Consider the following 144,179-nt stretch of genomic DNA (forward strand, 5'->3'; position numbering starts at 1 on the left):
CTTCTATGTGACAGGCAAATGATCAACTCCTTATTCTGTAAAGGTCAATGTTTATAAAAATGTGCTAACTGAGATATTGTTCATCAGAACATGAATTAAATAAACCATTAAATACCATGATTTTCAGAGAGGAGGCGGGGCAACAAGCTGAAGTAGTCACACTTTTTCCAAGCTCCCAATCTGTTAACCTTCAACTGTTATTACAGCTCAGCCTAAGTTTTAAAACTACCATCAATATTTAACACCATCGACAGCACTCCTCCACATCGCAAAGATGGCGGGCAGAAGAAAGAAAGAGAAGCAAAATATTGAAGACTCGACGACCAGCACCATCACGGCTACGCTAGCAGCCTTGTTAACAGAGCACAAGGCATCGCTACTGGCAGAATTCAACGCAACGTTCAACAAACTGGAAACAAAGCTGGACAATATCCAGACCACTATTCTAGATCAACAACAGCGTCTTTCATCATTAGAGACATTTGCCGATACCATCAGCCAAGACATGCGAGCTATGGAGACAATGCTAACTACGGTGATCGAAGAGAAAGCCAAGCTAAAGTCTAAGCTTATCGACCTGGAAGGCAGGAGTCGCCGAAATAACGTAAGGATAGCCGGCCTCCCCGAGAACATCGAAGGCCCCCAAACAACAGCTTTTTTCTCTCAACTCCTGCTCGAGACACTTGGCGAATCAGCCCCGGAGCTAGACCGAGCCCACCGCACGCTAGCAGCCAAGCCACGCCCTGGTGGGAAACCCAGAGCAGTTGTGATTTGCTTCCATAGATTCCAGACCCGCGAGTTGGTGGTGCGTGAGGCTCGCAGGCAGAGGGGTAAGCTGAAGTACAAGGATATCCCGATCCACATTTTTGAAGACTACTGTCCCGAGATAGTTGAACAACGCTCTGCATATCGAGACGTTATGAAGGAGCTGTACAACCTGGGTCTCAAACCCTCCCTTCATTATCCGGCCAAGCTGTTCATCATGGCCGGGGAAGGAAAGAGGCGATGGTTAACATCTCCCGAGGACGCTCAGGATTTCATTTCATCTTACCGTCGATGCAGACCGGGACCCATAGGTGACTGACTCTGCTCGGTACGTTTACATCCGAATGGCACAGGGATCCAGTTAATCTATGGTTACATTATGGGCTAACTTTAGCTTGACTGCCCTTATCAACTAGCCACTGCTAGCACTCGGCCTTGCTGTTATACTAGACCCCTGTCTTGAAACGTATGAGGCCGGTAAGAAATCACCACGTTCATGACTATGTCTTACCAACTTTTCCTTTTAATGTTTATGTGTAATCATACTTGAAAGGCTCTTCCCCTGCACATGCTATAAAATAGGGCTCAAGGGACCCACATTGTGGTTTGTGATTTGATCTCTGCCTTCTTGCTTTTAGCAGCTGGCCAGCATTTGAATGGTTTGTTTACACTTGTCTTCATGGCGGACTGTCTGGGGCTGATAAGAACTCATTATAGTCAAGGCTGTGTTACACCAATTAGCTCTTACAGCGTTTTTGTTTAACAATACTTAATTGATGTTCTTCTGCCCTGAGCCTTAATCCAAGAACCCAGTTTGCAATTTGCTAATCTCTCTAATGCTAACTCTTTCTTTATACCTTACCAACTTTAAGTTATACTATGTTATACCAAAGGAAGCTATTCCTGTTTCACTTATACCCCTTTCTCACGGGGCGACTTGACGCAAGAGTTAACCAGAGTTGAACATCGTGGGAACCTCTTGCGATAACCGTACGGCATTCGTGGACAACCGTGGACCACCGTGGCGCTAACGGCAGGTACTCGTGTAACTTGGTGACTCGGGAGAAAATTCAAACAAGCTTGAATTTCTCCAAGAGTGACTTGTACACTTGTGGTTGAACATTGCAACATTATATGCACGTAGTGGCCAGTGCGATATCCGTACTGACTCTTGCGTGTACCGTGGGAACTCCTGCGAACGGTGAACCCGGAAGCTGGACAGAGGGGACAGAAGGTGAGTAAAAATTGTCTTCTGTGGGATTGAATTAAAAAAATAAAGATTTGCATCCGCATATGGACATCAACTTATTCATGAGTTATGTTAATGAGATTCAAGAAAATAACTATAATCTTTAAAAGGGACTTTACTGAAAGGTCCCACATTTTTATGGTCCGTGACAAATTTTTCACATGTACTTCTTTGAGAGATACAGCTCGGAGTCCTCGCCGGCCAGCAATCGATGCCTTTCCAAAGCAGGGTCCGAAACGCTACCAATCAATGTTCTCCAGAGACCCGTGTAAAGGAGTGAACTGCACATGCTGGTTTAAAACGAAGACAGACACAAAAAGCTGGAGTAACTCAGCGAGTCAAGCAGCAACTCTGGAGAAAAATAGGTGATGTTTCGGGACGAGACACATCTTCAGACACAATTCTGATTAGGATGTCTGAAGAAGGGTTCTGATTCGAATCGCCATCTATTCTTTTTCTCCAGAGATGCTGCCTGACACGCTGACTTACTCCAGCTTTTTATGTTTTTCTTCCCAGATCTGACTTACCTGCTGAGTTACACCAACATTTTGTGTCCTTTTATGCGTATTAACCAGCATCTGCAGTTCCTTTAGACATTACCTAACTTCAGGTTTTAGAGATATAGCGCGGAAACAGGCCCTTTGGCCCACCGAGTCCGCGCCGACCACCTATTCCTATACACTCCAGGGACAATTTTACAATGTTACCGAAGCCGATTAACTTACAAACCTGTAATCTCTGGAGTGTGAGAGGAAACCGGTGCACCCATGGTCAGGATCGAACCCCGGTCTCTGGGGCTGTGAGGCAGCATCTCTACCACTGTGCCGCATGTAGTCAGATTTAATAAATTGCTGGTGTTGCTTCCAAAGACAGAGGCACTTATAATATTAGATCAGAATTGCATCTTTCCGCTAATAGAGTCAATTATCAGTCAATTAATAATAGAATCAATTATTGTTGGTGACATTTCACCTACGAATATCAGACTATTTTCGCAGAGGTAAGGGCCAATTAGGCATAGCAAAAGGTATGAACACTTTTAAACATTTTTTTCCGACTATTTTGTCAAATGCAAATACAGGGAGAACGGTCAAAGTGCTCACATGGCTCACTCTGTTAGAAGCGTTCTGAGTTTAAATGTTCCGTGTATTCCTTCTTAAAGTATAAATGTTTGTGTGGCCAGGGGTGCGATTGAGAACAGCTGGGAAAGGGCGGAGGTGGCGTCACTAATAACAGCGTTTCCCTGGCCATATTATGGCCCATTCCCCAACCGTAACATTAATCAAGCTCTGTCTAACTCCGCCTTCACACCATCCCCCTGTGACATGGGTTAGTCATCGCTGGGCGGGCTGTGGGCCGAATGGCCTGCCAACGGGAGTCAGAGACTTGACACTGAGATCCATTGTGCAGGAAGGAACTGCGGATGCTGGTTTTTACATATCAGGGAACCAAATATAGACATAAAATGCTGGAGTGACCCAGTGGGTCAGGCAGCATCTCTGGAGGAAAGGGTTAGGCGACATTTCGGGTCAGGACCCCTCTTCAAAATACCCTGCTGAGGTCATCTGTTGTTGGCCCTGATTTGTCCTGGTCTTTTCTTGCTTCCAGTTCCCCCCTACAATCAGCCCGAAGAAGGGTCCCGACCAAAAATGGAATCTATTCCTTTTCTCCAGAGATGCTTCTTGGCCCGCTGAGTTACTCCAGCATTTTGTGTCTAACTTGCTGATTCAGACAGTTTTTGATTATCAAGGATTCTGCGCTGACTTTAAACTTGGGCGCAACTAACATCGTCTTACTACCGTGGGAACTCTTTAACTCAGCGGGCAGGCAGCAGTTGATTGTTGCTCCCTTCAGTTTCCCAGGGGGTCGGGTCGGGACTGGAGTTGGGAGGGAAAGGTGGGGGAGTCGAGGGAGAGGAGGGGGAGACAGATGGGGGTGTCTTCATTTACTGGCGGCGGGTGTCTGTCACTGAAACAGGCAGGTGAAATTTCACATCCACCTTGTATGTGCCTCTCTCTCTCCCCCTCCCTCTCTCTCACACAGGCTGAGAGACTCTGCCTCTGTGAGTGTACGTCTCTTTCTCCCCCTCTCCCACACACAGTAAGACCGAGGTACTGTGCTCAGTCCATCTGTGTCTCCCACATACACAGTAAAACTCTGCTTTGTGTGTGTATATACGTCTCCCCTCATTTCTCTCTCTCCCCCCACCCCTCTCTTTCTCCCCTCCCCCCACCTCTGTCTTTCTCCCCCTCCCCCACCTCTCTCTTTCTCCCCCACACACAATAAGACCGATGATTTCTGCTTATTCTCTCTTTGCTCCCACACACACAGATAGACCAAGGTCATGTGCGCTCTTTCTCTTCCGCCAGTCACCCCGAAGTACATCACACTGCCTCTGTACCTCTCTCTCTGTCTCTCTCCCCCTCTCTCCTAAGTAATGTGGCATCTTCCTGCAGTAAAGTCACGGCATTAGTACAGGCATGTCTCCAAATGAGCCAATTCAACCAAGGGAGGGTATTTATAGTGTGTGAAAAAAAAAAGTGACATCATTTGTGCCACGTGACGATTTAATTACACTTGACAGTTTACAATGTTCATTCAAGATTTAACGGGAAAGCTCAGGAGACGGACAAGTCACTCGCACAAATAACAGAAATGCCGAGTACCGTGGGAACTCTTTGTCTACCCCCCGTTATATCATGTGATATCGTGCTAGACCACGACCACTTCACTCTGGCTACATCTTGCGTCAAGTCGCCCCGTGAGAAAGGCCTATTAGTGATATGTGTCACGACTGTTTGTTGTGTGTATACGTATGTATGTATCTTTTTTTTTAATTTTTTTTAATTTTATTTATTTATTTATTTATTGTTTAATTTTCCTTTTACCACCCACACCCCCACTCTCGGCAGCTGGCTTCGATGCGCTCTTCCATCTCAATTTGCAGTACTACAGCACTCTGCCCACTCGTTTGGATATAGCTAAATATGGCCAACACAAACGACACTCTTAGATTTGTCTCGTGGATCATGAGGGGAGTGGGTGGGTCCTACTAAGACTGATAGGACCTTGGCACACTTGCAACACCTTAAGGGCGATATATTTTTTATTCAAGAGACACACCTTCGCAACAGAGAGGTAACACGGCTTAAGAGAGGCTGGATTAGCCACTTATTTCATTCAAAATTTAATGATAGGGCTAGGGGTACTGCTATCCTGTTTCGTAAAAACGGATATTTTCGAACCACGGAAAACTGTGGAAGACCCTGCTGGCCGCTTTGTCATGGTGTCTGGCAAACTGCAAGACACACCTGTCATATTGGCCAGTATTTACTGTCCCAACTGGGATGACAGCTCATTTGTAACCAAATTTTTTACATCTCTCCCAAACATTGAAAATCACCACGTCATTGTGGGTGGAGATTTTAATCTGGTCCAAGACCACATACTGGACAGATCTTCGAACAAAGCCTCCACTTTAACTAAATCAGGTAGGACTTTGCATGCTTTCGCCAAACAACTTGGTCTCACTGACCCATGGAGACATACATTTCCCACGACTAAATTATTTTCATTTTTTTCCCACATGCACCGTACCTATACCCGTATAGACTTCTTCCTCTTAGATAACAGACTGCTCTCCAAAATCAAATCCAGCGAGTATCATAGTATCGTGATATCAGATCACGCTGCGACTTCCCTCGATCTTCACTTTCGTAAACGAACTAACCCCTTTAAACAGTGGAGGTTCAACTCCTCATTACTAGCAGAGGCTCACTACAAGCAATTCCTGCACTCTCAAATCATTTTATATTTTGAGCTGAATGACTCGCCGGACATAGCAAGAGGTATACTCTGGGAAGCTTCAAAAGCCTATATTAGGGGCCAACTTATCTCTTTTGTCTCCAACCTGAAAAGAACTGAGACGTCCCAAACGGCAGACCTGTTACGAAAAATAAAGGACATTGATGACAAATATGTATCTGACCCAGACCCTAACCTTTATAGAGAACGCCTTAGGTTACAAACAGACTTTGACCTCACGTCTACTAATAAAGCCAAGCTACGACTGCTTAAATCTAGGCAACACTTTTTTGAATCTGGGGATAAAGCTGGGAAGCTTTTGGCCCATCAGGCCAGAACCGAGGCGACTTCACGGCTAATTCCAGCCATTAGATCCAGCTTAGGGGAGATTCATACTGATCCTCTTAGAATTAATGAAGCATTTGCTAAATTCTACGCTGAACTATACGCTTCCGATTGTCCTCCCACTGCAGGTGACATGCTCCGTAGTATGACGTTTCCCCGAATTGACGATGAAGCCACGAGAGTCTTGGGTGGTCCCATAACTGTCACTGCCATCACATCGCTGCAAAGTCCCTGACGGCTTCACTGTAGAATATTACAAAGCTTTCTCTGCTCTCCTCGCACCAGTCCTGAGAGATATGTACAATGAGGCGTTTCTACATCGTCGCCTACCGCCCACCTTGTCGTGGGCTACTATCTCCCTAATTCTTAAAAAGGAGAAATATCCCCTGCTTTGTAGTAGCTATAGACCAATTTCACTCCTGAATGTGGACCTCAAAATCCTCTCTAAAGTTCTTGCGCTCCGTCTTCAACAAGTGATGCCCTTTATTATCTCGTTAGATCAAACAGGGTTTATGCCAGGCCGACAGTCCACCCACAATACTAGGCGTCTCCTTAACATCATCCATTCACCAAGTAGTGAGACCCCGGAGATAGTGGTCTCCCTCGACGCCGATAAAGCTTTCGACAGGGTCGAGTGGAAGTACCTATACGAGGCGATGGACAGGTTTGGCCTCGGTAACAGTTTTATTCTTTGGGTCAGTCTATTATACTCGTCCCTGGTGGCCTCAGTACAAACAAATGGCACACTGTTGCCCCACTTCCCCCTTCGGAGAGGTACCAGACAGGGTTGCCCGTTATCACCACTCCTGTTTGCTGTCGCGATAGAGCCCTTGGTGGTCTGGTTACGCTCAGAGAAGGGCTTTAAAGGTATCACACGGTTTGACACAACTCATAAAGTCTCATTGTATGTGGATGACCTGCTCCTGTACATCTCAAATCCAGTCAGTTCTCTCCCTGTGATTACGAATATTTTAGAACGGTTTGGTGCGTACTCTGGTTATAAACTTAACTACCAAAAAAGTGAACTATTCCCGATTAACTCATTGGCTAAGCAGCTCCCTCGCTCTTTAACCTCATTTAAATGGGCGGAGGACGTGTTTCGCTACCTCGGCGTCTTTATCACAACAATCTGATATGTTTCGCACAAACTTCCTGCCTCTGGTTGAGAAAGCTGAAAGAGACTTTGACCGCTGGTCAGTTTTACCGTTATCCCTCGCGGCCCGGATAAATCTGGTCAAGATGGTCGTCCTACCCAAATTCCTGTACCTTTTCCAGCATGTTCCTATATTTATCACTAAATCTTTTTTTAATAAATTAGAAAGGAGAATATCTAAATTTTTATGGGGTAGCAAACCGGCCAGAATTCGAAAGGCGGTACTACAGTCTCCTAAGAGTGACGGCGGTTTGGCACTTCCTGACTTTAGGCGATACTACTGGGCAGCTAACTTGCAAAAAATCCTGTACTGGATGAATGATGATTGCGACCACCTACCGACCTGGGTACACATGGAAAAGGCGAGTTCACATCTCCCGTTGCGGTCTGTCCTATGCTCTCAACTCCCCCTTTCTATAACATCTGTGGGTGCAGGCCCAATTGCGTCCCTCTCGCTCAAGATATGGAGTCAACTTAGGAAAAACTTTGGTTTACAAGGCCCTTCCATCTTGACCCCACTGCTTAAAAATCACATCTTTAAACCTTCAAGTACAGACTCCGCATTCAAAACCTGGCATAGTAATGGCATCAGTGGTATCAAAAACCTATACAAGGATGGCATTTTTTCGTCTTTTGCGGAGCTTTCGTCCAACTATAGCCTCCCAAACTCCCACCTTTTTCGTTTTTTCCAGATTAGGGATTTTGTGAAGAAGATATTCCCCCATTTCCCAAATCGTCCCCCTGAAACCCTGACCGATTCCATCCTAGCTCTAGATCCCAACCGGAAGAAATGCATCTCTTTTTTGTACAACTTGTTAGGGTCGGTTATATTGAAACCTCAAACCTCATTAAAAGCTGCATGGGAGGGCGAGCTGAATACGAAACTAACAGACCAGCAATGGGACTCTGCCTTGGATTTGATTCATTCTTCCTCCATATGTGCCCGTCATGGCCTAATCTAATGCCAAGTCCTTCACAAAGTCCACTACACAAACGCAAGATTATCTAGAATATACCCCGCTGTTAAAGACACCTGCAACAGATGCAATCAATCCCCTGCCAACCATAGTCATATGTTTTGGTCTTGCCCTAAGCTAGCAACCTTTTGGAGGAGTGCTTTCGACTTGCTAAGCAGAGCCTGTGGCCAGACTATTCCTCCAAACCCACTGTCAGCTATTTTTGGTATTCCTCCCAACACCAACCTCTCTGTTGCGTTGAAGCGGGTCCTGGCTTTTACAACCGTGTTAGCCCGGAGACTGATCTTGCTTAACTGGAGGCTCACCTGTCCCCCGACACACACCCGCTGGATCAAGGAGGTGCTCTACAACTTAAAGCTTGAAAAACTTAGGTTCTCTCTCAAAGGCTCTACCAAGACATTCCTAGAAACATGGAACTCTTTCCTGGAACTTGTTAACTCTCTCAACATGTTTCCGGACTCGGAAGAGGACTGAGTGCCTTCTATCACTGCTCTGTCTTATTGCAGCTGCTATCCCCTCAACCCCCCCCCCCCCCATACTCAGCGGGGCAGGCAGCATCTCTGGAGAAGAGTGTCGACCCAACACGTCACTCAATGCTTCTTGCCAGAGATGATGCCTGTCCCGCTAAGTTACTCCAACATTATGTGTCTATCTTCTGTTTAAGCCAGCATCTGCAGTTCCTTCCCACACATATAGTAAATGACAACTGACATTGATATTTGTTGCTGAACTGTAATGGTATCGTACCTAAACTGAACCAAAGAATTAAAATAAATTAGTCAACTGGTGAAATTAGTTGCTGAATTTCATTAAACAGAACAGGATCCAATGTGTATCAGTTTTGCGAGCTTAAACGGGAAGGTCAATCTCAGTTGCTTAGAAATTGGATGACTCCAAAATAGAAGCTTAACCCTACATTGTGCTTTTAACCCATGCACCTCTGTCCCCACCTTCCTCTCCCAGCTGGCTCCATCCAGCAACCCACCCCTTCTCACAGGGATCCACCTGATATGCCAGCTCTTATCCCATCCCACACCCTCACCGCCTTATATTATATTTGCCCCTCCACTTTTTCATCTCGAGGAAGGGTCTACATCTGAAATGTCGATTAACTGTTTGCCTCCAGAGATGCTCCTGACCCACTTGAGTTACTCCAGCAGATTGTCTTAAGCTCAAGCTTTCAGCATTCGTAGTCTCTAGTGCCTCCTTTCTACATTCCCGGTGTAGAATTAACCCATCTATATAAATAAAAGTCTCATCTTGACCACTTCCTGTCTGTGCTGTATATTGAATTTAGAAAAAACGCTGCCCTGTATCGCTGTGGTTTTGGGCCATCTTACTCACAGTCTTCCTCCGCTGAGCCAGCCCCGAGGATTTTTCCCATCGATGAAAAATAAAAAAGTTATGAGTGTTTAAAAAACCTTGAGATCAGCTGATTGGTCCTCCTGCCTGTCAATTACCGCGATGAAGGTAACGCCCCTTCCGGATGCCTGGATGTGAGTCAGTCACTCTGCAAGATCGCGAGGGAGAGGCCATGACTGTCATTCTAAGCTGTGAATCAACTGAACTGTGAGTCTGCAATGTACTTGCAAAAAAATGATTTGTTAGCCCTTAATGACAATGCCACGAGTTGATTAGCCTGCTGCTCTGACTGTGCTTGAAAGTGCAATGCTTAATTGGAAATGAAATGAAATGACAATGCCATGAGTTGCTTGGCCTGTGCTTGAAATTGCAATGCTTTATTAGGTCCGACTGTGTTTGAAAGGAATAAATGCTTTATTAAAGGTACACAAAAATGCTGGAGAAACTCAGCGGATGCAGCAGCATCTATGGAGTGAAGGAAATAGGTGACGTTTCGGGCAGAAACCCTACTTCAGACTGATGGGGGGTGGGGGGAAGAAGGAAGGAAAAAGGGAGGAGGAGGAGCCCGACGGCGGGGGGATGGGAGGAAACAGCTTAAGGGTTAAGGAAGGGGAGGAGACAGCAAGGGCTAGCAAAATTGGGAGAATTCAATGTTCATGCCAACTGGACGCAAGCAACCCAGGCGGAATATGAGGTGCTGTTCCTCCAATTTCCGGTGTTGCTCACTCTGGCAATGGAGGAGACCCAGGACAGAGAGGTCGAATTGGGAATGGGAGGGGGAGCTTTATTAAGTCTGACTGTGTTTGGAAGGAATACATGCGTTATTAGGTCCGACTGTGTTTAGTCCAAAAGTCCCGCTCATTTCGTGACTTCCGCTTAGTAGACAGGTCACGCTGATTGCGTAACTTCCGGTGAGTGCAGAGGTCATGCTGATTGCATAATCTCCGGTACATGCAGCGGTCACGCTAATTGCTGAAGTTCCGCTGACTGTGGAAGCCCCACAGTGGAGAGGCCGCACTCAGCCATTTGATTAGATTCAAGAAAGTTTACTGTCATATATATGGTGGGAGGCTCGATTAGGCCTCAGCGCAGACGGAGGCAGAGAAGGGGGATACGACAAAAAAGTTGCATTCCCCCGAAGGGAGAGACAGCAAACTGGTAGATTGTCATAAACTGGAGCCAAGAAATTCAAGGCGAACCTGACATTTGCTATGAGAGCTGGGTGTGGGTGAGAGGCGATAGGTCCCAAATCACTGATACCGCTGACCTTCAGAACCTTGGGCTGTGGATGTTCCTCAGGTTGCTCCCCACAGAGCAAAAGGTGGTAGTGGGTCTCATTGAAGTGCCTTGGACATGGAGTTTAACCTGAGCTCTTTTTGCCACCTCCATCCTGGGACCCCCAGGCAGGTCTGTTCTGCAAACACCACACCTCAGAAAGTTTAATGGTAAAGTGGTCACAACTCAAGAAGTAACATTTTATCTGAAGCTGCAAAGATGATTTTTTTTTTTTGCCTTATTTTGCACTGGGCAGCTCAGTGTAGCAAATTCCAGATATCAATCAATTGAGTACTCCTTGACAAGGATAGGTGCAACAAAGGAGAAGGCTGTAGAAGCAAAGGTTCTCACTTTAAGTGGCTAATGATGACTAGAAAGGAGCATTGAATAATGGATGACTTTGTTCCGTGCATATCCTACCTGTCAACATATGTGTGACGTCTGTCTGAAGTGTGGCTTCAAATTTATGAACTGTATGATTTGCAGAGAAGGGTTGCAATCTACATCATTTTGTTTCTTTAACCTTAGAAACTAGTATTAATCACTTATTTAAGCGTGATAATGTGTATGGCAGTCAGGCCTTTGTTTCTCTACGCTGTACGGATTGTAAAGATCGCAGCTATGGGTTCTTCCATTGACAAACCTTCAGTTTGATCATTTGCAGAAAATCATGTGGGGCAAAGAATTATCATTTCATGTAATGGGATGAGCAGGAATTTAAGTAACTGAATGACAAATAATCTTTTGTGGCCATGTGCCAATTGTCTTTCATGCTCTGTATTACATTTCAAAGCCTTTATGAAACTACAATTAAGACAACATGGTATTTATTTTTAGTGTATAAGATGCTTCTTGTACTAATACTTTCTTCCTTCTAAAGACATGAGCAATGATTTGCAGACACAGATTATTCTGGCTCACTGCTCCGTGCAGAAGTTTCTGACCAGTTACTGTTGCAGCTACTGATAAGTGACACTTTCAGTTTAACTTTGTACGTCTTATCATTAAATGTAGGTCAGCTGTTAGATATGGTTATGTTCAATGTGTTATAAGAATTTCACTGAGCATTTAAACTATGTAACAGTGGTTTAATTGCCTGATAGTGCTATCTGTAAAATTGTGTGGAAACATTTTCCAAGGGATCTTATCACTTTTCGTGCATGCCGCATCTTCAGAGCAAAATGTAACTGTCAAATCACAGGAAGCCATGAATGAAAAATGTAACTGTCCTTATTGAACTTTCCACATTTTAACATGAATCAAACCCATGTCACTGACAACAATTCTACCCACAGCCCCATCTTGTGTGGTCCTATAGTTGTTCTTTGTTTGGATATGAAACAATACATCAAAGTTCAAAGTTCAAAGTAAACTTTATTGTCAATTCAAATAAATTGGAATGAAATTGCGTTTCCCCATACTCCAAATGTGCAAGTAATATTTATAACACAGACAGACAATATACCAATAAGATAGACAATATACATTATTTAAAATATTCACAGTGTGCCAGACTGTAGTAAAATTTTGAGGTATGTTATTACAGTGCAATAATAAAGGTGCAATATAGAAAAGTGCAAATAGCATACTGCAGACATTGAGTTAAAGTTAAATGTTCATGGAATTTTCTTGAGTGTGTTGAGTAATCTGATGGCCTGAGAGAAAAAGCTGTTTTTGAATCTGGTGGTTTTGCTCCGCATGCTGCGGTAGCGCTTGCCAGATGGTAGGAGAGTGAACAGTTTGTGTGCTGGGTGGGTGGTGTCTTTGATGATATTGGTTCCTCTCTTGCGACAGCGAAATGGGTATAAGTCCTGGATTGCAGGTTGGGGTGTTCTGGTGATCTTCTCCGCTGTCCTCTCTGTAGTGCCTTCTGGTCAGCAGCAGAGCAACTGCCATACCAGACTGAGAGGCTGCTGGTAAGAATGCTCTCAATGGCACCCCTGTAAAAAGTGGTGAGGGCAGAACTTTTTTATGCACACTTGCGCAACCACACAAAATCACAAAATGTTTAATGGCTTCTGCATAACACACAGTTTATTTATGCAGCACAGAATGACAAGTAGAAGTTCCTGATTTCTTAATTTCTACTGAAGTGCTACAATTCAAGAACTTTGCACGAGAGGAAATAAGAAGCAGCCTTCTGGCCCATTCAAATATATTGTCACACCTTTGCAAAGAGGTTGGTTAATCTTGGTAAGTTCCCAGGTGGACAAAAATGCTGGAGAAACTCAGCAGGTGAGGCAGCATCTATGGAGCGAAAGAATAGGTGACGTTTCAGGTCGAGACCCTTCTGTCTCAACCCGAAACGTCACGTATTCTTTTGCTCCATAGATGGTGCCTCACCCAGCAGAGTTTCGCCAGCATTTTTGTCTACCTTTGATTTTTCCAGCATCTCCAGTTCTTTCTTAAACATTTTGTCTACTCCACTTGGTAAGTTCCCATATGATGTAAGGGGACAAGGTGTATACTGTTATCAATTTAGTTGCAGCATACAGCCTAACTAATGCTGACATAAGCATAGAAACAGAAAATAGGAAACTCACCTGGCGCAAACAATTTGGCTAATGACTGGATCAAATTTTGGGCTAACTCGCAATAGATTAGACCTTTGTGTAAATGGTTGAATATGCAGAGTGTCAGAAAGAGAAGGGAACAATTGGTAAAAGTTGATGAAGACACTGCTCTTGCTGACTTCATCGGAATGTTGAAAAAGCTAACTTTCTGAAAAAGGAAAATCGCTCGTATGGAGTAATTTACATGTCAGAAGGCTACTATTGGATTTAGGGATCATCGTGTTGAAATTATTATGATTTTGGCCCCAAGTTGTTCAACACTTTAAGCTTTAAGCGCTATTAAACTTAACAGACAGCATTTATTTACAATCCAGTTAATATCTTTATATTGGCAACAATCTAATGTCAGTGTATTTTTTTCCTGCTGTAAGAGAGCTAACTGGAAATGTGGACATAGGACTATTTTGTAGTTTCAATCGCGTTCTCTTCATTTACTCGAGGGAGGGGGCAGTTCGACTTTTACTGTCAGGAGGTCTTTGTTTCTGGCAATGCTGGGCAATCATTTTAAGTCAATACTTAATCTAGTGAAATCATTCAAAAATTCAATGCAATAATTATTTTATTATGGCGGTCCCAGCATCCAGAACTGTGTAGTGTGATGTGTTTTCTTGGTTAACTTACAAGAAGTCCAAACTATTTATAATTTCCAGAACACATCCGTTGCCACGGTTTATGTTACAGTTTCTGTTAACTTACTCTAATAGAGTGCTAGTTATTTCTGCAGTGTTACTTAAACTAATCCAATGGATTCTCTGTGATGCAAAATACCTATTTTACTTCGGAGTCACGTGAGTGATTCCGTGAAGAAGCCCGCCAGTCCTCATGCGCATCATTACGTGACGCATTACGCAGCGACTGACTGGCAGGCGCGTCGCTCATTCCAGCGGTAAGTTTAAACCTGCAGGTAAGTTTTGTACTTATTACCAGGTTCTGTTTTTTCTTGCAGGAATCTCTTTTTACAGAGGTTTCCTGCTGTATATTTTCGGGGCGAAGTCTGGACGGGCCGCGGGGAAACCGATTATGGACCGTGGAGAGATCCCGGTCCGGACCGCGGAAGCACGGGTAGCCGGCAGCCGTTGGGTTCGCTATCCAAGTCGCTGACAATGTGGTCAGCGGCTCCCAGACCGCGGTGGTGCCCATGAAAGGGGGTAAATCCAACAATAAGTCGGTCAGGTCTATGGACTCGGGCGAGTCAGGCCAGGAGGGTCCCCTCCTTCAATGGGTAGCGTCTTCGGACATCTAACCCACATGGAGCACCTGATGGAGAGGTTGCTCCACAATTATATGCTCCAAAGGAGGGAGTTATATCACCCGGGTCTCCTCGGGAGCCCACGGTAGCGGCACCTGTTTCAGGGCCGCACAATGTCTCCCTCTCTGAGGAGGGGGGCATTCGGGGTCAGTTTCTGACTCGTGAGTTCGAAGGTATAGCCGGAGAGCATACCACGAGGCACGAAGGGCGTGAATCGGAAGTGCCCGCAATGGAAAAATTGGAGCATGAATTGCGCCCTCGGGCATTTATCCCACAAATGTGATGCTCCATCCTGATATAGGTCCATAGAAGGGGCCATATCAGCGCAGGTATCCTCAGGGGCCTGCGGCAGCACCTGTTTCAGGGCTGCCTACGAATCTCCCTCTCTGTGGAGGGGAGCGTGAGTGGTCAGTGTGTAACTGACTTCAAATCCGAAAGTATGTCCGTGGAACATACTGGAGCACATGTGTGTGGCTTCAAGGGAATCCTCGCAAACGAAGGTGTTGCTGCCAGAAGAGTTGGTTACCAGCCATTGGCAGAAAACCAGGAAGGGGTCAGAGTTCCCCTCACGCTACAAGTGCCGGCAGTGAACAGAGCTATCAGGGCTGACATTGGGGGATGAAATCCAGGAAATGAAACCAGCCGCCGAATCTTCTCTTCAGGTAAGACTTATCCAACAGGTAATAGCTGCATGAGGAAACAAAAGTTGTCGGACTAATCAAGGTACCGACGACGAGCAAAGCTTCATCATTTCGGTGACGACACACCCTACGCCTTCATCGGCAGTAAGCAGTTCACTGAAGCTGGTGGCAGCTTGAAAGCTGGGCAGAGGTCTTTCAGGCCAAGGCCCAAGCCGCTCAGGAAAAATATGGAACCCACGCAGCCTACCAGTCCTACTCTCCAATCAAGGATGGAAATAGAACCCACATCAGGGGTCTTTGGGCTTACCATAAGACCACCGGTAACCATGGAGGTAGGTGGGTCTGGTTCTTTCGAAACACGGGGTATGTGGACCATTTACAAGTTGGTAATATTTACACTTGTTTTTGTACAAATGACAATGATAACGTGAGATTCAGATCCGTTTATAACTAAAATGATAACGTGATTAATTTATACTGTACATAAGGGTTCCAAACATGGCTTGGAATTGGGGCCAGAGGATTGCCTTTCAAGACAGGCTTGGAAATAAGGCCAGAGTTGTCTTTCGAGGCAGGCTCAGCATTATGGCCAGGATTGCCTTTCAAGACAGGCTCGGGAATCTGGTCAGAGTTGTCGTTCGAGGCAGGCATGGAATTATGGCAGGCATGGCCTGTTCATTGTGAAAGATGAAGGATGTCGGTTCATCCTTGATTAACTCACATGTGCAATATAGTCATTTCAGAATAGAGAACTTTGTTACTGTCTAACAACTGATTTCCATAGAATGTTTATGGCATGCATCGATCTCAGAGATGCATACTATTTAAGTCCCATTCACAGGGATCACCGGAGACATTTGAAATGTATCTAAATGGGGCAATGATAACAGTTAAAGTGTTGCAAAATGGGCTAACTTCAGCTCCCAGGTTATTTACCAAATTACTAAACCGGTGCTTGGACTGCTCTGAACTCAAAAACACTTGTTATGGCTTATCTGGATGATATTCTAAATGCTGTATTTTGCTAAAATCAACTGTTTCAGCCGCAAACTATATTTGAGAAATTGAGGTTCCTCATCCATCCAGTTAAATTTAAGTTGATACCAACTAGAGTTATTGATTATTGGGATCTACCTTCAGCTATTAATTTGTCTGTGACTCCACCCTAGGGCAAGAGATTGGAATTAATAGAAGCCGTTGTTATGGAGCAGCCTTCTATTCGTCAAGTGTAATTGGCAATATAGTAGCTGTGTTTCAGCTGTGCAAGTTGGGCCTTTGCATTATCAGAACTTACAACGTGCAAAGTAGTAACCTCTCAAGTGCCAAGTGGGTCATTGTTAACAGACCTATGCTATTGCCAGCTGAAGCTACCAAAGTCACAATGGTGGACGAACAGTACTCGGCATTGCTCCTGTAGTTTTTGGTCAGTAAATCTTCATGAGTTACCAATTCCTCAGTTATTGGTATCAAATACCTATAGACATTAGGTGCATTCTATGGGTTAAAGGGTTATTGTGCGAATATGCACAATCTGCATGCTCAATTCCAAGTTAGTCACATGGGTGCAATCAAGTCAAAGTATCCAGTGATATTTTACCTAACCTCATTTGGCACTGGTGTATCACCACGTAAAATCAATGACAACACAGAATGGATGTTGGATCACAAAGTATTTTATGACATTATGGCTCGATGGAACACCGAATATCGAAATGTTTGCATCCAGGCTCATTCACCGGTTGTAAAAATATGTGGCATAACAGTGGCGAGAGATACATTCTCCCTACACGGGGGAGGGATGTTCTTTTATGTCTTTCCTCCATTTTGCCTCATCAGTCAGGTCTTGCAATAAATTCAGCAAGATCCCGCTTCAGGTTTTTTCATACAGTCTGACTGGCCTATGCAACCATGGTTCCCGCTTATGCTGGGAATAATAATAGAACCTTATATGGTTATTCTAAACACAACCTTCGCTGGTTCAGCCTGTGACTCGGGGAACCAGCCTCTACATGATAAAATCAATTCATTGACTTGCAGACTCTGAGACGATTGTTCCTGCAGCTCGGGTTGTCAGACCGATCCATGTAGGTGCTCTCTGCAGCGTGCAGGGATAGCACCAAAAAAATAGTACATTTCCTCTTCAGGAGATGGGAAGCGTTTTGTTTAAATGCTAATGTTACATATAATACAGCAGGGACAACTAACGTCTTGGATTTCATTTTCAAATGGGTCTTTTACAATAAATTAAGTTATAGTGCCATTAACTATGCCAAAAGTGCCTTCTCATCATATTTGCTGCAGCCAGCGGGACCCACTCTGTCGGGTCTAACCCTCTGATATCCAGTTTATAAAGGATATCTTTAACACAAGTTCTCCCAGGCCCAGGTACATGGAAGTATGGTATACTGACATTGTGTTAACACTACTTCACCCGGGTGGCTCCAGTTACATCCTTATCTTTGGCCCGGCTCTCAAAAGGTAGCTATCCTAATGGCGCTGGTCTTTGCGCAACAGGTCCAACTAAATAAATTACGCCTGGACAGGATGGTTTCATCTGCACATAATATAATATTTTATGTTTACAATTTAGTTAAGCAGAGCAGCCCAGGGGCGTCTGGTCTCAAACTAGTTTTCATGGCATACCCCATGGACCTTCGGTTATGTGTGGTCACACATTTACAACAATACGTCAAGGTCACCTAGAGCATTAGAGGCTCTGATACCAGCAATGTTTGTTAGTTACAAAAAAACTTATAAGAAGGTATCAGTTCAGACCATCTCCAGGTGGTTGAAATGGGGGTTTGGCTTATGCAGGAGTAGATTCAAATATTTTCTAATCTCACTCCACCAGGGCTGCTACTACATCAGCAGCAAGGGTTATGTACGTTCCGCTGGACCACATCCTAGCGACTGCAGGATGGTCTAACAAACGAGGTTTCCAAAAATTTTATAGTAACCCATTGCCAGACCAGGGGTATTTGCCAACTCTATTTTAGGTTCTATTTTATAGTTTCCTCCCGGATGAGAGGGGTTACTATTATTATTATTTGTTCATTAAAAAGCATCAGCATGTTTTAAATCTATGTCATGTCTGTATGCATTATGAATGTTTCCCTTATCTGTGGTCAACTGATGCAGTTGTGCTTGTGTGGACTCATTTCCACGGCATGAAATCACAGAGCTTTGAAATCTACACGGAATCACTCACGTGACTCCGAAGTAAAATAGTAAGATTAAACGAGACTTACCGTTTGAAGTTTGATCTTTATTTTATGAGGAGTTACAATGAGCGATTACGTGCCCTCCACTCCCAACCCTCGTATCATAAAGGTAATCTGGTAGTCTTCTCTAATCTTACTATGTCACTTCAACTACTGTTATCTGTGATTTCACACCGCTGATTTGAAGATTGACGTGCATGCGGACTGGTGGGCTTCGTCACGTAATCGCTCATCGTAACTCCTCATAAAATAAAGATCAAACTTCAAACTGGTAAGTTCTTGTTTAATCTTACTATTTTTGTTTCTGTTGTAATTTAGTGGTTACCTTCTCAGATTCAGTCTTTGTGTTCTGAAGAGTCAATAACTAACTCAAACAGAATCTTATACCAGGTTATCGCAACAGAATATTTAAAGGTTTTTCTTCATATTTTCCCAAGCGATAGGTTGGAAATGCAGTTCATCAGGTCAGTTTTTTTCATGAATCCAGGTTTCATCTATGTGACCAATGTATCCTTTTGCATCATGGAGCCACAGGAATAGCTTTCTTCTTTGCAGCCTAATGAGTATTTTTTTTAAATCCCCCAGCTTCCTGATGTTCATGCCATTGAGATCAATGGATGAAGTTTGTAGGAGAATGGGGTTATGAGGGAGAGATAGATCCGCCATGATTGAATGGCGTAGACACGATGGGCTGAATGGCCTAATTCTGCCCCTATCATGTGACCTTTGACCTTGTCCAGTTCTTCCCCAAGCCAGGTCTTGCTCAATCAAAGTCCTCATCTTCACTTTCTCTACAAAGCCATTGACACACGGCTTTACCATCGCCTTGAAATAGGTAAAGCTCTAAAATTCCCACCAACATATATCCCCTCACATCCAATTAGTCCTCTTATCCCGGCCAGTTTCACCAAACCACTAGAGAATGGACTTGGAATCTTCTGACCTCTGCCTTTTGCCTTCCCATTTCCACCTTCATGCTGCTGTCTTTGAAAATCGTACCCGAATGGTTCTTAAGGGCCTGTCCCATTTGCGCGTCATTTACGTGACTGTCGCGGGTCATCAGTGACTGTCGCGCGAAAATCGTCTAGCAGTACGACAGTCGCGAGTCAAGTGCTCTTTTGGAAGCCATTTGGGATGTCATTCGTACAGTCCGATCTTTGTGGCAAGGATTTTCCCAGTGAAAATCAAATAGAGAAGCGACGCCCATGTCGGGGCGGCCCAGCCGAGGCTGAATACGGCGCAGTACTCACGTGAGGGTGGCTGGGACGATGTTCTGGCAGTGGTGGCCTGAGTCCGGGGTTCGGCCGCGGGCCAGCGGCTGCGTCTGCAGAACTGGAGGGCGGCAGCTTCAACCACCCCGGGCCGCAGTGTTTGAGCCGCGGGACTGCGGGGGGGGGGTATCACCCCAGCGCAGAGGAGGGAAGAGAGACTGCAGACCTAAGCCTTTTGCCTCCATACGGGCGGCGCATGATTACGGACGTTGACGCACGGTGACGTGTTTTATTGGTGTTTTATTGTATGGTATTATATGTATGACGGCTGCAATTCCGTTCAGACTTCAGTCTGAATAACAATAAAAGGCTATCTATCTATCTATCTATCTAATATACTATCATGAAAAATTGTCAAAACATGCGCGTCACCCGGGTGGTCACGCGACACTCAAATGACGCAAATGGCGCATGAAGGGTACGGGCGACGCATGATTAGCGCACGGTGACCAGTTAGCAGAGCAACGTGCTTCATGCATAACCGCGCGCGACACTCACGTCGGTACGTCAGCGTCACGCCATCAGTACGTCGGCGCGCGGAAGGGATACGTCACGCAGTTGCCGCGCGAAGATTTTTGCAAAATCCCGGGGCGCCGCGCGTTGCAGACACAAAATCATAGAACTCAAAACATTTAGCGGATAATTGCTTTACTCGATGTTTATAACATAGCGGGGATGATGCGATTTCACAAATGTTCACGGAGCCGATTAATATCGGAGCGAAAGTCCCTTTTTAAAGTCACGGTTTGCTCTTCAGCTACTTTTAACGTTACCCCACGATTGTGTGTGTGAGGGGAGGATTGGACAAAGGACTAATTGGATGGGAGGGGATATAATGTTCAAGTGGTGTTTTATTGCCGGTGATCAATGCCCCGCTGAGAAGGGAAGCGCTTTGTATCTGTATCAAGCTCGCCGTGTCCCGCCCGGTGTAACTAGAGGCGAGTGAACTGAGCGGAGACTGGCTGCTGCTGTTTGCTGGTCACTGTGATGCTCTGCTCTGTTCTGCTCATTCCTGCCTTCACTCGCCTCCCAGAGCAACGGGTCCTTGCTCAGCCTGGGGGAGGGAGAGACTGGTGCCACTTTCGTCCCACTCTCTCTCTCTCTGTCTCTCTCTCTCTCTCATTCTCATCGCTCCGTTTAGAGAAGCTGCAAAGAGCGACGGACCTCACTTGGATCAGACGCCCGCTGTAGCACCGAGCCCTGTCCGGATAAGGAACCGGGAACTGACTGGATCTCTCCCTCTCTAGCCCAGGACAAGGGGCGCTGGGGAAGTGAAGGCGGGGGAGATCTACCACCAGCTTTTCTGCACCGCTCTTTAAGGCAGCATTGAGCTGCCGGCTTGGGGCGATATTAACGCGTGAAATTGGTGCGCTCCGTCCCCTCTCTCCTCTCCACTTCTCCCCGCGAGTTTGCCTCGGATTTCCCTGGGAATGGAGACGACTTTGTGTTGGATTTCGCTTCTCGCTGGGTTGGCGCTGTCGCCCGTGGTCAGCGGGGAATCCCCCAGGTCGGCAAACGAGACCACGGGGAGACTCAATTCTCATTCCCAGCAAATGGAGCCGGTTCTCTCGACCGCAGCCTGGTCCCAGCAGAACGGGCTCTCTAACTGGGACAGCCGGACCACCGAGATCCCGGGCGGGCTACGGGACATCAACACGTCGGCTGCCAATGCCAGCAATTTCCCCTCCTGTCACAAGGCGCTCGACAGTGGCCGCACCTTCAAGTACATCAACGCGGCCATCTCCTGTGTCATCTTCGTGGTCGGGGTGATCGGAAACGCCACTTTGTTAAGGATAATTTACAAGAACAAATGCATGAGGAATGGACCCAATTTGTTGATCGGGAGCCTGGCCCTGGGAGACTTGTTCTACATCACGATCGGCATCCCCATTAACGTCTATAAGGTCCATGTGCTTCACCGTGTAAACCTGCACCCTTTTCACACCTCTTAGTTAGATGTGGCCCTTGTGGCTAAAGGGATCAGGGGGTATGGAGAGAAGGCAGGTACAGGATACAGAGTTGGAAGATCAGCCATGATCATATTGAATGGCGGTGCAGGCTCGAAGGGCCGAATGGCCTGCTCCTACGACTAATTTCTATGTGTCTTAGTTTATTCCCTTGTAGCTTCTACTTCCTTTTCATTGGCTGTTAACACGTTTCATTATTCTATTTTTCCTTTGGGGTGAAACGGGATAATTGTTTCATAATTTATTTCTTTTTATCTAATTTGTAGTTATTTGTTCTCTCTGCATAGCCACGTTAACTGACATTTGCTAAACATCTTTTCCAGCTTCTGGCTCCAAATTGGCCTTTTGGGATTGTTATTTGCAAGCTCATGCCTTTCTTACAGAAAGCATCGGCGGGGATCACAGTGCTGAGCCTCTGCGCTCTGAGTGTGGACAGGTGTGCCTTATTCTTGTTTCTATGTAAAATCTAGCAATTTGTTGTTGTAATGATCCCATGTTCTGACTAGAAATAAGGAACTGCAGATGCTGGTTTACCAAGGAAAGACACAAAATACTGGAGTATCTCGTAGGGTCAGGCAGCATTCCTAAAGAATATGCATGGATGACATTTTATATTGCGACCCTTCTCTAGACTGATGTTTGAATTAGTCTGAAGAAGAGTCCGAACTCAAAACATCACCTATCCATGTTCTCCAGGGATACTGCCTGATCCACTGAGTTATTCCAGCACTTTTCAGTTCTACGAGACCTGACTATGCCAGCCATGCATGTTAGGCAACCTTGAGATGAGAGAAGGTACACAAAATTGCTGGAGAAACTCAGCGGGTGCAGCAGCATCTATGGAGCGAAGAAAATAGGCGACGTTTCGGGCCGAAACCCTTCTTCAGACTGATGGGGGAGGTGGGAGGGGAGAAGGAAGGAACAAGGGGAGGAGGAGGAGACCGAGGGCGGGGGGATGGGAGGAGACCGCTCGAGGGTTAAGGAAGGGGAGGAGACAGCAAGGGCTAGCAAAATTTGTGGAGAATTCCACATTCGTGCCATCAGGGTGCAAGCTGCCCAGGCGGAATATGAGGTGCTGTTCCTCCAATTTCCGGTGTTGCTCACTCTGGCAATGGAGGAGACCCAGGACAGAGAGGTCGGATTGGGAATGGGAGGGGGAGTTGAAGTGCTGAGCCACCGGGAGTTCAGGTTGGTTATTGCGGACTGAGCGGAGGTGTTCGGCGAAACGATCGCCCAACCTCCGCTTAGTCTCCCCGATGTAAATCAGCTGACATCTAGAACAGCGGATGCAGTAGATGAGGTTGGAGGAGATACAGGTGAACCTTTGTCGCACCTGGAACGACTGCTTGGGACCTTGAATGGAGTCGAGGGGGGAGGTGAAGGGACAGGTGTTGCATTTCTTGCGGTTGCAACGGAAAATGCCCGGGGAGGGGGTGGTACGGGAGGGAAGGGAAGAATTGACAAGGGAGTTGCGGAGGGAGTGGTCTTTGCGGAAGGCAGACATGGGGGGAGATGGGAAGATATGGTGAGTGGTAGGGCCACGTTGGAGGTGGCGGAAATGGCGGAGGATTATGTGTTGTATTTGCCGGCTGGTGGGGTGAAAGATGAGGACCAGGGGACTCTGCCCTTGTTGCGAGTGCTGGGATGGGGAGAGAGAGCAGTATTGCGGGGTATGGATGAGACCCTGGTGCGAGCCTCATCTATGGTGGCGGAGGGGAATCCCCGTTCCCTGAAGAACGAGGACATTTCCGATGCCCTGGTATAGAATGTCTCATCCTGGGAACAGATGCGGCGTAAGCGGGAGATATTCTTTTGAAATTCTAAATACAGGGTACAGAAATTTGAAAACCTAGAAACAATCGGGTTATGTGGGATTTGAAAATCAGGAACTTGAAGTTCAAAGCTGTGATGGCTTTTCAGTTTAAAGTTTAAAATAAGTTATTTATATTTCTTTAATAAAATCAATTGTTACATTTGTTCAAATGTTTGTTACAGAGCAAGGTTAAGTATGAATATGTTTGTTTTCAATTTTCCATGGTTTCACAATTTTATTTTATTTAGCGAATGCAAAGTCCTTTAGCCAAGCTGTTGCCTTTTGATTTGCTGTTTGAAGGGTGACAAGTTCTCCTTTGAGTCTTTGTTGAGGGCATGCTTCAATGATGTGTTGCATTGTTTGCTGCTCTCCACAAGCACACCGTGGGGTTGGACTGCTGCCCCATTTGTGAAGGTTGGCCAAGCAGGGGCCATGTCCAGTCCTGAATCTATTCAGCGTCGTCCACTGCTTCCTTGGGAGATTGGTGCCAGGGACCGGTAGGGTGGGGTCTGACACCAGATGTTTATTTGGGATGTCCTTGGACTCCCATTCCTTTTTCCAAGCTGATTGGATGGTGAAATCAGCTGGTGGTGGGTTCTTCCAAATTGGTCGTCTAGATGGAAGTCGAGCAGTGGGTGGGTTGAATATGTCCATATGAATTGGCAGGTGAGGGGAGTTTTTGGTCTTTTGAAGCATCCTTTGAGTGAGGAGTACTCGCCGGATGTGTGGAGGGGCTGTGTTGGATAGGACAGGGAGCCAGGGGAGTGGTGTTGAACGGATTGTTCCTGTGATGATCCTCATTGTTAAGTTCAATTGGGTGTCCACATGGTGTGTGTGGGATGACCTGGAACAAACAGGGGCACAATATTCGGGATGAAGAAAATGCAATGCTGGCAAGGTATGGGGGGTAGTTCAGCAAACTTTTCTCTGGGATTTTTGATCATTTCTTAACATTTCCATAAATTATGTTCACCAATCTTTTACAACATTGAATCACAATGGGGTTACTAAAGCCTAGCACATTGCTGGTAAGATAATTGACAATATAGAGTTCGGTGATGAATAGTGCTACAGGAATATTTTTCTTGTAAACATTTTTCTGATAATACAATCTCATGTTCCCAGACATATGTCTATGGTTTTAAATTTATTAATTGCTTTAATCTGTCCGATAAATGAACCACAATGTTAGAAAACTGAGAAAAGAATAGCACTTTTGGGTCTTTACAGTTTCCATGAATCATTCTGTATTTATTATTAATATATCAATTTTATTGTGTGGACATAAAGAAATAGCTAGGGAGAAACACAGAATGTAAAATAAGGATGACAAGAAAATAGTCAGTCATGGAGACATACTGCATAAAAATTAGGACCTTTGGCCCACTACAACCATGCTGACCCTTGTGACCATCTAATCCCATGTGTCAGTATTAGGACCACGTTTCTTCATTTTCAAGCTCAAGAAGCAACTTCATGTATGGAATCTTCTCTGATTGTTTTTTTACTCTTGTCTTTTTACAGTAACATTTTTTTAAACTGATTTTTACTCAAAAGATGACAACCACTCAAATGGCACACTAAAGGTGCACACAGTGTTAAACAAACTTCTGATAGGAACTGAAGCATTGATAACATATGTTTACCTTTTAGTCATCAAAGTTGGGGAAATTATTTATTATCCATTTATCATAATTAGTTGTTCTTGAGGTAGGAAGGAACTGAAGATGCCAGTTTAAACCAAAGATATTGGGGGAATCCAGAAACAGGGACCAAAGTTTAAGAAATAGGGGTAGGCCATTTAGAACGGAGATGAGGAAAAACTTTGTCACCCAGAGAGTTGTGAATCAGTGGAATTCTCTACCTCAAAAGGCAGTGAAAGCCAATTCTCTGGATGTTTTCAAGAGAGATAGATACAGCTCTTAAAGATAGCACGGGGTCATGGGTTATGGCGAGAAGGCAGGAACAGGGTACTGATTGTGGGTGATCAGCCATGATCAATAGACAATAGGTGCAGGAGTAGGCCATTTGGCCCTTTGAACCAGCACCGACTGCCATTCAATGTGATCATTGCTGATCATCCCCAATCAGTACCCCGTTCCTGCCTTCTCCCCATATCCCCTGACTGCGCTATTTTTAAGAGCCCTATCTAGCTCTCTCTTGAAAGCATCCAGAGAACCTGCCTCCACCACCCTCTGAGGCAGAGAATTCCACAGACTCGCCAATCACTGTGAGAAAAAGTGTTTCCTCGTCTCCGTTCTAAATGTAAGCTGCCCAAGCTTACAGGGGTATGAATATTCATTTCTGTAACTTCAAGTTCACTTCACCACATCTCCCTGGACCTTTCCCCCAACATGTCATTAACTCACCATTTCCCTGGTGTTTGTTTGTTTGTTGTCCTTGGTTGTTTGTTTGTTTGTCTTTTTGCACAATGTCCGCTAGCATTGCCACTTTCCATTTCACTGCACATCTCGTATGTGTATGTGACGAATAAACTTGACTTGACTTGACTTGAAATAGTCCTTTGGTTATTAAAAGCACCCTAATCAATTAAAAAATTGTTACTGTAAAAAGACAAGTGCTGGAGTAACTCCACGGGTCAGGCAGCATCTCTGGAGAACATTTCAGGTCGGAACCCTTCTTCAGACTGATTATGTAGTCCAGATATGCTGCCTGACCTAAAGAGTTACTCCAGCATTTAGTGTGTTTTTTTTTTGTAAACCAGCATCTATAGATCCTTATTTTTCCATTCTTTATTCTAATCTTGGGCTGAGCATTTTCAAACAATTTCTCTGCTCCCCTGGTATCTACACATTTTACGAAAGATCCAGGAGGAGGTGAAACGGTTATTTATTTCCCTTCCCCAACCATAAATACTGTGGAATACCGTACAACACTCACTTTGCCAATTAACTCAGGTGCTGTATTTTCAGCTCTGTATCCAAAAGTTTTGTTTCCAAACTCCACTTAAAGTTTTCAAGTTGACAAAATAGGGAGGTCGGATAATAAACCAAACCTTGTCTACCACTTGCGATAGATACACACTATCTCTTCACAGCTTTGGAAGTATTTTTGGTAGACTGTTGCAAACAAATATTTTTCATCCCTAATTATCCTTGAGAAGGTACTGATGAACTGTGTTGAACTGCTGAAGTCTGTGTAGTGAATGCTGTTTGGGCAGAAGTGCCATGAATTTAACAAAACAGAAATATAATGATATTGGTACATATTTACATCAGATAGCTCTGAAGAGAACTTGGAGCTAAAGTTGCTCACATTTGTCTGAGCTCTTGTCCTTGTTGATGCCTTGAATAACTCTTGAGATATTGTTAGTGCATTTTGTAGATGTGAACACTAACTGGGATGCATCAATAGTGGGTACACAAAAATGCTGGAGAAACTCAGCGGGTGCAGCAGCATCTATGGAGAAAAGGATATAGGCAACGTTTCAGGCCGAAACCCAACTTTGCCTATTTCCTTTGCTCCATAGATGCTGCTGCACCCACTGAGTTTCTCCAGCATTTTTGTCTACCTTTGATTTTCCAGCATCTGCAGTTCCTTCTTAAACACAATGCATCAATGGCGGACAGGTGCTGATGTTTAGTGTAGAGAATTGAGTGCTGATCACGAAGGCTATTTTGTCCAGAATGGTGCTGAGTTTTTTTTTTTAACTGTTATGAGAGTTGTGGTCTTCCAGGAAAGTGACAGGTCTTCCATCCCACTGTCAATTTGTGTTTATTTGAAGGTGGAAAGTTTTCATGAATCCCAAACCGAGGCTGTTGCCACAGAATATCCAGCTTACAAACCGCTCGTAACTATAAACCTGGCAGCTGTATAGTTTATTTTAGATTTTGATGTGGGCAATTTAAAGGGTGGTTCGATTGAATATCAAGTGGAGGTAATTAGACTGTCTCTTGTTGAAGATAGCCATTGTCTGGGTACTTAAGTGCTGCAAATGTCACTTGCTACCTATCAACCTTATCAGCCCATGCCTGAATAGTGTCCAGATAGCAAAAGGGACAGGAATGGATAAAGAAATTATATAAATTATCCCATAACAACTTATTATATATGTTGCTTTTGAGACTTGTGTGAAGAGTGATTATGATACAGACTTTAGAAGTTAACTATAGAAATTCTGAAGTTAATTTTACAAATTGGCAGTAGTTATACACACGTTGGACTTGTATATGCATTATCTAATCGTCACTTCAGCTCGTTTCTTGCTTAGACATAAAATTTGGACCAAGGTGATTACTGGCAGCTTTAGCAACAGTGGAAGTAACACAGTTGCCCATAATCCTACAGCCCTATGGGACGGGCAACATTTTATTGTCCATAGCCCAGCAGTATTATAGGAGCATCAGTACCAGATATCCATAGCCCTGTGGTTCAACAGGAGCAGTAGTGCCAGCTATCCATAGCCCTGGAATTCGACAGGAACAGATGTACCAGCTACCCATAGTCCTGCAATAATAGGAGCACTAGTACCAGATCCCCATAGGCCTGGAGTTCAACAGGACCAGTAGTACTGACTACCCATAGCCCTGCAGTTCAACAGGACCAGCGGTGCCAGCTATCCGTAGCCCTGCACTTCTACACTAGCAGCAAAACCTGTTGCCCATAACCTTGCAGTACTACAGGAGGAGCTGAGATCAGAAGAACGCTGTAATTGGCAAAGGTCATTCCCAATGTAGTTATTTGAAATGGTGAGGATGTCTGGAGATTCAGGCGGGAGCAGCCACTCACAATCTTCTGGAACAAGGGAGCATTTGCCAGCTGTACCAATAGTGTTTAGAAACATAGAAATTAGGTGCAGGAGTAGGCCATTCGGCCCTTCGAGCCTGCACCGCCATTCAATATGATCATGGCTGGTCATCCAACTCAGTATCCCGTACCTGCCTTCTCTCCATACCCTCTGATCCCCTTAGCCACAAGGGCCACATCCCTCTTAAATATAGCCAATGAACTGGCCTCGACTACCCTCTGTGGCAGAGAGTTCCAGAGATTCACCACTTTCTGTGTGAAAAAAGTTCTTCTCATCTCAGTTTTAAAGGATTTCCCCCTTATCCTTAAGCTGTGACCCCTTGTCCTGGACTTCCCCAACATCGGGAACAATCTTCCTGCATCTAGCCTGTCCAACCCCTTAAGAATTTTGTAAGTTTCTATAAGATCCCCTCTCAATCGCCTAAATTCTAGAGAGTATAAACCAAGTCTATCCAGTCTTTCTTCATAAGACAGTCCTGACATCCCAGGAATCAGTCTGGTGAACCTTCTCTGCACTCCTTCTATGGCAATAATGTCCTTCCTCAGATTTGGAGACCAAAACTGTACGCAATACTCCATGTGTGGTCTCACCAAGACCCTGTACAACTGCAGTAGAACCTCCCTGCTCCTATACTCAAATAGGATTTATTGCTCTGGTACATGATCATTTAATCATTGAGTCTAATTTCATGTGGCTTGTACTGGTTCAAGCTGGCTAGTGGTGTTTAAAGCAATTTAGGCTTTGGGCTACATCTAGTTATGAAAGTCATTCTGGAGGGCTTGAAGGCTTGTAGAAAGAAATAGCAGACTACTGATGAGAGTTGCCATCCTTATTTCCCTGCTCTAGTAGATAAGGTGATGTGGAGAGAGATTCTCTAGCCCCAGAGGCTCAGCTCGCATTCTTGCTGAAAGCCCTTCTTCTCTCCTCATTCTCCCTTTCCTGCCACATACCAAAGCATTGGTCACCAAAATGCCCAAATCAGGCAGCAACAGGATTAGTCTGGAGTCTTGGAAAACTACAGCTGCAGTACTCCATCAGTACTTCTTAAACTCCAACATCATCTAAAAATCAAATGGAAAATCAGCGCGACCTACTCTTCTTCCGGTCAGAAACCTACAGGAACTTGATCGTTTTAAATAATTTAAATGGGTGAAATTCTTCCTGTTGCTAAACAGTTTGTGCTTCATTCAGTTTGAATAAAATGTGCTTGCTGGATCATTCAAATCCATTTTGGCAGCGTGGCATCATTTCAGCTTCATGGAGGCCTGGGACGACCAAGTGGCAACTCCGCTTGCTTCTGGTTTGTGTGTATGGTGCCTGCACCCTTCAAAATAGAAAAGTCAAGCTAAGAAGTGTACGCAAGGGCTGTGTATAAAATTTCAGCTAGATTAGCAAGTATAGTGTGCAAACGAGAGCTATTGAGTCCCATTTCATTGTCAAATATTTCTAAGCTTTACCACTGCAGTTTAAGCAGCGAATGCCACTTTTTCTTGCTTGATTTTATTTTAAATGAGATTTTCTCACCACTTTAAATTGACGCTCTATTCCGTAGTTCAGCTCAGCTTAGTTTGCATGATCATTATTAATGACTGCTCCTGACTCTGGAGTGTATTGTACATTCATGGCATCACTTTCTTTTCCTAATAGTTTTGAAGTTAAAGAATTCTAAAAGTAAGAAAAGAACTCGGGTCAAGTTCACAAAATGTAATTAAATTACATGTTATCAACAGTTCCGGCACAGATTCACTCGAGATGTAAACCATCGGAGTCTATTGAATACAAGTTGTGTAGCCAATAATAATAAGACTATTGACTCTTGAAAGCTGCAGTGTATTATTCAGGGCTTGCTTATTAACCTCTGGTGCTGGATCTATAGGGGTTGGAATAGTGTTTCTGTTTTCTAATGAAACCTCCATTATTGAGTGCAGGTCACTCCTGCTTGTTTTTTTTTTTAAATAGAGACCTGAAGGCAGCCTCAGCAAAATCAAAGGAAGTGGTTTAAAGTGTTCAAAAGGAAATCCTAGGCTTTAATCAAAAATACCAGAATCTTGAGAAAGTTTCAAACCACGTATCTTTTTCAAAAACATTCTGAATCCTCAGGAAAATGACTTTGCAAAAAATATAATTTGCCTAATTTCTTCATTGATTTGTCTGAGGCAAATGCATAATTTTACTGAAAATTTCTCCACTGAATAAAGTTGCAATATGAATCTTTATGCCTCTAAAGGGATCTTTTTTTTTTAAACGTTGCATTTTTCCAAGGAAGGGGCTATTGATGCAAATTACGCACTTATGTAGTATCTGAAGATCTGTAATTATCTGGAAATATTTGTTTGCAATTCCAGGTTCAGATAATGGGAAAATGGATCAGTGGCTGATGTTAAATAAGCCCTGCTGTTTTGACCTGATCACCCTTCACCCTGCAATGAGGGTCTCATAAATTGCAGAGGCGGGTACCCAGTCCTGTAGAGACACTACATAATTGTATGCCCTGAAGCGATTTATGATCTTTAAGCTCTGAGATTGGAACAAGCCGGAAAGATCAACCTAAATGTAAAAATAGGGTTGTTTTATTGGTTATCCCCAGGACAATAGATACAGGCAGAGGTCAATTGCCATTCCTGTCTTCAGTTTCACAACCCAAAGGAGATCCTGTCCAAGCCAGAGCCTATTGTCAATACATCAGTGATGTTACAGTGTTACAGTAGTAATGTAGGAGAATCCCCCAAGCAAGCTCATCTTATATCCACCACCTGGTCTGTCAAGGCCTGTCCCACTTGGGAGTCATTTGAGCGTCATGCAGATGGCACTCGAAGACTTTGTACATCCCAAAAGCCTGGGGCGGCCACGCGTCACTGCCTACGTCACCACGAACCATGCGCGCATCACTGCGTGGCATGACGCGTGCTTCGTGACGCGTAAATGACGTTGTTTAAATTACGTGTAAATGATGCGCAAGTGGGACAGGCCCTTCAGAGCAGTTTTAATTCACAATACACTGGATATGGTCCTACTGTTGTTGCTGTGTAAATGGAAATAGACATAGAAAGTAATGGGACCTCCTTCTATGGAATGCTCGGTGACATTAGCAATGCAGTGGAAAGCAAAAAACATCTGGTTTCTGTCACTCAGTAGTTCATGTAACCTGCCTGCTCCATAAATTCATTCCAGGGCTGAGGAATTTCAATTTTGACCTCTTTCCTTGGAATTAAGCAAAGCAAATTGTGATAGGACACCATAGAGAGTGCGTGCTCTTCAACCGCTGCGACGTTTGTTCTCACAGCGATAGCGTTGCTTTTTATTGCTTATCAGCACATGCTGAGGTGATTTTGAACCTCTGCACCTTGTGTTAGTAATGACTCGGTGAAGGATTCTGTGTCTACCACCTTAATTATTTAATTTATTATCAGATTAAAAATGTATTCCAATGGATATTCTTTCACGAGTTTGCTCGTTTTCCCAGGCTCTACATGTATTTCCTCCAAGTGCTTCGATTTACTCCCATATCATAAAATCATGTTGGTTGGTGGGTTAAATGGACACTGTAAATTGATCCGAATAGCGTCTATGTAGAGATTTCTTCCATCGAACGTGTCCGAAGACAGGCAGCTCGATTTGTTACTAACACCTATGAGAGAGAAGCGAGTGTCACCAAACTTCTGAATTCTCTGGGGTGGAACCCTCTCCAAGACAGACGTGAAGCTCACCGTTTGACCTGTTTTTACAAAATGTTAAATGGTCAGCTTGACATAGACTACAAGACCTACACCAAACCCAAACCAAGTAGGAGCATCGACATCTGTCATGTAGCTGGGATCACAAATTGGATCGAGGGCATTCGATCCAATTTGTGATTCCAGCTACAAAGGCAGATGTATACAGCAATTCGTTCTTCCCCCGCACAATTAAAGAATAATTTCCACCCAACTATAGTTACCCAACCAGATGCAACTAAATTTAAAGTAGCTCTTTCTTCCCAATAACCCTTTCTGGCTTAAGCCCTCCCTTCACCACCTCCAGTTTAAATTCCATTTGGAATATTTTGGAGGACCAAGGAACCAAGAACCAAGAGATGATCCGATTACGGGGAGAAAATTAATGGAGAATATAATTACTCTGAGATCCAAAAAGGAATATGTATTCAAAGTCAGTGTAGCATTTCAAACGAAAGAGAAGCTTATTTTCAAAGATGTAATGACATCTGATGACATGACACCCATTGTATATCTGTTCACTACTATTGACACCCATACAGAACCATATGAAAAGGCAGATGTAAGTTAGTAGAGCTATTGCTTCCCAGCACCAAGGATTGAAGTTCAATCATGGCCTCTGGTGCTGTCTGCACAGAGTTTGCTTGTTCTCCCTGGCTATCCAAGTGCTCCAATTTCTTCCAATGTTATACAATCATGTCGGTTGGTAGGATAATTGGACACTGTAAATTGATCCGAGTAGCATCTGGGGGAGTTGATGAGAATGTGGGGAGAAAACTAATGGAGAATATGATTAGTCTGAGGTCCAGCAAATACCTTTTATTCATTCAAGGCAATTGGGCTCTGCAGAAGGTGGAAGTGAACTGCCTTCCTGAACCACTGCAATCCTCGTGGTGTAGTTATACCCCCAAGGCTGTAGAGAGAGAGTTGCAGGATTTTGACTCGGTTGTAGTGAAGGAATGACATTATATTTCTAAGTCAGGATGGTGTGTGGATTGAAGGTGGTTTTGCTGCTCTGGTCCTCGGTGGTGGAGCTCATGGGTATTTAAGGTGCTGTCTAAGGAATTGTGGTGCGTTGTTGCAGTGCATCTTGTAGTTGGCACATCTGCTGCCACTGCTGATGGTGGAGTGAGTGAATGGTTATGGATGGGTGTCTGTCAAGTGGGCTGCTCTGTCCTGCACAATGTCAAGTTTTTTGAGTGCTGTTGCCTCTGCACTCATCCAGACAGGTGAAGAGTTTTCCACCACATTCCTGACTCAGTTCTTTCCACATCATATGGGAATATGGAAACATATGATGCATTTTGGAAGAACTAATGAAGTTACACAATCAATGAAAGGATCTTGGGAAGTGCTATATACTGTATGCCCAGAGATCTCTGAAGGCGGCAGCACAAGCAAATGGGATAGTTCAGATGAAATGAAATACCATCTTTATTTGCCTGGGCATAGAAAGTGGAAATAGGTTATAGTACAACTATATAAAACAGCTGGAAAACTGTTCACATTATGGGAAGAATGTGATTGCACTGAGGTTGCCGAGGAGACTTACCAGAATGTTGCCTTTGTTGCAGTGTCTCAGCTATGAGGAGAGACAGGAGCAGCTGGGTTAGTCTTGTTTCAAGAACATTGAGATGTTATTAAAGTTTACAAAATGATGGGGAATATTAGGTGGTAGGACACTTCTCCCCATGACGGGGATATCTAAAACTGGGGGACAAAAGCTTTTGGTCACGGGGCAGGAGGTTTAGTGTGAGCATGAGGAAGAATGTTTTCACCCAGAGAGTGATTGCAATCTGGTACACACTAACTGAGAGGATTATGATGGCAGAGATGCTCCCAATATTTAAGAATCATTTACCTGGCCACCTTAGTTGACATGGCATTGTAGACAAGGGCCAAGTGCTGGAAAATGTGATTGGTGCAGATAGGTACCTGATGGTAGGTATGGACAGAGTGGGATTAAGGGCCTGTTTCCGAGCTCTATGACTCTGTGTGGCAGATTGATTCCAGAGACTGCAGATGCTGGAATCCTGAACACAAAAGTAAAGTGCTGGTGGAACTCAGTGGGTCAGTCAGCATCTGTGGAGGGAAATGAACAGACAACGTATCGGGTCGGGAATGAACGGTCTCAGTTGTTGGGCAAGTACCATGGGTGAGTGGTCTTTGTCCAGCTGGAATTGTAGATGACAGGTCTTGAAGTTCCATGATGGTTCCCAAAGCTCTTGGCTAAGGTCAACTGGAGATCCATGTAATTTTCCTAAACATTATTTGATAAACCTACTCTTTTTGATGTAGGCTTAGCCAATTTTCCACTGAATGTATAGTGTGGGATCTGAAGAATTTTCATTGAATTTCCAGTCTGTTCTGCTGAAAGAACCACCGGGAAAATGTCCTGCAAGCATCTGTTGAAACAAACAAATGGCTGACGAATTATGTTCAGTTGAACTGAGAGATAAATAACTTTGAGGTGGCATTGTCATGATGGAAATTTTTTTTGGCAAAGAATGAGTTGAACCAGAAAAGTATAGATAATTTCCTCATGATGGTATCTCACGCATGTGACATGATGGCACATATTGAAGCGATTTACTTAATTGCGTAGGCAATTAATTCCAAATGCGTTAGCACTTCCTAATAAGCAGAGTAAATGTTTGATACAAACATATTGAGCATATGTTCAAGCAAATAAATAATGTTTTGGTGAATGCTTGCAATGATAATTTAAATTGCCGCAATTTAAGGAAGACACTTGGAAAACAACAGTGAATATTTTAAGTAGGACACTTGGAAAACAACAACTCAACGGGTCAGACACGTTTCGGGTTGTGTCCCCATTTCAGACTGAAACGTCACCTAGCCATTCCCTCCACAGATGCTGTCTGACCCACTGTTCTTCCAGCACTTTGTGTTTTGCTCAGGATTCCAATATCTGCAGTTCCTTTTGTCTCCATCTAAATCAATAGTTTGACTGAGAGGACAAGCATTTCCAAGTTTGCTCATGACAAGAAAGTAAGTGAAAATATATTACAGTGAGGATGGCAAATGAATATAGATGAGTTGAATGACTAGATTACAACACGACAGATGGGTTGAAAAATTATATAATTCATATAATGAAGTGAAGATTCACTAGACTGGTTCCTGGGAGAATGGGACTGTCATTCAAGTAGAGATTGGGTATGCTAGTCCCCTTCTCTGTAATGTTGAGAAGAATGAGAGATGAAATCAATGAAGCATACACAATTATGCTCTGGCGCTGTAAATGGGCTGGCCCACATGGGCGACCTAATTGTCGAATTTAGAAGAGATTAGGAGAGTGAAAAAATGTCATGTTGAAAACCTCCATCGACTATGTAGAAGACCTCCTCCGATCTCCTGCGACCATATTGAAGACTAGCTTCGACTAGCTCCGACTAACTTCGGGAAAATTGGACACCGAATAGTGGAGAGTGAAGACTATCTCTTTCGACCTCCCTTCAACTATGATGAAGACTATTTACGACCACCTTCGACTACCTTCGACCGCCCTCGATTACCTAGGACCTACTACGACTAAACCTACGAGTAAAAAAAAGTATCGCTTTTTTCCCATGGCGACCTTTTTTTACTCGCGGGCATTTTTCAACATGTTGAAAAATACGCCGCGACCTAGCTGAGGCCTCGAGTGCACAGGGATTACTCTCGAGCATGAAGGAGAGTTACAATGACCTCCTAGGACCTCGTGTCGACCACGCTGCGAGTATGAGTCAAGGACGAAATCGCGGATTAGGTCGCCCAAGTGGGAAAGCCCCTTTAGGCAGCAACGCTACGACTATGCCATTGTGACACCTTCAGTGCCTAATATTTCTGAGCCCTCTTTCTTTATCACAACCCTCCTGAGTTTACCCGGATGGTCTTTGTGTTGCAAAATAGCTGTAGCATATTCAGTATTCTGTTGCTGCGAATGCATGAAGAAAATGACAGGTAGTGTAAAGATTGTTAACATTTTCATCTAGTGTTTGGTGCTCCATTCAGCTCATTTAATTTGGGTCTCGCAGCACAGAAGCAGAAGTCAGGGTGCCATGTCTATTAACTGACTGAGAAACAGATCAAAATTTTATGGGGAACTGGGAAACTAGAAAAGTGGAGGAGTTTTCCTTTCAAAGCCACGCATATTCAATTTGCATTAATACTTAACAAGGACCCCGACAGTCTTCTGAGGTGAGGCAGAGGTTCACTTGCACCTCCTCCAACCTCATCTACTGTATCCGCTGTTCCAGGTGCGGACTCCTATATATCAGCAAGACCAAGCGCAGGGTCACCGATCATTTCACTGAATATCTCCGCTCAGTCTGCCTAAACCTATCTGATCTCCCGGTTGCTAAACACTTTAACTCCCCCTCCCATTCCCACACTGACCATTCCATCCTGGGCCTCCTACATTGTCAGAGTGAGGCCCAGCACAGATTTTAGGAACAGCACCTCGTATTTCGCCTGGGCAGCTTACACCCCAGTGGTATGAACATTGACTTCTCTAACTTCAAGAAGCCCTTGCTTTTCCTCTCCTTCCATCCCTCTCACTTCCCAGTTCTCTGACCACTCTTACTGTCTCTGACTACATTTTATCTCTGTTTGCTTTGTTGCTGATGCCTTCTCCCAGTTTACACTTCCTTATCTATGTATCTCCCTCTCTCCTGACATCAGTCTGAAGAAGGGTTTCAACCCGAAACTTCACCCATTCCTTCTCTCCAAAGATGCTGCCTGTCCCACTGAGTTACTCCAGCATTTTCTGTCAATGTTCGGTTTAAACCAACATCTGCAGTTCTTTCCTACACATTAATACTGGGAATATACTTCAAATATAACACATAGAGCGCAAAGTGTTGAAGTAACTCTGTTTCAGGCAGCATCTCTGGATGACATGAATAAACAATGTTTTGGGTCAGGATCCTTCCTCTAACTCTCCTTCTTCAGACTCCAGTGTTTTGCGTTCTACACAAGATTCCAGCATCTGCAGTTTTTGCCTCTGGATTATAATTCATGTATAAAATACCAGAGGGATAATGGATGTATATATTTTAGGAAGTACAACTGCGTCCATTTATTAAATGTTTTGCATTTACTCCCTGCCAAGTGCAAAACCTACTTCTGCAAGTCCACACACCAACCCTTTATTGCCTTTCATTCACCCCAACTTTACCCTCCAGGCCAATGTGTTAACGACCTGTCGCACTTGCATGCGATTGCGTGCGTTTGGCGCGACCAACTGGAAGTCGCGCAAAGTTCACGCGTGACGTCATTTACGCATTAAAAGAGGGGGGGGGGGGGGTGCTGGCTGCTATTCCATGATCATCATGGAAGAGATGCAGATTGCATTGCTGCAACAGCAACAGAGACTTCTGTTAGTAGCAGCCCTCATGCTCACAAATCAGCTGTGCCTTCTCTCGACATTTGTTTGTGGAAAGTAGGCACTTCGGAGATTGATACAATGGATTAATTACATGATCCCATGTTCTCAGTGAGATAGTCCCCAATGCTATCCCATTCCTAGGCTCCATTCCCCACTGATCAACACTGAAAAGATTTGCTGAGAAACCTTGGCAGCAAGAAAAGGCTGAGAACAGAGTTCATGGAGTTTAAGTGAAAAGCAGTGATTTGCGCAAGAGGAAGTAGGACATCAAAGAGAATGAAGTTGGAGCAAATGTTGTTAGTACAGTTAAGTAAATAGAGTGGGTGGAGGACAGAGAACGCAGCACAGAGCTGTCGGGCTGTGCAGTCTGCTGATCCTGTGCTTCACATCCTGGGTAATCTGTTGCCAAATCTGGCCTGCTTCAATTACAAGCAAATACCCAAGGCAGAGAACAGTGGAGGTTGAGAGGCAGTTGGTGGATTCCATTTTCATCCTGTTACAAAATGTGCACACTGTCTGGGACATCAGACTCCAACTCTGCCCGTCATTTACCATTGCCAGATTTGTCAAATCCCATCAGCTTTCAGAATGATTTCTTCAATCCCACTTGCAGTGCTCTCAGTGATTAGTCAATCAAGTTGAGCTTATTGTCATATGCACAAGTGCGATGATGTACAGCTGCAGCAGCATCACATCACAGGTCATACACTTGGATATAGACATAGACACAGATATTAGTGCAAAACATAATTTAAAATAAAAACAAGGTTATGATACTACAAGAGGTGGACCATAGTGTTTTGTTGTCTAGATAGGATTAGGGTTGTGCAGGAACAATATCGTTTCAAGAACAATATAGTTGTAGGAGTGGTGCTGCTCCTGAACCTGGTGGTGTAGGACTTCAGGCTTGTGTACCTCCTGTCCGATGGTAGGAGTGAAAAGAGGGCATCACCTGGATGGTGGGAATGCTTGATTGTAGATGCCATCTTGAGGCATCATCTCGTGTAAATGTTTGGGAAGGAGGGGAGGTCTGTGTCCGTGAAAGACTGGGCTGACCCCCTACTCTCTGCAGCCTCTTGTGTTCCTGTGTGTTGTAATTCCTACACCAGGAATTGGTTACCAGTGTAACCAGTCAGTATACTTTCTACAGTACATCTCTGGAAAGTTTGTTATTTGGAAACGTACTGAACCGCTTTAACCTTCTAAGGACATAGAGGCATGTCATGCCTTCTTCATGACTACATCTGGGTGCTGGGCCTAGCACAGGTCATCGGAGATGTTAATGCCCAGAATTTGAAGCTTCTAACTCTCTCCACCACTGATCCGCCAAAGAACACTGGCATGTAGTCTCTCGACTACCCCTTTCTGAATAAACGTTTAGTTCTTCAGTCTTGTCGACACTGAGCAAGAGGTTGTTTTTATTGCACCACTCAACCTGGTGTTCTACTCCTCTCTGTCTTTCTTCCTATCTGTGACTCTGAGCTACACAAACTCATTAGAGGCAAAGATTAAGATGAATGAATGGTCACCGTTTTTCTCAGCATTGAGTCCAGAACTTGGCACTATAGGTTTAAGTTGAGAGGGGAAAGATTTACAAGAGAGCTGAGGAGCTATTTATTCACGTTGGATAGTGCGTTATTAAAACGAATTTCCAGAGGAAGCATTAGGGATGGGTAAAGTAATAACATTAAAAATACATTTTGACAAGTAGATGGATAGGAATTTATGTAATGGATATGGTCCAAATGTAGGCAAATGGAACAAGCTCAGTTTTAAAACCTGGTCAGGCTGGGCCAAAGAGTCTGTTGTTGTGATGCGTGTCTCCGTGACTCTATAACAGTGTTGGGCTGTGTTGGTGAACTGATCAAAGATCTTTGTTCCTATTTGTAACCTATCAATGCAATTGATGCTTAATGAATCACTTTTATACATATCTCATCTTTGGCCTTATTCTCTGTGTACAGGTTAGAGAGAATACAGTTTTAAATAATGCTTATGTAAATTTAACAGAGATTTCTGTGCTTATGAAACAGATACAGAGCTGTTGTCTCTTGGAGCCGTGTTCAGGGGATCGGAGTACCTCTATTGACTGCATTAGAGATCATCGGTATTTGGGTTCTCTCCATAATTTTGGCTGTTCCTGAGGCCATTGCCTTTGACTTACAACCGCTGACATATGGAAAAATGACGTTCAATGTATGTCTAGTTCTTCCAACAACAGACTTAAAGAAGGTAAGGAACAGCAACAAATATAGAAAAATCGTTATATATGACGAAAATAAGAAAAATGTCAAAATGTATTGATTTTTATCTGTTACTAGACTAAGTGGGATCCGTTGGGTCCCAGCATCACACGGGAGGGCTGGTCACCAACGCAATATTCCACCTCTCCACCAATTCCAATATTGCCTGCCAGTTTGGGGGGGGGGGGGGGGGGGGGGGGGGCTTTCTGTTGCGCTAGTATGGGTGTTGCGGGCCGAAGGTACTGGTTTCCAGAGGGCTAGTTTAGACATTGTGGGCCGAATGGATTCTTGGGCTGGCAGCCAACTGTTGCAACGATTTTAAAAGCCAAGGCAAACAATTGGGCTGCAGCAATCCGACAACCAAAATTCATTTTGTGAACACAAACTTGTTAAAAAGACAAGGCAAAGAATTGGGCAGCAGCCAGCCTACAACCAAAATTTATTTTGTGAACACAAACTTTTTAAAAAGGCGAGGCACTAACATTCTGAATAGCATTTTATTTTACACAATTATAGAATGGGAAAAAGGCTGAATTGAAATGTACAGGTGATTTGAAGAGAAATTATCACTGTAATAAAATTCAAGCCAGAAGACGTTGTGCATTCATATTAATTACCCTTGCATACTTCGTGGGGTAGTTTTGGTTTTACTTCTTGGTTGGAAAACCACGGATTCGTACTGCCTTCAGCAAGTAGTAAAATGGTCTGGAGACAAAACCAATTTTGCAGGTAAATCCTAGGTTTCTCAACATGTCATTGACATTGAATTGAGCCCTATTAATATGAAGATTTAATGACAATATTTAAATTTGCTTTTCATTTATAAGTACCAGCACACCTGAGTGCTTATTATTTTACGGTTGGTATGATAGTGAAATATGACCACTCTAAACTGTCGATGGGACAAAGATAATGTTTTATCTACATTCCATTTAGTTTTGCTTGACGTTTGTTTTGTATAAAGACATGTTGGAAAGTATTCATTTGGAAAAACAGCAAAACCCAATGGAATAAAAAACAAGGTCCCAGAAGTTCATCAGTATAGGGTGGATGGGAGCAGATCTGGAAGGTGCCATACTTATTGTAAGCCAAAGAAATTACTATAATATGTACCTGTAGTGATCGTGCAACAGAGGAAAATGCCCTAAGGCTATTCACACGAGGATTGTCAAACCACATTGGACACCAAGTCATATAAGAGAAACATTGGGGCAGGTGACCAAAAGGTGGGTTCAAGGAGGGTGTTCAATGGGGGGAGAGCAGTATGGAAATGGAAAGGTTTAGATTGGTAATTCTAGAGCCTAGAACCCGAAGCACAGTCTCCAAAGGACAACATTTCGAATCGGAGGACCACAGGTATCTTGGGATGGAAGGAGAGTAGAGATTTGAGGATGGAGAATGCATGAATTTACAACAACATGCATGTTAATTTCTAAATTGAGACAGTGTTTAACCATGGCCCATTGCAGGTTAGCAATGCTCATGAAACTTGTGCATCTGAGAGGCCAAGCTTAATGACATTCATTACTCATTCACTGGAACCATCTACAAAGAACAGCCTTACTACACCCAACACTCAAGATTTTCGACTCACTTACTGCAAATGTACCACACTGTCCTCTAGCAATAATAATTCATGCCAAAACCACGCAAAATATGAAACGCTGCTCGAAGCCATTGCTTAGCCGATGGTGAAATTTACCATTGACTCAGAAGAAGAAGACGATGATTAAAGCTAGGAATAATTAGGACAAAAGCAGTAGAGTTTTAGATGATCTCACTTAGATGATCTGATGGCATTTGGTATGTTTGCCATCATTGGTCAGAGCATTGAGCACGAGTCAGGAAGCCTTGATGCAGCTTTATAGGAATTTGGTGAGGCCGCAATTGGAGTATCGCATGCAATTTTGGTCACCCCATTACAGAGCGGTAGTAGAAGCTCTGGAAAGATTGGAGAGGAGCTTTGCCAGAATGATGCCTGGATTGGGGGTATTAGCTGCAAGGAGAGGTTGGACAGACTTGGCAGATAAGCGTTGGTCGTGGCATCACGTTCTGCACAGATATAGTGGGCCGAAGGGCCTGTTCCTGTGCTGTACTGTTCTATCTTCTATGTTTGGCTGCTCAGGCCGTGAACCACTCCCTGAAGTATTTCATCCATGTGGTGAAGTTGCATCTGATCCTTACCTGGTCGCCTTCAGTCTAAAGTTCTAAAGGGATCGGCATGAATACCAAACTGCTTGAGAATTTTACTTCCTTTTAAAGTAATCTTTTTTTAAATAGCTAAACTATTTCCCAGAATGTTATCTCTCAAATGACAAGGATCTCTGCAGTCTTTTTGATGTCAGCTGCACAACTTAAAATGTTTAACATAATGATTTGTTCGTTCACTGTACGAAATGTAGATTTTTTTACTTTCTTAAATTTGAACTGCTACGTGAAATAAATGTGCTTTTCCAGTGACTGCTGGCCTAACAACCCCTTAGCATATTTGATGGGACCATATCAAATGCTATTGAGCCTCAGTCTCCTCAGTTTAACCTTTCCAGTGCTTTAGGATCATCCTGCAGAGCAAAAATAACTCCAGGTTTTTTTTTCTTGCACAGCCAACCTCCTCCTCCTAACCCTTCTTCCAACTTCTGTGGCATGCTCCTGAACTTTGGTGTCACTCAACTTGATAACGTCCGTTCAGGTCTCTTTCCTCCTTGTATCTTGACGTTGCGTCGCCCCAAAACCCCATACCCACACCTTTGACTTTTCCGCTCCACAAAGTCTAAACTTGCAACACAACAGCAAGGAAATATTCATTTTGAAACAATAATGCTCAAATGTCTGTGAAATCATGAAAGAAGGGATCACATATGTCCATCGTAGAGTCATGCAGCTATATAGAAACAGATTTTCCGCCCTATTCACCCATGCAAACCAAGTTGCAAAACCAAAATAGTCCAACTTGCCTGTTTTTGACCCATATCCCTCCAAGCATTTCCTATCCATATACATTGGGTGAGGCCACATTTGGAGTACAGTGTTCAGTTTTAGCCACCCTGCTATAGCAAGGATGTCATTAAACTGGAAAGAGTGCAGAGATTTACAAGGATGTTGCCAGGACCTGAGGGGCTGAAAAATAAGGAGAGGTTGGGCGGACTAGAACTTTATTCCTTGGAGTGCAGAAGGCTGGGGATGATCTTGTAGAGATATATAAAATCATGAGGGGAATAGATATGATAAATGCATAGTCTTTGCCTTAGGTTGGGGAATGAAAATCCAGAAGACATGGGTTTAAGATGAGAGGAGCAAGATTTAATGTGAATCTGAGGGGCATATTTTTTCACTTAGAGGGTGGTAGATATGTGGAACAAGCTGCTAGAGGAGGTAGTTAAAGGAGGTACCATAACAATATTTAAAAGACTTGCACATGTACATGGAAAGGAAGGTTTTAGAGGCATATGGGGCAAACATGCACTAATTAAACTAGCCTGGATGGGGCATCTTGGTTTGCGTGGCAGTGTGAACTGTAAGGAGGATGCTATGAGAATGCAAGGAGACTTGGACAGGTTGGGGGAGTGGGCAGATGCATTGCAGATTAAGTTTATTGCAGATAAATGTGAGGTTATCCACTTTGGTAGCAAAAACGGTGCCCGAGTGAGACCACACCTGGATATTGTGTGCAGTTTTGGTCCCCTAATTTGAGGAAGGACATTCTTGCTATTGAGAAAGTGCAGCGTAGGTTTACAAAGTTAATTCCTGGAAGGGCTTGTACACTCTGGAGTTTAGAAGGATGAGAGGGCATCTCATTGAAACATATAAGATTGTTAAGGGTTTGGACATGCTGGAGGCAGGAAGCATGTTCCTGATGTTGGGGGAGTCCAGAACCAGGGGCCACAGTTTAAGAATAAGGAGTAAGCCATTTAGAATGGAGACGAGGAAACACTTTTTCTCACAGTCAGTGGCGAGTCTGTGGAATTCTCTGCCTCGCAGGGCGGTGGAGGCAGGTTCTCTGGATGCTTTCAAGAGAGAGCTAGATGGGGCTCTTAAAAATAGCGGAGTCGGGGGATATGGGGAGAAGGCAGGAACAGGGTACTGATTGGGGATGATCAGCCATGATCACATTGAATGTTGGTGCTGGCTCAAAGGGCTGAATTACCTACTCCTGCACCTATTGTCTATTGTCAAGTTGGGCCGAAGGCCCTGTTTTCATACTCTATGACATTATGACTGCAGCCTGTTGCAGTCCCACCTCCAAGCCATGCCCAGGTTTAATTCATTAGCTCTCTACCTAGTTCCTACTCATCTGTCCTCATGCCCTCTCTGAATTCACTTTCCACCTGAGACTCCAGTGTACTCTGTTGGTTCCATTCCAGATAAACAGCCAACCATCGATTTCTTATTTGGCCTTCCAAGAGTCAAGAGTCAATTTAATTGTCATTTTGACCCCTGGAGGTCCAAACGAAATGCCGTTTCTGCAGCCATACATTACACACAAATAGACCCCAGACACAACATAATTACATTTTACATAAACATCCATCACATAGCTGTGATGGAAGGCCAAAAAAACTTTTCTCTCCCCTGCACTCCCCCCCCCCCCCCGATGTCAGAGTCAAAGTCAAAGCCCCCGGCTGGCGATGGCGATTGTCCCGCGGCTATTGAAGCCACGCCGGGTGGTGCGAGGTCGCACACCGGGTCTTGGTGTTGGAGCCCCCGGTGTGCGCTCGCAAAGTCCCCCGCGGCCATTCCAGCCGCGCGGGGCAGTGGTGTCAGGCCCCGCTCCAGGAGCTCTTCAACCCCGCAACTCGGGCGGGAGAATTCGCCGTTGCAGGAGCCCCGAAAAGCGGTCTCCCTCCAGGGATCCGCGGGCTCCCGGTGCCGCCGTCCGCAGACCCGCAGTAGCAGCCTCCGACTCAGCAGCAGCGGCAGCAGCAGCAGCAGCACTCCTCCACCGCTCCACCCGCTCCGGTCTCAGCCAGCTCCGCGACGGCAACGGTGAGTCGGCACCAGAGTCCCCGGCTTCTTCCCGTTGGAGGCCGCTCCTCGTTGCGGCCTCAACGACAACTGAGACCCGACGAGAAAAGGTCGGGTCTCCAGTGCAGGGAGAGATTCAAAAGGTTCCCCCCCCCTCCCACCCCACCCCCATCCCCCCACACACACACCCCAACATAAAATAACAAAAACCACATAAAAACAGACAGAAAATAATAAAAACGCGGACAGGCTGCAGAGGCCGCTGCTGGCTAGAGCCGCGCCGCCTACCGTTCCACAAGCAGACCCTATTATTGGCTCCTTGTCCTTTTGAAGAATACCATTGCCACGCCTCTATCCTGATACATCTATGTGATCTATCTTTTTCAGAATAACCTCCCTCTTTCCTTAATACTCTTGTGACTGTGATGATCCATTATTCCTCGATCACACTATAGGTTTTAACATGGGCATCAGTGTGTGAGAAGGTCACCAAACTGGTATTCATCATGGAGAAGATGTTGATCGATATTTTCCTCTATTGTTTGAAGAGATTTCCCCTCTTGCAGTCAAAGGCTCACCGTTTCTGGTGCTTGGATGTGTTGCTTTATATCATTGGGTCCAGGTAGAAAAGTGCCCGGGTCATGTTCTAATGTGAAGGAGTAATTTTATTCTATCAAAAATATATCTCTGCAGTGTGTCATAATTCCTCAAGCAGGAAAAAAGTGTGCATGAAGCTTTCTGAAGCCATGAAAACCATTGATTTTATGAGCTGCGGTCAGCATCAGAGCATGCACTCACAACAAAATAACTTGAACTGGAACAGTTTGATGGGAAAGATTAACAGTGTGTATTTCTGCTTGTCCTCTCTTGTAATATATCTGAGTTGTCTTCCTTAAGGTGTACCTTGGTCTTCCATTTATTTTGCGCCTAGATTTGACTATTCCAGCATACATCGTTCATTTTCCGTCCTTCATGCTCATAAGTCTTTCAATTACTACTCACACACCAAATCCCATTTGCTTATTGTCTGTATTTTCATTGATCTACTTTGGCTCCTGGTTTACCAATACTTTAATTTTAATGTTTTTACCTTTGTTTCCCAAACCTGTTAATGACTTGGACCTTGTCACTGTAACCACCTCAAGCTCCTCTGCCCTCTGATATTTATTTCATCCCTGACAGTCAAGTCAAGTTTATTTGTCACATACACATACGAGATGTGCAGTGAAATGAAAGTGGCAATGCTCACGGACTTTTGTGCAAAAGACAAACAACAAAACAACCAAACAAATTATAAACACAATCATAACACACATATTCTTTTACATAATAAATAATGGAAGGAAAAACGTTCAGTAGAGTTAGTCCCTGGTGAGATGGGCGTTTACAGTCCGAATTGCCTCTGGGAAGAAACTCCTTCTCAACCTCTCCGTTCTCACCGCATGGCAACGGAGGCGTTTGCCTGACCGTAGCAGCTGGAACAGTCCGTTGCAGGGGTGGAAGGGGTCTCCCATGATTTTATTTGCTCTGGAGTTGCACCTCCTGTTGTATAGTTCCTGCAGGGGGGCGAGTGAAGTTCCCATAGTGCGTTCGGCCAAACGCACTATTCTCTGCAGAGCCTTGCTCCCGGACAAGATGCTTTCCACCGCCGCTGCGTAGAAGCACTGGAGGATCCTCGGAGACACTCTGAATTTCCTCAATTGCCTGAGGTGGTAAAGGCGCTGCCTTGCCTTACTCACGAGTGCTGAGGCGTGTGATGCCCATGTCATATCCTCGGAGATGTGGACTCCCAGATATTTAAAACAGTTCACCCTATCCACAGGATCCCCATTTATTGTATTGTATATCTTTATTGTCATTTCCTGAGTATTCGCATACCCAGAGGAAACAAAAAAAACGTTGCTCAACCAGTGTCCATTCAGTGTGCATGAAAAAATAAATAGAAATAAAAAATACATGTATCATGAACAAATTTAACACTCTACTAAACATTCAACAGCCGTTCCGATTTATCTTCAATGGAGTGTACGTCCTCGGATGATGTGCCCTCCTAAAGTCCATGATCAGCTCCTTTGTTTTTTTGATGTTCAAGAGGAGGCTGTTATCCTGGCACCAGAGTGCTAGATCAGCCACCTCCTCCCGGTAGGCCTTCTCATTGTTGTCTGAGATCAGGCCCACCACCACAGTGTCCACCACCAATATAAATTCCCCACCTCTAGTGTCTTTACCTCAAGGTGTCACGGCCTTAAATTCTGCAAAATTTAGTCCTTCAATTTTATTTTGACATTGCACCTCTCCTACCTTCTTTAAGATATCCTTTAAAACCTACCTTTCTGATCAAACCTTTGATTGCTTTTTTTATCCTTGGGTGGCATGTTATCAAATGTGGTTTGATAATGCTGCTGTTTGCTGATACGTTAAAATAAAAAGTTAACTTGTTCTTGGGAATGTCAGTTATTCCTATAGAATATTTCAACAACTAGTTGAAATAGTGTAATCATTTCATTTCTGGACTGAATCATAAAATTGTTAAATTGTTTTCCTTTGATATTTATCAAGTTAATGGGCCTGTCCCACTTAGGCGACTTTTTAAGCAACTGCAGGAGACTATGCAGTTGCCACATGGTCGCCACATGTTCGCGGGTGGTTGCCGGGGAGTCGCCTTCATGGTCGTGAGGAGTTCCCACATTCTGGGAACTAGTCAGGGCCTCATTATTGTCGCCGCAAATTTTTCAACATGTTGAAAAATTAGCGGTGACTAGAATGAAGCCGCCATGGAGAGTAGCGAGAATTCTCGTGCCGTAGGTGGGTCGCCAGGAGGTCCTAGTGGGTTGCCAGGAGGTCGAAGGTTCTCGTAGATTCACGAGGGTTGTAGCCGGTATTGACTGGTAAATTGGCTCATTAGGGGGAAAAAAACGTTAGCAGTAGTTTTCAGAATCAAGGATAACCGACCGGTAATGTTAATGTCCGCCGAGCTTTACAGCCGTGTATCTCTGGCTTCTGAAAAGTTGACTCCGCACCTTCTCCCTCCTCCACCCTCCCCCCCCCCCCCTCTTTTAAAGGATTTACCGTACACTGTGATTTAGCCGTCTTAATTACAGCGTAAATATGGCGATGAACTTCCTGTTCATCGCTATTTTTATGTCAGCAAATATATCGACGTTGTCACCGAAGAGGTTCAGGTCAGTGCTCCGCTCGTTTTTCTTCTTGGTTATGGTGTGTGTCTGTATAACCTTGGCTTTGCACCATGTGAATTTCACTCAGACAGCGCTCCTGGTGCAGAGAGAGTCAAGAAAGAGCATTAAGTTTCAAAATTAAGACATAAATTAAATTTATTAAATAGGGGCGTCTGCTCAATTTTTTTTTATCCTTTCATCTATTTGTTTCACCATAGTTGTCCCTTATAAAAATCATGTCCGAATAAGTTTTATCATGGTTAAGTCTTCATGTAGGACATTGACAAATGTTACGCACTTGGCAGAGAATAAAAAGCAAAAATGATTTTTTTTTTTAAAAGATAAATATGTAAAGAATGTTCTGCTAATATGCAATGACCAAACAACAGATTTGAGTGTAGAAATTGAAGAAAAAAACCCACTTCATTCTGGATACACACGCTGTTGGAGAAAACTACATCACTTTTAAAACTTGTTAATTCATTGAAGTAAATTATACATTTCAATTGTTTGAATAATTGGTATCAAGGAAATAAAATGACAATTATTTTAAGTAGCATAAAGGGAGACATTAGACCATTTCCCACATAAAAGTCAATAAAAATACACAACCATAGCTTAAATTGCATAGATTTGTTTGATTTTCAGCTTTAGATAATAGAAAGTCAATTTTCACATTACTAATTTGCAAAAATGAAAATGTCATTGTAATTTAAAAAAATTCAACTGCCATTTCCCATGTCAATCTTGTGCCCTAACATGAATTTTACAGACCAGCTGTACCTTCTGAGCATTGCAAGCAAACTTGGATAACATTGTCTTGGAGTCCCTGTTGATGGTAAGCTGAACACACTGGTCTCACTCCAGCAGCAACGGCCCAGGAGACCACACATCTCCAAACATTTATGCAGCCTTCACACCCGTGTCCTTCCCACTCTTCCATTCCCCCCCCCCCACCCCCTCATGAAACGTCGGCAGTATTCCTAATTTCTCTTCCAGAAAGAGTGCTATTGTCTTCGAACTTCAAGGTTTCAAGGTCAGTTTATTGTCACATGTCCCAGTTAAGGTACATTGAAATTTGAGTTACCTTCCAGAAGGGGCTGATATTCTAAACGTCCTTCCAGAAAGGGTGCTATTGTTTCAGTCTCTTCCAGAAAAGGTGCCCGTGTTCATAATCTCACATCCAGTAAGAGAGCCTCTGTGATTGATCACTGCAGTCAATGCCAGCAAATTCCCAATTCCCAGTTTCTCCACCTTCAAATCCCCACTCCCTACACCCCACTGAGCACCCCACCCCTTCGGTGTCTCCCTCTCTTCTAGCCTCGGGGAAGTAAAATCACTGCAAAACAGAAATTGCTGAAGAAACTCAGCGGGCCAGGCAACATGTGGAGGAAATTGTGGAGACATTTTGGGTGGGGACCTTCTTCAGACTAATATGCAAATGTACAATTCCCAGCCAGTTTGCATTTTGATGTAGTGAGGCATTGACCAAAACAGTCATTGACTCATCCCATCTATGCCCTCACAGCAGAAATAAATAGCAACAATGGCTATAATGAAGGCAAGTGTATCACAGAGCCGAGAGGGAATCGGATAAATATTTGGGAAACCAGAGTGAAACAGATTATGGAATTGATATAGTTTGGCCTGTTGCAATCTGGAAATAATACTAAACTATTTTCCTCTAGCAAAATGTTTGATGATGCTATGAACATAAACTCATGAATGATGCATGACTTTGTGATTTATGCAGCAGTACACATGTGTTTATGATTGTTACACTTACTGTCTCTTCCCAGATACTAATTGTTATTTAAAAGACTGGGGTCTTTCATGGGTCTGTTTGGCATTGAAATATCTTCTTTCTGTTCCACATCATTTGGTTGGCTTCTTCTGATTTTAATAATTAAAATATGTTTTTACCTCACAAATAAATAATTACTCATGTATTGAGTCCAGAAGGCATATGTAATGGAATATAATTTCTTTGACATAAGCACAAAAAACAGAATTGTGCTTGCTGGGAATATTAATTTGTCCTCTGTGTTTTTGATGGGGATCTATCAGAAAGGATTAAATTGGTTACATGAGAAATATAGTACAGAAAATAACTTTCATCACACATTATTATGGAAAAGTTTGCAACGAATCATTTGTAATGGTGGTTACAACCTGCACTTTTAAACAATAATAAAATAGTGGCATTTTTATTGATCCAAAGCAAAATGGTTTGCCTCTGTAGCCTAAACTGATCAAATTATAATTTCTCCAATTCAAGCGCCTTTGAGGTCCTACTTCTGTTATCACCTGCAGTTTATCAGGTCCAGATTCTTTCTCAACTCACTAAAATTGTCAGAATAGTCCAAAACAAAGATTCTCCACCCCACCCACCCCACATCTACTTTCAGTCTGAAGAAGGGTTTCGAGTCAAAAAGCCACCAATAGCTTATCTCCAGAAATGCTGCCTCTTTTTATGTTACTTCAGCTTTTTGTGTCTATGTTCATTATAAACTAACAATTGCAGTTCCTTCCTATACAAAATTGTCCGTATTTCATTTAAATATTTAAACTTTGGATTGCTCCTTGTCCTTTTCCATAATTAATCATTGATTGGTAAAATTCCCACATTGACATTTGCTTCCCTTCCACACTGTGGTTCATCAGCCCACTAATCAAATAAATTCAGAACTTACTTAATTTCTTCCTCTTCCTCTTCTTCTCTGTATGTTGCTGTCTGGGTCCTCAAATCCATCTAATGTTTTAAATCTCTCCATAATGTATCTGAAAATGTGTTCCTCTATATCCTTCCCATTAGCCTGTGCCCTGTAGTCTATTCCAAGTTGTATAATTGCAGCTTTTTGTTTGTAAGTCTAACTAGATATATTTTGTTCCTGAAACTTTCCTAAATTCCTCCTTTTGCAGCACTGCAATGTTCTCCTTAATCAATTCTGCCAAACACATTCCATTTATTTTCTTTCTCTCCAAGTCTTTCTCATTCAGTCCCAGATAGTGCAAGGGGAGGGATGGAATTGGTGACTTGGCAAAGAGGCCTCATGGCATTGGCTTTGTTCAGCACCCAAGGAAGGAATTTCTGCAATTAAAAATCAAATGAGGATCCAGACAAACAAATTTATTCAAACATTCCTGATCTAAATAATTTGACTGATATTAAGACAGGAAACACAGGGAGGCATATTCTGCTTTGCCAGAGGTATACTGCCATTGTGATCAACTGGAAAGTTGGCTCATTACTAATTCCAACCTTTGATGTGTCCTGGACTGTTTTTCAACTGAGATTTTCAATATTACAACAAGTTTGTACATTTAAAAATGTGCTTTTACGTGAATATCTAAAACAAGAGTGTATTTTGTTGGCTCTGTCTGCTGCTTGCATCTAACCGAATATGATGTATTCTCTTGCAGTTCTACATCAGTGTGAAGGACTGGTGGATGTTCGTGTTTTATTTCTGCATGCCTCTGGCCTGCACTGCTTTCTTCTACACTCTGATGACCTGTGAGATGCTGAATAAGAGGAACAAGAGTTTACGGATCGCTCTGAGCGAGCACTTGAAACGGGTAAAATCTTTCAACTATCCATTGGTATCATAAAAGAATTGTACCATCTATACTGACCCATCTTCTCAGTTTCAACGCGTTTCAATCTCCTAGGCTATCCTTCTTAAATCCCATTCATTATTTATTCTGTTTTCTACCCCCTTCCAGTTATATACAGTTAAAGCTATTGTAAATGAATGTATGATCAAAGCTTCCAAAAATTTCAATTACATTGTTAATAATTCCAAAAATAAAATCAAAAGTCAGTTTGCCAATCCTGTTCTTTCAGTGGAGAACCAGACTAAAAGTGAGTGAGCCAGATATGACTCTATTTGAAGTTGCCCTCAATGTATTATCAAATCTCCGGTTCAACTGTAGATCCCGTTTGTCCACTATTCCGACATAATTTCTTTCATGTGTTTTTGTTAGTCAGAAAGATGTAACACAAGCGATATTGGGGTTGATGAAGAAGTGGCGAACTCTTCCCAGGGATGAAAAGTGGCATTTCAAAAATGACAGGTGTTTCTAGGAATAATACAGAAAATGCAGGATCAGTTCATTCCTAGGAGGAAAAAAGATTCCAAGGGGAGAAAGGGACGACCATGGCTGACAAGGGACGTCGGGGACAGTATAAAAATTAAAGCGAAGACGGAGCAAAGATGAGCGGGAAGCAAGAGGATTGGGTAATGTTTAAAGAACAACAGGAGATAACCAAAAAGACAATACGAGGAGAAAAGATGAGGTACAAAGGTAAGCTAGCCAAGAATGTAAAGCAGGATAGTAAAAGCTTCTTTAGGTATGTGAAGACGAAAACATTAGTTAACATCAAAGTTGGACCCTTGCAGACCGAAAAAGGTGAATTTATTATGGGAAACAAGGAAATGGCATACGAGTTGAACAGGAACTTTGGATCTGTCTTCACTAAGGAGGACACAAACAATCTTCCTGATATAGTAGTGGCCATAGGATCTGGGGTGACAGAGGAACTGAAGGAAATCCACATTAGGTAGGAAATGGTGTTGGATAGACTGATGGGACTGAAGGCTGATAAATCCCCAGGGCCTGATGGTCTGCATCCCAGGGTACTTAAGGAAGTGGCTCTAGAAATCGTGGATGCATTGGTGATAATTTTCCAATGTTCTATAGAATCAGGATCAGTTCCTGTGGATTGGAGGGTAGCTATGGTTATCCCACTTTTTAAGAAAGGCGGGAGAGGGAAAACGGGGAATTATAGACCAGTTAGCCTGACATCAGTGGTGGGGAAAATGCTGGAGTCAATTATAAAAGATGAGATAGCCACACATTTGGATAGCAGTAACAGGATGGGGCGAGTCCAACACGTGACAGGTACATTATTGGGAAAGATTCTGAGTGACAGGATTAGACTGCAGTTGGAGAGATTGAGACCGATCAGCGATCGTCAGCAAGACCGTTTTTAAGGGGAGATCCTGCTAACTAATTTAATTGAAGTGACTAAGTGTGTTGTTGAGTGAAGACAAAACCACAAGGAAGTAGGAGCAGAGGAGGTCAACATGTTTTTCAACCCTGCCCTACCATTTGACATGATCATGGTTGAAACATAGAAACATAGAAATTATGATAGGTTGATACAAAATGAATGCTGTAAATTGGGTAGAAAGTGAGAAACATTTGTCTTTAGCAGAGATACGTATAACCAGAGGATATAGTTTCAGTTAAGTATATTTATAGGGGATTACATGAAGAACCTTTTCATCCAGAGAGTGGTTGAAATTTGGAGACAGGTCTTCACATAACATTTAAGCAGTATTGAGATGAGTATATCAAAATCCCTTGGTATAGAACGCAGCATGGAGCTAAAGAGTCCATTTCTGTGCCATATGACTTCATGAGATATCTCACTCATTTTACAAGTAATGGGACAATTTACAATGTTACACAGAGCTGGAATACCTCTCTATGACTTTATACCAGAATGAGTAGTATGCGGTTAGGTCCAACTGTTTGGTAAATACAAGACCCTCAGTTAACAGATATTTGGGTTGAGAATGTTTTTTTGACTTGTGGCCACGTAGAAGTGGTTAATATTCATTGAATTAAAGCTTTCTTGTGTGTTTATTTTTCAGCGTCGAGAAGTGGCCAAAACAGTTTTATTTTTAGTTGTGATTTTTGGTCTGTGCTGGTTCCCTCTCCATCTTGGCAGAATTTTAAAGATGACTATTTACCATGAAGATGACCCAAACAGATGTGAATTGCTTAAGTAAGTTAGAGCAACAAGTTACATTTTCATTACATCAATCTTGAATTTCCTTTCAGGGATACTGACGTGAATTGTTAATGAGTTTGTTGAAATTTATTTTCCACTGAATTATCAAAATTATGAACCTGTTTAAGGTTGTCTGTTTAAAATTACATGTTTACCATCAGAGAACAGAAAAAAACACATCATAGATTTGAATTGTGTTAATATACAGGAAGGAACCTACAGTTGCATAGCATTTTTTATTCCTTCAGAATTTACTCAGAGCATTTAATTTTGAAGCACACTCACCACTAAAGTATCCTATAAATATGCTCTCAGAAGGTCATGAATGCAAGACCATCGCTGAGACATGAGGGCACAGCGACAGATCGTCTAATGACAAGTGAGCTGAACTCGCTAGCCCAACATTATTTGTTCCAGCCTGCTCATCAATTCCGTCTCTTGAGAAGTGACCTTCCCCTTACATTTCCAGCCACTGATGACATTGACAGTTAATGAAGCCACATGCTCTGTCTCACTGGCTATCAAAGCTGTCAAATAGCCACTGTGGCCAGAATAGGACCATACTGTTACAGGGAATGGAGTTCATGGGAACATTTTCAAAAAGGGAATTCTTACACCGCTCATTTGTTAAGGAATGTAATTTCAGTCCATAATCTCTGTCCCATTCTCAGAAGTTACCTTAAAGAAAATGTCCCCTTTCTTCCTTTAAGTAATTAGGGACAATTTATTTTTGTTTCGTGTGTACTTATCAGATAAACACATCCATTTTTTGGGTACATAATAGATGATTTCATAATACATGTTTCCCCAAAGCACCCCAGTTTAAGTTCACTGGCCGTTGATTCTTCTGGCAATGGGAAGTTTCCCTCTATTTACTCTGTGTTACTTATGATTCAAACTGCCTCTATCAGATCCATGCGTGATCTCTTCTGTTCCTGGCAAACCAATGGCTTGATATAAGGTCCAGCAACTGACAATGTCTACTTCACATTAAATACGCTCTTCTGAGTCCATCTTTTAATATTCATGTAGGTATTTAAGAAAAAAAAAAAACTTTATATTCCAGAGGGACAAAGATGATCTATTTGCCTCAGCTGATACTCAAGGCCTAACGCAATTTCCTTCCAAACCATGCCTGTGAAAATTTGTAAAATATTTGCTTCATATTAAAGAGAAAACCAGACAGTAGTCTAACGAATCACAGCTGGACTGAAAATACACTGCTCATTCTAATCAGCAGTTATTTAAGGCTGCTTTTTCTGAATAGTAATAAGGAAAAGTGCTTGGCAGATAATATTATGTGGTGAACTTACTCCTTCAAGCCCACATTTCAGGGCGTGTCTGTTTTAAAAAATGGAGTGGCGAGTGAGCAAATTATTCAGTAGCAGCAGCAACAAGTTGATCATTTGATGAATTATATTTTCATTTGTTTTCTTCAAAATAGATCGCATGAGATTGTTCATACCTGTAATGCACTAATAGCGGATTGTTCCTTTCATTAGCTTTCTGCTAGTATTGAATTTCATTGGCATCAATCTGGCAACTCTGAATTCATGTATAAACCCCATCGCTCTCTACTTCGTGAGCAAGAAATTTAAGAATTGCTTCCAGGTAGGAACCTCATTTTAAGGGATATATGTTATTTGAATATGGAGCTCTCCCAAGTCCAAATGAAAATGGGTGTGTTCATATATATTAAACTGACATACTAATTGAGTCTGAAGAAGGGTCTCAACCCGAAACGTTGCCTAAATAGGAAATCCTTTGCTCCATAGATGCTGCCTCACCCGCTGAGTTTCTCCAGCACTTTTGTCTACCTGCTAATCAGGACTAATGTGTTTGCCTGCGCTACAAAACATTAATTAGTTCATAAGGAATAGAAATAGAATTAGGCCATTCGGCCCATCATGTCCACTCCGCCATTCAATCAAGGCTGATCAATCTCTCCCACCTAATCCCATTCTCATACCATCTCCCCATACCCCTGTGACACCTGTACTAATCAATAATCTATCTATCTCTGCCTTAAAAATATCCACTGACAGCCTCCACAGTCTTCTGTGGCCAAGAATTGCACAGATTCACCACCCTCTGACTAAATAGATTTCCCCTTATGTCCTTTCTAAAAGAACGTCCCTTAATTCTGAGGCTATAACCTCTTAAACTAGACTCTCCCACTTGTGGAAAACACCCTCTCCACTTCCAACAAAATAAAGACAGTACAAAGGAGATTTACTAGAATGTTGCCTGGGTTTCAGCAACTAAGTTACAGGGAAAGGTTGAACAAGTTAGGTCTTTATTCTTTGGAGGGCAGAAGGTTAAGGGGGGACTTGATAGAGGTCTTTAAAATGATGAGAGGGATAGACAGAGTTGACGTGGATACGCTTTTTCCATTGAGAGTAAGGAAGATTCATTGGCTATATTTAAGAGGGAGTTAGATGTGGCCCTTATGGCCAAGGGGATCAGAGGGTATGGAGAAAAGGCAGGTACGGGATACTGAGTTGGATGATCAGCCATGATCATATTAAATGGCGGTGCAGGCTCGAAGGGCCGAATGGCCTACTCCTGCACCTAATTTCTATGTTTCTAAACAAGAGGACATGATTTGGGAATTAAGGGACAGACGTTTAGGGGTAACATGAGGGGGTACTTTTTTACTCAGAGTGGTAGCTGTGTGGAATGAGCTTCCAGTGGAAGTGGTGGAGGCAGGTTCGATTTTATCATTTAAAAATAAATTGGATAGGTATATGGATGGGAAAGGAATGGAGGGTTATGGTCTGAGTGCAGGTAGATGGGACTAGGGGAGAATAAGTGTTCGGCACGGACTAAAAGGGCCGAGATGGCCTGTTTCCGTGCTGTAATTGTTATATGGTTATATCCACTCTATCCAGGCCTTTCGATATTCTGTATGTTTCAATGAAATTCTCCGGATGCTTTCAAGAGAGTGAGAGAGAGCTCTTCAAGATAGCTGAGTCAGGAGATATGGCGAGAAGGCAGGAATGGGGTACTGATTGTGGATGATCAGCCATGATCATATTGAATGGCAGTGCTAGCTTGAAGGGCCGAATGGCCTACTGCTGCACCTTCAAGAGAAGATATCACTAATACCATCACAGTGATATAAGACATTGGCAATACGTCCCACCTCTGCCAATGACTTGCGTATTTTGAGATGTATTGTTAAAATATATATTTCTGAGCCACATATAATCTAAATGACAATTATACTCACGCGTGGTATAATTACAAATGTTTTAATGGAATATATTACATCAGTTTCCGTTGAGATTTGATTCGAAAGCAGGTTTAACAGGATCCAGAAGCCCTTGGTATGGCTTTTTATTTAACTAAATGATAACTGAACACCCAAGCCTTGGTGTTAACTCTTTGTGGGTTTGTAATGGCTCAACCATGGCTCATCCATTGCTCCAGAAATTAAGCTAGAGCTATTTTAATTCCAGAGCCTCGTTTAGATTTGCATTGTTTTAATTTCCTACCTGGAATAGGTGGCAAAGTCAGCAGAAAATCTTGAAAAGCTCAGGAGATGCTCCCCAATTGAAGATAAGGGACTGTTTGGGAAGGGGGTGAGGGTGTTTAGGACAGAGGAGCTCTAATCTTTCCTTGCAATCCCCAGAGATGGCATTTGCTTCTTAGAAGGAGCTAACTGGCTACACTTAATGGCTAACTATAACATTCACTCAAGCCAGTGTCAATTTGCACTCTCTCATAGCACCATGGTAAACATCAGTGACATTTAGGGTAGATCTACTAACAAGGCGTTAGTATACCGATCGCCTGTTCAATGGACGAAATATTGGAATGGGTTTGGGGGCCACGTGGTGCAGATGGAACTTCTTCTTCCGGGTCCTATCTCAAAACTGTGGACATTCACTGCTGCAGTCCACCCTCTTCCTCCGTCAGCCAGAATTGTTCATATCTCCTGGGTCAGTTCTTATTTCTTCCTGAGGCATAAACATCATTCCCACCGGCATCAGGCGGTAGACAGATACGCAATGTAACATTATAGTTGTAAATGCATGGACCACCCTCTGTTCTCTTCCTTCACTGAACTAGTTCAGGTCACTGAGGCACTGACCCTTCCTAGTTATATTCCATATTTATATGAAAATCAGTTTGAGTCCATGCTGAAAGACCAATCCATTCCCCCCCACAAATTTTCCCTCTAAACCATTCCGTCCACATTCCCTACCTCTAACTATTTACAGGTGATGGGTTAAATAGCCAATTACCTAGCAATCTGCACGTCTTTGGGAAGTAGGAGGAGACTGGAGTGTCCGGTGGAAACATGCTGTCACAGGAAGAACATGCAGTCTCCACACAGACACCACTGGAGGTCAGAAGCTCTGCTAGCAGCTCTGCAAGCTGCACCATTGTCTGCCTATGGTCATGAGTTATAGAAAGTCACAAAATAATATTTAAATCACTGCATGGGTTTGCTAAGCAGTCCTTCTCTCACTGCAGTTTCTGCTGTAGTTTCTAAGTAGAAAGCTAATGTGTTACTTGTGTACTTTTCAGTCCTGTCTGTGCTGCTGTTGCCAGAGTCAGGCTCTGATGAATGTGATGCCCATGAATGACACTTCCAAACATGCAAGCTTACATTGGAAAAAACAGAAGCACAATAACCGTAGCAGCCGAAAGAACAGCATGAACTGCCTGAAAGGCAGTAGTTCTTGACAACATCGCGAAATGAGTAGAGCTCGGACCTTCCTCCATGTCTCAGACGTTATAACATCCTCTGTGGTGGAACAGAAGGCAGAAAGGAAAATGTTTGGACCCATCGTCTCAGACTCATTTTGGGCTCCCAAAAAACTTCTATTGTCTGTTTCAAACAGTTTGTTTCTGCATCACTATTGAATTATTTTTGTTGTGAATATCATCAGAAAATATTCAAAAGGTCAAGTATACAGGCGGAATATTATGTTCTAGAAGTGTCTTTGGGGACCACCATAGGATTACATCCACCAATGGAACACTATTTAAACTGAAACTGATGTTTCACAATTTTTGTCACTTGGCTGTTACATGCTCCCATACAAGATGAAAAATGTCTTCATGCACATGTTCTTTACATTAAAAAAAACTCCTATCAGAAAAGTTGGATCCATTAACACCTGTTTTTCTTGTGGTAATACCCATAACAATGCCATTTTAGACGGGTAAAATCTTGACAGCAACTATTTCCAAGTCAAATTGTGCCCATGTTACTGCTGCCACCTTGCAAATTTCACTGGGCTGGGCTGGCATTTTCCTGGCATCAATTGCACATCTAGTGGCATCAGAAGTTCCACATGGAACATGTCCTCCTGTACCGACATAAACTGAGCTATTGGGGAATGGTCACAAGTAGATTAGGAGCATTGCATATTGCACGGAGAGATGCCAATTACAGGGTCTGTATTTTTACATTGATGCCTTACACACATCTACCAAGCTCATAATTTATGATCAAGGTACAAGACTATTTGCTCCATCACTAGCAACGCCAAGGATTAAACACGTCTGAGCTGCCTATTATGATCTCTGATTATTCTGCACTTGCAGTGAAATCATTAGTGGCACAGTTCTCATTTGGTGACCTGACTATGACCTGGGGCTTGCCTTATAGCATCTCCCTCCAGGAGATGTTTATCTCCTATAATTTCACTCGTGCCCATACCACCTTTTATGTTACCAAACATCAGCTGCCACAGAGAGAATTCAAGGTCCGACTATCTTAAAATGCAGCAGTTTCAGCAGATATGTGTAAGCTGCCATAACACCTTTTCAATTTTATTTTACATATATTTCTACAGGGGACCTACTCGGGCATTAGATGCACTACACAGCACATTTGTCAACCAAAAAAAAATAAATCCAATATCTAGTCACTTGCATTTTAACATCTGGGATCCTAATATTTTATCCTGCATATAACAGGGACAGCAGGGAGGCAGATTTGGCAACTCATTTGATTCAATTCAAACGTTTACTCTAAGATGTAACACATTTGTAATAAAAATATTATACTGTAGTTCACAAGAAAAGGGAAAAAAAAACATTATCTCCATTGTCACCTCGCCCACAAAAAGCATCACAGGCGTTTAAATGATTAGATATAGGAAATTATATCCTTTTCCATGTTATTTATAACCAGTTGTGATAATTATACTGTATATTGTTTAAATCAGTATAATTATTGTCATCTAGCAATTTCACAGATGTGCATATGGATAGAAATAATTAATCGGTAGCATTATAAAAAGACAAAAAAATCCATAACAATGTTTTTAAAAGAATATAAATCACAGGATCTTAAGGCAACACCGTATGCCTCAGAAAAGTTCAGAATTATTGATGATTGTTACGAATTCTGCAGTTCTCCCACAATATAGTTCAAACAAAAATGGTTCTTAATTTCTCTAATTTTATTTAAATACTTTTTGAGTACTTAATGCAACATGCCAGAAACTGCTACAAAAGCGACTTCTGAACATTTTATATGCCATCTGCAACCAATTAATTCTTGTATTTATTTTCCAGATGTTGAATAGAGTACATCTAATGTATTTTATAATGTCAAGCTACAAGTTGTGTGAAGGTGATGGATCACATCACTGGGAAGTTTGCCTTTCTATATATATATATATATATTGTCTCTGAATTTCAGACACTGATCTTAGATAAGGTCAAAGTGTTGATAGTTTTATAATGTTCTATAACTATTAAATACTACAAACGTGTTTTTTGTTTGATTTTTCATTAAATGTGAGATGCAAGCCCTTAAAAATGATGTTCTGCGTAAGTCATGGCAGCTGTATTTTCTCCACTCGTATACTTTTGTGATTCGGTGGTGTAAGCTCATGGCCGTCCGAAGGGCGGTCGCACCCCTATTTTTTTTTTCCCCAGAATAAAAACAAATCCCGAGAGAAAAAAAAAAATTGGAGCGCAATCAGTGTTTCTACTTTGAAGGAATTTACCGGAATTTCGGGAGATTCTGGTTTTCGACCCGCGGAATGTTTTGGGAAATGAAGATGCGCGATCATCTTGGGGGAAGCTGGTGACGTAAAATGACGCCGCCTCTCCTCGTGCGCGCAGTTGGCGGGATGAGGTCGCCGCCATTTTCAATGCATCGCCTCGACGCCCAATGGTTTGTTTGGGTGAGTGGGACCTGAAATATTGCGTTGCGGGGAGGGAGGGATCTGTTTGTTTTTTTTTTATCGGCGGTGTTAAACTAACCGCGAAGGGTCCAATCTTACCCGTGGGATGATTTTGGGGGTGGAAAGGGAGTGCCCGCTTCTCCGTGTCCGGGGCTGCGGTGTCTGCCCGCCCGGTCCATCGGCTCCATCCGCGGTGCCGGTCAGTCTGGCGACGAGGGAGGGAGCGGGTCCGCTGCCGGCGGGCGGTCCGGGGAGACCGAGTCCCCCCCCCCCCCCCGTCGCCGAGCGGGAAGGACTGACTCTGAACAGATCTGGCAGCGGCCGTGACTCGCCGCGGGGCCTTGCTTTGGGCGGCGGCTGTAGTGCGGGTTGACAGAGGGTCGGAGCAAATGACCGGGCCTCGCACATCAACAGCAACAGCGGCGGAGACGGCGGCTCCATCTCCTCCTGTACCCAGCCCGCCCTCACTCACAGCCGTCGCCGCGTGCCACTCCGCCAACGGCGAACCGCTTTCAAAAACAGACCTTCCCGCACGAGGCCGGGTGGAGTGAGTGAGGGAGGGGGAGTGAGTGAGGGAGGGGAAGTGAGTGAGGGAGGGGGAGTGAGGAGGGAGTGAGCAGTGAGTGAGGGAGTGGGGAGTGAGTGAGGGAGGGGGAGTGAGTGAGGGAGGAGGAGTGAGTGAGGATGTGGCAGTGAGTGAGGGAGGAGGAGTGAGTGAGGGAGGTGGGGTGAGTGAGGGAGAGGGAGTGAGTGAGGGAGAGGGGGTGAGTGCGGGAGAGGGGGTGAGTGAGGGAGGGGGAGTGAGTGAGGGAGGGAGGGTGAGGAGTGAGTGAGGGAGGGGCAGTGAGTGAGGAAGGCGGAGGGAGTGAGGGAGGGGGAGTGAGTGAGGGTGGGGCAGTGAGTGAGGGAGGGGCAGTGAGTGAGGGAGGGGCAGTGAGTGAGTGAGGGGGAGGAGGGAGTGAGTGAGGGAGGGAGGTGGAGTAAGTGAGAGGGGGTGAGTGAGGGAGGAGGAGTGAGTGAGGGAGGGGAAGTGAGTAAGGGAGGTGGAGTGAGTGAGGGAGGGGCAGTGAGTGAGGGAGGAGGAGTGAGTGAGGGAGGGGAAGTGAGTGAGGGGGAGACCCCCTTCTGCCGTCTGAAGCACCTGCACCGCTCGGCCCCGCACCTTCCTGTTGGCTGGCGGAGGAGGGAGAAGATCCCAACTGCTCCTTTAGCGGCGGCACTTGAGGGTGGACAGGGATAGCGGGGCGATGATACCGGTGTTGTCCGAGGAGCGCTGACCTTCCTTTCTCCCCCACCTCCTCTGCCCCTTCCCTCTCCCCCTCTCTGTCTCTCTCTCGCTTGTACGCCTCCACCCCCCTTATCCTGAGACATTTCTTGTCACGTCATTTATTCCTTTTCTCCAGAGATGCTGCCTGACCCGCTGATCCCCATTCTTGCCTCTCTCAGTTCACTGACACTCACTGATTCCATCCCCCTGTGCTCCCCCTCCCCCCCCCCTCTACCCCACCCCCCCCCCCCCCCCCCCCCCCCATCTATTCATCCTGTACTGATCTCCCTATCCACCTCGCATTGATTCCCCTGCCATTCCCCATCCATCCTACACTGGTCCCCCAATTCATCCTGTACAGTGTTCAATTCTCTTCCCATCCATCCTGCACTGCTTCCCCCATTCATCCTGTACTGAACCACGCATTCATCCTGCACTGATCCCCCCCATTCACCCTGTACTGACCCCCCATTCACCCTGTACTGAATTCCCCCTCCCATCCATTCCGTACTGATCCCCCCCCCCCCTTAACCCCCACTGACATCCCCCTTGCTTTCCCCTCAAAATTTTACCTACTCCAACCAACACGTATTAATTCCCCTGCCTCAGTCCATCCATTCTGCACCGATTGCCTTCTCCCCCCCCCCCCCCCCCCCCCCCCCCCCGCCATCTATCCATCCTGCTCAGATTCACCCACCTGCCTCCCTGACCCTACTGCGCTGGAAATGTCTTCAGAGCGAACATTGACTATGTTTGAGAATGGAATGCAATCAAATGTGTTTTAATTCCCAATGTTATTAATTGTTTTAATCCATAAAGATGGATTAATTAAATTATGAACATGTGAAACATTAAAAACGCAGTGTTCAATTCTCACAGCTAGCGTTGACACGTTATTACAGAATTCATTTTAATGGCAAATCAATGCTCTTAATATGGTGTATCAGTACTGTAGTTATTTATTGAGCAACTTTCACAACAATATGTTGGATTTATCCAGGTTTTACTTCTACAGTCGGTCATATACGAATTTGATCAGGAGATATTTGTTGAATATTCCAAAATCCAGGGGCGACAGCGAGTCACCGCACGTCACTACGCATCACGCCGCATCACGATCCGACCACGACGTGACGACCTCTTTTCAGGCTCTTCCCAAAAATGTCACCCACGTGGGACAGGCCTTTCACTCTGTGAAACTTAAGGGCAAGGCTTTCGAAGGCGGCATCGGCGGCAAACTTCTCCCTGGCCAGGGCTCGAGTCCGCAGTGCTCGAAGAAATTGTCCAAGCCCGAGCAGGCTCGGGAGAAGCAGCAGCTGAGGTCGGAGTGCGAGCGCCGTAATCCACCTTCACCAACCTGCCGTTTGAGCGGCTCCTTGGGGCGACCTGCTGCTGCTTCTCTTGGCACTGCTGGCGTGGTTCCTTGTGCACCCTGGGATGCTGCTGGTGCGGCGACTGGTGCTTCCTGGGGCACTGCTAGAGTGGTTACTTGTGCACCCTTGGGTGCTGCTGGTGTAGTTACTTATGCACCCTGGGGTGTTGCTGGCGAGGCTGCTGTTTCTCCCTGGGGTGCTGTTGGTGTGGTTACTTGTGCACCCTGGGGTGCTTCAGCTTCTGTACCCTCTGCTAATTCTCCCCCTTCCGACATTGCTGTTCCCGTTGCCAGCCCCTGCTGCTTGTTGCCCCAGCGGCTAGAGCTGGGCAGCAGCCGCCAAACCATTGGGCAGCAAGGCTCGGTGCTGGGACCGCAGCTATTTACAATATATATCAATGTTTTGGATGAAGGGATTCAAAGTAACATTAGCAAATTTGCAGATGACACAAAGCTGGGTGGCAGTGTGAATTGTGAGGAGGATGCTCTGAGAATGCAGGGTGACTTGGACAGGTTGGGGGAGTGGGCAGATGCATGGCAGATGAAGTTTAATGCGGATACATGCGAGGTTATCCACTTTGGTAGCAAAAACAGGAAGGCAGATTACTATCTAAATGGCATCAAGTTGGGAAATGGGGAAGTACAACGGGATCTGGGGGTCCTTGTTCATCAGTCTATGAAAGTAAGCATGCAGGTACAGCAGGCAGTGAAGAAAGCGAATGGCCTTTATAAAACGAGGAGTCGAATATAGGAGCAAAGAGGTCCTTCTGCAGTTGTACAGAGCTCGAGTGAGACCACACCTGGAGTATTGTGTGCAGTTTTGGTCCCTAATTTGAGGAAGGACATTCTTGCTATTGAGGGGGTGCAGCGTAGGTTTACAAGATTAATTCTCGGGATGGCGGAAATGTCATATGCTGAGAGAATGGATCGGCTGGGCTTGTACACTCTGGAGTTTAGAAGGATGGGAGGGGATCTCATTGAAACATATAAGATTGTTAAGGGTTTGGACACACTAGAGGCAGGAAACATGTTCCCGATGTTGGGGGAGTCCAGAACAAGGGGCCACAGTTTAAGAATAAGGAGTAAGCCATTTGGAACGGAGAGCTGAAAACACTTTTTCTCACAGAGAGTTGTGAGTGTGTGGAATTCTCTGCCTCAGATGGTTAAAATGTATACAACAATTACCCCAATCATCCCATTCCACCCTCATTAATCTTGACTCAACCAAAATTATTTCTGAAATATTGGTCATAAATTTGGTTCAAAAATGCTGCAAAATAAAGCTCCGAATGCACCAGAGATCATCTAAAACGCCCAGAGTGTGAGGGGCTTCACGCTCGTGATTTGCGCTGTGCACACATTATTTCACATAATTTTTTTGTGATCCTGTCATGAAAAGGTTTGTACGGGCCTGCAAGGGCATCAAAATCAGGGAAGGAGGGTTGACTGCTTGTTCATGCAATCTCTATAAGAAAGAGTTATGGAATCTCTACAAATATATGACAAAACCATGAGATTTTCTTTCCTCGTGTTTATTCAATTATCCATTCATGCAATCAATATAGAAATTTAGCATCTTAAGGAGACATGAATGCATGTTATCACTACCCAAATCTTCATTAGCCTACAGTCCAATACTATATATAGTTTACAAAGTGATGGAGAAGCTCAGGGAGTCAGGCAGCATCTCTGGAGGACATGGATAGTTGACGTTTCGGGTCGGGACCCTTCTTCAGATATTTACTCTTAAGTTATTCCAGGACTTTGTGTTCGTTGTACAATTCCAGCATCAGCAGTTCCTTGTGTCTTCACACTACATACTGTGATAGTACCAAAAGTCTTGAACCCAGCAAATTAGGTTTAGGTTTTATGTTATTGTTGTCACGTGTACTGAGGTACAGTGAAAAGCTTTTTTGCATGCTATCGAATCCGATGAGATAATACAGGGTACTCTACATAAGTACAATCAAGCAAAACTCAACTACAATAGGTAGAACAGAGTGAAAAATATAGTTCTCAGCATTGTAGACCACCAGTTCCATAGACAAAGCCCAATGTCCACAATGGGGTAGAGGTAAATTGAACAGTACCCTAGGTTATGGAAGGACCATTAAGAAGCAAAATAACAAAGAGGAAGAAGCTGTTCCTGAGTCTGGTGGTGTGCACTTTCAAACTTCTGTATCTTCTGCCCAAAAGAAGAAGAAAGATGACCAGGATGAGACAAGTGTTTGATTATGTTGGCTGCTTTTCTGAAGCCACATAAAATGTAAATGCAGTCAATGGTGGGGAGTCTGGATTGTGTGATGGACTGGGTAACACCCACAACTCTCTATCATTTATTGTGATCTTGGACACAATGTTCCGAAACCAAGCTGTGATACTGTACATCCTGACTCTATGCTTTCTATCATGCATCTGAGGAAGTTTGTAAGTGGCATTGGAAATGTACCCAGTCTTCTGAGGAAGGAGAGGCGTTGGTGTGCCTTCTTGGCTGTTGCTTCATTGTAGTTGGACCATGACACATTGTGAGTAGCATTAACGTAAAGAATTTGAAGCTCGCAAACATATGCACTTCAGCACCATTGATGCCTATTGATCAATGTACTCTGTCAAATTGGGATATGTAGCATAGATTAAACTGGTAGATTGTCATAAACTGGAGCCAAGAAATTCAAGGTGAACTTGACCTTTGCTGTGAGAGCTGGGTGTGGGTGAGAGGCGATAGGTCACAAATCACTGATACCGCTGACCTTCAGAGCCTTGGGCTGTGGATGTTCCTCAGGTTGCTCCCCACAGACCAGAAGGTGGGAGTGGGTCTAATTGAAGTGCCTTGGACATGGAGTTTAACCTGAGCTCTTTTTGCATCCTCCATCTTGGGACCCACAGACAGGTCTGTTCTGCAAACAACACACCTCAGATAGTTTAATGGTAAAGTGATCAAGACGTAACATTTTATCTGAAGCTGCAAAGATGATTTTTTTACTTATGTTGCACTGGGCAGCTCAGTGTAGCAAACTCCAGATATCAATCAATTGATAGGTTAAACAAAGGAGAAGGCTGGAAAAGCAAAGGTTCTCACTTTAAGTGGCTAATGATGACTAGAAAGGAGCATTGAATAATGGATGATTGTAATGGAATTTAAGTAACTGAATGACAAATAATCTTTTGTGGCCATGTGCCAGTTGTCTTTCATGCTCTGTGTTACATTTCCAAGCCTTTATGAAACTACAATTAAGAAAACATGACATTTATTTTTAGTGTATAAGATGCTTCTTGTACTAATACTTTCATAAATGCATTTCGTTGTTTAATGCATTTCGTTGTCTCTGTACTGTACACTGACAATGACAATTAAATTGAATCTGAATCTGAATCTTCCTTCTAAAGACATGAGCAATGATTTGCAGACACATATTCTGGCTCACTGCTCCGTGCAGAATAGAGTTTCTAACCAGTTACTGTCGCAGCTACTGATAAGCGACACTTTCAGTTTAACTTTGTGCATCTTATCATTAAATGTAGGTCAGCTGTTAGATATGGTTATGTTCAATGTGTTATAAGAATTTCACTGAGCATTTAAACTATGTAACAGTGGTTTAATTGCCTGATAGTGCTATCTGTAAAATTGTGTGGAAACATTTTCCAAGGGATCTTATCACTTTTCGTGCATGCCGCATCTTCAGAGCAAAATGTAACCGTCAAATCACAGGAAGCCATGAATGAAAAATGTAACTGTCCTTATTGAACTTTCCACATTTTAACATGAATCAAACCCATGTCACTGACAACAATTCTACCCACAGCCCCATCTTGTGTGGTCCTATAGTTGTTCTTTGTTTGGATATGAAACAATGCATTAAGTTTTACTTAACTTTTTTATGCACAGAAACGCGTGTATGCTTGTCTGTATTCTTGCGCAACCACACAAAATCACAAAATGTTTAATGGCTTCTGCGGAACATACAGTTTATTTATGCAACATAGAATTAAAACTAGAAATTCCTGATTTCTTAATTTCTACTGAAGTGCTACAATTCAAGAACTTTACAGGAGAGGAAATAAGAAGCAGCCTTCTGGCCCATTCAAATATATTGTCACACCTTTGTAAAGAGGTTGGTTGATCTTGGTAAGTTCCCATATGATGTAAGGGGACAAGGTGTATACTGTTATCAATTTAGTTGCAGCATACAGCCTAATGCTGACATAAGCACAGAAACAGAAAATAGGAAACTCACCTGGCGCAAACAATTTGGCTTATGACTGGATCAAATCTTGGGCTAACTATCTCAATAGATTAGACCTTTGTGTAAATAGTTGAATATGCAGAGTGTCAGAAAGAGAAGGGGACAATTGGTAAAACTTGATGAAGACACTGCTCTTGCTGACTTCATCTGAATGGTTAAAAAATTTAAACTTGCATCTTTTCCATGGACGCTGCCTGATGGGTTGTTTAATATTTTTCTGGTTTTATTTCAATTATATTTGATACTTTTTTCCCAAAAATAGATCAAATGTTATCCCAAGGAGAGTTGATTATAAAAGCTCATTTTAAAGACTTCACAGTGATTTATTACCTATGAATAGTTTGTCCTTGCGTTAGATGAATATTAAGATTTATACTATAAATGCTGGAAATGAAACTCAGACAGGAAGTAAACAAGCGCCAATTTGCTGTCCTTCATTTCATTTCTTGCTGGACAGCAAATTGGTGCTTGTTTACTTCCTGTCCGAGTTTCATTTCAGATAAAAAATAAAATCAATTACACACGAGGAAGCAAAATTTGGACATTGAGATTGTAAAGTGTAAAAAACTTACCCTTGGATGAGAAATACCAGCTATAACTGAGCCATGTTTTCATTGCATGAGATGAGGTCAAATCAGATATATCCAAACTTTGGTAGAGCTAACTTTCTGAAAAAGAAAAAACACTCATATGGAGTTAATTACATCTCAGAAGGCTACTATTGGATTTAGGGATCATAGTGTTGAAATGATTACGATTTTGACCCCAAGTTGTTCAATACTTTAAGCGTTAAGTGCTATTAATCTTAACAGACAGCATCTATTTACAAACCGGTTTTATATCTTTATATTGGCAGCAATCTAATGTCAACTTATTTTTTTCCTGCTGTAATGTGGACATAGTTTGTAGTTTTAATCGCGTTCTCTTCATTTACTCGAGGGAGGGGGCAGTTTGACTTTTACTGTCAGGAGGTCTTTGTTTCTGGCAATGCTGGGCAATGATTTTAAGTCAATACTTAAACTAGTGAAATCATTTACAATTCAATGCAATTATTTTATTATGGCGGTCCCAGCATCCAGAACTGTGTAGTGTGATGTGTTTTCTTGGTTAACTTACAAGAAGTCCAAACTGTTTATAATTTCCAGATCACATCCGTTGCTGCGGTTTATGTTACGGTTTCTGTTAGCTTACCCTAAATCTAAGAGACTGCTAGTTATTTCTGCAGTGTTACTTAAACTAAATCAAATGGATTCTCTGTGATGCAAAATACTTATTTTTGTTTCAGTTGTGATTTAGTGGTTACCTTCTCAGATTCAGTCTTTGTGTTCTGAAGACTCAATAAATAACTCAAAACAGAATCTTATACCAGGTTATTGCAACAGAATATTTAAAGGTTTTTCTTCATAGTTTCCCAAGCAATAGGTTGGAAATGCAGTTCACCAGGTATTTTTTTTTCATGAATCCAGGTTTCATGGTTTCTATGTGATCAATGCATCCTTTTGAATCATGGAGCCACATAGAAACATAGAAAGTAGGTGCGAGAGCAGACCACCAGGTCCATCGAGCCCGCACCGCCATTCGCTCATGGCTGAACACTAAACATACACACTTACCCACCAACAGTAGACACAAGACACAGAACACAAGACACTACCCTCCCCTTTATACCGCTATCACCCCTCTCCACTCCAAGAACCTCGTGATCTCCTGGGGGAGGCAAAAAAACGGATAAAAACCCAGGTCCAATTCGGGAAAAAAATCCGGGAAATTCCTCTCCGACCCCAATCTAGGCGATCGACACTTGTCCAGGAGATCACTCAGGTCTTACTATACTAACCATACCTAGGTCCATATCCCTGCCCTCTCCCCGTAGCCCCTTATCCCCTTGACAGCTAAAAAACCATCTATTTTAGTCTTAAATATATTTAAAGTTTCTGCTTCCACTGCTCCCTGGGGCAGTGAATTCCATAAATTAACCACCCTCTGGGTGAAGAAGTTCTTCCTCATCTCAGTTTTAAAAGAGCCCCCCCTTATTCTGCAACTATGTCCCCTAGTTCTAGTTTCCCCGATCATTGGGAACATCCTCGGTGCATCCACCCGATCAAGGCCCCTCACGATCTTATATGTTTCAATGAGATCGCCTCTCATTCTTCTAAACTCCAAAGAGTAGAGTTCCAGCCTACTTAACCTTTCCTCATATGTCAATCCCCTCATTGCAGGAATTAATCTTGTAAACCTTCGCTGCACTGCCTCCAGGGCTAGTACATCCTTTCTTAAGTATGGACCCCAGAACTGTACACATTGTACACAGGAATAGCTTTCTTCTTTGCAGTCTAAAGGGGCTGTTTCACTTAGTGAGTTTAGGAGAGTTTGAAAAAATGTCACATTGAAGACCTCCTTTGACTATGTAGAAGACCTCCTTCAACCTCGTTGAAGACTAGCTTCGACTAGCTACGACTAACTTCGGGAAAATTGGACACCGAATAGTGGAGAGTGAAGACGATCTCCTTCGACCTCCCTTCGATTATGTTGAAGACCATCCACGACTACCTTTGATTACCTACGACTAACATGCCGACCTAATACAACCTACTACGACTAAACCTACGAGTAAAAAAAGTATCAATTTTTTCCATGGCGACCTTGTTTTACTCGTGGGCATTTTTCAACATGTTGAAAAATATGCCGTGACCTAGCTGAGGCCTCGAGTACACGGGGACTACTCTCGAGCATTAAGGAGAGTTACAAATACCTCCTAGGACCTTGTGTCGACTTTGCTGCGAGTATGAGTCAAGGGCAAACTCGCCAGAACTCGCGTATTAGGTCGCCCAAGTGGGACAGCCCCTTAGAGGAGTTTTTTTTTAATCACCCAACTTTCTGATGTTCATGCCATTGAAATCAATGGGATGAAGTTTGTGGGAGGATGGGGTTACGAGGGAGAGATAGATCAGCCATGATTTAATGGCGGAGTAGACACGATGGGCCAAATGGCCTAATTCTGCCCCTATCACTTATGACCTTTGACCTTGTCCAGTTCTTCCTCATGCCAGGTCCTACTCAATCAAAGTCCTCATCTTCACTTTCTCCACAAAGCCATTGACACACGGCTTTACCATCGCCTTGAAATAGGTAAAGCTCTAAAATTCCCACCAACATATATCCCCTCACATCCAATTAGTCATCTCATCCTGGCCAGTTTCACCAAACCACTAGAGAATGGACTTGGAATCTTCTGACCTCTGCCTTTTGCCTTCCCATTTTCCACCTTCAAAATCGAACCCGAATAGTTCTTAAATAATCTTTTGTCCTCTTCACACGCCAGTCTTATTTCCCTGTCTGAGCCTTTGAAGAGTCCCATCCCGGAGCGTCGCCGGTCCATATCGCTCCCCAGCTGCTGCCTGACCCGCTGCGTTCCTCCAGCACTCTCTCTCTGTCTCGCTCTATATCTTTCATTGTCATCGCTCCGTTTACTCTCCTACCCCTTCTTGAACCAGTGCCACGCCCACCAACAGCGCCTGCCGTGAGAGCGCAGTTTCCCAATTCTCTATTCTAGTTCTTGGCCGCAGTTCCGCAAACGATGCAAAAGTTCACTCCAATTAATTTAAAGTTGCATGCACACAAATCATAGAACTCAAAACATTTAGCGGATAATTGCTTTACTCGATGTTTATAACATAGCGGGGATGATGCGATTTCACAAATGTTCACGGAGCCGATTAATATCTGAGCGAAAGTCCCTTTTTAAAGTCACGGTTTGCTCTTCAGCTACTTTTAACGTTACCCCACGATTGTGTGTGTGGGGGGTAGGGGAGGATTGGACAAAGGACTAATTGGATGGGAGGGGATATAATGTTCAAGTGGTGTTTTATTGCCGGTGATCAATGCCCCGCTGAGAAGGGAAGCGCTTTGTATCTGTATCAAGCTCGCCGTGTCCCGCCCGGTGTAACTAGAGGCGAGTGAACTGAGCGGAGACTGGCTGCTGCTGTTTGCTGGTCACTGTGATGCTCTGCTCTGTTCTGCTCATTCCTGCCTTCACTCGCCTCCCAGAGCAACGGGTCCTTGCTCAGCCTGGGGGAGGGAGAGACTGGTGCCACTGTCGTCCCACTCTGTCTCTGTCTCTCTCTCTCTCTCATTCTCATCGCTCCGTTTAGAGAAGCTGCAAAGAGCGACGGACCTCACTTCGATCAGACGCCCGCTGTAGCACCGAGCCCTGTCCGGATAAGGAACCGGGAACGGACTGGATCTCTCCCTCTCTAGCCCAGGACAAGGGGCGCTGGGGAAGTGAAGGCGGGGGAGATCTACCACCAGCTTTTCTGCACCGCTCTTTAAGGCAGCATTGAGCTGCCGGCTTGGGGCGATATTAACGCGTGAAATTGGTGCGCTCCGTGCCCTCTCTCCTCTCCACTTCTCCCCGCGAGTTTGCCTCGGATTTCCCTGGGAATGGAGACGACTTTGTGTTGGATTTCGCTTCTCGCTGGGTTGGCGCTGTCGCCCGTGGTCAGCGGGGAATCCCCCAGGTCGGCAAACGAGACCACGGGGAGACTCAATTCTCATTCCCAGCAAATGGAGCGGGTTCTCCCGACCGCAGCCTGGTCCCAGCAGAACGGGCTCTCTCACTGGGACAGCCGGACCACCGAGATCCCGGGCGGGCTACGGGACATCAACACGTCGGCTGCCAATGCCAGCAATTTCCCCTCCTGTCACAAGGCGCTCGACAGTGGCCGCACCTTCAAGTACATCAACGCGGCCATCTCCTGTGTCATCTTCGTGGTCGGGGTGATCGGAAACGCCACTTTGTTAAGGATCATTTACAAGAACAAATGCATGAGGAATGGACCCAATTTGTTGATCGGGAGCCTGGCCCTGGGAGACTTGTTCTACATCACGATTGGCATCCCCATCAACGTCTATAAGGTCCATGTGCTTCACCGTGTAAACCTGCACCCTCTTCCCTTGACTTCAACTTTCCTTGGGTTTCTGCATCCCACTCTCGCCTTCTTCACCTCTCTGCTCGCGTCTCTCCAAACGTTTCGGAGATCACTGATCTTCATCTCCCGTCAGTCTCACCGTTTTTTCCTCTCCTCTGCTATTTTCATTCTCTCCTTTAATAATCTTTCTTCCCATCTTTCTTAATGTCTGCTCCACAGTTTTTTGAATTATATATTACGGTTCACTAACCTGAGCGATTCTGTCGGATTCACCCATCGAGCATTTTACCAGCTTCTAGGCTAGGGTGTGTTTTTATGCATTGCACTTTACTTCATCGAATTGAAATATTATTTTTTTTAAAGTCTAGGGTTCCTGCAAACTTTCAATATTCCACTACGTTTGCAGTGACATCACTTTCTGATGGTCACCACACTTTCTTTTTCAAGGGCAATTTTGCTTACCAGCTTTCGCACTTTTTCTACATTTAAATTGGTGCTTCCCATTCCTCATTGATATGCTTTGCCTTCTCGGTGTCTTCAATGGTTTCCGCACCTCTTAACTTATTCCCTTGTAGCTTCTACTTCCTTTTCATTGGCTGTTAACACGTTTCATTATTCTATTTTTCCTTTGGGGTGAAACAGGATAATTGTTTCATAATTTATTTCTTTTTATCTCATTTGTAGTTATTTGTTCTCTCTGCTTAGCCACGTTAACTGACATTTGCTAAACATCTTTTCCAGCTTCTGGCACAAAATTGGCCTTTTGGGATTGTTATTTGCAAGCTCATGCCTTTCTTACAGAAAGCATCGATGGGAATCACAGTGCTGAACCTTTGTGCTCTGAGTGTGGACAGGTGTGCCTTATTCTTGTTTCTATGTAAAATTTACCAGTTTGTTTTTGTAGCATTTTTGATAATGATCACATGTTCCGACTAGAAATAAGGAACTGCAGATGCTGGTTTACCAAGGAAACTGGAGTACTAAATACTGGAGTATCTTGTCGGGTCAGACAGCATTCCTAAAGAATATGCATGGATGACATTTTATATTGCGACCCTTCTCTAGACTGATGTTTGAATTAGTCTGAAGAAAAGTCCCAACCCAAAACATCACCTATCCATGTTCTCCAGGCATCAGCCTGATCCACTGAGTTATTCCAGCACTTTTCAGTTCTACGAGACCCGACTATGCCAGCCATGCATGTTAGGCAACCTTGAGATGAGAGATATTCTTTTGAAATTCTAAATACAGAAATTTGAAATCCTAGAAACAATCGGGTTATGTGGGATTTGAAATTCAGGAACTTGAAGTTCAAAGCTGTGATGGCTTTTCAGTTCTGTGGTATTTAAGAAAAAACAAGTTATTTATATTTCTTTAATAAAATCAATTGTTAAATTAGTTTAAATGTTTATGCATACTGGTTTATGTTACAGATCAAGGTTAAGTATGAATATGTTTATTTTTTCGATATTATTCCATGCATTCACAATGCTGGCAAGGTATGGGGGGTAGTTCAACAAACTATTCTCTGGGAATATTGATCATTTCGTAACATTTCCATAAATGATATTCACCAATCTTTTACAACATTGAATCACAATGGGGTTACTAAAGCCTAGCACATTGCTGGTGAGATCATTGACAATATATTATAATTATCTGGCTAAAATTATAATTATGTCATTCTGGATCCATTTTTAATGAAGTTTATCATTATGTATATAACCATGTTGTTTGTTACCTGACAATTGATTTGAATCTAGCCTGGGAATTTGTTAGTTTGCTATCTCCTAAATGAAGCCACTTTGAATAGTTTCAAATCATAGAATTCAACTAAAGTTGATATTATTGCATAAAACAGACAATTTCAGCATTGGTTTTCGAAGTTGAGATATAGTGAGGACCATAATTTCACTCTATATCTGACTCCCCCATATCTAAGCGGGGTACCCACTTTGGGGCAAATATTGACATAAACTTCAGTCCCAAAGGCTGAATTTGCAAATATTCCACCACTCAGGAGTAAATTGTAACAGATAGTTTATTGAGTTTGCGCAAGACACCATGTCATTCTCATCATCAGAGTTCAGCGATGAATAGTGCTACAGGAGTATTTTTCTTGTAAACATTTTTCTGAAAATACAATCTCATGTTCCCAGCCATATGTCTATGGTTTGAAATATATTAATTTTTTTAATTTGTCTGATAAAATGAACCACAAAGGCTCAAAATTGATGTTAGAAAACTGAGAAAAGAATACCACTTTTGGGTCTTTACAGTTTCCATTAATCATTCTGTATTTATTATTAAAATATCAATTTTATTGTGTGGACATAAAGGAATAGATAGGGAGAAACACAGAATGTAAAATAAGGATGACAAGAAAATAGTCGTAATCATGGAGACATACTACATAGAAATTAGGGCCTTTGCTGACCATTTTGCCCATTTAATATCATGTGTCAGTATTAGTAAGTAAGTAGGTTTTATTTATATAGCAGGTTTTAAGTCAACTCGCTTTGGCACCAAAGTGCTTTAGATTCAAGAATCAAGATTCAATTTAATTGTCATTTGGACCCCTTGAGGTCCAAACGAAATGCCGTTCTGCAGCCATACATTACAAACAAATAGACCCAAGACACAACATAATTTACATAAACCGCCTTGCATAAAATAGATAATAAGTTTCCATACAAACCATAGAAAAAGGTTAAAAAAATAAAGAAAATGGACAAAACACATTATAGAGTTCAACACAAACGTCCCCCCACAGCAGAATCAAAAATTTCCACTGTGGGAAAAGGCATCAGGAAGTTAAGTTCTCTTCCTCTGTGAAACATCCGAGGTCGGGGCCCATTTGTAGCCTTGCAGCCAGTCCGATCTCTTTCAGGGCCCTCTTGCCGTGAAGATGGAACTCCGGCATCGGGTGAAACATTCCCCATTAGGACCTCGTTTCTTCATTTTCAACTTCAAGAAGCAACTTCAGTTATGGAATCTTCTCAGATTTTTTTTTTACTCTGCCTTTTTACTCAAAAGATGGCAACCATTCAAATGGTAAAATAAAGGTAAAATAAAGTTAAACAAACGTCTAGGTAGGTGAGAATGAAAGCAAGTGTGTCTTGGGTGGGTGGGGGAGAAGAGAGACAGAGAGAGAGAGAGCAGGAATGCAGGGGTCACTTAAAGTTAGAGAAATCAATATTCATACCCATGGGTTGCAAGCTGCCCAAGCATGAGTACTGATTTCTCTAACTTCAAGTACACTTCACCATGTCTCCCCTCATGGCAAAACCTTTCCCCCAAAATGTCAAAACTCTCCATTTGCCTCAAATAGTCCTTTGGTTATTAAAAGCCCCCCAATCAATTCAAAAAATGTTACTGTAAAAAGACACAAGTGCTGGAGTAACTCCACGGGTTGATGTTTCAGGTCGGAACCCTTCTTCACACTGATTATGTCATCCAGATATGCTGCCTGACCTAAGAAGTTACTCCAGCATTTTGTGTGTTTTTTTGTAAACTAGCATCTATAGATCCTTATTTTCCCTTTATTCTAATCTTGGGCTGAGTATTTTCAAACAATTTCTCTGCTCCCCTGGTATCTACACATTTTACGAAAGATCCAGGAGGTGAAACGGCTATTTATTTCCCTTTCCCAACCATAAATCTGTAAAATACCGTACAACACTCACTTTGCCAATTAACTCAGGTGCTGTATTTTCAGCTCTGTATCCAAAAGTTTTGTTTCCAAGCTCCACTTAAAGTTTTCAAGTTGACAAAATAGGGAGGTCAGATAATAAACCAAACCTTGTCTACCACTTGCGATAGATACACACTATCTTTTCGCCAATTTGGAAGTATTTTTGGTGGACTGTTGCAAACAAATATTTTTCATCCCTAATTATCCTTGAGAAGGTACTGATGAGCTGTAGTGGACAGCTGCAGTCTGTGTAGGGCAGAAGTGCCATGATTTTAACAAAGCAGAAATAAAATGATATTGGTACATATTTAAATCAGATAGCTCTGAAGAGAACTTGGAGCTAAAGTTGTTCACATTTGTCTGAGCTCTTGTCCTTTCTTGATGCCTTGAATAACTCTTGAGATTTTGCTGGTGCATTTTGTAGATGTGAACACTGTAACTGGGATACATCAATGGTGGACAGTTGGTGATGTTTAGCGTAGAGAATGGAGTGCTGATCACGAATTTTGTCCAGACTGGTGCTGAGTTTTTTTTAAATTATTATGAGCGATGCGGTCATCTAGTAAAGTGACAGGTCTTCCATCCCACTGACAATTTGTGTTTATTTGAAGGTGGAAAGATTTCATGAATCACAAACTTGCCACAGAATATCCAGCTTATAAACTGCTCATAACTATAAACATGGCAGCTATTGAGTTTATATTTTAGATTTTGATGTGGGCAATTTAAAGGGTGGTTCGATTGAATATCAAGTGGAGGTAATTAGACTGTCTCTTGTTGAAGATAGCCATTGTCTGGGTACTTAAGTGTTGCAAATGTCACTTGCAACCTATCAACTTTATCAGTCCATGCCTGAATAGTGTCCAGATAGCAAAAGGAACAGGAATGGATAAAGAAATTATATAAATGATCCCATAACAACTTATTATATATAAGTTGCTTTTGAGACTTGTGTGATTAGCGATTATGATACGAACTTTGGAAGTTAACTATAGAAGTTAATTTTAAAAATTGGCAGTAGTTATACACACGTTGGACTAGTATATGCATTATCTAATCGTCACTTCAGCTCGTGTTTTGCTTTGACATCAAATTTGGACCAAGGTGATTACTGGCAGCTTTAGCAACAGTAGAAGTAACACAGTTGCCCATAATCCTACAGTTCTATGGTACGGGCAACATTTTATTGTCCATAGCCCAGCAGTATTATAGGAGCATCAGTACCAGATATCCATAGCCCTGTGGTTCAAAAGGAGCAGTAGTGCCTAAGAGCCCTTCTCCTCTTCTCATTCTCCCTTTCCTGCCACATACCAAAGCATTGGTCACCAAAATGCCCAAATCTGGCAGCAACAGGATTAGTCTGGAGTCTTGGAAAACTACAGCTGCAGTACTCCATCAGTACTTCTTAAACTCCAACGTCATCTAAAAATCAAATGGTAAATCAGCGCGACCTACTCTTCTTCCAGTCAGAAACCTACAGGAACTTGATCGTTTTAAATAATTTAAATGGGTGAAATTCTTCCTTTTGCTAAACAGTTTGTGCTTCATTCAGTTTGAATAAAATGTGCTTGCTGGATCATTCAAATCCATTTTGGCAGCGTGGCATCATTTCAGCTTCATGGAGACCTGGGACGACCAAGTGGCAACTCCGCTTGCTTCTGGTTTGTGTGTATGGTGCCTGCACCCTTCAAAATAGAAAAGTCAAGCTAAGAAGTGTACGCAAGGGCTGTGTATAAAATTTCAGCTAGATTAGCAAGTGTAGTGTGCAAACAAGAGCTATTGAGTCCCATTTCATAGTCAAATATTTCTAAGCTTTACCACTGCAGTTTAAGCAGCGAATGCCACTTTTTCTTGCTTGATTTTATTTTAAATGAGATTTTCTCACCACTTTAAATTGACGCTCTATTCCATAGTTCAGCTCAGCTTAGTTTGCATGATCATTATTAATGACTGCTCCTGACTCTGGAGTGTATTGTACATTCCTGGCATCACTTTCTTTTCCTAATAGTTTTGAAGTTAAAGAATTCTAAAAGTAAGAAAAGAACTCGGGTCAAGTTCACAAAATGTAATTAAATTACATGTTATCAACAGTTCCGGCACAGATTCACTCGAGATGTAAACCATCGGTGTCTATTGAATACAAGTTGTGTAGCCAATAATAATAAGACTATTGACTCTTGAAAGCTGCAGTGTATTATTCAGGGCTTGCTTATTAACCTCTGGTGCTGGATCTATAGGGGTTGGAATAGTGTTTCTGTTTTCTAATGAAACCTCCATTATTGAGAGTGCAGGTCACTCCTGCTTGTTTTTTTTTTTAAATAGAGAACTGAAGGCAGCCTCAGCAAAATCAAAGGAAGTGGTTTAAAGTGTTCAAAAGGAAATCCTAGGCTTTAGTCAAAAATACCAGAATCTTGAGAAAGTTTCAAACCACGTATCTTTTTCAAAAAAATTCTGAATCCTCAGGAAGATGACTTTGCAAAAAATATAATTTGCCTAATTTCTTCATTGATTTGTCTGAGGCAAATCCATAATTTTACTGAAAATTTCTCCACTGAATAAATTTGCAATGTGAATCTTTATACCTCAAAAGTTGTCATTTTTTAAAAAATATGCATTTTTCCCAAGGAAGGGACTAATGATGAAAATTATGCACTTATGGAGTATCTGATTATCTGTAATTATCTGGAAATATTTGTTTGCAATTCCAGGTTCAGATAATGAGAAAATGGATCAGTGGCTGATGTTAAATAAGCCCTGCTGTTTTGACCTGATCACCCTGCAATGAGGGTCTCATAAATTGCAGAGGCGGGTACCCAGTCCTGTAGAGACACTACACAGTTGTCTGCCCAGAAGCGATTTATGATCTTTAAGCTCTGAGATTGGAACAAGCAGGAAAGATCAACCTAAATGTAAAAATAGGGTTGTTTTATTGGTTATCCCAAGGACAATAGACACAGGCAGAGGTCAATTGCCATTCCTGTCTTCAGTTTCAGAACCCAAAGGAGATCCTGTCCAAGCCAGAGCCTATTGTCAATACATCAGTGATGTTACAGTAGTAATGTAGGAGAATCCCCCAAGCAAGCTCATCTTATATCCACCACCTGGTCTGTCAGAGCAGTTTTAATTCACAATACACTGGATATGGTCCCACTGTTGTTGCTGTGTAAATGGAAATAGACATAGGAAGTAATGGGACCTCCTTCTATGGAATGCTCGGTGACATTAGCAATGCAGTGGAAAGCAAAAAACATCTGGTTTCTGTCACTCAGTAGTTCATGTAACCTGCCTGCTCCATAAATTCATTCCAGGGCTGTGGAATTTCAATTTTGACCTCTTTCCTTGGAATTAAGTAAAACAAATTGTGATAGGACACCATAGAGAGTGCGTGCTCTTCAACCTCTGCGACGTTTGTTCTCACAGCAATAGCGTTGCTTTTTATTGCTTATCAGCACATGCTGAGGTGATTTTGAACATCTGTACCTTGTGTTAATAATGACTCGGTGAAGGATTCTGTGTCTACCACCTTAATTATTTAATTTATTATCAGATTAAAAATGTATTCCAATGGATATTCTTTCACGAGTTTGCTCGTTTTCCCAGGCTCTACATGTATTTCCTCCAAGTGCTCCGATTTACTCCCATATCATAAAATCATGTTGGTTGCTGGGTTAAATGGATACTGTAAATTGATCCGAATAGTGTCTATGTAGAGATGATTTGATTATGGGGAGAAAATTAATGGAGAATATAATTACTCTGAGATCCAAAAAAGAATATGTATTCAAAGTCAGTGTAGCATTTCAAACGAAAGAGAAGCTTATTTTCAAAGATGTAATGACATCTGATGACATGACACCCATTGATATCCGTTCCTACTATTAAGACCCGTACAGACCCATTTGAAAGTTAGTAGAGCTATTGCCTCCCAGCTCCAAGGATTGAAGTTCAATCATGGCCTCTGGTGCTGTCTTTTGCTCGTTCTCCCTGGCTATCCAAGTGCTCCAATTTCTTTCAATGTTATACAATCATGTCGGTTGGTAGGATAATTGGACACTGTAAATTGATCTGAGTAGCATCTGGGGGAGTTGATGAGAATGTGGGGAGAAAACTAATGGAGAATATGATTAGTCTGAGGCTCAGCAAATACTTTTTATTCATTCATGGGACTTGGGCTTTGTAGCTCTCGCCTACATTTACCTGCTCATTTCTAATTGTCCTTGAGAAGGTGAACCCCTGAAAAGCACCTGGACCTGATGGTATACCCGGTCGTTTTCTAAAAACCTGTGCGGACCAACTGGCGGGAGTTTTTACGGACATTTTCAACCTCTCACTTCTGAGGTCTGAGGTCCCCACCTGCTTTAAAAGGGCATCAATTATACCAGTGCCCAAGAAGAGTAAGGTGACGTGCCTCAATGACTATCGACCAGTGGCACTAACGCCGGTGGTGATGAAGTGCTTTGAGAGGCTGATCATGGTGCAAATCAACCCCGACCTCGACAAAAACCTGGACCCACTGCAGTTCGCTTACCGCCACAACAGATCAACGGTGGATGCGATCTCGCTGGCCCTCCACTCCGCACTGGACCACTTGGACAACAAAAACTCATATGTCAGGCTGTTATTCATCGATTACAGCTCCACATTCAACACAATCATCCCCTCCAAACTGGTTACCAAACTCGCAGAACTGGGTCTCTGCGCATCCCTCTGCAACTGGATCCTCGACTTCCTCGTCCACAGACCACAGTCTGTTCGTATTGGTGGAAATGTGTCAGCCTCGATAACAATCAGCATGGGAGCACCTCAAGGCTGCGTGCTCAGCCCCCTGCTGTACTCACTCTATACCCATGGCTGCGTAGCCAACCACAGTGCGAACTCCATCATCAAGTTCGCTGACGACACCACTGTTGTGGGGCGTATCACTGATGGGGATGAGTCAGAATATAGAAGGGAGATCGAGCAACTGTCCATATGGTGCCAGCGCAATAACCTGGCCCTCAACACCAGCAAAACCAAGGAACTGATTGTGAACTTTGGAAGGAGTAGGAGGGGGACCCACAGCCCCATTTATATCAATGGGTCGATGGTTGAAAGGGTCAAGAACTTCAAATTCCTGGGCGTGCACATCTCTGAAGATCTTTCCTGGTCCGAGAACATTAACGCAATTATCAAAAAAGCTCATCAGCGCCTCTACTTCCTGAGAAAATTACGGAGAGTCGGTTTGTCAAGGAAGACTCTCTCTAACTTCTACAGGTGCACAGTAGAGAGCATGCTGACCGGTTGCATCGTGGCTTGGTTCGGCAATTTGAGCGCCCTGGAGAGGAAAAGACTACAAAAAGTAGTAAACACTGCCCAGTCCATCATCGGCTCTGACCTTCCTTCCATCAAGGGGATTTATCGCATTTTCTGCCTCAAAAAGGCTGGCAGTATCATCAAAGACCCACAGCATCCTGGCCACACACTCATCTCCCTGCTACCTTCAGGTAGAAGGTACAGGAGCCTGAAGACTGCAACAACCAGGTTCAGGAATAGCTACTTCCCCACAGCCATCATGCTATTAAACCTGGCTCGGACAAAACTCTGATTATTAATAACCACTTTCTGCTATTTGCACTTTACCAGTTTATTTATTCATGTGTGTATATATTTATGTGTGTATCATGGTATATGGACACATTTATCTGTTTTGTAGTAAATGCCTACTAATTTCTGTGTGCTTAAGCAAAGCAAGAATGTCATTGTCCTATACAGGGACACATGACAATAAACTCACTTGAACTTGAAGGTGGAAGTGAACTGCCTTCCTGAACCACTGCAGCCCTCGAGGTGCAGTTATACCCCCAAGGCTGTAAGAGAGAGAGTTGCAGGATTTTGACTCGGTTGTAGTGAAGGAATGACATTATATTTCTAAGTCAGGATGGTGTGTGGATTGAAGGTGGTTTTGCTGCTCTGGTCCTCGGTGGTGGAGCTCATGGGTATTTAAGGTGCTGTCTAAGGAATTGTGGTGAGTTGTTGCAGTGCATCTTGTAGTTGGCACATCTGCTGCCACTGCTGATGGTGGAGTGAGTGAATGGTTATGGATGGGTGTCTGTCAAGTGGGCTGCTCTGTCCTGCACAATGTCAAATTTCTTGAGTGCTGTTGACTTTGCACTCATCCAGACAGGTGAAGAGTTTTCCACCACATTCCTGACTCAGTTCTTTCCACATCATATGGGAATATGGAAACATATGATGCATTTTGGTAGAACTAATGAAGTTACACAATCAATGAAAGGATCTTGGGAAGTGCTATATACTGAATGCCCAGAGATCTCTGAAGGCAGCAGCACAAGCAAATGGGGTAGTTCAGATGAAATGAAATACCAGTCTTTATTTGCCTGCACATAGAATATGTGGAAATCTATATTACTAAAAGTCTGATCTTGACCTCTTTTGGCTCGCTGTGCTGTGATTTCTGAGAGAATGCTGCCACCTACGGCCCTCATTTTTGGCCATCTCGCTCCGAACCACTCTCAGCCTTGCGGGTCCGGAGGATTTTTCCCATTGATGACAAATCAGACAGATATTAATGGGTTTTTTTAATTGCCATTCTCTCTGCTGCCCCCGCTGGCAGGAGGGGGAGGTATTGCAGAGGGGGGGGGGGGGGGGGGGGGTTGGGTTAAAATAAAAATGCACTGCAAATGGTTGTTAGGGTTGAAGTAGAAATGCACTGCAAATGGTTGTTTGGGTGGAAGTAAAAATGCACTGCAAATGGTTGTTTTTGGGTTGATGTAAAATGCTCTAAATGGTTGTTTGAGTTGCAGTAAAATGGTCTGGAAGCAAAAATGGTTGTTAGTTGTTTTAAAGTAAAAATGCACTGCAAATGGTTGTTGTTTGGGTTGAAGTAAAAATGCACTGCAAATGGTTGTTTGGGTTGAAGTAAAAATGCACTGCAAATGGTTGTTTGGGTTGAAGTAAAAATGCACTGCAAATGGTTGTTTGGGTTGAAGTAAAAATGCACTGCAAATGGTTGTTTGGGTTGAAGTAAAAATGCACTGCAAATGGTTGTTTGGGGGGTTTTGGGGAAGTAAAAATGCACTGCAAATGGTTGTTTGGGTTGAAGTAAAAATCCACTGCAAATGGTTGTTTGGGGAGTTTTTGGGTTGAAGTAAAAAATGCACTGCAAATGGTTGGTTGTTTTTGGGTTGAAGTAAAATTGCACTGCAAATGGTTGTTTGGGTTGAAGTAAAAATGCACTGCAAATGGTTGTTTGGGTTGAAGTAAAAATGCACTGCAAAATGGTTGTTTGGGTTGAAGTAAAAATGCACTGCTAATGGTTGTTTGGGTTGAAGTAAAAATGCACTGCAAATGGTTGTTTGGGTTGAAGTGAAAATGCACTGCAAATGGTTGTTTGGGTTGAAGTAAAAATGCACTGCAAATGGTTGTTTGGGTTGAAGTAAAAATGCACTGCAAATGGTTGTTTGGGTTGAAGTAAAAATGCACTGCAAATGGTTGTTTGGGTTGAAGTAAAAATGCACTGCAAATGGTTGTTTGGGTTGAAGTAAAAATGCACTGCAAATGGTTGTTTGGGTTGAAGTAAAAATGCACTGCAAATGGTTGTTTGGGTTGAAGTAAAAATGCACTGCAAATGTTTGTTTGTTTGGGTTGAAGTAAAAATGCACTGCAAATGGTTGTTTGGGTTGAAGTAAAAATGCACTGCAAATGGTTGTTAGGGTTGAAGTAAAAAATGCACTGCAAATGGTTGTTTGGGTTGAAGTAAAAATGCACTGCAAATGGTTGTTTGGGTTGAAGTAAAAATGCACTGCAAATGATTGTTTGGGTTGAAGTAAAAATGCACTACAAATGGTTGTTTGGGTTGAAGTAAAAATGCACTGCAAATGGTTGTTTGGGTTGAAGTAAAATTGCACTGCAAATGGTTGTTTGGGTCGAAGTAAAAATGCACTGCAAATTGTTGTTTGGGTTGAAGTAAAATGCACTGCAAATGGTTGTTTGGGTTGAAGTAAAAATGCACTGCAAATGATTGTTTGGGTTGAAGTAAAAATGCACTACAAATGGTTGTTTGGGTTGAAGTAAAAATGCACTGCAAATGGTTGTTGTTTTTGGGTTGAAGTAAAATTGCACTGCAAATGGTTGTTTGGGTCGAAGTAAAAATGCACTGCAAATGGTTGTTTGGGTTGAAGTAAAAATGCACTGCAAATGGTTGTTTGGGTTGAAGTAAAAATGCACTAAAAAAATGGTTGTTTGTGTTGAAGTAAAAATGCACTGCAAATGGTTGTTTGGGTTGAAGTAAAAATGCACTGCAAATGGTTGTTTGTAAAAATGCACTTTGGGTTGAAGTAAAAATGCACTGCAAATGGTTGTTTGGGTTGAAGTAAAAATGCACTGCAAATGGTTGTTTGGGTTGAAGTAAAAATGCACTGCGAATGGTTGTTTGGGTTGAAGTAAAAATGCACTGCAAATGGTTGTTAGGGTTGAAGTAAAAATGCACTGCGAATGGTTGTTTGGGTTGAAGTAAAATGCACTGCAAATGGTTGTTTGGGTTGAAGTAAAAATGCACTGCAAATGGTTGTTTGGGTTGAAGTAAAAATGCACTGCAAATGGTTGTTTGGGTTGAAGTAAAAATGCACTGCAAATGGTTGTTTGGGTTGAAGTAAAAATGCACTGCAAATGGTTGTTTGGGGGGTTTTTTTGTGTTGAAGTGCAAATGCACTGCAAAATGTTGTTTGGGTTGAAGTAAAAATGCACTGCAAATGGTGTTTGGGTTGAAGTAAAAATGCACTGCAAAATGGTTGGTTGTTGGGGTTGAAGTAAAAATGCACTGCAAATGGTTGTTTGGGTTGAAGTAAAAATGCACTGCAAATGGTTGTTTGGGTTTTTTTGGGTTGAAGTAAAAATGCACTGCAAATGGTTGTTTGGTTGAAGGGGTTTGGGTTGAAGTAACAATGCACTGCAAATTGTTGGTTGGGGGAGTTTTGGGTTGTTCAACAGGAGATCCATGTAATTTTCCTAAAATGATTTGATAAACCTACTCTTTTTAACGTAGGCTTAGGTAATTTTCTACTGAATGTATAGTGTGGGATCTGAAGAATTTTCATTCAATTTCCAGGCTGTTCTGCTGCAAAATGTCCTGCAAGCATCTGTTGAAACAAACAAATGGCTGACGAATTATGTTCAGTTGAACCGAGAGAAAAATAACTTTGAGGTGGCATTGTCATGATGGAAAGATTCTTTGGCAAACATTTTTTAACCCAAGAATGAGTTGAACCAGAAAAGTACGGATAATTTCCTCATGATGGTATCTCACGCATGTGTCATGATGGCACATATTGAAGCAATTTACTTCATTGCGTAGTCAATTAATTCCAAATGCGTTAGCACTTCCTAATAAGCAGAGTAAATGTTTGATACAAACATATTGAGCATATGTTCAAGCAAATAAATAATGTTTTGGTGAATGCTTGCAATGATTGCAACAATAATTTAAATTGCTACAGTTTAAATAAGACACTTGGAAAACAATAGTGAATAGAATTTTAAAAAGTGTTACCAATCTTTTAAGATGTCTCTAGTGGTGTAGATAACAGGATCCAAGTGAATTTGGATTTTCTGAAGACTTTTGATGGGGTCCCAGAAAATAATTGGGGCGATATAGTAGTGTAGATTGAGAGTTGGTTTACAGATCGAAAATAGAGGGAGGGGGAGGGAATAAACATGCCTTTCATGGAGTGACACAGTGCGACGCATGGAGCACCAAAAAATCACAAACTATGTCAATTGCAAAACCAAAAGTGCTAGAGTAACTCAACGGGTCAGACAGGTTTTGGGTCGGGTCCCCATTTCAGACTGAAATATCACCTAGCCATTCCCTCCACAGATGCTGTCTGACCCACTGAGTTTTTCCAGCATTTTTGTGTTTTGCTCAAGATTCCAATATCTGCAGTTCCTTTTGTCTCCGTCTAAATCAATAGTTTGACTAAGAGGACTAAGTGTAACATTTCCAAGTTTGCTCATGACAAGAAAGTAAGTGAAAAATATATAACGGTGAGGATGGCAAAGAGGCTTCAAAGGAATATCGATGAGTTGAGTGACTAGATTACATCACGGCAGATAGGATGAAAAATTATATAATTAATATAATGGAAACGAAGTGAAGATTCACTAGACGGGTTCTGTGAACGGGACTGTCATAAAAGTAGAGATTGGGTATTCTAGTCCTCTTCTCTGTAATGTTTAGAAGAATGAGAGATGAAATCAATGAAGCATACACAATTATGCTCAGGCACTGTAAGGCAGCAACGCTACGACTATGCCATTGTGACACCTTCAGTGCCTAATATTTCTGAGCCCTCTTTCTTTATCACAACCCTCCTGAGTTTATCCGGATGGTCTTTGTGTTGCAAAGTAGCTGTAGCATATTCAGTATTCTGTTGCTGCGAATGCATGAAGAAAATGGCAGGTAGTGTAAAGGTTGTTCACATTTTCATCTAGTGTTTGGTGCTCCATTCAGCTCATTTAATTCGGGTCTCGCAGCACAGAAGCAGAAGTCAGCGTGCTATGTCTATTAACTGACTGAGAAACAGATCAAAATTTTACGGGGAACTGGGAAACTAGAAAAGTGGATTAATTTTCCTTCCAAAGCCATGCATATTTAATTTGCATTAATACTTAACAAGGACCCCGACAGCCTTTTCAAGTGAGGCAGAGGTTCACTTGCACCTCCTCCAACCTCATCTACTGTATCCGCTGTTCCAGGTGTGGACTCTTCTCTATCAGCAAGACCAAGCGCAGGGTCATTTCATTGAATATCTCAGTCCGCCTAAACTACTTGATCTCTCGGTTGCTAGACACTTTAACTCCCCCTCCCATTCCCACACTGACCTTTCCTCCATTGTCAGAGTGAGGCCCAGCACAAATTTTAGGAACTGCACCTCATATATCACTTGGGCAGCTTACACCCCAGCGGTATGAACATTGACGTCTCTAACTTCAAGTAACCCTTGCTTTTCCTCGCTCCCCATCCCTCCTCCTTCCCAGTTCTCTGACCAGTCTTACTGTCTCCGACTACATTTTATCTCTTTTTGCTTTGATGCTGATACCTTGTCCCAGTTTACACTTCCTTATCTATGTATCTCCCTCTCCCCCGACATCAGTCTGAAGAAGGGTCTCAACCCGAAATGTCACCCATTCCTTCTCTCCAAAGATGCTGCCTGTCCCGCTGAGTTACTCCAGCATTTTGTGTCTATCTTCGGTTTAAACCAGCATCTGCAGTTCTTTCCCACACATTACTACTGGGAATATACTTAAAATGTAACACATACTTTAACAAGTATACTGACTGGTTACATTGGGGCTGGTTTAGCAATTACAACACACAGGAACATAAGAGGCTGCAAAGAGTGGTGGACTCAGCCTAGTCTTTCAAGGGCCAGCCCCCAATGTAACAGTCGGTATACTTTCTACAGTACATCTGTGAAAAGTTTGTTAAAGTATTTGGAGACATAATGAATCTCTTTAAACTTCTTTAACCTTCGAAGGAAACAGAGGCATGTTGCGCCTTCTTCATGACTACATCTAGATGCTGAGCCTAGCACAGGTCATTGGTGATGTTAATGCCCAGGAATTTGAAGTAGATGGATAGGAAAGGATGCGATGGATATGGTCCAAACGCAGGCAAATGGAACAAGCTCAGTTTTAAAACCTGGTCAGGCTGGGCCAAAGAGCCTGTTTTTGTGTTGTGTGTCTCCATTACTCTATGACAATGTTGGGCTGTGTTGGTGAACTGATCAAAGATCTTTGTTCCTATTTGTAACCTATCAATGCAATTGATGCTTAATGAATCACTTTTATACATATCTCATCTTTGGCCTTATTCTCTGTGTACAGGTTAGAGAGGATACAGTTTTAAATAATGCTTATGTAAATTTAACAGAGATTTCTGTGCTTATGAAACAGATACAGAGCTGTTGTCTCCTGGAGCCGTGTTCAGGGGATCGGAGTACCTCTATTGACTGCATTAGAGATCATCGGTATTTGGGTTCTCTCCATAATTTTGGCTGTTCCTGAGGCCATTGCCCATGACTTACAACCGCTGACATATGGAAAAATGACGCTCAATGTATGTCTAGTTCTTCCAACAACAGACTTAAAGAAGGTAAGGAACAGCAACAAATATAGACAAATCATTATATATGACGAAAATAAGAAACATGTCAAAATCTATTGATTTTTATCTGTTATATGAAATGTCACTAACATTCTGAACAGTATTTTATTTTATACAATTATCGAATGGGAAAAGGCTGATTTGAAATGTCCAGGTAGTTTGAAGAGAAAATATCTGTGTAATAAAATTCAAGCCAGAAGACGTTGTGCATTCTTATTAATTACCCTTAGTGGGGTAGTTTTGCTTTCACTTCTTGGTTGGAAAACCATGGATTCTTACTGCTTTCAGCACATAGTAAAATGGTCTGGAGGTTTCATTGAAACATATTATTGTTAAGGGTTTGGACACGCTAGAGGGAGGAAACATGTTCCCGATGATGGGGGAGTCCAGAACCAGGGGCCACAGTTTAAGAATAAGGAGTAAGCCATTTGGAACGGAGACGAGGAAACACTTTTTCTCACAGAGCGTGGTGAGTCTGGAATTCTCTGCCTCAGCGGGAGGTGAAGGCAGGTTCTCTGGGTGCTTTCAAGAGAGAGCTAGATAGGGCTCTTAAAAATAGCGGAGTCAGGGGATATGGGGAGAAGGCAGGAACGGGGTACTGATTGGGGATGATCAGCCATGATCACATTGAATGGCGGCGCTGTCTCGATGGGCCGAATGGTCTACACCGTGGGATGAGGAGAGACCTGATTGAAGTATATAAAATGATGTCATTGATACGGTGGACAAACCTTTTCCCCAGGATGTAAATATCAAATGGTAGAGGGCATAACTTTACGGGTGAGAGAGGCAAAGTTTAAAGGAGATTGGCAGGGCAGGTTTTTTTTTACACAGAGGGATGGCAAGTGCCTAGAATGAATTGTCAGAGGTGGTGGTGGAGGAAGATACAATAGTGACATTCAAGAGGTTTTTAGACATGGATTGGAGGGATATGGATTATGTGCAGGCAGTTTTAAGAGTTGGCCTTGGCATAGACAATGTGGGTGTTCCTTATGTTCCTATGCTGGCTGTTCTATGTAGGAAAGAACTGCAGATGCTGGCTTACACTGAAGATAGACACAAAATGCTGGAGTAACTTGGTGGGACAGGCAGCATCTCTGGAGAGGAGGAATGGGTGATGTTTTGGGTCTATACCTTTCTTCAGACTGTTCTATTTTCTAATTGTTGAAGGCTGAAAACACCTTAATAATCCCCCATTCTCATGCAATGTTGTGAAAAGTGATATTGCCACATTATCATCCTGGAATTTTAAATTACAGTAAGCACTTAAAGGCTTTGAAGAGAATGCAGAAAAGGTTTGCCCGGATGCAACCTGAATTAGGTATGAGCTAAAAGAAGAAACTGGACAAACTTGTTTTGTTTCCTCTGGAGTGTCAGAATTGAGGAACTTTTAACCTAGGGTGAAGATGTCAAAACCTGGAGGGCATGGCTTTAAGTTCAGAGGTTTAAACTAAATGTGCAGGCAATATTTTATTTATACAGTGCTGTCAAGCGCGGTAGTGGGAGCAGACATAATAGTGGCATTTAAAAAAGATTTTGGGTAGGCACATGAATATGCAGGGAATGGAATATGGATCACATGCAGGCAGACAGGAGTAAATTAATTTGGCATCATGTCTGGTTCAGACATCATTGGCCATGGGGCTTGTTCTGTGTTCTATGCTTTATGTTAACTTCCACAAATCCAAATGTCTTCAAGATTCAGTTGAGTTTCTTCAGTCTGATTGAGTCAGAACTCACATTGTCCAAGATGCACTTTAGAGGATTCTGCACTAAATTTCTAATCGGAGCAAGTTTCGGCAAAATCCCATGGAAATTCTGTCAGTAATTGGAAGTGTAACGACAGGGTATTGCCACTTGTTCATTGCTGACCACAGTTTTTTCGAAATGACCACAAGATGGGCTGATAAATATTTCTGTAAAACAAGGCCAAGTGTAATCTAGGAAAGTACAGTTATTATTGAAAATTTGTCTATGGGACAACTCTAACTGTAGTATGAGAGCACCTACCTGCTGTAACTCCATTTCATTCTTATAATTCAACCAGGCTGTTGAATAAAAACTTGCAGCTTTATAGGACTTTGGTCAAACCGCATTTGGAGTATTGCATGTAGTTCTGGTTACCCTACTACAGGAAAAATGTAGACACTTTGGAAATGGTGTAGAGGTGGTTTGCCAGAATGGTGTGCAGGAAGGAACTGCAGATGCTAGTTTACACTGAAAATTGACACAAAATGCTGGAATAACCCAGTAGGACAGGCAGCATCTCTGGAGAGAAGGAATGGGTGATACTTCGGGTCGAGGCCCTTCTTCAGACTGAGTCAGGGGAGTTGGAATCTAGAGATATGGATGGGTAAGGTGTGAAAATGTGAGGTCAAAGGGGAGAAAGCTCAAGCAAAATGTAAAATTGGATCATTGTTAGCTATGAGGAAGGTGACAACGAGACATACAATCAGTAAAATTTGCCAGAATGATACTGGGATTAGGGAATGAGCTGCAAGGAGAGGATGGAAAGACTTGGACCATTTTCTCTGGCACACCAAAGTTTGACGGTAGACCTGATTGAAGTATATTAAATTATGAGAGGCATAGATAGGGCAAATAGTCAGAACCTCTTTCCATGGATGGAAATATCAAGTACTAACGTGTATAGATTTAAGGTGTATAGATTTAAACTTTATCCAGCTAGACTGCATATACGACTCTTTAATGGTAACATTCGATTTTTTAACAATCCTCAAGACGCTTCGAGCTTTCTGGAGGCTTATTGGGGTGAAGTCGCGACCGGGAGCAATTGATAGCTGATTAAGTTATAATTGGAGATTTACTGTTCCTATTTTGACAATATATCGTTTTGTAATGATTAGGAATTTAATTGGATGAGTTTTTTTAATTTACTTATTAGAATTTTAGTATGATGGTATCAAACAACAAATTTTACCTTCTCTAAGATACTGTTAATTTAATGTAATGGTATTGTATATATAAATTTATAAGATCTTCTTTGTTAGCTGTTCTATTTTTAAAATTGAAGGATTTCTTTTTTACCCCCTGTCTTTAGACAAATTAAGTGAACGCAGTTCTTGTTTTTGATATTTTGACCTTGGATAAATAATATGAAGTAGCTCTTGTGTTCCACTGCTAACATGTACTTTTTTAAACCATAACATTAATTTTGTTTTGGCTATTGAGTGGCAAATATGCTTTCTTTTTACGTTGGGTGCTGTCGTTAGGAGAGATGGGGGTAGGGAAGGGATTAGGTAGCATACTGACTGTCTACTGGTCAGTTTCTGGCTTTGCATGGGTGGGGGTCTTTTGTTTTTAGCTTAGCTTTTTTCATGTGTGCAGAATCTGAACTACAAAAATGACTGAAATGTCGTTACTTCTGGCTCCGCCCTAGATTTTTCTTTTTCCATTATCATGAGCTATTATGAGTTAAGAAATTAACCCTTTACATTCCACATGATTTTTACAAACAATATGGATAAAGTTATTAACTTCCTTTCATGGAATGTGAATGGTTTGAACCATCCCATTAAGAGGAAAACATTTTTTTAAGTTCTTCAGAGACTAAATGCTCAGATTATCTTTGTTCAGGAACCTCATGTAAGGCAAGACAACAATCAATGATTTTTCAAGTTTTGGAGAGGACAGCAGTTTCATTCAAATTCACAGTCTAATGTGAAAGGAGTCTCTATTTTTATTGACTCCTCAATTCCGTTTGTTCATTATGAAACAATTTCTGATCCATATGGTAGATTTTTGGTGATTACTGGTGTTCTTCATAACCAAAAAGTTGCTATGGTGAATGTTTATGCACCAAATATTGATCACCCTGAGTTTTTTAAACAGTTAATTGCATCCTTTCCTAATTTAAATGAACACTTTTTAATAATGGATGGAGATTTTCACTGTTGTTTGAACCCCTTGATGGACAGATCTGCATCTGATTATGTGCTTCCAATTAAATCAGCTAGTTTTATCAATTCTTTTTTACTTGACTCTGGAATGTTAGAAGTCTGGAGATTCTTACACCCAAATGACAATTTTTTTTTTCTCTCATGTATATCATAGTTACTCTAGGATTGACTACTTTATAATAGATTCTCGGCTAGTTTCATCGCTCACTGCATGTGAGTATGATGCAATTGCTATTTCTGATCATGCACCATTGAAACTATCAATCAAACTACATGATTCTAAGTTTAGTGCTAAACAATGGCGATTTAATGCTACTTTGCTTCAAGATCTAAATTTTGTTAATTTTATTAAAGATCAGATTGCTTTTTTCTTCTTAACAAATTCTACTGAAGAAATATCAAATATTGTAGTCTGGGAGGCTTTTAAGGCATATATTCATGGACAAATTATTTCATACTCCGCGGGATTAAAAAACAAACTCAAAATGAAATACGTATATTGGTTGATGAGATTAAAGAAATTGATTAAAAAAATATTCAAAAGCTCCTAGTTTAGAGCTCTATAAGAATAGAGTTGAACTTCAATTGAGATATGATTTGTTATTAGTATCACCGATTGAGAATCAGCTACTTAAAACCAAAAGTCAATTTTATATACATGGCGAAAAATCTGTTTAATTACTCGCTAATCAGTTGAAAGCGGTGTCGGACAAATGTCAGATTACTAAAGTGAGTAAATGGGATGGTACACTGATTGTAGACCATGATGAAATCACTAAATTCTTTCAGGAATTTTATACCTCCCTGTACCAATCAGAATTTCTTACTGATTCCAATATAATGCATGAGTTTTTAAAGAAACTGAACTTGCCAAATTTATTACATAATGAGTCTCTGTTGTTAGACGAACCCATCTCGGAGGAAGAAATACAGAAAGCGACCCTCTCGGTGAATTCTGGTAAAGCTCCCAGTTTAGATGGGTTTAGAGTAGAATTTTTAAAGTATTTCTCAAGTTTACTGTCTCCCTGGCTATGCACGTTTTTTAAAGAAGCCTTTTAATGAATAGATTACCACAATCCTTTTATGAAGCATTTATTTCTTTCATTCTTAAAAAAGATAAAGACCCTACTAAAGTGACATCATATAGACCTATATCACTGTTTAATGTAGATTCCAAAATATTAGCTATGAGATTGGAAAATATTTTACCACAAATTATATCTGAAGATCAGAGGTTTTATTAAAAATCGTTACTCATACTTTAACGTTGGGAGATTAATGAATATTGTTTATACAGCGTCAAATAAAACAGAATGTGTCATTTCACTTGATGCCGAGAAGGCGTTTGATAGAGTAGTTTGGGAATACTTATTCAATGCACTTGAAAAATGTAAGATTGATCCAAAATGTATTTATTGGATTAAGCAGATATATCGTATATCTCAGGCTTCTGTACTTACCAATAATCAGAGATCCCCGTTTTTCAGGCTCTTTTGAGGTACTAGACAGGCTGTCCTTTAAGTCCTTTACTGTTTGATATCGCTTTGGAACCTTTGGCCACCACTATTAGGGAATCCCCTAATATTTTTGGTATTGTCTGCGGGAATAAGACACATAAGCTATCTCTTTATGCAGATGATCTGTTATTATTCATTTCTAACCCTGAGAAATCTATTCCGGCAACAGTAGCACTACTTAATCAATTTAGTAGTTTTTCTGGTTATAAACTAAATCTTAGTAAGAGTGAGTTTTTTCCATTAAACAATCTAGTTTCAAATTATAGTACAGAAGTTGGAATGTAATGTTAAAATTGTACAAGGCATTGGTGAGGCCAATTCTGGAGTATGGTGTACAATTTTGGTTGCCTAATTATAGGAAGGATGTCAACAAAATAGAGAGAGTACAGAGGAGATTTACTAGAATGTTGCCTGGGTTTCAGCAACTAAGTTACAGAGAAAGGTTGAACAGTTAGGGCTTTATTCTTTGGAGCGCAGAAGGTTAAGGGGGGACTTGATAGAGGTTTTTAAAATGATGAGAGGGATAGACAGAGTTGACGTGGAAAAGCTTTTCCCACTGAGAGTAGGGAAGATTCAAACAAGGGGACATGACATGAGAATTAAGGGACTGAAGTTTAGGGGTAACATGAGGGGGAACTTCTTTACTCAGAGAGTGGTAGCTGTGTGGAATGAGCTTCCAGTGAAGGTGGTGGAGGCAGGTTCGTTTTTATAATTTAAAAATAAATTGGATAGTTATATGGAGGGGAAGGGAATGGAGGGTTATGGTCTGAGCGCAGGTATATGGGACTAGGGGAGATTATGTGTTCGGCACGGACTAGAAGGGTCGAGATGGCCTGTTTCCGTGCTGTAATTGTTATATGGTTATATGGTTATGGACAGTTTCCATTTAGATTGACTACTGAATGTTTTACTTATTTAGGTTTTAAGATTACGAAGAAACACAAGGATTTATTTAAAGCTAATTTTATGCTTCTGATTGACCATATCAAACAGTTTACTAAATGATCACCAATGTCCTTATCTTTAATTGGCCGAATCAATGCTAATAAGATGTTTATTTAACCTAAATTTTTGTATTTATTTCAGACAATCCCAATTTTTAATTGCTAAAACTTTCTTTGATATTATTGACTCCAAAATTTCTTTATATATATATATATATATGGCAGAATAAAAATTCCAGACTAAGTAAAAAATACTTACAGAAATCAAAAAAAGATGGTGGTTTGGCACTGCCGAACCTTAGATTCTACTATTACTCATTATTTAACGTTTTGGACAAAAGATTTAGAAGATACCCAATGCCCAGGATGGATAAATCTTGAACGTGATTCTAAGCAAAGGTTATCATTGGCTTCTATTCTAGGGGCCTCGTTACCTTTTACAATTACGAGATTGAATAAATATACGACTAATCCAATAATAAGACATACATTCCGAATATGGTTTCAATTTCGTAGGTTTTTTGGATTGAATGATTTTATCTTATCGAGTCCTATGATATCTAATTTTTTCTTCCAACCTTCTAGTACTGATTAAGCCTTTTTGTCATGGTAGAGGAAGGGATTAGTAGCTTTTCGAGATTTGTTTTTGGATGGTTGTTTTATGTCTTTTGAACAACTCCAATAAATATAAATTACCTAACTCACACTTGATTAGATTTTTACAAATTAGACATTTTTTGAAGACTACTCTACCCTTTTTTTCCGTTACCACATCAAACCGAAATCTTGGACATTTTTTTACATTTGAACCCTTATCAGAAAGGCTTAATAACGACTATGAGTTGATTTTGAAATCACAAATAGATACATTTGATAAAATTAAGAATGACTGGGAAAGAGAACTCCAAATTTCTCTACCTATAGAGAAATGGTAGAGGATTCTTCAATTAGTTAACACTTCCTCAATGTTTGCAAGGCACGCTTTGATACAATTCAAGGTGGTTCACAGAGTTCATATGTCAAAAGTTAAGTTAGCTCGTTTTTATGGTCATATAAATCCTACCTGTGACAGATGTAACTCTGAAGTGGCCCCACTGACATATGTTTTGATCCAGCCCACTTGTGGAAAAATATTGGAAATACATTTTTGATACTATTTCTGTAGTTTTAGGTATTGATTTACAACCTCATCCTATTACTGCAATTTTTGGGCTACCAATGTTAGATTCTATTAATTTGTCCCGTTCGCCCATCGGCTGATTGCTTTTACCACACTAATTGCCAGAAGATCTGTTTTATTTAAATGGAAAGACTCTAACCCTCCCACCACACTCCATTGGTACTCTGAAACGATATCATGTTTAAATTTAGAAAAAAATAGGAGTGACATTGTTGAACCCTTGGTTAAATTTGATAGGACTTGGGGAAGATTTATTCAACATTTTCACACGATATAAATTGTCCCCTCTCCAACTGTTATAATAATTATTTTACCTTTATACGGTGGAACGGACTTGACGACAAACAGGGACTTAAATTGTTGAAATTCTTTGCAGCCCAGATTCTGGTTTGCTTTTTTTTTCTAGTTTAGGGGGGTTTTGTTTTTTCCTTTTTTCTCTTTTTTTTCTTTTTTTCTTTTACTTTTTGTTTTTTTTTAATATATGTTTTCTTTTAAACATTTAACTATATTTACATAGAGACCAGGAGGTTTATATTCAATGTGTATTTTGACACTGGACTCGTATTTAGGTTATACCTGTTAATAATGTAATCCTGATCCCTATGTATCAATATAATTGTTATGTTTATCATTATTCTTTTTTGTTGTTGTTTTGTTTTTGTATTTAAAAAAAAACGAATAAAAAGATTTTAAAAGAAAAGAAAAGATTTAAGGTGGGAGGGGCAAAGTTCAAAAAAGAAATGCAGGATAGGTTTTACTACACAACAAGTGATGGGTGCCTGGAATGCTTTGCCAGGCGGTGATGGTGGAGGCAGATACAAGATTGGCATTTAAGTGACTTTAGGAAAGGCTCATAGATTTGCAGGGAATGGAGGGAAGTGGATTATCCATAGGCAAAGTGTTGGTCGTGGCATCATGTTCTGCACAGATATAGTGGGCCGAAGGGCCTGTTCCTGTGCTGTACTGTTCTATCTTCTATGTTTGGCTGCACAAGCCGTGAACTACTCCGTGCAGTATTTCATCCATGTGGTGAAGTTGCATCTGATCCTTACCTGGTCGCCTTCAGTCTAAAGTTCTAAACGGATCAGCATGAGTACCAAACTGCTTGAGAATTTTACTTCCTTATAAAGTAATCTTTTCTTCAAATAGCTAAACTATTTCCCAGAATGTTATCTCTCAAATGACAAGGATCTCTGCAGTCTTTTTGATGTCAGCTGCACAACCTAAGATGTTTAACATAATGATTTGTTCTTTCACTGTACGAAATGTAGATTTTTTTACTTTCTTAAATTTGAACTCCTACGTGAAATAAATGTGCTTTTCCAGTGACTACTGTCCTAAAAACCCTTAGCATATTTGATAGAATCATATCAAATGCTATTGAGCCTCAGTCTCTTCAGTTTAAACTTTCCAGTGCTTCAGGATCATCCTGCAGAATGAAAATAACTCCAGTTTTTTTTTTTCTTGCACAGCCAACCTCCTCCTCCTAACCCTTCTTCCAACTTCTGTGGCATGCTCCTGGACTTTGGTGTCACTCAACTTGATAACGTCTGTTCAGGACTCTTTCCTCCTTGTATCTTGACGTTGCGTCGCCCCAAAACCCCATACCCACTCCTTGGACTTTTCCGCTCCACAAAGTCTAAACTAGCAACACAACAGCATGGAAATATTCATCTTGAAACAATAATGCTCAAATGTCTGTGAAGTCATGAAAGATGGGATCACATATGTCCATCGTAGAGTCATGCAGCTATACAGCGTAGAAACAGATTTTTCAGCCCTATTCGCCCATGCCAACCACATTGCAAAACCAAGATAGTCCTACTTGCCTGCTCTTGGCCCATATCCCTCCAAGCATTTCCTATCCAAATACCTTGGTGAGGCCACATTTGGAGTACAGTGTTCAGTTTTAGCCACCCTGCTATAGCAAGGATTTCATTAAACTGGAAAGAGTGCAGAGATTTACAAGGATGTTGCCAGGACTTGAGGGGCTGAAAAATAAGGAGAGGTTGGGTGGACTAGGACTTTATTCCTTGGAGTGCAGAAGGCTAGGGGTGATCTTATAGAGATATATAAAATCATGAGGGGAATAGATATGATAAATGCATAGTCTTTGACCTAGGGTAGGGGAATCAAAAACCAGAAGAAGTAGGTTTAAGATGAGAGGAGTAACATTTAATGTGAATCTGAGGGGCATCTTTTTTCACAGAGGGTGGTAGATGTGAGGAACAAGCTGCCAGAGGAGGTAGTTGAGGAAGGTAGCATAACAACATTAAAAAAAGGACAGGTACATGGAAAGGAAAGTTTTAGAGGCATATGGGGCAAACGTGGACTAATGAAACTAGCCTGGATGTGGCATCTTGGTTGGTGTCGACAAGTTGGACTGAAGGCCCTGTTTCCACACTCCATGACGCTATGACTGCAGCCTGTTGCAGTCCCACCTCCAAGCCATGCCCAGGTTTAATTCATTAGCTCTCTACCTAGTTCCTACTCATCTGTCCTCATGCCCTCTCTGAATTCACTTTCCACCTGAGACTCCAGTGTATTCTGTTGGTTCCATTCCAGATAAACAGCCAACCATCGATTTCCAATTTGGCCTTCCACAAGCCGACCCTATTATTGGCTCCTTGTCCTTTTGAAGAATACCATCGCCACACCTCTATCCTGATACATCTATGTGATCTATCTTTTTCAGAATAACCTCCCTCTTTCCTTAATACCCTTTGACTGTGATGATCCATTATTCCTCGATCACACTATAGGTTTTAACATGGGCATCAGTGTGTGAGAAGGTCACCAAACTGGGACTCATCATGGAGAAGATGTTGATCGATATTTTCCTCTATTGTTTGAAGAGATTTCCCCTCTTGCAGTCAAAGGCTCACAGTTTCTGGTGCTTGGATCTGTTGCTTTATATCATTGGGTCCAGGTAGAAAAGTGCCCGGGTCATGTTCTAATGTGAAGGAGTAATTTTATTCTATCAAAAATATATCTCTGCAGTGTGTCATAATTCTTCAAGCCGAAAAAAAGTGTGCATGAAGCTTTCTGAAGCCATGAAAACCATTGATTTTATGAGCTGCGGTCAGCATCAGAGCATGCACTCACAACAAAATAACTTGAACTGGAACAGTTTGATGGGAAAGATTTACAGTGTGTATTTCTGCTTGTCCTCTCTTGTAATATATCTGAGTTGTCTTCCTTAAGGTGTACCTTGGTCTTCCATTTATTTTGCGCCTAGATTTGACTATTCCAGCATACATCGTTCATTTTCCATCCATGCTCATAAGTCTTGCAATTACTACTCACACACCAAATCCCATTTGCTTATTGTCTGTATTTTCATTGATCTACTTTGGCTCCTGGTTTACCAATACTTTAATTTTAATGTTTTTACTTTTGTTTCCCAAACCTGTTAATGACTTGGACCGTGTCACTGTAACCACCTCAAGCTCCTCTGCCCTCTGATATTTATTTCATCCCTGACAATCACGCACCACCAATATCAATTTCCCCACCTCTAGTGTCTTTCCTCAAGGTGTCACGGCCTTAAATTCTGCGAAATTTAGTCCTTCAATTTTATTTTGTCATTGCACCTCTCCTACCTTCTTTAAGATATCCTTTAAAACCTACCTTTCTGATCAAACCTTTGATTGCTTTTTTTATCCTTGGGTGGCATGTTATCAAATGTGGTTAGATAATGCTGCTGTTTGCTGATACGTTAAAAAAGAAAGTTACTTGTTATTCTTCTTAGGAATGTCAGTTATTCCTATAGAATATTTCAACAACCAGTTGAAATGCTTAGTGTAATCATTTCATTTCTGAACTGAATCGTAAAATTGTTAAATTATTTTTCTTCGATGTTTCTTCGATGGCTTCGGAGTGGCGGCGCGGCTCTGGCTGCAGCGGCTTACCGGCAGTCCCGTTTGTTTTGTGTTTTTTGTGTTGTTTATTTTGTTTTGGTTAGTCTAGTTTTTGGTTTTTAGTTTGTGTTTTGGGTGGGGGGGGGGTTGAAACGGGGTTTGCAGTCTCTCCCTGCGGGGGAATGCGACCTTTTTGTCGTATTCCCCTTCTCTGCCTCCGTCTGCGCTGAGGCCTAATGGAGCTGACGACCTCGAGGCTCCGGAGGCAGAGCCCGTCAGGACTCGCCCTGAGCTCGCTCCCGTGAGGGTGGTCCGGCTCGGGGCTGGAAGAGGTTGGGACGCTCCCGTGAGGACGGCCAGCCCGAGGGTGGAACGAGGCTCCCGTCGGAGCGGCCGAGCTCGGGAAGGTGCGGCGCTCGCAGCCCGAGGGAGGTTCGGTGCCCATGTCGGGGCGGCCCGGTCCGGGGGAGAAGCGACGCCCAAGTCGGGGCGGCCCGGCCTGGGGAACAAGCGACGCCCAAGTCGGGGCGGCCCAGCCCGAGGCTGAAGACGGTACAGTACTCACATGAGGGCGGCTGGGACGGTGTTCTGGCGGTGGTGGCCTGAGTCCGGGGTTTGGCCGCGGGCCAGCGGCTGCGTCAGCAGGACTGGAGGGCGGCAGCTTCAACCCCGGGCCGCGGTGTTTGAGCCGCGGGACTGATTTATATCATCGCCCGGGGGAGTATCGCCTCTGCGCAGAGGGAGAAGAGGAGGGAAGAGACTGCAGACCTAACACTTTTGCCTCCATCATAGTGAGGAGATGCTGGGTGGACTCACTGTGGTGGATGTTAATATGTGTTTATTGTTGTTTTTATTGTATTATATGTATGACTGCTGCAATTTCGTTCAGACTTCAGTCTGAATGACAATAAAGGCTATCTATCTATCTATCTTATCACGTTAATGGGCCTGTCCCACTTAGGCGACTGCAGGAGACTATGCAGTCGCCACATGTTCGTGGGTGGTTGCCAGGGAGTCGCCTTCATGGTCGTGAGGAGTTCCCGCATTCTGGGAACTAGTCACGGCCTCATGGTCACCGCAAATGTTTCAACGTGTTGAAAAATTAGCGGTGACTTGAATGAAGCCGACATGGAAAGTAGCGAGAATTCACGTGCCATAGGTGGGTCGCCAGGAGGTCCTAGTGGGTTGCCAGGAGGTCGAAGGTTCTCGTAGATTCACGAGGGTTGTAGCCAGTACTGACCGGTGAATTTTATTGGCAAATTGGGGGGAAAAAACGTAAGCAGTAGTTTTCAGAACCAAGGATAACCAACCGGTAATGTTAATGTCCGCCGAGCTTCACAGCCGTGTATCTCTGGCTTCTTAAAAGTTGTCTCCACTCCTCCTCCCTCCCCCCCTTTTAGTCTTTTTACACTTGGTATATTTACACACCTGAACTATAAACCTCTTATAGAAAACCAAAAATAGAAACCGGTTTAGGCCATTTGATACATTTTGCCTGCTCTACAATTCAATATGTTCATGGTTGTCCTTTGAGCATGGTGCTACTTTTCTGCAATAACTGCGTAGCAATCGATTCCATTAACATCCAAAAACTTATTGGACACTTAACCTAGTGAACTTTGTTGCTCTCCATCTAACACAAGTATACTGCATACTTCCCGATGTTGAGAGATCAGACCTGCATATGGTATTACACATGTGGTCTCGTGAAAGCTTTGTATCCTCCCAAGATTCTCTTTTACTCATGCTTAATCTTCCCATGCAATACTATATTATTCCTTATGTTTCGATTGTCTGTCTCCAAATCCTCTGTGTGCATTGTTTTTTTATTGCACAGTCTACTTAGCAAAGTTCTTTGGGAAATTTTGACCCCCCACCCGCTACAACACTAGCAACTCTCCCCAGAATGAGTTTGACACCAGCCGTGTGATTTATACAGGCAGCTCCTCACCGGAACAGGTTCCAGTGCCACAGACTCAAAATTCCTTCATCATTACATCAATGCATTTCTTCCTACATCCCTCATGGCATGCACCAGGAGAAATTGCCGTTTAAATAGCCACATTCGTCCTTTAAGTGGGGTGGCACAGCGGTAGAGTTGTTGCCTTACCGCGCCAGTGCCCGTAGTACGATGCTGACTATGGGTGCTGTCAGTATGGAGTTTGCCAGTCCTCCCTGTGACCGCGTGGGTTTCCTCTGGGTGTTCCGGTTTCCTCCCACATTCCAACGACATGCAGGTTTCTTCATTAATTGGCTTCTGTAAATTTTCCCTAATGTGGAAGCTGGGTGGCGTGGACTCAGAAGGCCAAAAGGCATGTTTCCACGCTGTATCTCTAAACTGCACTCAAACTAAGATGCTTCCCACAGAAATTACCCAATTCATTGGCCATTTGACTTCTTTGATTCCTCCTACCCCACCCAGAAAGCTTCATGCCATCTTTAATTTCAGTCTGAAGAAGGTTAACATGTCATAATGGGTCATATCTGCAGCCAAAGCAATACCCATCAGATCTCCTACGGTTATTGCATTCTCTCTCCTCCTCCGTCCTCTACAGCTGAGGTGCAATGGCTCTGGCTCTGGCTGACCCATCAGAGCAACCTCCACCCCTCCACCGTTCCACTGCTCTGAGCAGAATATAAATTCAAGAGTGAAATCCACTCCAGGTCTCCTGCCACCTGATCTCTGCCTGCAGACATTGAAGCCACGAGGTATCTCTACCTCCTGAAATGTGCTTTCAGTGTGGCCTTGGGGTGGGAGATTGCAACCTTCACGTGGTCCGCCCTGTTTCGACGAATGCAATCAACCTGGCGTGCACAATCAAGTAAGATCAAATAGAACAAGTTGTCCTACAACTTTAGGCTGTGCACGCCATACGCAAGAAGAAGAAGAAGTGTGGCCTTCAGCAACACCAACTGCTGCTCAGCCTCGATAAAGCACAGCCTGTTCTACAGGTGGCTACTCTTGTTAGGCTTTCCACAGAGTGTGGACTTGCACCCAACAACCGTGGCTTCCCTACCATGTGTCCATTCATCAGTCTAATTCAAAAACAGTTGAACTTCCTATTCACTTTATATTTAGTTGTTTTCAGGAAAGGTTTGTTTATATCACCAGTCTACTTTTCAGTCTGATGAATGTATTTTGTTTTAAACATCAGGATAATTCATACTAGACTAAATCATTCAGGCCAGCTGAAACGTACATAAATCATCATAAGCAGAATCCGACAAATAAAGAACAGCTGCACACTTTGCACAAAACTGTCATGGTACTGAACATGGCGATTCGATTTACAGTCTATTTACGATCATCCATATTACTATAGCTTCGCAAAAACTTGTTCTTAAAAATCAACTAGGAAGAGAAAAGGCCAGGTGGAGTTGTTTTGGAAGTGAATGTCAGCCATTAATGTCAGGGCAGATGGTGGCATAAATACCAATGGTGGGGCAGTGAGCAAAGGAGATGAAGGGGACAGGCCATGGAGGGATTTAAACACCAGAAAGTAATCAGGAGTAAGGACCAAAGGAGGTGAATGCGCACAGAGTAAGTACATCTAAAAGCACAAATAGCGTAAGGGCTACAGAGTTTGGGATGAGTTTTGGGAGTTGGGTTTGTAATATGGGAGACCAATGAAGGAAGCATTGGAAATGGAGTTTCCAGAGACGTGGATGTCAGTGTCAATAGCCAGTGAGATCAGGCAGGATAAATCAAGCAATGTGATAGAGGCAGAAGTCGGTATTATTAATGGCTCGGGTTCGAGGTTTGGAGATAATATGGTGCTCTGATTGTCCTAAGATTCTGAATATTCTGATTCAGTCCCAGATAGTGCAAGGGCAGGGGTGGAATTGGTGACTTGGCAAAGAGGCCTCATGGCATTGTCTTTGTTCAGCACCCCAGGAATGAATTTCTGCAGTGGGAATTAAAAATCAAAGGAGGATCCAGACAAACAGATTTATTCAAACATTCCTGATCTAAAGAATTTGACTGGTATTAAGACAGGAAACACGGGGAGGCAGATTCTGCCTTGCCAGAGGTATACTGTCATTGTGATCAATTGGAAAGTTGGCTCATTACTAATTCCAACCTTTGATGTTTCCTGGACTATTTTTCAATTTTTCAACTGAGATTTTCAACATTAAAACAAATTTGTACATTTGAAAATGTGAATAGCTAAAAAGAAGAGTGTATTTTGTTGGCTCTATGTCTGCTGCTTGCATCTAACCGAATATGATGTGTTCTCTTGCAGTTCTACATCAGTGTGAAGGACTGGTGGGTGTTTGTGTTTTATTTCTGCATGCCTCTGGCCTGCACTGCTTTCTTCTACACTCTAATGACCTGTGAGATGCTGAATAAGAGGAACAAGAGTTTACGGATCACTATGAGCGAACACTTGAAACGGGTAAAATCTTTCAACTATCCATTGGTATCATAAAAGAATTGTACCATCTATACTGAACCAGCTTCTCAGTTTCAACGTGTTTCAATCTCCTAGGCTATCCTTCTTAAATCCCATTCGTAATTTACTCCGTTTTCAACCCCCTTCCAGTGATATATAGTGAAAGCTATTGTAAATGAATGTATAATCAAAGGTTCCAAAAATTTCAATTACATTGTTAATAATTCCAAAAATAAAATCACAAAGTCAGTTTGCCAATCCTGTTCTTTCAGTGGAGAACCAGACTAAAAGTGAGTGAGCCAGATATGAAACTATTTGAAGTTGTCCTCAATGTATTATCAATTCTCCGGTTAAACTGTGGAATCCATTTGTCCTCTATTCCGACATAATTTCTTTCATGTATTTTTGTCAGTTAGGAAGATGTAACACAAGTGATTTTGGGGTTGGCGAACTCTTCCAAGGGATGAAAGAGCATTTCAAACTATCCCAAATTTGGCTACACAATAATGCACTTTTATCTGCTGAAAATCACAGAACTAGATACTAGAAATAAAAACAGAAATGGTAGAAGCTCTCAGCAGGTCAGGGGGCAATATTTCAGATCAGCCAATCTTCATCCAAATGTATGTACTTTGGATGGCTTTGATTTAGTACTGCAACAGGGACTCAATAGTATAGCAAAGGTGAACAACAGACAAATACAGAAGGTAACCTAAGACATCCCAGTAGGCGCAGGAATGGGACTTAGTGCAGTAGTACAGTAGGTGGTAATGAACAGAAAAATGTAGATGGAAAATGGTGCAAGTCCAGTCCACGAGGCATAAATGGATTTGACAATGAACCCTGAAGGCACAGGGCAAGAATGCAGGGCTGGATTACATCCATTGTAACATAAAGAGTCGGGGAAGTAAAGCAGATGAACTGAGGGTTTTGATTATCATACGGGATTATGATATTATTGTTGTCTCAGATAAATTATTGACAGATCATGGTCACGGTGGCGCAGCGGTAGAGTCGCTGCGTTACAGCGAATGCAGCGCCGGAGACCCGAGTTCGATCCCGACTACGGGTGCTGTCTGTACGGAGTTTGTACGTTCTCCCCGTGACCTGAGTGAGTTTTGTCCGCGATCTTTGGTTTCCTCGCACACTCCAAAGACGTATAGGTTTGTAGATTAATTGGCTTGGTAAATGTAAAAATTGGCCCTAGTGGGTGTAGGATAGTGTTAATGTGCAGGGATCATTGGTCGGCGCGGACCCGGTGGGCCAAAGGGCCTGTTTCCGAGTTGTATCTCTAAACTGAACTAAAAGAGTAAGAGTGCAGTTCAAAATTCCAATGTATATAGTCTTCAGGTGCAACGTGGGTTGGAAGTTGGTATGAATGAGATGGTCACATTGCAAATATTAATCAAGGTGTCCAATGTCCATTACGAAGGCTGGAAATCCTAGAAGGTTTATCAAATGAGGACATGGTCGAAATGTAGAAACAAAATGGGGCAATTATATTTCTGGTTTTGTGCTATGAGTCTCCAAATAGTTAGAGGAAGATAGAGGAGTAAATATGTGGGCAAACCAGAGAGAAATACTACAGAAGTATTTGCTTATCAAGTTCTTATTAAGAGAAGTGCATGTTCTCTTTGCTATCTCTAAAAGCAAAGCAAACACACACAATAGCTTTTGTGGACAAAAAAAACCCCAAATCAGTTTGGAATTAAAGGCCCAAGAGTAACCAGGGAAAGAGGAAGCCTTTTAGGGACCAACATGACAATCTTATGTATAGAGCCAGAGGATGCAAGTGAAATCTTAAATTAATACTTCTTTTCTGTATTCATTATGGACAAAGAGAATTCAGGGTGGGGAACAGTGGAATTTCCAACCGAATAATCATTGAACAGGAGTATTTAATGTCCTAGCGGCTTAAAAGTGCATAAATCCCCAAGATCTGTTGAGTGGTAAGTGAAGAGATTGTTAGGTCTTTGGCAGAGACTTTCAAATCTCCTCAAGAGGTGCCATCTCCTCAAGATGACTGGAGGACAGGAAATGTGGTACATTTATCCAAGATTGGCAGTAGGGACAAGTACGATGAGGTGAATCCAACACGTGAAAGGTACATTATTGGGAAAGATTCCGAGTGACATGACTAGACTGCACTTGGAGAGATTGGGACCGATCAACGATCGTCAGCAAGACTGTTTTTAAGGGGAGATCCTGCTAAGTAATGTAATTATACAGGGAAGTGACTAAGTGTGTTGTTGAATGAAGACAAAACCACAAGGAAGTAGGAGCAGAGGAGGTCAACATGTTTTTCAACCCTACCCTACCATTTAACATGATCATGGTTGATGCAAAATGAGTGCTATAAATTTGGTAGAAAGTGAGAAACATTTGTCTTTAGCAGAGATACGTATAACCAGAGGATATAGTTTCAGTTAAGGATATTTAGAGGGGGATTAGATGAAGAACCTTTTCATTCCAGAGTGGTTGAAATTTGGAGACAGGTCCTCACATAGAAACATTATTGTATTATTGTCTTTTTTTATATCGGGGAATAGAAACAAATAAAATAGGTGCAGGAGTAAACCATTCGGCCCTTCGAGCCTGCACTGCCATTCAATATGATCATGGCTGATCATCCAACTTGGTATCCTGTACCTGCCTTCTCTCCATACCCCCTGATCCCTTTAGCCACAAGGGCCATACCTAACTCCCTCTTAAATATAGCCAATGAACTGGCCTCAACTACCTTCTGTGGCAGAGAGTTCCAGAGATTCGCCACTCTCTGTGTGAAAAATGTTTTTCTCATCTCGGTCCTAAAAGATTTCCCCCTTATCCTTAAACTGTGACCCCTTGTTCTGGACTTCCCCAACATCGGGAACAATCTTCCTGCATCTGGCCTGTCCAACCCCTTAAGAATTTTGTAAGTTTTATGTATAACATAACATTACATAAACTTAAACATAACATTTAAGCAATATTGAGATGAGTATATCAAAATTCCTTGGTATAGAATGCAGCATGGAGCTAAAGAGTCCATTTCTGTGCCACATGACTTCATGAGCTATCTCACTTATTTTACAAGTAATGGGACAATTTACAATGTTACACAGAGCTGGAGTACCTTTCAGTGACTTTATACCAGAATGAGTAGTATGCGGTTAGGTCCAACTGTTTGGTAAATACAAGACCCTCAGTTAACAGATATTTGGGTTGAGAATGGTTTTTTGACTTGTGGCTACGTAGAAGTGGTTAATATTCATTGAACTAAAGCTTCCTTGTGTGTTTATTTTTCAGCGTCGAGAAGTGGCCAAAACAGTTTTATTTTTAGTTGTGATTTTTGGTCTGTGCTGGTTCCCTCTCCATCTTGGCAGAATTTTAAAGATGACTATTTACCATGAGTTTAACCCAAACAGATGTGAATTGCTTAAGTAAGTTAGAGCAACAATTTACATTTTCTTTACATGAATCTTGAATTTCCTTTCAGGGATACTGACGTGAATTGTTAATGAGTTTGTTGAAATTTATTTTTCCACAGAATTATCAAAATTATTAACCTGTTTAAGGCTGTCTGTTTAAAATTACATGTTTACCATCATAGAACAGGAAAACACATCATAGATTTGCATTGTGTTAATATACAGGAAGGAACCTACATTGCATAGCACCTTTTATTCGTTCAGAATTTACTAAGAGCATTTTAATTTTGAAGCACACTCACCACTAAAGTATCCTATAAATATATGTTCTCAGAAGGTTATGAATGCAAGACCATCGCTGAGACATGAGGGCACAGCGACAGATCGTCTAGTGACAAGTGAGCTGAACTCGCTAGTCCAACATTATTTGTTCCAGCCTGCTCATCACTTCCGTCTCTTGAGAAGTGACCTTCCCCCTACATTTCCAGCCACTGATGACATTGACAGTTAATGAAGCCACATGCTCTGTCTCACTGGCTATCAAAGCTGAAACAATAGCCACCATGGCCAGAATAGGACCATACTGTTACAGGGAATGGAGTTCATGGGAACATTTTCAAAAAGGGAATTCTTACACCGCTCATTTGTTAAGGAATGTAATTTCAGTCCATAATCTCCTCCCATTCTCAGAAGTTACCTTGAAGAAAATGTCCCCTTTTTTCAGTAATTAAGGCCAATTTATTTTTGTTACATGTGTACTTATTTTGTAAAATACTTTAGGACTCAGGATCACTAAACACATCCACTTTTGGGTACATAATAGATGATTTCATGATACATGTTTCCCCAAAGCACCCCAGTTTAAGTTCACTGGCTGTTGATTCTTCTGGCAATGGGAAGTTTCCCTCTATTTACTCTGTGCTACTTATGATTCAAACTGCCTCTATCAGATCTATGCATAATCTCTTCTGTTCCAGGCTTGATATAAGGTCCAGCAACTGACAATGTCTACTTCACATTAAATACGCTCTTCTGAGTCCATCAAATAATATTTATATAGATATTTAAGAACAAAAAAAAATGTTATATTCCAGAGGGACAAAGTAGATCTATTTGCCTCAGCTGTTACTCTAGGCCTGACTCAATTTTCTTCCAAACCGTACCTGCGAAAATTTGTCAAATATTTGGTTCATATTAAAGAGAAAACCAGACAGTAGTCTAACGAATCACAGCTAACATGATGAATTTGGGGAGCCCAAAATGCATGCATGTTCTTAACCAAAGTTCATATAATACAATACATATTGATTTAGTGACAAATTGCTTTAAAGCCCTCGCCTTATTTTTCTAAAAATGAATATGCATCATGATGATGTTCCTCATTCTAATCAGCAGTTATTTAAGGCTGCTTTTCCTGAATAGTACTAAGGAAAAATGCTTGGCAGATAGTGTTATGTGGTGAGCCTACTCCTTCAAGTCCACATTTCAGGGCGTGTCTGTTTCAGAATGGAGAGGCGAGTTAGCAAATTATTCAGTAGCAGCAGCAGCAGCAGCAACAAGTTGATCATTTGATGAATTTTATTCTTCAAAATAGTTTGCATGAGATTGTTCATACCTGTAATGCACTAATAGTGGATTGTTTCTTTCAATAGCAATCTGCTGGTATTGGACTTCATTGGCATCAATCTGGCAACTCTGAATTCATGTATAAACCCCATCGCTCTCTACTTCGTGAGCAAGAAATTTAAGAATTGCTTCCAGGTAGGAACCTCATTTTAGGGGATATGTTATTTGAATATGGAGCCCTCTCAAGTATGTGTGTGTGTGTGTGTATATATGTATGTATATATATATATATATATATATATTAGTTTTTATAAATAAATATAATATAAATATATATAACTGACATACTAATCAGGACTAATTTGTTTGCCTGTGCTAGAAAACATTAATTAGTTCATAAGGAATAGGAATAGGATTAGGCCATTCAGACCATCATGTCTACTCCGCCATTCAATCATGGCTGATCTATCTCTCCCACCTAACCCCATCCTCCTGCCTTCTCCCGGTAACCTCTAACACCTTTACTAATCAAGAATGTAGCTATCTCTGCCTTAAAAATATCCACTGACAGCCTCCACAGCCTTCTGTGGCAAAGAATTGCACAGATTCACCACCCTCTGACTAAAGAAATTTCCCCTCATATCCTTTCTAAAAGAGCGTCCTTTAATTCTGAGGCTATAACCTCTTAACCCGGACTCTCACACTTGTGGAAACACCCTCTCCACACCCACTCTATCCAAACCTATCAAAATTCTGTATGTTTCAATGAAATTCTCTGGATGCTTTCAAGAGACAGTTAGAGATCTTAAAGATAGCAGAGTCAGGGGATATGGCGAGAAGGTAGGAATGGGGTGCTGATTGGGGATGATCTTCCATGATCATATTGAATGGCAGTGCTGGCTCGAAGGGCCGAATGGCCAACTCCTGCACCTATTGTCTGTTGTCCCCCCTCATTCTTCAAGAGAAGATATCACTAACACCTTGACAGTGTTATCAGACATTGGCAATAAGTCCCACCTCTGCCAATGACTCGCATATCTTGAGATGTATTATTAAAATATATAGGTATATTTTGGCCCTATTTCTGACCCACATATAATCTAAATAACAATTATACTCACATGTGGTATAATCACAAATGTTTTAATGGAATATATTACACCAGTATCCCTTTTTGGGAAAAGTAAAAATAAGAACAGCATATAGCAGATTTTCTGCTGCAAGACATCAGGATAGTGCCTTTACATTTAGCTTCACGAAGCCTGCAGAGATTTGATTCTAAAGCAGGTTTAATAGGATCCAGAAGCACTTGGTATGGCTTTTTATTTAACTAAATGATAGCTGAACACCCACGCCTTGGCGTTAACTCTTTGTGGGGTTGTAAGGGGTTGGACAGGCTAGATGCAGGAAGATTATTCCCGATGTTGGGGAAGTCCAGAACTAGGGGTCACAGTTTAAGGATAAGAGTCTTTTAGGACCGAGATGAGAAAATCATTTTTTACACTGAGTGGTGAATCTGTGGAATTCGCTGCCACAGAAGGTAGTTGAGGCCAGTTCATTGGCTATATTTAAGTGGGAGTTGGATGTGGCCCTTGTGGCTAAAGGGATCAGGGGGTATGGAGAGAAGGCAGGGATGGGATACTGAGTTGGATGATCAGCCATGATCATATCGAATGGCGGTGCAGGCTCAAAGGGCCGAATGGCCTACTCCTGCACCTATTTTCTATGTTTCTATGTAATGGCTCACCCATTGCTCCAGAAATTAAACTAGAGCTATTTTAATTCCAGAGCCTTGTTTAGATTTGCATTGTTTTAATTTCCTACCTGGAATAGGTGGCAAAGTCAGCAGAAAATCTTGGAATGCTCAGGAGGTGCTCACCAATTGAAGATAAGGGACTGTTTGGGAAGGGGGTGTGGGTGTTGAAGATAGAGGAGCTCTAATCTTTCCTTGCAATCCCCAGAGATGGCATTTGCTTCTTAGAAGGAGCTAACTGGCTACACTTAATGGCTAACTATAACATTCACTCAAGCCAGTGTCAATCTGCACTCTGTCATAGCACCATGGTAAACATCAGTGACATTTTGGGTAGATCTACTAACAAGGCGTTAGTATACCGATCGCCTGTTCAATGGACGAAATATTGGAATGGGTTTGGGGGCCACGTGGTGCAGATGGAACTCCTTCTTCCAGGTCCTATCTCAAAACTGTGGACATTCACTGCTGCAGTCCACCCTCTTCCTCCGTCAGCCAGCATTGTCCATATCTCCTGGGTCAGTTCTTATTCCTTCCTGAGGCATAAACATCATTCCGCTGGAATTTAGAAGATTGAGGGGGGACCTTATAGAAACTTACAAAATTCTTAAGGGGTTGGACAGGCTAGATGCAGGAAGATTGTTCCCGATGTTGGGGAAGTCCAGAACAAGGGGGTCACAGTTTAAGGATAAGGGGGAAGTCTTTTAGGACCGAGATGAGAAAACATTTTTCACACAGAGAGTGGTGAATCTGTGAAATTCTCTGCCACAGAAGGTAGTTGAGGCCAGTTCATTGGCTATATTTAAGAGGGAGTTAGATGTGGCACTTGTGGCTAAAGGGATCAGGGGGTATGGAGATAAGGCAGGTACAGGATACTGAGTTGGATGATCAGCCATGATCAAATTGAATGGCGGTGCAGGCTCGAAGGGCCAAATGGCCTACTCCTGCACCTATTTTCTATGTTTCTATTCCCACCGGCATCAGGCAATAGACAGATACGCAATGTAACATTACAGTTGTAAATGCATGGGCCACCCTCTGTCCTCTTCCTTCACTGAACTAACCAGTTCAGGTCACTGAGGCACTTACCCTTCCTAATTATATTCCATATTTATATGAAAATCAGTTTTGAGTCCATGCTGGCTCAAAGACCACTGCATGTCTTTTCTAAGCAGTCCTTCTCTCACTGCAGTTTCTGCTGTAGTTTCTAAGTAGAAAGCTAATGTGTTCCGATGTTACCTGTGTATTTTTCAGTCCTGTCTGTGCTGCTGTTGCCAGAGTCAGTCTCTGATGAATGTGATGCCCATGAATGACACTTCCAAACATGCAAGCTTACATTGGAAAAACCAGGAGCACAATAACCCAGCCGATCGCAGCAGCCGAAAGAACAGCATGAACTGAAAGGCGGTAGTTCTTGACGACATCGAGAAATGAGTAGAGCTCGCACCTTCCTCCATGTCTTGGACTTATAACATCCTCTGTGGTGGAACAGAAGGCAGAAAGGAGAATGACTTGGACCCATCGTCTCCGATTGTCTGTTTCAAACAGTTTGTTTATGCATCACTATTGAGTTATTTTTGTCGTGAATATCATCAGAAAATATTCAAAATCATGCCATTGATTAGGCCAAGTATAGTGGAATATTATGTTCTAGAAGTGTCTTTGGGGACCACAATAGGATTACATCCACCAATGGAACACTATTTAAACTGAAACCAATTTTTGTCACTTGGCTGTTACATGCTCACATTCAAGATGAAAAATCTCTTCACGCACATGTTCTTTACATTAAAAAAATCAGAGAAGTTGGATCCATTAACACTTGTTTTTCTTATGGTAAAACACATAAAAATGCCATTTTAGACAGGTTATATCTTGACAGCAACTATTTCCAAGTCAAATTGTGCCCATGTTACTGCTGCCACCTTGCAAAATTCACTGGGCCGGGCTGGCATTTTCCTGGCATCAATTGCACATCTAGTGGCATCAGAAGTTCCACATGGAGCGTGTCCTCCTGTACCGACATAAACTGAGCTCTTGGGGAATGGTCACAAGGAGATTAGGAGCATTGCATATTGCACGGAGAGATGCCAATTACAGGGTCTGTATTTTTACATTGCTGCCTTACACACATCTACCAAGCTCATAATTTATGATCAAGGTACAAGACTATTTGCTCCATCACTAGCAACGCCAAGGATTAAACACGTCTGAGCTGCCTATTATGATCTCTGATTATTCTGCACTTGCAGTGAAACCATCAGTGGCACAGTTCTCATTTGGTGACCTGACTATGACCTGGGGCTTGCCTTACAGCATCTCCCTCCAGGAGATCTTTATCTCACTTAAGTCAAGTCGAGTCAAGTTTATTCGTCACATACACATACGAGATGTGCAGTGAATTGAAAGGTGGCAATGCTCGCGGACATTGTGCAAAAAGACAAACAAACAAACAACCAAACAAACTATAAACACAATCATAAACACACACATTTTGACCTCCTAAAGTGCAGCAACCTCACACTTGCTGAGATTTTGGGTGGGCGGCGCGACTCACGTCGCAGCGGCCTCTGCAGTCCGTCTGTCTTTTTTATTATTTTTTGTCTCGTTTGAATGGAATTTTTTTTTTTTTTTTTAACTGGGTATGTATGTGGGGGGCGGGGGGAAACTTTTAAAATATTTTCCCTGTAAGGAGAACCCGACCTTTTCTCTGTCGGGTCTCGTTGGGGCCGTTGTCGTTGGGGCCGAGCACCGTGGAGCGGCCTCCAACCGGAACGACCTGGGGCTCCAGTCGCGGAGCCTGCGGACCTACTTACCATCGTGGAGCTGGCCGAGTTCGGAGCGGGAGAAGCTGTGGTGGCGAGCGGCTGCAACCCGACCCCGGAGATTCGGAGGCTTAACGCAGGTCTGGTAGACGGTGACATCAGGAGCCCGCGGGTCCCTGCTGGGAGATCGCTTTTCGGGGCTTCCGCAACGGCGACTTCTCCTGCCCGAGTTGCGGGGTTGAAGATTACCTGGAGTGGGGCCTTACATCATCGCCCGGCGCGGCTTTAATGACCGCGGGACACTTACCATCGCCCGCCGGGGGCTTTGACTCTGACATCGGGAGGAGAATGGGGAGTGCAGGGGAGAGATAAGTCTTTGCCTTCCATTACAGCGAGGAGGAGATGCGCTGTGATGGATGTTTGTGTAAATTGTGTTGTGTCTTGGTTCTTTTCCTTGTGTGTATGACTGCAGAAACCAAATTTCGTTTTGAACCTCAATGAGGTTCAAATGACAACAAATAAATTGTATTGTATTGTATTATATATTCTTTTACATATTAAATATTGGAAGGAGAAACGTTCAGTAAAGTTAGTCCCTGATGAGATAGGAGTTTACAGTCCGAATGGCCTCTGGGAAGAAACTCCTTCTCAACCTCTCCATTCTCACAGCATGGCAATGGAGGCGTTTGGCCTGATCGTAGCAGCTGGAACAGTCCGTTGCATGGGTGGAAGGGGTCTCCCATGATTTTATTGGCTCTTGAGTTTCACCTTCTGTTGTATAGTTCCTGCAGGGGGGGCTAGTGAAGTTCCCATAGTGCGTTCGGCCGAACGCACTACTCTCTGCAGAGCCTTCTTGTCCCAGGCAGAGCAGTTCCCAAACCAGATGGTAATATTTCCACTCATGTCCATTACCACCTTTTATGTTGCCAAACATCAGCTGCCACAGAGAGAATTCAAGGTCTGTCGATCTTAAAATGCAGCAGGTTCAGCATATACGTATAAGGTGCCATAACACCGTTTCAAAGTTATTTTTCATATATTTCTACAGGGGACCTACTCGGGCATTAGATGCACTCCACAGCACATTTGTCACCAAAAAAATAAAATAAATCCAATTTCTAGTCATTTGCATTTTAACCTCTGGGATCCTAATATATTATCCCTCATAAAGCAGGGACAGTAGGGAGGCAGATTTGGCAACTCATTTGATTCAATTCAAACATTTACTCTAAGACATAATACATTTTTAATTAAAAAATTATAATGTCCACAAGAAAAGGAAAAAAAACATTGCTCCATTGTCATCTCGCCCGCAAAAAGCATCACAGGCATTTAAATGATCAGTTATAAGGAAATTATATCCTTTTCCATGTTATGTATAACCAGTTGTGATAATTATACTGTATATCGTTTAAATCGGTATAATTATTGTCATCTAGCGATGTTCACAGATGTGCATTTGGGATAATTAATCGGTAGCATTATAAAAAGGCAATATATATACACAACTGTTCTCTTAATGTTAGGCACTCGCTAATACAATTTAAAATACTGCATAGAATGTATTACTCATGAAGTCTAAATTGAATAAGATCTTCCCAAATGTCTCCCCTATTTGTGATAAATGTCTCCTCCAAGAAGCAACCGTAATCTATTCCTTTGCTTCCTGTACAAAATGACACAACTTCTGGAGGGGAATTTTTGATATCTTTTCTAAAAGACTTAAAATAAAATTGGACCCCAACATAAAATTGATCGCACTAGGTATGCCAGAAGCCTGTTCTGAGCTAACACTATTTCAAAGACGTTTCCTCAACTATGGCCTGATAACGACAAAAAAACTAATGCTTACATTTTGGAAACAGACAACAGTCCCTACAGTGAAGATGTGGGTTACAAACATGTCTGAGACACTACATTTGGAAAACATTAGGCTTGTCTTGGCGGAAAAACCAGATCAATTTCTCAAGACATGGACACCCTTCACCGAATTCTTACAAGAATAGTATGGCACAACACAAATCAAATTTAAATCCGATCCTGGGCTGGGTGAGGTGGGCGGTGGGGAAACGAGGGGCAGGTATATCTCCACTTTTCTTTTTCTTCTTTTTTATCTTTATATTTTTCAGCCACACTACTTTGGTAGTTTAGGGGTCTTTTCTTTGTGCTTTTTCAAGCTATCTTTTCACTTCTCACTTTTTCTCTCTCTTGTTCTCTTTTTCTTTTTTCATTTTCAGGTTATACGGTTAAAAATGAAGCTGTACAATAATTGTATAATCTTAGATGCCGAATGTTTTATCTGTTCAATTGCTTCTAATAAAAATAATTAAAAAAAAATATATAAAGCATTATAAAAAGACAAAAATCCCATAAAAAATGTTTTTAAAAGAATTTATATCACAGGATCTTAAGGCAACACCGTATGCCTCGGAAGAGTTCAGATTTATTGATGTTTGTTACAAATTTTGCAGTTCTCCCACAATATAGTTCAAACAAAAATGGTTCTTAATTTCTCTAATTTTATTTAAATACTTTTTGAGTACTTAATGCAACATGCCAGAAATTACGCTACAAAAGTGACTTCTGAACATTTTATATACCATCTGCAGCCAATTAATTTTTGTATTTGTTTTCCAGATGTTGAATAGAGTACATCTAATGTATTTTATAATGTCAAGCTACAAGTTGTGTAAAGGTGATGGATCACATCACTGGGAAGTTTGCCTTTCTATATATATTGTCTCTGAATTTCAGCCACAGATCTTAGATAAGGTCAAAGCGTTGATAGTTTTATAATGTTCTATAACTATTATATACTACAGAATTAAACTTGTTTTCATTTGATTTTTCATTAAATGTGAGATGCAAACCCTTAAAAATTATGTTCTGTGTAAGTCATGGCAGCTGTGTTTTCTCCACTCATATACTTTTTGTGATTCAGTGGTGTAAGCTGTGCAATTTTCCACCCAGTCACTATAAATGGTGGACATCTCACATGCTTATATATCAACTTAACTTTAGCATTACCCCTCAGTGGATCGGGTAGCCTGGTGCTTCCGCTTTCTGAGCCACCACTCCCTCATCTTTACTATGGACGTTCAGTAACTCTACACCTTCATCCAACACCAGGAAGGCCTTAAAGTCCTCCGTTTCTTCCTCGACCGCAGAACCATCCAATTTCCCTCTATTAATAGTCTATTCCGCCTAGCGGAGCTGGGCCTCGCACTCAACAACTTCTCCTTTGACTCCTACTTCCTCCAAGTCCAAGGAATAGCTATGGGCACCCGCATGGGCCCCAGCTATGCCTGCCTCTTTTGTTGGATACGTTGAACAATCCCTGTTCCAGGCGTACACTAACCCTATCCCCGAACTCTAACTCCGTTACATTGATGACTGCATCGGTGCTACCTCCAGCACCCATACAGAACTCGTGGACTTCATCAGCTTCACCACCAATTTTCATCCTGTGCTCAAATTTATTTGGACATCTCCAACACCTCCCTCCCCTTTCTTGATCTCACAGTCTCCATCACAAGAAATAGACTATTGACTGACGTCTATTACAAACCCACTGACTCCCACAACTATCTCGATAGGCTTCTTCCCACCCTGCATCCTGCAAAGACTATCCCCAGTCCCAATTCATCTGTCTATGCCGCATCTGCGCCCAAGATGAGGTGTTCTGTATTAGAACATCTGAGATGGCCTCATTCTTTAGGGAACGGGGATTCTCCTCTCCCATCATAGATGATGCTCACACTCGTGTCGCCTCGGTACCCCGCAGCTACGCCCTTTCTCCCCCTCCTCCTATTCGCAACAGAGACCGAGTCCCCCTAGTCCTTACCTTCCACCCCATCAGCATACAACACATAATCTTCCGAAATTTCCGGCACCTCAAACGGAATCCCAGCACCAGCCACATTTTCCCAGCTCCACCCCATCCCTCCTTCCGCAGAGACAATTCCCTCCTCGGCTCCCTGGTTAACTCACCCCTTCCCACCCAAACCACCCCTTGCCCAGGTACCTTCACCTGCAACCGCAGAAGATGCAACACCTGTCGCCATACCTCCTCCCTCGACTGTCCAGGAACCCCGAAAGTCCTTTCAGCTTAGGCAGATATTTACTTGCACCTCAGTGATGACAAATGTGGAAAACCTGAGCCCACAACGACATTGTTCAACATAGAGGTCCAAGTGTGTCAGTGAAGACTCACAGCAAGGAGACTCTTCACTGATAAAAGGGTGGGATGTGCTCCTAGTCTAACAAGGTCGGTTTCAATCGAGTCGGAGTGAACCATCAGTTCCAATTTATGTTATTTGAAAGATATGACATTACATGAATAATGACATCATTTGATGCTTGGCTGTTGCCAGGTAAAAGCCAGGTGCATTCATGTAGTTTGTGCACAGAAGGTACATTTCCCTTGCCCTGAAATAATTACATATGATCTACTCTGAATAATAGTCAATTATGCATGGTCTAAATATGGTGCCTAAACTAGACTAAGTGGGACCCGTTGGGTCCCATGTTCACACAGGAGGGCTGGTCCCCCAACGCAATATTCCACCTCTCCACCAATTCCAATATTGGTGGCCAGTGTAAGGGGGGAGGGGGGGGGGCTTTCTGGAGTGCTGGTATGGGCTCTTGGGGTGGCAGCTCAGTCCCTCAAGCCTGATCTGCTGGCAGCTCACTCACGGCTGGTGGGCTGCCAGTTGACTCATGACTATTCCTTGAAATTCCATTTCAAGCAGGGTGCAAGGCCATGAAATTCAAGTGCAGTTTCACACCACTTTCAGCAGGGTGCAAGGCCACCAAATTCAGTGCAGTCTTATACCACGTCAAGCAGGATGCAAGGTCACCAAATTCAAGTGCAGCTTCATACCATTTCATGCAGGGTGAAACCACCATAAAAACACCAAACTCAGTTCAGTAGACATTCAGTGTGTTCAGTTATTCACAGCTCAGAAGAGTCGTGACCTCTCCCTCCCCATCATGCAGAGACTGAGCCACACCCACATTTCCGGGTTTTATAACCCCTCCCCCTCCCACGGAAAAGGTGAGGCTTTCATGGCGTGAATGACAGGAGAGAGATTCTCAACGTGTTTTAAACACATAACACTTTTACTTTTCATCAATGGGAAGAAGTATCTGCACCTGCTCAGCTGGGGGGGACTGAGTAAGATGGCCAAAACTCAGTCGTAAATGGTAGCATTTTATCTAAAATCAATATACAATACAAACAGGAAGTAAGTGCATTTGCAGCAGTGCCTTTTAACTTCAAGCCAAAGCACCCAAGCCGCCATTTGCAGTAAGTAGTGCCTTTCAAACCAAAGCACCCAAGCCATCATTTGCAGTAAGTAGTGACTTTCAACTTCAAGCCAAAGCACCCAAGCCTCCATTTGCAGTAAGTAGTGCCTTTCAACTTTAAGCCAAAGCACCCAAGCCACCATTTGCAGTAAGTAGTGCCTTTCAACTTCATGCCACCATTTGCAGTAAGTAGTGCCTTTCAACTTCAAGCCAAAGTACCCAAGCCACCATTTGCAGTAAGTCGTGCCTTTCAACTTCAAGCCAAAGCACCCAAGCCACCATTTGTAGTAAGTAGTGCCTTTCAACTTCAAGCCAAAGCTCCTGCCACCATTTGCAGTAAGTAGTGCCTTTCAACCAAGCTAAAGCACCCAAGCCAACATTTGCAGTAAGTAGAGCCTCTCACAGTTCAAGCCAAAGCACCCGCCACCATTTGCAGTAAGTAGTGCCTTTCAACTTCATGCCACCATTTGCAGTAAGTATTGCCTTTCAACGTCAAGCCAAAGCACCCAAGCCACCATTTGCAGTAAGCAGTGCCTTTCAACTTCAAACCAAAGCACCCTAACAATCATTTGCAGGTAGTTCCTTTTTACTTCAAACAAGCCATAATTTTCATTTTCAAACCACAATAAGGGTACTCACAGTTGTGTAGACATTTGTTCAGTGTTATTCAGAGAGACGTGACCCTTGGCTTCATCCATCTTGCAGAGACTGAGTGAGGCACACCACTTCCTGGTTTTATAGTCCCTCCCCCTCCTTCCAGCAGGGGCAGCAGAGAGAATGGTGATTTAAAAAAAAACCATTAATATCTCTCTGATTTGTCATCGATGGGAAAAATCCTCCGCACCCGTAAGGCGGAGGGGGGCTCGGAGCGAGGTGGCCAAAAATGACGGCCGTAGGTGGCGGCGTTCTGTCGGAAATCGCAGCAAAGTGGCCAAAAGCGGTCAAGTTCAGAGATTTAGTAATATAGATATAGCCATCACACCACCCTGTTTTTGACCTAGGCAAGATACAAAAACTGCAATGCAAGAGAAGCTTTTCACTGTACCTCGGTACACATGACAATAAACTAAACTGAGGTGCAAAATGGAGCGCTTCCGAAGATGCTGTTAAAACAATTCAACTAGGTGGGGTCGTACTGACTCCGTGTGACAATGTAAATAAGCAATTAGAAACAAACAGCATGTTATGCATTATTGTAAATAGACGAGACCAATGTTAGACTCGCCAATCGTTTCGCCAAACTCTTGCACTCAGTCTGCCAAGGCCTACTGGGCCTACCGATTGTGAACCATTTTAAATTCCCATTCCCACGCTGACATTTTTGTCCTGGGCCTCCTCCATAGCCAGAGTGAGACCACACACAAACTGGAGGAACAGCATCTCATCTTCTACTTGGGTAGCTTACAACCTAACGGCATGAACATTGGATTCTCCAATTGTAGGTAACCTCTGACTACTTGGGCTGGAATAGAACCGACCCCAAAAGGCCCACACACAAACTCCATGGTAACATGAAGCCAAGAGGGCAAGATGCACTCCACATGGTCTCTCATTCACACCGCTATTGTGAGATACTGCCGACCTGTGCTGGGACTCCTCTCCCTTTTTGCTTTTCTTCCCAAGGCCACTGCCTGCAAGAGTAAAATGCAAGACAAACTCAAAATTGCATTTGACCACGAAGGGCGAACTGCCATTGAGTGTCTGGCAGAGTGTGTTCTGAGTGTTACTATGGTGGTTGTGAACAACTTGAAGATGGCCTGTGAGCCTCGTATCAAGGGTCTGCTTTGTTAGTTCTATCACAATAAGTTAGCCCCCAAACTCTTGTTCCATGCTCCCTATCAGCATGTGTCAATCCTCACCAAAATGGCAGGCATGTGAACATCACCTAAAAATTGACCATGTATTGCAATGTTTTGCTCAACAATCTAAATGAGCTCAGGAATTTATTATATAGAGCATATTTAACATTTTCAATAGACCATTGGTAGTTTATTCCCTTGAGTACGTTTTCACACTAATCACAGAATATAATTTTATAAACGTTGCCAAAGCATGCACATCAAAGCATTAATAAAAACAAAAGTAATAGTAGTCCTGATTGTGCCAGTTACACCCAAGCAAGAATACCAGGGGAAATGTTCCGTTTAAATATAATTACACCATTTTCCATTGTTAATTGTTCTGCAAAATTAACATTGAAAATAGGTACAGGAGTAGGCCATTCAGCCCTTCGAGCCTGCACCGCCATTCAATATGGAGGCAGATACAATAGTGGCATTTGAAATGTTTTTAAATAGGTACATGTATGGATATGGAGGGAGATGGATCGCGTGCAGGCAGAGATTAGTTTGACCAGCCATCCTATTTGGCATGGATATCATGAAGCAAAGGGCCTATTCCTGTCCTGTTCTATGTTCTGTATTCCTACAAAGAAACTGAATCAACTTGTGACTTTAAAAGGCTCCATCAAGATTAGCATAAGCTTCAAGTTCTGTGACAAGACACAGTAATAAAATGCCCATATTCACCTGAAATTCAAGGTTGTTTTTATACAAATAGTAAACAACCAAACAGCTCAATGCAATCAACTTGAAAATCATGTAAACTCTCAGCATGGGGCATTGTTTCATTGTAGGTCCAGTCAGCAGCAGACAATTAAGTACAGGCTGCAGTTTAGTTTTCTCTTGAATATCTGTCTTGCCCATCTTCTCATTTTCAGCTTCCTTTCTGCCCACCCCATGTTTCCCCCTGTCTCCCAAGGGTCTTCTTTGTACTGATACTCACATCCTAATCAACAGTTACATCAATTGAAAAAAAATCACATCCCCAGGGTTCCCTGGAGTTGTGTTTACATGATGCAGGAGGCGTTTCCTGAGTAAGCCCTTTTCAAAATCCTTTGATTTAGGAGACTGTAAATGCCATTTAAAAGAAGTTCAAGTTATTGCAGTGCAAGGAAATGCAGGCGTAGCCCGAATATCTCAGCAGCAGACTCAGATGTAAACAGTAAGAATGGGCCTGAAGAAGGATTCCGACCTGAAACATTACCTATTCGTGTTCTCCAATGATATCGCTTAACCTGCTGAGGTACTCCAGCAGTTAGAAACATAGAAACATAGAAATTAGGTGCAGGAATAGGCCATTCTGCCCTTCGAGCCTGCACCGCCATTCAATATGATCACGGCTGATCATCCAACTCAGTATCCCGTACCTGCCTTCTCTCCATACCCCCTGATCCCCTTAGCCACAAGGGCCACATCTAACTCCCTCTTAAATATAGCCAATTACCTGGCCTCAACTACCCTCTGTGGCAGGGAGTTCCAGAGATTCACCACTCTCTGTGTGAAAAAAGTTCTTCTCATCGCGGTTTTAAAGGATTTCCCCCTTATCCTTAAGCTGTGACCCCTTGTCCTGGACTTCCCTAACATCGGGTACAATCTTCCTGCATCTAGCCTGTCCAACCCCTTAAGAATTTTGTAAGTTTCTATAAGATCCCCTCTCAATCCCCTAAATTCTAGAGAGGTTTCTAGAGAAATTCTAGAGAAATTCTAAAGAGCATTCACGTCGCGGCCCTGTTTCCACCAATCTTTCCACCACGCACAAGAAGCGACAAGACAGACACCATTGTATGTAGATGCCGAGAAGTGTGTTCAGCTCTGGCTGAACAACTTCTAATCTTGTGTGTGGACACGATAAGAAATATAACTTCAAAATATAAGAGTCTTTGATTTTCTAGAGTGTATTGGAGATTATAATTATTTAAAGTGGATGAACTATTCATGCTAAGTACTCAACAACTCTATGCCACTGGGAATATCAATATAATCTTAAACATAATCTTAAACATTAACCTAAATTTCATTTAATTTTTCCCATATTTAGAAGAAAGTCATGGTGACATTTACATTTATTTAAATAAACTACCATTTATTTTTGCCAAAACATACAGGAGAGATTTTCACTGATTGCAACCCCCATTAAAACAACATTACAGTCTAATTGTAATATCCTGTCTTTGGCTAAACTGGAGGAGAATACCAATCTGGTTGCAATCTTCTGATTTTGCTTTGAATATTCCATGTACAATGTTTAAATAGATTTGCTATTATGGTTTTAGTATCACATTAGGCCAGATATAATTCTATTACAGTTTTGTTTAACGTTACAACCATGCCCCATCCACAATGTTTGTTAGTCCCTTCACTCAAACCTCAGCCCATTTCCCAGAATCAAGATAATTTAGGTTATGTGGTATCAATAATGTCAAAGCAGATTGCAACAAAATACTCGGAAATTGTTGGTAGAATGGAAGAGTAAGTGGAACCAATTACCCAAAGGATTCGGATGAGGAGTTCAATAGGTAGCAGACTTTTCTGATATTTTGTTCCAATGCAGAAGAAGGTCACCCAATCCATGTGTAGGGAGGAACTCAGATGCCGGTTTAAACCGAAGACAGACACAAAAGGCTGGAGTAGCTCAGCGGGTCACGCCGCATCTCTGGAGAAAAGGAATAGGTGACGTTTTGAGTTGAGACACTTCTTCAACCACGTTGGCTTCTCCAGAGCACAAGCACTGGTAATATTCTCCCACTGCATCCGATTCTCTGCGCTGATTATTTATCTACCCATCTTTACCAGGGACAATTAACAGCACAGCATTGGGATCACGAGAAAGCCAGAATACCTCGGGAAAAATGCATGATACAAGGGAAAATGTGTAAATACAACCCAAACAGCACAAGGGGTCAGGATTGAATCGGCTCACTGGGGCTATGCTGCAACAGTGCTAATTAAACTGCTGTCAGAACCACCAGCCAAAGACGGATATATATCTTTTCAGATTTAGATGTGATAGAGATATAAAAGGAGCTGGAAGCACAAGGACATATCAATAAATGTAATTAGACAGATTAACAAGAAGACTGCAAACAAAGCACTTGAGTTTATTTTCATATGAGAGATTGGATGGTTGTGCTGCAGAGTATATATTCTTTGGCCAATCACTTGCTCTTCTATAAATCTGCCTCTGGCAACTCCTTCAATGTTTTAATTTAAAGTGTAAATGGAACTCCCCCTCCCATTCCCAATCTGACCTTTCTGTCCCGGGCCTCCATTGCCAGAGTGAGGCCCAGCGCAAATTGGAGGAACAGCACCTCATATTCCGCTTGGGTAGTTTACACCCCAGCGGTATGAACATTGACTTTTCAAATTTTAGATAGCCCTTGCTTTCTCCCTCCTTCCCCTCCCCTTCCCAGCTCCCCACAAAGTCTACTGTCTCCACCTCTTCCTTTCTTCCCCCCACCCCCCCGACATCAGTCAGAAGAAAGGTCTCGACCCGAAACATTGCCTATTCCTTCTCTCCATAGATGCTGCCCCACCCGCTGAGTTTCTCCAGCATTTTTTGTGTACCTTCGATTTTTCCAGCATCTGCAGTTCTTTCATAAACATTACATCAATCTCAGTGGCTTTCGTTTCCTCTGATACATCTATCTTAAAAGACAATTGTGAAAATAGCTCCAGGATATCAATTTAACTTTGCACTCTAAGTGAACAGTTGAATCACAGATAGCAATCACATCGGTTCCGCAGGTCAGGAAGTGTATAGCCAAGCCTTAGGGGACAATACACAGAGCCAGTCGGGAAAGTGAACACATCTTATTTCATTTACTATTTTAAAAACAACTGGGGGTAAACCTGGTCTTCAAAATTCATGTGAATTTGTCAGCATTCATAATTTTACTTTTAGTTTCACATTATTAGAAAGTACTAATTTTAGTTCCACATTTCTTCAGTTTTGCTGCATTTACAATGCACAGGACATGTAAAAATTTACTGGCACTAGTTTTGGGCGGGAGCTAGTATTGAAGCATTGGATCACTATGTGTCTTTGTAGTTTTCCAGTAAACTTTCTCTATCCTCAGTACTCTCACTTGTATATATTAAGAGTTAATGATGTTCCAAACTTCCTTTTACATTGCTGTTCCAGTGGGCATATGGTGTCACCTCTTACACTCCCTGGATGTGGTACGTGATGAATACTGTGTGAAGGGAAACACAACCCTTGTTATTCCACTGGGTCCTGGATTACTATCACAAGGGAACAGCAAGATTGCGAGTTTAACTGCATTTAACAAATCTCCAAAGGCCTGAAAGTTATCAGAACTTTTCAGGATCGCCATGATCTAGAGACCACAATGCAGGCGGCTCCTCTTTCTGTTCTCCACGGCATCAGAGCTCCAGTCTGCACTTCCATGGAGGGAAAGCCAATTCCTGGTCCCTTGCTGCTTGTGGGCTCGAGTCTTGAGCGCAATGATCTATTCAACTACTGTACTAGAGTGAAGATATAGCTTCTCTGATATTGTCAACATTGAGAATTGTGGATTAGAATTGGATTAGAACCACCAGGTTGCACCAGCAATGGCTGCCTCGCCAACAGTCTGTCTGCCCCTTCTTTATCTGTTGTTTTACAGTACAGGTATATGTTAAATGTATGCCCTTTAGCTGGTTTTGTGTTGCGGGGGGGGAAAACATTAAAAAAAATTCTTACCTCGACGGAGATGCGATTTTTTTTCCGTATCATATCTCTGTCCGCACTGCAGCCTAACATCGAGGAGTTGGCGGCCTTTGCTGGAGACTGATTTTGGGAGCTCCAACCGGGGGAGCTTCGAAACACCCCGACGGATGGTATGACTTCTCCGACCACGGGAGAAGAATGTGGGAAGATTAGATTTTATTGCCTTCTATCACAGTGAGGTATGTGGGGAATCTGCTGTGGTGGATGTTTATGTTAACTTTTATGTAGTTGTGTGTCTTGTTGCTTTTTTTAAAATATGGCTGTATGGTAATACGAATATCACTGTACCTTAATTGGTACATGTGACAATAAAAGACCTTTGAATTGCATCTGCCAGTTGCCACATATTTTCAGACACTGTTCGAGTGTCTGAACTTGGGTGTACTGATTTTTAGATATCATTCTTTCTTTATGTAAGCATGAGAACTTTATCCTCCATCACGGAAGACTTCTGCTTCTGCAGTTTTCTCGGGCTCCAGTGGCAAACAGCACAACGTCACCCACTGGCCACATTGCTATCAGGAGTTAATCCAGTATGACTGTATCTGAATGTTGGTGATACAGCAAATGCTATAGGAAGTGAGTTGGACTGGTCTGAGTAAAAGTTGGGACAGGTGGGAGTTCACGGCTGCACATGGCTGGAATTATTTCCCTCTTTCTGCAGAAGCCAGGTTTGATCTTGATCTTTGGTGCTGCTCTGTCGAGTTTGCATCCTTCCTCTGTGATCACGTGGTTTTCCGCATCCTTCAACATTCCAAACACGTGCAGGTTGGTAGGTTAATTGGCCGCTGTTAATTTCTCCTAAATTAGACATTGAGTTAATGTCTTGATTAATGAACCTCAAGAGTTTGCCAATGGTAGAATCTGGGAGGAGTTGATGGGAATGTGTAGAGAATAGGATGGCTGAGATTAAGATTCATGTAAAAGATGGGTAGAGTTGCACTAGCTTGTTGCACTAGCTTGCAATATGTTTAATCACTAACTAGATCATGAATATCCTGTGTAAAATGGACTAAGTAGACTACTGGTATTCAGGCATTTGACAAATGTGCCGAGCTTAACATTGATTAGGTGAACTGTGAGGCAACAATAAGCAGCTTAGTTAAGTTTAACCTAGTTTAAAGATATAGGCCTTTCAGCCCACCGAGTCCACGCCGACCAGCGATCCCCGTACATTAGCACTATTCTACACACTAGGGACAATTTATCATCTTGACCAAAGTCAATTAATCTACAAACCTGTATGTTTTTGGAATGTAGGAGGAAACCGGAGCACCTGGGGGAAACCCAGGTGATCACAGGGAGAACATACAAACTCCGTACAGACAGCACTCATAGTCAGGATCGAACCCAGGTCCCTGGTGCTGTAAGGCAGAAACTCTACCGGTGTTCCACCGTGTGGTCCTGCTTACATGAGGATATGTAAAAATGAGACTTGGTAAATACATTGAAAAAAGAGACTTGAGCTGGGAACATCAGCAATTGGATTGCTGCTTGTGCATCACCACAGGCTTTACGGACAGATCATGATGAATGTAATTATGAGTAAAAAAAAAGGGATGCGAGGTGAATGGAGTGTATATGTGAGATTGATTTTAAATTAGAGAATTTGAGCAGAACTTGCTGTACCTCCCATATCTCAGCGAGATCTGAACACATTGAAATGCTTGGAAATGAGGATGAATACAGTGAACCATGCTGAATATAGTGAATTATGCTATAATATATCAATTATGATGAATATAGTGAATTATGTTTTCTACAAACCCTTGCTATCTGGGATAGCACAGTGGCACAGCGGTAGAGTTGCTGCCTTACAGCACCAGAGACGCGGGTTCAATCCTGACTGTGGGTGCTTGTCTGTATGGAGTTTGTATGTTCTCCCTGTGACCTGCATGGGTTTTCTGCAGGGTTGCCGGTTTCCTTCCACGCTCGAAGGATGCACAGGTACGTAGGCTAATTAGCTTGGTATGATTATAATTGTCCCTAGTGTGTGTCGGATAATGTTAGTGTGCGGGGATTGTTGGTCGGCCTGGACTCGGTGTGCCGAAGGGCGTGTTTTCAATGAGTATCTCCAAATTAGACTAATGCAAATTATATTAAGTCTTGCATTAAATCTGCAGATGTTTCAAGTCAATTTAGTTATTTATCCCACTCGAACTTTGACCAATCTGCCTGTGGCCTTCTCACTATCCTAAGATGAACTAATGCTAAGAAACGTGCCATCTTCCATGTGGCAGCACAGTGGCACAGCTAGTGGAGCAGCTGACTCACAGCACCAGAGATCTGGGTATGATCCGGACCTCAGGTGCTGTCTGTGTGGCATTTGCAGGTTCTCCCTATGACCACATGGGTTTCCTCTGGGCGCTCCGGTTTCTTCCCAATCCCAAAGATATGTGGGTTTGTAGGTTCATCGGCCTCTGTTAATCATCTCTAGTGTGTAGGGAGTGGATGCAAAAGTAGGAAAACACAGAACGATGGCCAGCATGAATTTAGTGGGTCAAAGGCCGTTTCCATGCAGCATCTTTCAACATTGCAACTTTCCAGAATCGATATTAAATTCAACATTTCCAGATAGCTTGCTTTCATTGGATATATCAGAACTAGTCAGCCACATGTAACAGTAAACTTGTTCTTACCTCTGCTGATGCTGCCTGATCTGCTGGGCATTTCTTACAGTGTGATCTGCATTTCACATGTTATTTTGTTTGTTTTCTCTCCCTCCAACTTCACTCTAACTTATCAACCAGGTGGTTTCATCACCAGCTTACATTCCTTTTGTTAAAGATATTTCCTTTGTCATAGGGTGATAAAGAAAGCCGTCCCTTTATAAATCGCCATTGAGTTCTGGGATGTAATGTTAAAATTGCAAGGCATTGGTGAGGCCAAAGTATGGTGTACAATTTTGGTCGCCTAATTATAGGAAGGATGTTTGATTTCTTCCTTTAAGTCCCAGTTGATTCTTTGGGCAGAAGTTAAGGGGGGACTCCAGCTTTTCCCACTGAGAGTAGGGAAGATTCAAACAAGGGGACAACATAGAATTTAGGGGTAACATTCAGAGAGTGGTAGCTGTGTGGAATGAGCTTCCAGTGAAGGTGGTGGAGGCAGGTTCGTTTTATCATTTACAAATAAATGGGATAGTTATATGACGCTTCTCCTTCCATGGTTATATCCGTCTCCTTCCGCCATTACTGGATGAAGCTGCTGAATGCTTTCACTATCTTCTGTTTTTATTTCAGATATCCAGCGTCTGCAGTGATTAGATTTTCACTGACACCAGATTATTGTGCCCAGAAAGGTTAGCGTGACAGAGGGCCTTTGTCTCACGTTACTCCACGTACCAGCACTCTGGCTGAAATAAATTCTGAACTACTGACACAATGCCATTGTTACATGATCAGAAATATTTGAAAGAAAAGAAATACATTAAAAAATATTTTTATAAAAATATTAAAAAGCTCAGAAGCATAGATATACAATGAAGAAAAAACTAAAAATTAACTAACTGTAAATGAAGGGCAACAAACATATTCATGTCTGCATTATGTGGACTTTAACCAGAACACGATACAATTTTTTTGTCTCTGATGATCTCTTGTGGTTAGTAATGGAATTGCTGAATGGACCAACTTGTCCGCACCGGCCAACAATGTCCCAGCTACACTAGTCCCACTTTCCTGTGCTTGGTCCATATCCCTCCAAACCAGTCCTATCCACGTACCTGTCTGTTTCTTAAACAATAGGATAGTCCCAGCCTCAACTACCTCCTCTGGCAGCTTGTTCCATACACCCACCACCCTTTGTGTGAAAACGTTACTGCACGGATTCCTATTAAATCTTTTCCCTTTCACCTTGAACCTATTCTGGGCAAGAGATTCTGTGCAACTACCCGATCTATTCCTCCCTCATCCTCCTGCGCTCCAAGGAATAGAGACCCAGCCTGCTCAACCTCTCCCTATAGCTCACATCCTCTAGTCCTGGCAACATCCTCATAAATCTTTTCTGAACCCTTTCAAGCTAAACAATATCTTTCCTATAACATGGTGCCCAGAACTGAACACAATATTCTAAATACAACTGCAACATGACCTCCCAACTACTATGCATTAAGAATTCTGTCTTAATGCTACTTATTTAGGCTTGGCAGTATGATATTTTTGTTGATAAATATAATTTCACCTGATACTCATGGAACAAGAAAAGAATACCATCATTAAGGACTTTATTAATTATTCGTATAAAAGTTCACTAATAGATCCAAACATCAGTAAAAGTATTTTTCAAATTTAGCAGAACGATCAAGATTCTTTATGTATTTTTTTTTTCCTAACACTAGAAATGTCAAATGGACCCAATGATTTATAGCAAGCAAGATTTATTTTATGAAATACTGCATATTTACATTTAATTTTGACAGATTTTAATGGCATGCTCTTTGATAAATCACCTGTGCTTACACCCCTAATGCTGTGCAATCTGAAAATTCAAATAAAAATCTTTTTTTTCAAGAAGAATGACCATAATTAGCAGTCCAAATAATTTAAAAAATATATTGATTTCTAGCAGGTCTAATCTTACAGTAGTTCGTAGGTTCATAAATTATAGGAACAGAATTAGGCCATTTGGCTCATCAAAGTCTACTCTGTCATTCAATCATGGCTGATCTTTCTTTTCTTTTCCTCTCACCTCAACTCCTCTGCCTTCTCCCCATAACCCCTGACACCCGTACTAATCACCAATCTGTCAATTTCTGCCTCTACAGCCTTCTGTTGCAATTAATCCCACAGATACACCACACTCTGGCTAAAGAAATTCTCCTCATCTCATTTCTAAAGGTACGTCCCTTTATTCTGAGGCTATGGCCTCTGTTCCTAGACTCTTCCACTAGTGGAAACATCCTCTCCACGTCCACTCTACCCAGGTCTTTCACTATTTTGTAAATTTCAATGAGATTCCTGCTCATCCTGCTAAACTCTAGCAAATAATGACCCAGTGCCATCACTTTGAGAAGTCTGTGCGGACTTTCGATCTCTCTCTCCCACCCCTGTTGGTTACGTTTTCAGAGAAGGTCAATAAACTGGTTAATAAAAATGCGTGCGACTGTCAACCACAGTCATCAATATTTCACAATACCAAATAATTGCATTATGGAGGCAGGGTTTAAGGTGGCAAGGAAACATCATAACTTTCATTATAAGATATGTAATCAATGCAATTAACATTTTTCATTTTAGACCAATCGTTACATGCTGTGTCAAACTTAAACTAACCTGCAAAGTACCAATTGGATTGCAGCAGAGTTCCTCTTTGTGTTGTGGTTTTCTGATTACTTCAATTGAAAATGAGATGAGCGAGAGACTCATTGTTTTCTGAAAGGACAGTCTCAAAAGCAGTTTACTAGGATTCTTTCAAGTAAGCAGATGTAAGGGCTTCCTGGATCAGATATTTCTGTTTCTGAATTACCATTGATCCTTCTTACAACATTGATACAAACCTATGCTTTCCGTGCCCATTTGATTTTGTTTTTATTTTCTCACTTGGCCTCTTCCTCAGAGCTATTTTCTGTGATTTAACTCACCCCTATATTCTGCCTCCTCTTAGTTCACTGACGTCCTCTCCTTAAATCTGTCCACATAAAAACTCTTAGAATAATCAATGGCTCGTCCCAATATTTTATGATCTCCCTCTATAATAACTTCCTTACATCACTCACCATCTCATTCATTTTAAACCCAACTTCACTCTGTGCCTGACCTTGATAAAAGTTCTTGGCACCATATATAACTTTACGTTCTGAAGCCTTTCTCTCCAATTATTATATGCACTTCCCATCTGTCCCCTCACAGCCCCACATTCAACTTTGATGTCCTTGTTCCCTGCGAAGCTCTCACTTTTGCTTGTCCAGTCTGTCTTGTTGGTTTGTCCTAAATCTTTGTCTGTTATTTTAAGTCGTTACAGACTTTAAGAAGTACACATCCTCAGGACATCTGATTTCATGAAGTCAGTAATCATTGCTTTGCCCCACTTTTTTAATTATTATTTTATTATCCATTCACATCTAACTATCTATTAACTAATAAAACTCTGATCTTGGATTTGCGTGTGTGCGTGTGTTTATTTGTTTGTGTATAATCACATCTTCTCGAAAAAGCTACACGCTAACAGTAAAATGTTTACATATTCCGGTAGAGAGCTGCCAGAGGTGAACTCGCAGTCCTTTGGTCGCCGGTGGCACACCCCTCGCTCGGGGGTCCTCAGGTCGACGCATGGTAGGGAGGTTGCTGCTGCAGATTGGACTTGGGCTGGAGCAGATCCTGGAACTGATCCTGGAGCTGGAGTGAGGGAGTATTATGTTCGGGAACCAGCCCTGCCCCATGGCGCTGTGTGCCATCTCTCTGTGCCTCGGGCCTCTCTCCCACTCCCCCGGGCCTCTCCCACTCCCCCTGGCCTCACTCCCCTGCCTCTCTCCCCCCCCCCACCTCTCTCCCCCCCCCCTCTCTCTCACCCCCCTCTCCCCCCCCTCTCTCTCCCCCCCTCTCTCCCCCCCCCCCCCCCTCCCCCCCCCCCCTCCCCCTCCCCCTCCCCCCCCCCCCTCTCTCTCCCCCCCTCCCTCTATCGTCCCCCCTGGGGCCTTAACAAAATATGCGTATATCAAGGGATAGGGTGTGGGATGGGGCAAAAGGAGCGAATTAACAAAATATTAATATGTTGTGTGTGGTGTGTGTGTGTGTGTGTGTGTGTGTGTGTGTGTGTGTGTGTGGTGTGTGTGGTGTGTGTGTGTGACGTGTGTGTGGTGTGACCCCCCCCCCCCCCCCCCCCATTACCCGTGGCGTGTGTGTGGGTGACGCCTGGTACCCCCAACGGGTCCCACTTGTCTAGGGGATTGTACCCAACGGGTCCCACTTGTCTAGTTGTATTTAATATTTATTTAAATATTTATTTAAAATTAATGTAGTATTTTGAACTGGAGCATGATTTCATTTCTTAACTCATTTTATGTTATGCTTTGCAAATATCCTCTTCAACTTCACAGTGGCCTCGCTTCAGTGATGAACATCTTCTACACTAGCAACTATCTGGCTGCCATTGTAATGTAATGTTTTGCTTTACCCACTACTGCATTAGCAAAGTAGATATGTGCACCAACCTTGCTGATTTATGGCCAAACAATCCGTATTGAAAACCTCTGACTTCTGAAGAACGCTATTAATGGTCCCTTTATGTCACGTAAGATGTGTGCCCTGTTGACTTTGCCCATTTAAACTACAACTCTGGGAACATCACATTTCCATGCCCTGCCATGCAATTTTACTACAGACCTTGGCTCTATATTGCTTAACCTTTTCTTAATGTCTTCAGGCACAATATTTCCCTGTACTGACTGAACCAACTTCTACTCCTATAAACCTTTACATCTGCTTAGCTCTCCTTTTAACAAAACCTTAAATTTCCTCCTCAGTTAAATTGTCATTAAGCTTGGTTAGACTAGCCCTGCTGCAACATCACTGGCATCATCAATTGTACAACTTTTCTCAGGGAGAGACCCAACCTAACTTTGCTTTATTCTCATCCCTAATTATATTTTCTGTCACTATCTCAGGTAATGGATAGGTAACCTTGAATTTTCATGTTAATGAGAACTTTATTGGAGCAGTAGCCAGTGATTTAAATTAGGCTGCGCCATTCGGGTCAGGAGGGATGTTGAGGTTTCAGAGGGTGAGGAAGAGGTTTACCAGAATGCAGCCTGGATTACCAGACAAGAGATGCTCTCTGGATTAGAGGGTATCAACTACACTACGATAGTTGAGGGTAAACGATCAGAGTCAGAATCTTTATCCTAGAATGGAAATGTCAAAGAGTAGACATAGCTTTAAGGAGAGAGGAGCAATGTTTAAAGAAGATGTTGGGGGCAAGTTTTCTTACACAGAGCGTGGTGGGTACCTGGAATGCTCTGCTTGGGGTAGTGGTGCTTGGGGTGGTGGTGGAGGTAGATAAGATAATGGCATTTAAGAGGCTTTTGGATAGGCATGGATATGCAAGGAATGGTAGAATATGAATCACATGTAGGCGGAGAGATTAATCTTACCAATTTACAATCCTGGTTGCACCCTACAAATGCATTACACTCAACAATTTCTGAAGGTATTGGATTAAAACATTCCTCAACATCTATAATATGTGGGTTCATAGTTCTCACCAAAGAACTGTGTGACTCCAGCCTTACTACCACCTAAAGTATCATCTCTTTTCCATATAGTCCTTCCCCTGCACACTCCATGTAAGCATTCCTCGAGAATGTTACATCCACTCCCAGCACGATTACTGCTCGACCAAGAAAACTTAACTTTCTATTATCCAACCCTCTTATTCCCTCAAGCAGAAACATCCTATCTTTAGTGACAATACAGGAACCTTTGTGTTGCTTATCCCTATGGTAAATAACAAGCAAGGATCTACCAACAAAACATCCTTTATTGAAGTCAGTCAACTCCCAACAAATATCAGCAGTTGATACAACAAAGTACCAAAAATCATTCAACATGCTGAGAACTATTCTTTATACAGTATATAGTAAAATCCTTTAACCCAGCGTGCTTGGGAGCTTCTTGAAACTGGTAAGACGACCGTGGGGGACAATGCCCCAGTAAGATTTGAAGAGAGCATGGGAAATAGAACCAGACAGGTTTCAAGGGAGTGCAGCCAATAGAACCAGGTGAGTTTAAAGAAAGAGCGGGGAAAAGGGCCCCAGCAAGTGGATGGGGATCACAGACATCATGCACTAGTGAACAGGGAGGTGGCAGATCCAGGGTCTAGGCAAGGTGCTATCCAGCACCCCCACCCCCACCTCCCCTGCAATTGGATGGAGAGCACAGCAAACATCACCTGGGAATCATTGGTCGTCAGTGATGCTTTTTAAAGTGCATAATTCTGTGGAACTGTTTCTGTTCAGTTGCCTAATTCCTTTATTTTACCAGAACCAGATGCTGAATCATCATCATTTCCGAATATAGACACAAATTGCTGGAGTAACTCAGCGGGACAGACAGCATCCTTGAGAGAGGATCTGGTAGCGTATGATTCAGGCTTCTGTATCTCCTGCCATATTGCTGCAGCTAGAAGCGTCCTGGGGGGGATGTGGAACCTTGATGATAGATGCCGTCTTCTTGAGGCTGAGCTTCATGCTCATGTTTACGATGAAGGGAAGGGTTCAACACAGAAGCAAATTCTTCATTTCAAAGGGCTCCAGGTATTTAGAATAAGCGAGTTCGGTATTCCGACTGCGTATGCCCAGGTCATAGGTCACAAGCTATAAACATTCTCGACAACTGTGGTTCTGCGTTGTGTACAGGCCTGCATTTTGTCTGTTGTTGAGGTGGAGCCCGGGTTTCCGGTGCTGTGTAGTTGCTGCTGGGCTGTCCCCGACTGCTCCCATGTGTCCTGTCCCTGTCTGGGGGTGGCCGGAACTGCCCATCCCTGTCTGATGGTGTTTCCGGATTTGCAGCCAACGTGGGGGGAGACACTGGCTGTCGATTGCGCCTCTTGCCTTTTCCAGTGGCTGTCGGTTAACCCCCTCGGTGGCTGTCGGTTAACCCCCTCGGTGAGAGCGGGGGCCGAGTGCCGGTCATCGGTGGGGATGTACACGGGGTGCTGGAGAAGGGTCTCGACCCGAAACGTCACCCATTCCTTTTTACCAGGGATACTGCCTGGCCCCCTGAGTTGCTGCAGTGTTCTATGTGTGTCCCCGTTGATGGCTGGTGCTCATCGGTCGCCGGTTCTGGGGAGGTTGGCCGGTGGTCGCTAGGTGGGGTGGCGGGTGCTGCTGGCAGTCCCCGGCCCACCGGGCAGCGGGTTCCTCTGGAGTTGGAGTGGGATTGGGCCGGAGTTGGCACTTCTTCTCTGGCTGTGGGCCGCCGCTACTCCGGGCCATTGTCCTGTCGGTCTGGGGCTGTGGGTTGGCCCGGCAAGGCAGGCGGAGTTGAACTGGGGTTGGTGCTTCTCCTCCGCGCTGGCTGCGGGCCTTTGGGCTCCCGATGCTCCGAGCCGCTGTCCCGTCTGTCTGGGGTCGCCCTGGACGTCTCCGGCCACTCCTGGGTGGGGATGTGATACTCGGGGGGGGTGGGTCCAGTGGCGGTTCGGCAGCACTTGCGACGCCGCGGACCTGGGTTTAGAATGAGGCGCGAGTCTGTGTTCACGTAGCAGCCAAGATTGTCTCTCTGCAGGTCCAGTCTCCCCCACCCCGTCTACCACTCGCATCTGCCCCCTCTCTCACGCTGTTACACTCGCTCTCCCGTTACCCAGCACCCCCCGTTCCTCAGATTAAATGTATTTTTACACATAAATCATGAATAGAGATAAGAATTTATACAGTTTCTTCACCCAGTGCTTTGTTCGCTTTTTCTTTATAACGAGTGACTTTTCACAAATCCCATGATTCCTTGCGTTTTTCAGAATACCGAACTCGCTTATTCAAACCCAAGAAAATATCCAGGTCTCAAAGAGATAGACACTGAGGCTTCTGAATTAGCGGAAGAAAATGAAGGAGGGAAGGTCTGCATTTATGTAGCACCTTTTGGGTACATCATAAACCATTTTACAGCAATTGAAACAGGTTTGAAGTGAATGCAGGCCAACTTGAATACTATAAAATGGAGACACAAGAGACTGCAGATGCCGGAATCTGGAGCAAAATCAAGCTGCTGTAGACAGTTATCAATGTGGACTTTTAAAGGTGAGATGAAGATTCACACGCCCCTCTTCCAATGCTGCTTATTGGATTCAATGCTCTCGATGTGGTCTTTATACCAGTGAGACCAAAATGTAGAGTAGATGACCATTTTGCCGATCACTGTACTCTGTCTGCAAAATCAATCTAGAATTCCAAGTTTTAAACCATTATAAATCCCTTTCCCATTCCAACACTAACTTGTCTCTTCTCAGCTTCCACAGCTGCAAAGGGGAGGCCATATATGAACTAGAAGAACAGCACCTCACATTCTCCCTGGGTAGAACATAATCTAATGGCATGAACATTGAATTCTCCAATTTCAGATAACTTGCTCCCTGGGTCATTTACTCCCTATCCTCTTGTTCTACCTAGATCCTCTGACACACCACTTTATTTTCTAGCCAGCCCCTGTGACACAGTTTCTTTTCCCTCCCCCTCTGCTTACCTCTTTACTCTGGCTGTATGACCTCTACTCTTTCAGTTCAGATAAATAATCTCGATCGACTGTCCAATCCTCCCCACAGATGCTGCCTGACAGCTGGGTTCCTGCAGCAGCTCATTCTTATGCATGTAAACTTCTGTGAATAACAATCTGAATGAGCAGCAACCTCTTCCTTTACGATTGAGGGATATTAAGAACAGCATGTCTTCTTCAAAACAGTCATCATTGAGCGAGTGCTGCACGTTTGGAGGAATTATCCAGCTGAAGGGCAAACATGGCCTCAATGGAATGGATTGAATACTTTATTGTAACGTGTGTGAAGGCAGTGAAATTATTTGCTTGCATACCCAAAGTAAGCAAATGGCCACTGCCGAGGCCCCGCCACCGCCGAGGCTCCGCCGCCGCTAACGTAGCATTCAATCCCAAAGATAATACCTCCAACCATGCAGCACTCCCTCAATGATGACTGCAGTAACAACATATATTTTGGCACTCAAATCGCTGTGTGTTCTGACTCAGGCACGAGAATACTTAACAATGAGCCACAGCTAACACCCAGAAATGAACAGGCCAGAACATGTTAAACCTGATTTGTGACATCACAATTACAATAATTGGCAGTCATGGTAAATATTCCATCAGTCACCATTTAGCATTTACTAGACTAAGTGGGACCCGTTTGGTCCCATGTTCACACGGGAGGGCTGGTACTCCAACGCAATATTCCACTTCTCCACCAATTCCAATAGTGGTGGCCAGTGTGGGGGGGGGGAGGGTGTTGAGGGCTGAAGGGACTGGTTCCCAGAGGGCTAGTCTGGACATTGTGTGCCAAATGGGTTCTTGGGGTGGCAGCTTAGTCACTCAAGCCTGATGTGCTGGCAGCTCACTCACGGCTGGCGGGCTGGCAGTTGACTCACGGCTATTCCTTGAAATTCCATTTCAAGCAGGGTGTAAGATCACCAAATTCAAATGCAGTTTCCGACCATTTCAAATAGGGTGCAAGGCCACCAAATTCAAGCGGAGTTTCATACCACTTCAAGCAGGGTGCAAGACCACCAAATTCAAGTGCAGTTTCTTGCCACTTCAAGAAGGGTGCAAGGCCACCAAATTCAAGTGCAGTTTCATACTACTTAAAGCAGGGTGCAAGTCCACCAAATTCAAGTGCAGTTTCATACCACTTCAAGCAGGGTGCAAGACCACCAAATTCAAATGCAGTTTCATACCATTTCATGCAAGGTGCAAGGCCACCACATTCAAATGCAGTTTCATACCATTTCAAGCAGGGTGAAACTACTGTAAAACCACACAAAACACCACATAAACACACCACACACAGTTCAGTAGACATTCAGTGTGTTCAGTTGATTCACAGCTCAGTCGTGACCTCTCCCTCCCCTATCTTGCAGAGACTGAGCCACACCCACACTTCTGGGTTTTATAATTCCCTCCCCAATCCCACCGGAAGGGGCGTGGCCTTCATTGCGTGATTGACAGGAGGGAGATTCCGAACACTTTTTAAACACTAATAACACTTTAATTTTTCATTGATGGGAAGAATCCTCTGCACCTGATGAGCAGAGGGGGACTGAGTAAGATGGCCCAAAATCGCAGCTCTATGTGGTAGCGTTTTATCTAAAATCAATATACAGAATCAGTGCAAACAGGAAGTTGTCAAGTTTAGACGTAATCATTTGCCATTTCAAACCATCCACCACCAACCATTTGCTGTGTTTTATTTCAAACCATTTGCTGTGTTTTATTTCAAACCAACCACCACCAACCATTTGCGGTGCTTTATTTCAAACCAACCACCACCAACCATTTGCTGTGCTTTATTTCAATCCAACCACATTTACATTTTCAAACCACATTAAAGGCACTCAAGGTCAGTAAACCACACTCAGTTTAGTCGACATGTGTTCAGTGTTATTCACAGCTCAGGCTGAGAGACGTGACCCTGTCGCTCCCCCATCTTGCAGAGACTGACTGAGGCACTCAACACTTCCGGGTTTTATAGTCCCTCTGGAAGGGGCGTGACCTTCAGGAGAGAGAATCTCAACACTTTTAAACACTAATAACTCTTTTATCTTTCATTGATGGGAAAAGTCCTCTTGTCCTGCACAGCGGAGGGGGACTCTGAGTAAGATGGCCAAAAATCACAGCCGTAAGTGGCAGCGTTTTTTTTTAAATCAATATACAGAACAACAGGAAATAGTCAAGATCAGACTTTAAGTAATATAGATAGATATTTGGAAATTCAGAGGAAATGCACAGCCATTAATTCCATCAGAGTATGAGACTTACCATTGGACCTACCATCACACATGAAAGCTTGGGCTTCTAAATGTAAGCCTTTTGGAGGTCAAGGCCTTCTTTCTGTGCCTTATTATTAGTTGCACTTCCTGTCCTGTGACAACAATCGCTGTTTTGCATTTCTTTGTTTGCTGTTTGAAGGTTCCAACATTATGCTGATGAGAAAAATTACCTTGCTCTTCATTAAGGCTCAATTTAAGAAAGGGCATCACCTACCTTGAACCAGTATTTCAATACTTTTAAAATGCACAAATTAACCTTGCAACTTATTTTCAACAAATGTTTTCCCAATGGCAGGTAATGAAGTTATTATCTGTCCTTAAAATTTTAATGAGCCTGATACACTTGCCCTACTTGTAAATAGCCTGATATACTTGCCCTACTTTCAAACACCAGTTTTAAGAATCCCAGAAAACCATGAATGTAAAAGTTAAATCCAAAATTAGCTTAATTAAATATTATCAATGATGAATATCATAAATAATGTAAGTAGTAACCACAGTAGAAAATGCGAGAAAACCTCAGCAGGTCAGACATCATGAGAAAATGGAGTAATAGATAGATTAAACAAAATACCTCTGATAATGTCACACTAAATAACTGTGGTGGTAAGAGGCACATTATGCTCCTTTAGTGTCTGATATGTGTTGTGAATGGCAGGGTTGTGAGTCATGCCCTGCAGGAGGCTGTACTGTAAGAGACTTAATGGCCTGGCCCACTTGGGTGTCATTTGCGCGTCTCGCAGATGGCGAGCGAAGATTTTGTACATTCCAATATCCTGGGGCGCCGAGCACGACCGTGCGTCACTGCCTACATCACCACGCACCATGCGCGCGTAATGCGCACCATGCACGCATAATGCGCGCACCACGTACGCGTCATGACACGCGCATCGTGCGTCGTGACACGCAAATTATGTCGCGTAAAAGATGCGCAAATGGGACAGGTCCTTTAGTCCCGAGTCCTGCAGGCTCAGCACAGAGTCCTGCAGGCTATAAATGTGCACAATAGGAAGCTAAGCTGTTTCTCAAGCTTGCACGGGGTCTAGTATCAGTGTGGGAGGTTTCAAAAAATACCTAATTGTGGAAGTGAATTAGTTAATTAAAGTGGCAGGCAACCAGAAGCTCAGGTTCATCCCAACAGACCAAATGCAAAGTGATCACCAAATCTGCATTTAGTATCTCTCATGTAGAAAGCCCCCGTTGTGAACACGGAATGCTTTACACTAATTTTGGAGCAGTTCAAGTGAATGCTGCCTCACAAGTGAATGATCCCTTTGAAATGCAGTAAAAACAGGAGGTGGTTAAATCTTGTGAAGCTGGCAAATATTGTTAAGGGTAACCCACTGATGCAGAGGCTGATGAGTTGAAGATGAGGAGCCTGTTTTGGTTCTGTTCTACAGGGGAGGGTGTGAGAAAGGCAGAGCAGAAAATAACTGAAACCCAGTCAATGGCTCCGTTCACTATGGTGTTGCATAAGCCTTGTTTCAGGAGGAATTTCAGGATACCTGTACAGAAAATCTAATTGGTAAAGCAAATGTGACAGAAACAGAGGAAATGGGAGAATGGAATGGAATTTTTAACCCAAACCGGGAGGATACAAGTATAATCAAGTGACAATAGCAAGTCAAGAGTCAAGAGTGTTTTATTGTCATATGTCCCGGACATGACAATGAAATTCTTACTTGCTGCAGCAGAACAGAATATGTGAATATGTAAACATTGTATATAATGGGGGGAAAAAAGAAAAGGTTAAATAAATAACAAATATAGTGCAAATAACAAATAATAATATAGTCTTTTCCAGTTCAGAGCTCATAGCTTATTTGTTGTGTTTAATAGCCTGATGGTTGTGGGGTAGAAGCTGTTCCTGAACCTGGACGCCAGTCTTCAGGCTCCTGTATCTTCTTCCTGATGGCAGTGGTGAGATAAGTGTATGGTGGGATGGTGTGGGTCCTTGATGATTTTGACTGCCTTTTTGAGGCAGCGACAACGAATAGATCCCTTTGATGGTGGGGAGGTCAAAGCCGGTGATGGACTGGGCAGTGGTCACAACTTTGTGTAGTCTTTTTCGCTCCTGGACGTTCAAGTTGCCAAACCATGCCACGAGGCAACCAGTCAGAATGCTCTCTATCGTGCACCTGTAGAAGTTTAGGAGAATCCTCTTCGACATGCCGAATCTCCGTAATCTTCTCAGGAAGTAGAGTCGCTGATGTGCCTCGGTGTGCTGGGTCCAGGAAAGATCTTCTGATATATGCACGCCCAGGAATTTAAAGTTATTGATCCTCTCCTGTTGATATAAACAGGATTGTGGGTCCTCATCCTTCCCCTACTAAAGTCCACAATCAGATCCTTGGTCTTACACATGTTGAGAGCCAGGTTGTTGTGCTGGCACCATTTGGTCAGTCAGTCAATCTCACTTCTATACTCTGACTCGTCCCAATCTGTGATTCGTCACAGTGGTGTCATCGGTGAACTTGACGATGGAGTTCGCACTATGACCGGCTACACAGTCATGAGTATAGAGTGAGTAAAGCAGGGGGCTGAGCACGCAGCCTTGAGGTGCTCCTGTACTAAGTGTTACTGCGGATGAAGTGGTTCCTGCAAATCAAACAGACTGGTCTGTGGATGAGGAAGTCGAGGATCCAATTGCAGAGGGATGCGCAGTCACCCAGTTCCGTGAGCTTTGTAACCAGCTTGGAAGGGATGATGGTATTAAACACCGAGCTGTAGTCTATAAACAACAGCCTGACGTAGGTGTTTTTATTTTCCAAATGGTCCAGTGCGGAGTGGAGAGCCAGTAAAATTGCATCTACTGTTGACCTGTTGTGGCGGTATGCGAATTGTAGTTGGTTGAGGTTCTTGTCGAGGTAGGAGTTGATGTGCACCATAGAAACATAGAAAATAGGTGCAGGAGTAGGCCATTCGGCCCTTCGAGCCTGCACCACCATCCAATATGATCATGGCTGATTATCTAACTCAGTATCCTGTACCTGCCTTCTCTCCATACCCCCTGATCCCTTTAGCCTCAAGGTCCACATCTAACCCCCTCTTAAATATAGCCAATGAACTGGCCACAACTACCTTCTGTGGCAGAGAATTCCACAGATTCACCACTCCCTGTGTAAAAAATGATTTTCTCATCTCGGTCTTAAAAGACTTCCCCCTTATCCTTAAACTGTGACCCCTTGTTCTGGACTTCCCCAACATCGGGAATAATCTTCATGCATCTAGCCTGTCCAACCCCTTAAGAATTTTGTAAGTTTCTATAAGATCCCCCCTCAATCTTTTAAATTCTAGCGAGTACAAGCCGAGTCCATCCAGTCTTTCTTCATATGAAAGTCCTGCCATCCCAGGAATCAGTCTGGTGAATCCCTCTATGGCAAGAATGTCTTTCCTCAGATTAGGAGAGCAAAACTGTATGCAATACTCCAGGTGTGGTCTCACCAAGACCCTGTACAATTGCAGTAGAACCTCCCTGCTCTTATACTCAAATCCTTTTGCTATGAATGCTAACATACCATTCGCTTTCTTCACTGCCTGCTGCACCTGCATGCCTACTTTCAATGACTGGTGTACCATGACACCCAGGTCTCGTTGCATCTCCCCTTTTCCTAATCGGCCACCATAACCAACCTCTCAAAGCACTTCATTACCACAGACGTTAGTGCCACTGGTCGATAGTCATTGAGGCACGTCACCTTACTCTTCTTGGGCACCGGTATTATTGAGGCCCTCTTAACTTCAGACCTCAGAAGTGAGAGGTTGAAAATGTCTCCAAAAACTTCCGCCAGTTGGTCTGCACAGGTCTTGAGAACTCGACCGGGTATACCATCGGGTCCAGGTGCTTTCCGAGGGTTCACCCCCCTGAAGGATCTTGTGACGTCGGCCTCTGTGACTATGACTGTAACACCGTCAGTGCGAATAGGGGCTCGGGAAGGCACATCAGTGTTCTCCCTATCGAACCGTGTGTAGAACACGTTGAGCTCGTCAGGGAGTGACGCTTCGCTGTTGTTTGAGCAGCCTCCTGATTTCGCCTTGTAGGAGGTGATACCATTCAAGCCCCGCCACTGTTGCCGAACATCCGTCTCATCCTCCAGCTTAGAGCAGGTCCCTTTTGGCCTTTTTGATGGCCTTACCAAGGTCGTATCTGGACTTCTTATAGACCTCTGCATCGCCAGACCTGAATGCCCCGGATCTGGACTTCAGAAGAATGCGGATCTCATGATTCATCCAAGGCTTCTGGTTCCTAAACACTCGGAAGGTTTTTGTTGGAACGCAGTCCTCCACACATTTCCTTATGAAGTCTGTAACGACTGTGGCGTATTCATTCAGGTCCGTTGCCGAGTCCCTGAACATTGCCCAGTCTACAGACTCCAAGCAGACCTGGAGTTATTCCTCCCCCGACCAGCTCTGTACAGTCCTCAGCTCTGGGGGTGCTTTCTTCAGTTGCTGCCTGTATGCAGGAAGAAGCAGCACCGCAGAATGGTCAGATTTTCTGAAGTGAGAGCGAGGGATCGAGCGATAGGCATCTTTGATGGTCGTGTAGCAGTGGTCAAGGGTATTTGATCCTCTGGTGCTGCAGGAGACATGTTACTGGAAGTTAAGGAACGATTTAATCTGGTTGGCTATGGCGGTAAATGCCTCGGGGTAAGCCGTCTGGTGCTTGTTGACCATGGCATGCAGCTCCTCCAGTGCCAGACGGATTTCTGCCTGGGGTGGGATGTAGACCGCGGTCAGGATGATGGAGGTGAATTCCCTCAGTACGTAGAAGAGACGGCACTTCACCGCCAGATGTCCAAGGTGTGGAGAGCAGGAGTTCGATAGGACTGCCATGTCTGAGCACCACGAAGAGTTGACCATGAGGCAGACCGCCTGCATACAGTCCATACGGTGGATGGAGAACCCTTCAGGCTGGACCACTGAGTCTGGGGAGCAGGGGGTGAGCCATGTCTCTGTGAAATAGAAC

At 42.8% G+C, this 144,179-nt stretch overlaps 1 protein-coding gene and 1 long non-coding RNA gene across 6 annotated transcripts; one reads left to right on the forward strand and one right to left on the reverse strand.

The window, feature by feature from the left end:
- The first annotated feature begins 20,702 nt into the window (after positions 1–20,702).
- On the forward strand, positions 20,703–112,897 carry ednraa (endothelin receptor type Aa). Of its 4 annotated transcripts, none has more exons than XM_055646483.1 (7): positions 20,705–21,789; positions 22,176–22,288; positions 39,572–39,770; positions 51,343–51,495; positions 53,580–53,713; positions 55,222–55,330; positions 58,256–58,535. In XM_055646483.1, the coding sequence occupies exons 1-7, from the start codon at positions 21,316–21,318 to the stop codon at positions 58,412–58,414; spliced, it is 1,341 nt and encodes a 446-aa protein (XP_055502458.1). In that variant the 5' UTR covers positions 20,705–21,315; the 3' UTR covers positions 58,415–58,535. The 4 variants fall into 4 exon arrangements, with proteins under 4 accessions (XP_055502476.1, XP_055502458.1, XP_055502472.1 ...); XM_055646497.1 differs by lacking the exons at positions 22,176–22,288; positions 39,572–39,770; positions 51,343–51,495; ... (1 more) ...; positions 55,222–55,330; positions 58,256–58,535 and adding exons at positions 73,429–73,541; positions 88,334–88,532; positions 104,210–104,362; ... (1 more) ...; positions 109,422–109,530; positions 112,343–112,897 and having other exon boundaries at positions 20,707–21,789; XM_055646489.1 differs by lacking the exons at positions 20,705–21,789; positions 22,176–22,288; positions 39,572–39,770; ... (2 more) ...; positions 55,222–55,330; positions 58,256–58,535 and adding exons at positions 71,594–72,673; positions 73,429–73,541; positions 88,334–88,532; ... (2 more) ...; positions 109,422–109,530; positions 112,343–112,897.
- LOC129703799 (uncharacterized) lies at positions 63,905–71,434 on the reverse strand. 2 transcript variants are annotated; one of them, XR_008724628.1, is made up of 3 exons: positions 70,997–71,434; positions 68,332–68,427; positions 63,905–66,412 (listed from the first exon to the last, which is right to left on the reverse strand). It is a non-coding gene; the product is annotated as an uncharacterized LOC129703799 (long non-coding RNA). The 2 variants fall into 2 exon arrangements; XR_008724630.1 differs by lacking the exon at positions 70,997–71,434 and adding an exon at positions 69,063–69,813.
- Positions 112,898–144,179: the final 31,282 nt, after the last annotated feature.

The sequence above is a fragment of the Leucoraja erinacea genome, chromosome 1, assembly GCF_028641065.1.
Source record: "Leucoraja erinacea ecotype New England chromosome 1, Leri_hhj_1, whole genome shotgun sequence".
In the NCBI taxonomy this organism is placed as follows: domain Eukaryota; kingdom Metazoa; phylum Chordata; class Chondrichthyes; order Rajiformes; family Rajidae; genus Leucoraja; species Leucoraja erinaceus.

What these genes read in the sequence shown, in the direction of transcription:
- ednraa (XM_055646483.1), top strand. Translation starts at nt 21,316, where the DNA reads ATGGAGACGACTTTGTGTTGGATTTCGCTTCTCGCTGGGTTGGCGCTG. An exon ending in TGCGCTCTGAGTGTGGACAG is followed by an intron (nt 22,289 to 39,571) that starts GTGTGCCTTATT and finishes CTTATGAAACAG; the next exon opens with ATACAGAGCTGTTGTCTCTT. An exon ending in CAACAACAGACTTAAAGAAG is followed by an intron (nt 39,771 to 51,342) that starts GTAAGGAACAGC and finishes ATTCTCTTGCAG; the next exon opens with TTCTACATCAGTGTGAAGGA.